Consider the following 144,179-nt stretch of genomic DNA (forward strand, 5'->3'; position numbering starts at 1 on the left):
CGAGTTGATTGGAATTAGTTGAGAAAGGGAAAATCCAGCGCAAAATACTTGGAACACTTACAAAAACACGGAAATCACAGCGCATCGGGTTTTGGTGTCAGTCCGTCAAAATCAAAGAGCGAGAGCTTCTTTAGACCCTTTGTGGATCTGTCATTGGTAGCGTGCGAGAAACGACACCCTCTTCAACATTTTTTTTTTTTTTTTGTCATTCGAATGACACCACAACACTCCATTCTCACTTTTTTCTCAAATGGAAAAACTCACACTCCACCTGCACAGATGCAGCACAGAGAATCCTTCTCTTGGGGGTTGCAGAAAGGGATTCTGGGAAATGTAGGAAATCATTAGTTGAAGTAGAAGTAGATCATGCAGGATGAGTGAAAGTGCGTTTTTAAGAGTATCCAAGTTGGGATTTTCTTTCCTAAGACATGGTTATGCAAGAAACAAAGCAAAAAATAACCCAGAACCAAACATAGCCGAATATATCCGTATACACAGTACACTTTTTTCCGCCAACCTGAAGTGCCATTCTATGCTCAGAATGTGAAATATTGATCCAGGATTAATCTCCATGCATCGAACGTACTAAGGGTGAGTAATTCAAAAGGCCTTGGGTGAAAAATCCAAACTAACCCGTTAAAGCTGGAAGTTAGACTGACAAATCAATAGCAGCCAGCATCCTTCAACCTCAAGCCCGACTGGCTATCTCTCTCTATCTATGGGGGCATAATGAAATGTTTGGTGATACCGTTTGTTTAGCTGCCTCCTGTTCTGTTTATGTGCCACACTGGCTTTTCTCGTGAATACAGTGTCATATTATAAAATAACCATTTGGATAGTGGTCTTTGCTTGTCAGATATGTACTTTACTTTACTTGTGAATATAGTGTCATATTATAAAATAAACATTTGGATAGTGGTCTTTGCTTGTCAGATATGTACTTTACTTTTCTTGTGAATACAGTGTCGTATTATAAAATAAACATTGGGATAGTGGTCTTTGCTTGTCAGATATGTACTTTACTTTTCTTGTGAATACAGTGTCATATTATAAAATAAACATTTGGATAGTGGTCTTTGCTTGTCAGATATATACTTTACTTTTCTTGTGAATACAGTGTCATATTATAAAATAAACATTTGGATAGTGGTCTTTGCTTGTCAGATATGTACTTTACTTTTCTTGTGAATACAGTGTCATATTATAAAATAAACATTTGGATAGTGGTCTTTGCTTGTCAGATATGTACTTTACTTTTCTTGTGAATACAGTGTCATATTATAAAATAAACATTTGGATAGTGGTCTTTGCTTGTCATGTACTTTACTTTTCTTGTGAATACAGTGTCATATTATAAAATAAACATTTGGATAGTGGTCTTTGCTTGTCAGATATGTACTTTACTTTTCTTGTGAATACAGTGTCATATTATAAAATAAACATTTGGATAGTGGTCTTTGCTTGTCAGATATGTACTATAGCCTAGATGCTCTTGATGCTGCTTACCATTACAGTCATTATTTATACTACTTTCCGCAACACTGATAATATCTTGAGGAATTTCAGAGGAATTCAAATATTCCAGATAACGTAAACATCCCAAATGAAAACAGGAGGCAGCTCATTAGGGCTACTGTTTTCTACAAGACAATCCAGACACTAATTTAGCATAATTTGCTTCCCCCCCCTCCATATTCTCATTTCTCCCTCACAATTGTTATATATTGATATTTTTACATCTTATTTCATACTGCACATATCTCTTATCATTGGTATATTTTCATATTAATGTTGTTTCAATCTCATAGTGTGCTTTTGTCTTCATCTCTATAAGATCTATTACTGCTATTTTCTGCTCTGTCATAGGGATGGGTCGGATCGATACCAAAGTATCAATACCTCCATACTCACACACTGAAAATTTGCTATCAATTCTCTTAGAAAAGTATCGATTTCACGTTCTTTCTTTTTTCTCACTCCTGACCTGTGTCTGCTCTGCACTGTAAGTGCATAACACAACTGGGCTGTTTTGATCATTTACTTTAAATAGTGAAAATATCTTTGGCTCAGAGACCTACTGGCACACGTGAGTGTGATCAGCGAAACTCATATCCGCACCACCCACAGGAGGGCAGGAGACGCTGCAAGTCAGTTTTCAGAGCGACAGATCATATACTGTATCCAGGTTGCCCCGTTATTCAGACTAACGATAAATGTTCAATGGGTTTTGAAGCTACAATGAAAACAAATAGCTTGTTAGTTAGCTTATCCAGCATTTTGTGCCTTTCTGAAGCAAGTAGGCTATAAAACCACTTCTGCACTGTTGTTGGGAAAATACTTTTTAAAACTTCAGTAACACATTAAAATATAGCTTTCTCCTTCATCATATCATTTCTACATTATTTTGAGAACAGAACGATACACAAATCCCATTAGTTTTATAATTTGAAAGCCCTGAATTGACAACAACACTTGAAAGGTCTTCAGTGAGGTTGATTCACAAGTGTCATATCCAGGAACAAGAGAGCAGAGTTGATCCTGCCTGCTGTTTATCATGCAGATGTACTACTACTTAATTGAAAATCCCTTGCTGAAGGTAACATGGAACAGGGTGACCTCGTCATCACGAAGACGTCCCCTAACCAAAAGGTTGTAGAACCACACACTGGCCGACTGTGTGTGTGTGTGTGTGTGTGTGTGTGTGTGTGTGTGTGTGTGTGCGTGTGTGCGTGCGTGCGTGCGTGCGTGCGTATGTGTGTGTATGTGTATGTGTGCGTGCGTGCGTGCGTGCATCAACAGATTCAAATAGGTAAATGGTATTAAAATTGTATTTATTTATTTATTTATTGTTCTGGACAGATGCTCATGTTAATTCGTCCAAACTTGTGCTTGCTGCTTTGTCCTGTTACCATTTCATTATCTGCTATCCCACATGAAATAGCTTACTACACACATGTTCCAAGTAGACTGGAGTTTGTTATGAATTATGAATGAGAGCATAATGGACCCAAAATGCAAGGTTTAACCTGAGCATCAGCCTGGATATGCAGCTGTTTGCTCATGTGTTGCTAACTGGTATGAACTCCAGAGAAGGCAGAGTTAGAGTTTAATTACAGAGGTAAGTTACAGAGATTCAAATCAAATTTGGTTCACCTCCCCCTCCTGCCAAAATTTCTAAGCTGGCAGGATGACAGCAAACTGTCCAATAAACAAGCTGCTTGTGAGTCCATGCAACTTTTGTAGTCCTAGTTCGCCCGTAATTGGGCAGTAGGAACCTAAACGAACCAAAGTTAACTTTCTCTCTGTGGTTCAGACCATAGACATATATATAAAGTGGACAGCGCTATCCCATTGAATTTCTTCTCCCTGGCGGAGTTCAAGGTGGGTGTCGCCATCTTGGTATTAATGGGACGGAGGGGGTTGAGAGGGTGGAGCTAGGGGGAGCGTGGGATGAGCACCGATTAGCATAGCCTATGGGGGTGAGCTTACGTACAAACACGCCCACCTTAGCTCGCAGTGGAAGATCCCCAAGCTAGAGGAAGGTAGGTCAGACTGCTAACAAGCTAGCTAACAGGCTACGGGCTACATCCAGGCCATCCACTTCTGTTCTCGTTGCTCCGGTTGGGTCCGTGAGGCAGTGAAGTGTCGTCCCACATTCACGTTACGTTGAGATAGGCTAAATTAACACGAAACTACAATAAAAGTTGAACCAAAGATGTATCTGTTATTCACATTATAGCTATTATAACGTAGTAAGCATATAAATATTGGGACATTGCACGGCCAGCTAGCTACCATGAAACAACATTAACATTTTATTTTACTCCGTTAGCAGTGTGGATCTTGGATGAGTGTGCCGTGCGGCTGAGAAGGCCTTGGGGATCAGCTTCAGGTGGACTAGGGCTGTGAATCTTCACTGGCCTCACGATTCGATTCGATTACGATTCAGAGGGCTACGATTCGATTCGATTACGATTATCGATGCATCTTAAATCGATGCATCACTGTTTTCCGCAATACATGATTTATTTTTTCTCACTTTCTTTTTTCTCACTGTGTGGCTACTTTTAAAATAAAAGTGCATTTGGAATTGCATTGTATTATGATCCATAATTAAAATAAACAACTGCATGTACTTGCATTATATTTTATTTGATTATAAAAAAAGAAGAAAAAAAATAATTAATAATCGATTTTTGACATTTGTGAATCGATGCAGAATCGTGCACGTCCGCATCGCGATGCATCTTATGATGGTCTCGACCTAGTTTCAAGATGAAGACCAGACACGCTGCATCACGCCACATGTAATCTAGAGACATAGCGACCTCAGCATCACATGTAATCCTAGCGCGACAACAAGTGCAGTAATCCCAGAGTGACGTCGTAATGTCGTCAGTGGAGTAGTGACGCACTTGCCTAGGTGACGGCGTTAATGTCGTCAGTGCAGAGGCTATGACGTGGCAGTATTTATAGCCACGCCGAGCGCACCACAGTCCTTGTTCCCTGCCCTCTAGCCGCTGCACTAAGCTGATCCAATTCCTTCTCTGGAAGCCGCGTTTCACCCCACCCACCTCCCCAGTCCACCACCAATGTATTGACTCCCGAAGAATCCCCTACGGGGGGGGTTCTCCGAGCAGATGCCCTCCCGCCTCAAGAAGAGAGGCATCTTGCCACGGAGTCACTATGCCAAAGAATCAGTTGCCATGCTGCCACGCCATCAGAATTAATGCCATACCGCTTCAGGCCATGAATCCTATCGCCATGCCATACTTTAATAAAGCTTGCTGATTAACCTTACCCTCTGGTCTCTCATGATTGAAATAATCGATTATTTCTGACACCCCTAAGGTGGACTGTGCGTTGAAATTGTCTTTTTCTTTTCCCACGTCCTCCAACGAAGTACAGCAAGTGCACCAGATATCATCCTCCACTGTGCCTTTTACCCACAAGTAATTGTTTTTTTCCACCTGATTTTTTATCCCATTTTTATCCCCCATTAGTGCTAATTTTAATTTATTTATCCTGGTTGCTGCTCCACCCTCTGTCGATCTGGGGAGAGCCGAAACTGGCTCCATGCTTCCTCCGAGACATGGGCAGTAGCCAGCCGCTTCTTTTCACCTGACAGGGGAAGCTTCACCAGTAGGACATAGCACGTGGGAGGTTCACGCTATTCCAACGAGTTCCCCTTCCTCCGAACAGGCGCCCCTAACGAACAGAGGAGGCACCACTTCAGCGACCAGGATATTGCATGTTTTGGTGTGGGGTTCTTATATAAAGGAAACCCCCAGGGGGCACGGGGAGAACGTGCAAACTCCACACAGAAAGGCCCTTTTTAGCGACCCCACCTGGGCGGTGGGCACTCGAGGACATGTGGACGGGCATGCATTCCTTCAGCGCTCACAGCGTCCCAGGTGGGAATCGAACCCAGGACCTTCTAGCTGTGAGGCGACAGCGCTTACCGCTTCGCCACCGTGCCCACCCACAAGTCTTTATGCACATTATTGATTTAAAGAATAAGGAAACCTCTCTTTGCATTTTATTTTGATTGGTGTTTTAATAAAAATTACTTGTGACATCTCACATGTGGCTTTGATTTACTACCATTGAAAGTTTAGCCCAATTTGTAGAAAATGCAGGGTAGGTCTAGGTAATGAGTGACATCTAGGGAATATCACCCAAGGAAATACCAACAGATAAACCACACAGATTCTTTGTCATTTTAAACATAAATGAGGGAACAGAGACATGGTATTCAAGTAGAACACACTGTACACATTTTATTAAAAGACAGTCTGGACAGGATTGACAAAAGTTCACTTGCATTCACCTCAGACAAGACAGGACACTACTTTCAAGTCTGAAATTTACCTAGATTTGGTAGAAAGATTAACATTTCAGCTTGTCGCCTGATGTCGCTATTACTGGACAGTAGCCTACAGCAGTAAGGGTTTTGAAAGTTTTGATGAATCAAACCACAATCCAAGTCAGAAACACAATCATCATAATATGCTGTGAGCCTGTTAGAATTAAAAAAACAGTACTGCCAACTACTACTACACTAATGTAGGACTGTACAGTAACCCATCTCAGCTGAATTTATGTTGGAATATGATATAAGCTGTTAACGGTATGTCAGGTCTCAGTCCATCAGTTTCTGAATTGCAATAACGTTAATGTTAATCTCAACGTTAATGCCTGTTATAGTAATACTATAATAAAAAATATAATAATAACATTAATGATAGTGATATTGATAGTGACGTAACGTTACTGTAATGTTAACAGCTAGGTTAGGCTATATCTGGAACTGGAATGTCCAGACTGGAGCTTCACTGCTGCTGCTCAGCAGGAACATAACCAACAGCTGCTGGATGTCTGGAGGCAATTAAGGCTTCTCTGGACTTTAGACATTTTCATTTTCACATATTGACAGGAATGTTTCCTCCTGAACTACGCTATTCAAAGCACCAATAGCGTCACAGCTAAGCTAACATTACCTTCACAGCTAAACCAGTCAGAAGTCAGAAACACTAACACTATAAATGTTAGGTCAAACACACCTTAACGTTACAGAGTGTGGCACTTTCTGATTAACATCAACATTAAGTCCATGATCAAGTCTAGCATTTCGGTATATTCAGTGTGTGTGAAAAGGATAATATTACAATATTATTATTATGAATATACAAACTATCGTTATCGGCGGATGTTGGCTCCGATAGCGGCCGATGCCTGCGTAGCCTCTACCGGCCACGCAAGGACACACAGGCAGGACACACGCAAGGCAGTTTACCTTAGACGGACTTAATTACGTTTTTCAATGTAGACTACATCAGATAACATTATGTTTTCAGAAAGCAGTTCGCTCAATGGAAAAGCCTTCAATGCAATGCATTCGATTCAACTAAAACTTGCAATCTGCCAAATAGTGAGACCCGTAGGAAAACCCATTAAACTTTTAACTATGCTACTTTACTCACCAACTTGCTTTCCCTTCCAAATAATCCAGCGACGTAAGATAAATCCATTCATGAAAAGAATAAGCACTCCCAGGAATATGCATGGACGATAAATGTGAAACGTTACGTGCAGTAACCATAGACTGTGGCAGTAACTCGCTCATTATATAGCATCCATGTAACGTTAATCCATCGGGTGTCCTGTTCTTTCTGTCATGAAGAAGGCTATAATCCACCAAATCACACAATGTTTTGTCATCAAGTCTTTAATCCACCGTCACACTTCAGGACATTCTCTTAATCCATTCCAAAATGGAGTGTGTGAAAAGTAGTTGTCTCTCCTTCTTTTTTGTGTTTGTGATTAAAACAAATTAGTCGCTGTAACCAAAGACCCTTTATTGCAAAGATGCAACAGCACACAGCCAATCCGCCATTTTGGAGAGACTAGGCTATTATGCTTCTGCCCGAGCAAGGAGGCGTTTTTCAGGCCAAAATGGCCACAGCGCTATTCTCAAAAAGGCATTGTCGCTCTTGCCTTCTCAATCATCTTTGCTGTACTTTGCTGCATGCTGCTGGGTTTGTTTGTTTTCTTCCCCAATGACCCCACGTGATTGATGTTGATGACTGATAAATTAAATTAGGAAGCTTCTCTGATGACAATGATCATTTGTTAACTTTAGCCTATCTGAGGGTTTTTTATTTGAACAATCAACTCCACTATCATCCCCCCCATATTAAAGGCCAAGTTAAATCGTGAATATAGAAACATACATAATGTCAGTTTAATATATTTTCATCTGTTTAATAATTTTTTGAAAAATTTCTTGTTTCAACAGATGGCAGCTGGAGGAAACAGAGTCCCTGTATGGGATTATTATGAGGAAATAGCCCCAGGAAAAGCAAGATGTGGAGTGTGCGATAAAGTTATAAGTATGGGATCATCAACAGCCAAAACAAAAAATACCTCCAACTTGTGGACTCACCTTAAGCACTGCCATCCAGAGGCCCATTCTGAGGCCTTGGGAAAAAAAAGGCTGACAATCAAAAGAAGGCTCCAACACAGGCCACAGTCCCTCAACTATTTGATCAACAGACAAAATGGTCAGATTCAGACCCAAAGACCAAGAAGATGGACAAGGCCATTATCGAGATGATAGCTACAGACAACCAGCCATTCACAGTGGTCTCAGATGGTGGTTTTCAGCAGCTTATGGGACTTGCTGAGCCCCGGTACAAAATTAAAGATGAGAAATTCTACTGTACGACCAAGCTTGATGAGACATATGCTAATGTTCCGAAAAAGTCTGATCACACCAGAAGAGGCACATGTCCTTCACAAATGACTGCTGGTCAGGCAAGACTGAATCACTGATGAGCCTCACAGGACATTTCATCCAAAAGGACTGGACCAGAAAGCAGGTGTTAAATGTCAAGCCTATGACCGGATCACATTCAGGAGAGTACATCCAAGAGACATTTTTGGGAATGCTGGAAACCTGGGAAATCGACGCAGACCATGCGGTTCTTGTTCTAAGGGATGGTGGAGCCAACATGGTGAGGGGCATGATGCTAACTGAGCTTCCAGATGTAAGCTGCTCTGCTCACACGCTACAGCTTGTAATCCACAATGGCCTTTCCAGTGAGAGAGCTGTGCTGGACATTATTGCCACATTGAAGAGCTGTACAGGTCACTTTGGTCACTCCGTACTGGCCAAACAAAGGCTGAGAGCAATTCAAACTGAGCTTGGCCTCCCACCACACGAGATCATCCAAGCTGTCCAGACTCGCTGGAACTCAACACTCCACATGATGCAGAGGATGTATGAGCAGCGGCGTGGACTGAATGGGGTATCGTGTCAAACCTGATTGACACACTGGAACCACTTGAGGAAGTGACAAAGGAAATGAACGACTTGGAGTCTTCCGCCTCATGCGTAATCCCCAGTGCATCTGTTCTGAAACTGATGCTGCAACAGGAGGGACCATCTTCAGCAGGCCTCAAAACCTTGCAGAAGACCATGCTTGATAGCCTGACAAGGCGATTCTCCAAGGCAGAGCACACAAAGTGTTTGGTGTTGGCAACTGTTCTTGATCCCGGTTACAAGGGCAAGGCCTTCGCTTCAGCTGCTACAACAGAGAAAGCAAAAGATTGGCTGAAAGAAGAAGCTGCACAAGGCATGGAAGAAACTGTGGTAGAGACTGGTGAAGCAGAGGATCCGGCCCAGTTGCCAGTATACTCAACTTCTTGGAGCAGCTCACCACACAGATGAAGAACCCCAGCCACAGTCCAGCTTTGAAAATGAGCTGGAGCATTACCTGAAAGAGCCAGTGGTTGATAGGAGTACCCAGCCTTTGGAGTGGTGGAAGAGGAATGAGGAGAGATTTCGAAAACTTGCTGCACTGGCCAGAAAATATCTCTGTCCGCCACCGTCCACGGTCCCAAGTGAGCGAGTGTTCAGCGAGGTCGGGATCCTATATGACAAGCGGAGGAGCCGCCTTACTGGAGAGCATGCAGACAAGCTCTGCTTTCTCCATTATAATATCAAGCTTCTCAACTGGAATTACTGACTTTAATAGCTCAACAAGACTAACTGTTGTTACTAAGATGTAACTTCATCACTCACTCAGTCAGTCTGTCAGTCAGTCAGTGACAGACATTTGTGTTTGCAGGTCTGGCCCAGCTGTTGCAGTCCAGCCAAAAATTTAAAATAGCTCCAGCCTCCCATACATAGGCTATATATTTTGTTTAATTTGTTATGGTTGGTTTTATATTCAGTTCCAGATTTATTGAATACTTTGATTTTGATACAGTATTGATATTCAATCAGTACACAGGAGAATTTATATATTTATTTTATTTAGGTATTTATTTCATCCAGATTCCAGATTTAAGTATTGTTTTAATTTGTTCATTTCAACATTGTTGTTTCTAATAAATAAAAAAGATTGTTCATTTACAACTGTGTCGATCCCCCCCCCCCCCCCCCCCTTTCTTCCCCGCGCGGGGGTATGATATCGGCCGTTTAGTCGGCTATCGGCTTTTCCCTGCTCCAAACTATTGTTATTCTATCGGTATCGGCCTTTTCCACTATCGGTCGACCTCTATATTATACACTCAGGTTAGCATAGTATTAGCACAGATGGTTGTCTGGCTGTTAGCAATTAACGCAAAACGTTACCTGCACCGACAACAGCATTCACTCACCAAAAAAGGTACGGTTACTACAACACATCGCAAGAAGGCATATTTACGGTCCAATATTTTGATAAAATTGACAAAAAGACAGTATGGCAGTATGGCCGCCTGTCACTCAACCGGGACACACGCCCTTAATTATGCATAACTTTAAACCTTTATTAAATGTAAATGGGTTATGTAAAAATTGACTGCCCTACAGTTGTTATGAAAAGGTGAAATTAGCTATATAGACCAAAACCGTGTTTCGCTCCTAACTGGAAAGATGTTTAATCCTGTTACAAAGTCGGGCATTTTAACATGGGGAGATCTGCCTACTGGAACTACAGCTTTTCAATTCACTTCCGCACCATCAGAGGGAAGGGGGTGGGGTTGGCCACTGGTTCAGACCAAAGAAAACAAGGTGTGATCGCACTCGAAGAAGTCCAAAGTGATTCCCTTGTGTGCAGTGCCCCCTAGGGATGCAGTGATTAACCAATTACACTGCTTTGCCCAGGGGCCACTTTTGCAAAATGACAGGAGGCCAGGGGCCAGTTAACTCATTGAATGCCATGGACGTCCTTCGACGTCCAATTAAATAGTGACGTAGAATGCCACGGACGTCCTTCGACGTCCAATGCGTTTTTTGACGGTGGGACGTCGATCAAAGCCTTCCGCAGCTCCTGTACAACTATAGTAGCTATTGGAGGCGTATAACCTATTTTACGGACTCATTAGGTGGCGACAGTGCTTGCTCGGTGCAGTCCAGATTAGAGACAGGTCCGAGAAACAGCCTAAAAGCCGTGGATCAAAGACAACCCGATGCATGCTCCCAGAGCCATTTGCTCTGTCGCGGGAGCTGACATTGGCTCCGAACAGGAGTCAATCCGCGCTCACAACTGAGCCCCTCTGTCCCTGTCTGTCTGTCTGTCTGTCTGTATAGTTTCTCCACCCGATTAGCAGACAGGAAAGCAGCCCCTGACGCCAAACCATTCAGCAATCCGGGTTGGCTCTTCCCTGCTGTGGCGCTGAGAGCCGACAGCAGCACACAAACGCAGCACTCCGAAAATATAATGGTTGCGTGAGGCTGTGTGCAGTGTGGGGAGGAGTTTACGGGGGGAGGGGGGGAGGGGGGTGGTGCACGCAGGGCATCACACAACAACTACGTCACTACATCAGAAAATATTATCTTCAGACTCAGTGAATGTGCTTGAAATGCTGCATTTCACAAAAGGCGGATTATCTCAGCTAATAATTTGAAAAGCCTGAAAACGCTGAAAACAACCTATCTTCTCCGGCTCATAACTAAAGAACGGAAAATGGTATCAATAAACTTTTTTTTGCTGATGATACAATAGAGCCAGCTCGTTCTTGTGCGTGTTCGGTGTTTACATAGTAATATCACACAATATTCTGTGGGCCTCGAGAAATCACTGAAAACGCTCTGAAAACTCTGGCACTGGGAGCATCCGTTCTCCAAAAGTGGCTGGCACTGAATGAGTTAATAAACAAATATTAATAAGCGGATTGTAGGTTTTTAGGGTGTCCGCCAGAGTTTAGTCTCACAATTCTGTGCACACAGGATAGTTAGTTAGGTTAAGTTAATGTGCCTGGGCAGCGAGCAGACAGCCATATTTGACAATTTAGCTGCAACTCAGTCAAACTTTATTTAACATTAGTTTTCAACTGTGAATTAGAAAATGGTCGGGGGGCCACTCTGCACCCTATCATGGGCCGCATCTGGCCCCTGGGCCGCAAGTTGAGTATCAGTGCTATAGACCCTTCTCAGAGGGGCCATTTTGTGTCGAAAAGGCAGAATAAACACAGGTGCAAGCAAAACACTAATGAGGGTTTAGTGGCCCCCATGAGAAGTGTCTATTAACCGTGCTTTAAAATGTTACCATTTTGTAACCATAATGGCTCAGCCACACCGAGTGTTTCTGTTCTCACTCTCAAAAAGATACATTATGGTAAAATCACCCTGCCTCTTAGTCTAATAGGTAAACATCTTGAGAGCAGGGTTGGGCTGATGGCCCACCAGGGACCACGATGGAAATAAGTCCTGGACTTTATCGTGCTATCCCTGACAATGTCATTTATATGTTTTTTTTTACTAAAATGGTACTGTGGCGGAAGGAAAACACGGAGACAACTCGATGAAGAGTAAAACATCACCCTTTGTTATTTCTCCAACACTACTTCACTATCTAGTTGCCACAGCCTATGGGAAATGTTGTTAACCAATGTACTAAAAGTAACGTGAATCTATAATGTAAACACATAAGAACATGGACGAGATTGGTGTGAATTATCCGTAGTGTTGTGAAATAAATGAATGCATAATAATCAGGGAACCGTGATTTTTCCTCAGGCTATAATCGTACCATCAAAATCTATAATGGTTGCATCCCGAGTGCCCCCCCTTCCCCCACAAAGAAAGTTTTAGAAAATGAACAGGAGCCATAACAGAATTGCCGTTTGCCCAGAGCTTGAACTGAATCTTGACCCAGTAGGCCAAGGCCAACAAGCAATTACGTGTTGATGAACCGCTGTAAGTTTGTATCTCTGGCATGGTCACAGTGGGAGAAGGTGGCACCAGCGCAACTACAATTAAGCAGTGTCTCCACAAGGATGCTCTCACTCCTGCTGCGGATAGCGTCGCATGCTGGCTGCCAGGCCCCTCTCCACTTGGCAGGCTGCTCCTCTGGGTTGCCTCTGGTAAGATCCTGCAAGCCAAGAAGAAAAATAAACAAACATGGCAGACTTGAGGCACTGCTGTATCGGGGATGAAAATCCTGGATGACTTTGACGATACAAGATTAATCTGTATAATTATCGTCAACATGGCTTATCTCCCGAGGAAAATATTTGTGACAATCGGCTAAACTTGGATATATTCCACACCAGTGTATGTCTAAATGCTAGAAACTTACCGTATAGATTAGTCTCCATAGCTAGGTGCTTCAGGCTTTACGCAAAGTACAGCAAGCAATACTATGAAATTAGCTGAAATGTCTGTTTATGCCATCTGCCCAAATGTTGAACTTGTACTGACGAGAAACAGACATCCGTTCTGCTCATCCAGGGATGGACTTTTGATTTCAAAGGTGGGGGACACAATAGACCAAATCAGCGGGGATGTTTACATTTACTTCCGGTTACCCCTGGGGTCCACACATCATAATGGCGGTGAAGACAAAAACAGACAAAGAAGACAAAATGGTTTGTTCGTGTTGTGTTGTTGTTTAATATCATTCATAACAACACTTTCACTAACGTTAGTGGAGACCAGCCTAGCTAATTTACCTGTTGGACCAGACCTAGTCTCGCTAGCCAGCCTCTCTTCCCTTCCGTCAGAGAGTCTGGCGCCGCAGGTTTCCATTGTGGGATTGCGAAAAAAATGGTCTGTTTGGGTTAACCAATCATCCTCGTCTTGGGCGGTGCTTAGCGTTAGTGCCCTTGGAAAATAGTTTCGGGGTGGAACTTGTGTCGGCGGAACATTTACACAGGAGGAGGAGAGCTCACAGGCATAAAGTCACGTTAGACAGCAAATGTTCTAAACATATTCTCTTGATATCTTTACAACCATCCACCGAAAGTGCCGAGCAAGCCTTCTTTATTGCACAATCCAAATTTTCTTCAAAACTTGCCATTTTCAGCGTGTAGCAATGAGTTAGCCTGTAGGTTTCTGCCATTAGCTTTTTACGCTAGCTAGTTAGCGTTCGGCGGGAGCATTACAGCGACACACATGGGAGCGGAAGCCGCTCTGATTGACATTATGGTCGGAGCCAATGACAGAGCGTGACAGAGCTTGCAAGCGGGGGAGCGGATATCCTGCTGCCACCGAAACAGCCGCTCGAATGGGAGAGCAGCTTTAGAGCAGGGGAGGGCTGATCTCTGTTGCCTGTTTCCACGGCGCCAGACTCTCTGACGGAAGGGAAGAGAGGCTGGCTAGCGAGACTAGACCAGACCAGACCAGAGTAGACTTGAAGCTAAATTAAATTAACGTGGCGTCAGTAGCTCTGTCTGTAACGTTAGCTCACAACGAGTCTGCAAAAAAACAGCGAGTTTGACAGTTGTAAACAAACGTTATTAGCTAGCTAACACTACATAAAACAAACAGAAGAAAGGCTAGATACGTCGGACAAGCATGTTTACCAACCATTTGAACATTTAAATTGAAAGTAGTCGGCCGAAAACAACGAGAGGGTTTGACAGCATTTATTTGACAACACGCAAATGATTGAAGTAATGTTGTTGTGTTACATGGTGACGTCACAGTGATTTGGTCTATTAGTACAGGCCCAAATCCTCAAATGGGCTTTACTTTTTTAGATACAATCAAAACCATGCTCTGATTTGATATCAACTCCGACTGTAAATTCATGCCTATTTAACGTCTATTTAACTCAGTCTGTAAATCTCATGTAAATTCAACGTAAATTCATATTTACACAGAACACTTCACCACTCATGAACATATTGTATATATTTACTCGATTTGATTGCACTTGCAACTTTGTGATTGTTTTTAGTTATCTTCCTACTTCTTATCTCTGTATATTGATGTGACCGCTATGCTGCAAGACAAATTCCTCGTATGTAACTTGCATACTGTGGCAATAAAAGTGATTCTGATTCTGATTCAGAACAACATCATCAGCCGAGTGTGAAGCAGCTGGGATGAGGATCAGCACCTCTAAATCTGAGGCCATGGTTCTCAGCAGTACCGCAACCATTTTAGGGCATCCTCCTCCATCATAGTATTGGCTATCATTCCTCAGTCTAAGCCAGGGATGTCAGAGATATACGGCCCGCGGGTCGGATCAGGTTTCATCCGGCCCGCGAGATGTTTTGGAATATAAAATATATATATATATATATTAGGGCTGTGGCGATTCACTTATCTCCCGATTCGATACTATCACGATTCTTGGGTGCCGATTCGATTTATATTGCGATTCTTAAGTATTGCGATTCTACGATTATTGCGATTCGATATTACGATTTATTGCGATTTTTGTTTATTTTTTCTTTTATTTTTTCAGTTTGTTTGCTTTTTTACACTAGATTAGAACATGGGAAAAGTTGAATCATACACTAGAGACTGTATATTATATATCATGAGTAGGGCTGGGCGATATAGTTAAAAACAGGGGCGGACTGGGATCATAATTCAGGCCGGGCATTAGATACCAAGCAGGCCAGGCCGATATGGGCCAACGCGCGTGAAATTTGGGCCGTTTGAAGCCAGATTTGGGCCGTTTGAAGTCCAATTTTACAATGAGATGCACCCACTTTAACCCTGAAGTGTAATTATTACTTCAGACTAACTAATAAAGTAATAAAACTACTAGTAAACCAGTAGGCGGCGCCTGGCCTGCTGTTCAGTGAGTGGCCTGACTGCAAGCACCCAAAAAAAAAAAAAAAAAAATTAATTAATTTGCGATTATCGATTCTGGAATAAAAGATCGATCCAAAAAATCGTGACATTAAAAATCGCGATACTTAGGTGAATCGATTTTTTCCCCCACCCCTAATATATATATATATATTATTATTAAATTCGCACCCCATTATGAATGACATCACAAAAAACAAACATGCAAAACAAAACAAACATACGATGCTGGCCGAAACTACGTGAACTACGTGTGGCTAATAAGCAAGCTAAGAGTTCATTCATAAGTTAATTAACCTGCACTACAAGGAAGTATGTCAGTAGGTCATCAGGTGTAAACAAAGCCGCCATGATGCCACGCTGGAATTGAATCGCGCATTCGGCTACCTACCAAAAAACAAAGGAATCAACAAGATGCTGTCGAAAAAGAGAAAGGTTGACACGGAATGCAGGCAGTTTCAAGAGAAATGGAAAGAGCAGTATTTCTTTTGTGAAGTAAATGGGTAAATGAGTCGAATTGATTTTAGTAAAAAAAAAAATCCGGCCCCCATGAGGTCTCAGTTGAACAAATCCGGCCCTCTACCTAATATGAGTCTGACACCCCTGGTCTAAGCGTTGTCACTCAGTTCTTGTCTCTCCTAGTAAACCATATCGAGTGTGTTCTGAAACACCTTCAGTCGTCAAACGAAAACGCTATCATTCTTCCTGCATTACTGTTTCATTCCTCACACGTCAGTCATCGCACAATACGGCATCAGTCATCAGTCCTCAGTCATCAGTCCTCACTCGTCAATCATCAGTCCTCAGTCATCAGTCCTCACTCGTCAGTCAGTCCTCACTCGTCAGTCATCAGTCCTCACTCGTCAGTCATCACTCCTCACATCTCACACGAAAATGTTGTCATTCCTCCTGCAAACTGGCTGTCAGTCATCACTCCTCACGTCTCACACGAAAACGTCATTCCTCCTGCAACATGCCTCACTTATCACTCAAACTAGCTGTCAGTCATCACTCCTCACGTCTCACACGAAAACATTGTCATTCCTCCTGCAACGTGCCTCACTTATCACTCAAACTAGCTGTCAGTCATCACTCCTCACGTCTCACACGAAAACACAAACACAAACAGCAATTTTGACGGTGGGACGTTGATCAAAGCCCCCTACATCTCCTATAAAAATATGGGAGATACCGAACGTGTACAACCCATTCCACCGACCCACTAAGTGGCGACAGTGGTCTCCAGACTAGAGAAAGCTGAGCAAAAACAGCAGGAAAAAGCGTGAGGAAACCATTCTCATGGCGAAAACGCTTTCGCGCTGGGAGCTGGCGCACAACGGTGGGGGATTCCAAAAATAGACACTGGGTGCAACACACTTTGAAACATGTAGCAGAAAGCCCAGAATCGCACGCAGCTTCATCAAAGCTCACAACCGAAACCCCAGAAACGAACGAGCCCGATCCAGACTCGCCCGACGAGCGCCCGCCAGGCAGCACAGACAGGCAGCAGAGACTCGCCTGTGACACACGCTGCAGAGCCACCAGAGACACACCCACGGAGGGAGGAGTTTGAAGGAGAGGGGGGTGGGGGTGCTGTTATATTGGAGGAAATTACTGTTCAGAACTATTGTTTAGATGTCTGATGTCTCACTGATGCCAAAAATAAATGGTTAAAGTGACTGTTCTGCCTGTTCTATCGAATTTCACAAAAAGGCATTTATCTCAGCTTTCCTTCTCAGATGCTGAAACCATGCTGTATTCAACTGCTAATGCCTACATAACAGAACATGATAAAAACTAACTCTTTTAGACAGAGAAAGCACACATTCTATTAGTTCTTTTGAGATATTTTGTGTTCACAAAGTCCTAGCAGAAAATAATCCTCGGCTCTTGAAAGATGAGCCAGAATCCTCAAAAAAAACCTTGGCAGAAGCTACCTACTGTATTGGAAAAACTGTTGGCAGTGAATGTGTTAACAGCAGAATTTATACTATTATCTCCTTGTTTCTGAGAGAAAACATAAAATCATAAATATTTGTATAAATAAAAATAAATAAATAATGTTAGGCTATATAAACAAATGTGCACAGGTAATCAAGAACATGAATGAAAAACAAATTGCCCTTAAGAGCAGCATATTTCAGTAGCAGCATCTTTTTTGAACAAAAAACTGTAAATACTTGCAAAGTCAGACATGAACTGTCCAGGTGTATGGTGCTGCTGATCGGAGCATCGGGTTCAGGTCCGGCGGCCGCGGTAACGTTATCGACATTGGCTGTCACATCATCATCATCATCAGACCTGGCAGCAGAGCTAGTACTAGCAACTTCAGTAGCACTAGCAGTGGTGCTAGCTGCCGGCGCTGCGCTAACAGGTTGGTCCGTTAGCAGTTTTTTGTCTCTTTACAAAACCGAAGTTAAGGCTTGTAAAACCCATTGGCGGCTTCAGCCTTTTTTTCGGCGGCATGGTAACGCTAAAGATTAATTGTTAGCTCAGCCAGGGCAGGGCAGGCTGTTGACATCATGTGATGTTGCACAAACCATGGCTTCTTCTCCACAGGCTGGGTTGTAGTAGTATAACATGCACTCATGGACGACGCATGGTGGCTTGGAGGTGAAATGCAGCCTATTTCACACCAACAACAATTCACACGGTAGTTTTGGAAAACTGAAAACATGTTTCTTATTTAGCCTATTTATCTAGTTAACTCAGAGAAAACGGATGCTCCCAGTGCCAGCCCTTTCAGAGCGTTTTCAGTGATTTCTCAAGACCCACAGAATATTGTGTGATATTACTATGTAAACACCGAACACGCCCAAAGAACGATGAGACTATCTTGTATCATCAGGAAAAAAAAGTTTATTGATATCATTTTCCGTTCTTTAGTTATCAGCAGTAGAAGATAGGTTGGTTTCAGCAAAAACAAACGTTTCAAACTAGAAGCTGAGATAATGAGCCTTTTGTGAAATGAAGCATTTCAAGCATATCACTGACTCTGAAGCTAATATTTTCTGATGTAGTGACACCTCAAAAATAATTTCCTTCAATAAAACAGCGAAAACAAAGGAATTTTGATGGCAAAATAATATTTTTTAGCTGCAACCAGCAGCGCTGGCCCCTGCGTGCGCAGACCCTACACCTTCTTGCTGGTCTTGATTTACTGCTGGTGGGCATCAGGTATTCCAGCTTGTGTTTGCATTACATTACATTACATTACGTCATTTGGCAGACGCTTTTATCCAAAGCGACTTACAATAACACATTTTTTGTCAGCAATAGAGCAATCAACTATGGAGCACAGTCTATGACAACTACAACTTCTGAGGGAACAGTGGTACAAGTTTAGGTTAGTGGTACAAGGTTGGTTAGTTTTTTTTTTTTTTTTTTAGAAAGAGAGAGAACGAAGTTAGATCAAGAAGGGCCCAGATGGAGCCTGAAAAGGTGTGTCTTTAGTCTTTTCCGAAAGATCGGCAGTGATTCAGCTGTCCTGACCGAAGGTGGAAGCTCGTTCCACCATTGAGGTGCCAGGGACAAGAAGAGTCGAGATCGGGATGAGCGACTTTTGAGCCCCCGTAGCGAAGGAGGGGCGAGGCGACCTGCACTGGTGGAGGAGCGAAGGGAGCGCTGAGAGGTTTGGAACCTGACCATGGATTGCAGGTACCGGGGAGCTGACTGGTGTACTGCCCTGTAGGCCAGTACCAGTGTCTTGAATTTGATGCGGGCCGGGATGGGAAGCCAGTGGAGCTCCTGGAAGAGGGGAGTGACGTGAGAGAATTTGGGTTGGTTGAATATCAGACGGGCTGAAGCATTCTGAATGAGCTGAAGCGGTCGGATGTCGGTGGCAGGTAGGCCGGCCAGGAGCACGTTGCAGTAGTCCAGGCGGGAGGAGACAAGAGACTGGACCAGGAGTTGAGTCGCTTCTCTTGTGAGAAAGGGACGGATTTTGCGGATGTTGTAGAGAGAGAACCTACAGGAGCGCGCTGTAGCAGCTATGTTGGCAGAGCAAGACAGCTGGTTGTCAAGGATCACCCCAAGGTTCTTAGCTGTTTGGGAGGGCAGTACAGTGGTGTTGTCAATGGAGATGGAGAGATCTGCGAGAGGGCAGTCTTTTCCTGGGAGGAAGAGTAGCTCGGTCTTACCAAGGTTGAGCTTGAGGTGGTGGGCAGACATCCAGTCGCCAATGTCTTTGAGGCATGCAGAGATGCGAGCCTCGATTTGAGTGTCAGAGGGGGGGAAGGAAAGGAAAAGCTGGGTGTCATCAGCATAGCAGTGATAGGAAAAGCCATGAGAAGAGATCACATAGGCAAGAGATCTTATATAGAGAAGGAAAAGTAAGGGGCCCAGGACTGAGCCCTGGGGGACACCGGTGGTAAGAGGACAGGATCTGGAGAGGGACCCTCTCCATGAGACCTGGTATGAGCGGTTCGAGAGGTAGGAAGCAAACCAGGAGAGTGCAGAGCCTGAAATGCCGAGGTCAGACAGAGTGGAAAGAAGGATTTGGTGGTTGACTGTATCGAAGGCAGCAGACAGGTCAAGGAGGACAAGAACAGAAGACAGGGATGAGGCCTTAGCAGTGTGAAGGGCCTCTGTGACAGCAAGAAGAGCTGTCTCAGTGGAGTGAGAGGCCTTGAAACCGGACTGCAGAGGGTCCAGGAGGTCATTTTGGGAGAGATAGAGAGAAAGTTGTTCGGACGCTGCTCGTTCGAGGGTTTTGGAAAGGAATGAGAGAAGAGAGACAGGTCTGTAGTTGTGAATAGCAGTAGGGTCAAGGGAGGGTTTCTTAAGCAGAGGCTTGACTCTTGCAGTCTTTAGAGCAGGCGGGGCAAGACCAGAGGACAAAGAGGTGTTAATGAAGGTAGTGAGGAAGGGAGATATGTTAGGTGAGATGGTTTGGAGGAGAGAGGAAGGGATAGGATCGAGGGGGCAGTAAGTGGCTCGGTTTGAGCTGATGAGTTTAAGCACTTCATCAGGAGAGAGAGGGGAGAAGGAAGGAAATCCAGGGACAGGGGGCCGAGGAGCAGGATTGGAGTCGGGAGTGTTAGTGAGGGTGCCTGGAGGATGGAAGGAGGAGCTGATGTCATCCACCTTTTTAGTAAAGAAGGTTACAAAATCATCAGATCATCAGGGAGGGAGGAGGGAGGGGGAGGGGAGGGAGGGTTGAGGAGCGTGGAGAAGGTGGCGAACAGTTTACTGGGATTGGATGCAGAGGACTGGATTTCAGAGATGAAGAAGGAGGTTTTTGCTTTAGAGACAGCATCAGTGAAGTTTGAGTGGATAAGGTGGTAGGAAGAGAGATCTTCAGGGAGATGTGATTTTCTCCATTTTCTCTCAGCTGCCCGAAGCTCAGTTCGATAAGTTCGCAGAGATTCAGTCAGCCAAGGAGAAGGGGGAGAAGATCGGGCAGGCTTAGTGGTGAGTGGGCAAAGAGAATCAAGAGCGGCGGAGAGAGAGGAGAGAAGAGTAGTGGAAGCCTCGTCGGTGGACAGGAGAGCAAATTGCTCGGCAGGGGGAAGTAGGGAGAGGACGGTAGAAGAGAGGGAGTCGGGTGAGAGAGTTTTTAGATTGCGTCGGGTGGTGGTAGAGTGAGGGGGAGATGGGTGGGAGGAGGGGAGGGTGATGGGAAGGGAGAAGGTGATAAAGTGGTGGTCGGATACAGGAAGAGGAGTCACAGTGAGATTAGAGGTGGAGCAGGATCTGGTGAAGACCAGGTCCAGCACATTCCCTGCTTTGTGAGTAGGAGGAGATTGAGAGAGGTAAAGGTCAAAGGATGAGAAGAAGTTAAGGAAAGACAGAGATTGTAAGGTTACTGGCTGGATGTTGAAGTCTCCCAGAAGGATGAGTGGAGTACCATCCTCAGGAAAGACGGAGAGGAGGGTGTCCAGCTCGTCCAGAAAGTGACCGAGCGGACCAGGCGGGCGGTAGATTACCACAATGTTGAGCTTGATGGGTAGGGATACGGCAACTGCATGGGACTCAAAAGATGAGATAGACAGATGAGAGAGAGAGGTGACAGTGTAGGTCCATTTGGGGGAGATGAGGATACCAGTGCCACCGCCACGGCCAGAGGCTCTAGGGGTGTGCGAGAACGAATATGCAGCAGAGAGCGCTGCAGGAGTAGCAGTGTTTTCAGGAATGATCCAGGTCTCTGTGAGAGCTAGAAAGTGGAGGGTTTGAGATAGAGCATGAGCCGAGATGGTCTCAGTTTTCTTAACAGCCGACTGACAGTTCCAGAGACCTCCGGCAATAGTAAAAGGACTGTTAGCGCACTTAGGATGGGAGAGATTACCAGAGTTACTACACCTGAAGCAGCCGTGTCTACGGCGTCTGTGGGCTGTGGTTACAACAGGGATGGGAAGAAAACACATAGTTAGGTAGATGAGTAGGTAGAATAAGAGAGGTAGGAAAAAACCCTATTCTATGGCCTCCCCTCGAAGACTCCCGCAGTTCGTGCCGCGAGGCTACGTGCCGCTTACCGCTGCCGCTGTAGACTGACAGTGTTCAGAAATACTGCTTCAACAGAGCTACAAGCCCCGCCTATCCCCCAATCAGCCCTGCTCGTTCACAGTGATGTCACCTGAGAGCACTTCACCAGCTGCCAGGAGTTTCACTCAAGAGAGAGCACTTCACCAGCTGCCTGGAGTTTCACTCAAGAGACACAGCTAGCCTAAAAGCAACTACTTTTTACAATAGAAGATAGTAGACAGAAGTAACACAACTTAAAACACTTACCCACTGAAGCCAAAGTTTAAAATCACAGACAGGTATCCAGAGAAGATCAGCTCTAATGCCAGACAACTAAAGTGTACAGTGCCAATCTGTCCATCGAGCCTGCTGTCTGGGTCGGTGTTGTATGGTGCCCTGCGTGCCCCACCCCCCTCAACTGCAAACCCCTCCTCCGTGGGAGTGTCTCTGGTGGCTCTCTGCTCTGAATTTTCCACTGCACGTTTCAAAGTGCGCTGGCTGCACCCAGCCTATTTTCACAGCGCTCCGCCGTTTTTGTCGCCGGCTCCCAGCGCTTCCAGCTGAGAATAATTTATCTTTTCAGAAAGATGCTGGTGTCAGGTGCTCTGCCAGTGCTTCTGGCAACTACCGTAATCATGTGGAGGGGCTATCGCAACAGACAGAAAGGCTCAATTGTGGGAGCAGATTGGCTGCTGTTCACAGGCACAGCTAACGTTACAGCATGCATCGGTTTCCGTGTGCCCACGGCTTCTTCTCTGTTTTTTTCCTCACCTTTCTCTAATCTGGAGAGCACTGTCGCCACCTAATGGGTCCGTAAAATAGCTTATACACCTTCAACATCCCCCATATTTTTACAGGAGATGCATCAGGCTTTGATCCACGTCCCACCGTCAAAAAACGCAATTGACGACTTTAGTCGTCATTGGCACTCTACGTTACTATTTGAATTGACGACTTTAGTCGTCATTGGCACTCTATGAGTTAACATAAATAATTAAATTCTTACATTGAAAAATAAATTATTTGGAAAAACAAAAAAAAGTATATTGTGGGGGTCCCACAGGTGTTATTGACTATGGGGTCCCAGACTCTTTGGACCCCATAGGTCCCCCCATAACTCGAACCCTGTCTCGGGGTCTTGTTCTCGAGTGAGGGCACAATGGAGCGGGAGATGGGCCGGAGAATCGGAGCAGCGGGAGCGGTTTTGCGTTCGGTTTACCGCACCGTTGTGACAAAAAGAGAGCTGAGCCAGAAGGCAAAGCTCTCGATCTACCAGTCGATCTTCATTTCTACTCTCACCTATAGTCATGAAGGATGTGTCATGAGTCATGACCAAAAGAACAAAATCGTGGATACAAGTGGCCAAAATGGGTTTTCTCAGGCGAGTGGCTGGCATCTCCCTTAGGGATAAGGTGAGAAGCTCAATCATCCGTGAGGGACTCGGAGTAGCCTTTGCGCAGAAAGGTGCCAGTTGAGGTGTTTCGGGCATGCCACATGGTCGCCTCCTTAGGGAGGTGTTCCAGCACATCCAGCTGGGAGGAGACCTCCACACTGGCCTGGGAATGCCTCAGGATCCCCCAGTCAGAGCTGGCTAATGTGGCCAGGGAAAGGAACGTTTGGGGTTCCCTGCTGGAACCTCTATCTCCGCGACCCGATCACCGGATAAGCGGTTGAAGATGATGATGATGATGATGAACTTTTAACATTTGGAGAGGTCTATAAGAATTAAATTTTTTGGCGATTGGGTGGCACTTCTGTTATGGAAATTGCTCAGAAACCCCATTATTGTCAATATACAGTACTTGTGTGTACCCATAGAACGCATTATTGTTCAGATAGCTTGATGTGGGAGGTCCAGGGACCCCTTTTGAAAATGAACATGCCAGTGTTTTCCTCACCAAAATTTAGCCCAACATTGTTTAGCCCCCTTCCCGACAAGCTAGCATGACATGGTGGGTAGCAATGCCTTAGGTCATTTCATATGACCAGTATCCTCACTCTAGCTTTAAAAATGAGCTCGCTACAGCCTCTTAAAGACTATGTTGGTGTAGAAGGAAAGTGTAGGGGTCCAATACTACCTTCTGAAAAAGTGCAGTGGACATTATCTCCTGTGTCCCCCATAAGTTATGTCGTTGCGCTCATCCCAAAAACTCATGTTGAATTTTTCATCATGACTCCAGAGTTAACACAATGTGAAAGTAGAAAGACAGCCTTGTCATGTGCGTTCAGCTTCAATTTACTCAACTGTTCTTGTGGAGTATTGAGGTTACCTCTTTTTAGACAGAAATTCTGGGAGTTTCCCTCGATTTCAAATCACGGGATAGTTGATAAGCCACCATTCACACTGCCAAGTCTATTACATTTTTCAGTTTTGCCTGTATTTTTTATACCATGCAATCACTCTATTGTTCTTACATCATATCCACACTATAGTTAGTCAAGCAGAACAGGGAGACATTTTGGCCACAAGAGTACGCCGCCATCATTACCTTCAAATTAGTTTGAGTAAGTTATTGGATTTAGGCATCCTGCCAATTCCCCTCTGCCATTCTGAAATAATTAAAAAGTTTAGTCAGTAAAACTTGTTGCATTGGTTGTGTGCTTAACATAATGATGTCAAAACAAAACGTGTCACATACAGTACGTGATTCCTGGGTTTCTTTGAGATGAAGAATTCAGATTAGCACAGTTCCAGGAAATCATTTCGCCAATGTCTAACAAGACTGCCGTGCCGTAAACTGGAGCGATATCCCATGATTTTGAGCCACGGACCTACAGGCATTCAAACCAAAGTCAATTCCTGTCAGTTTTATGCTCTGAAAGGGAAATAGATTATTGCTAAAGGGCAATAACTGCTCCATAGCACTAAATGAACATGTCTGTAGGTTGAGGCGTATGTCGGCGGTGCAGCACACCTGGCGCCAGAGCTATCATGGGCCCATGAAGGGAGACTATTAGACTCATTAACCGTATGACGCGGTCTCCAAACTAACCAATCAAGGCTACAGCTATTACTGATGTCATAGGTATATATACCACCTTCCCACCATGTGTGTGGGAAGGTGGTTTTGAGTCAGTCTATTTTTATTTGTCCTTATTGAAATGTTCCAAAACTGCATAACTAGGCTAAAGATCATTTTTTACCCACCACTTATTTAATTTGGATGCTTTCTTGTCAAAAGTGATGAAGGAACAAGGCTTCCTGGGAAAATATCCTAATTTGTTTGTCCAATGGCATTGCTCCCTGTCTTTTTGGTTCAACCTTTTAGTAGCAATAAGTAAGTTAGATAAGTTAGCAGACATCATGTTTAGCAAGCCCAAATTGTGGTGCTCAAAAGGGGGAGGAAAAAAGAGAACAGGACGAGCATACTGATAAACTGAGGAAATTGCTATTTCAGATGTTTGCTAGTTGGAGAAACTAGGTTGTGATGGAGGAGTCCAGGCTATCTTGTGTGTGTGTGTGTGTGTGTGTGTGTGTGTGTGTGTGTGTGTGTGTGTGTGTGTGTGTGTGTGAGCTAGTTGGAGAGACTAGGTTGTGATGGTGGAGTCCAGGCTATCTTGTGTGTGTGTGTGTGTGTGTGTGTGTGTGTGTGTGTTTGTGTGTGTGCGTGTGTGCGTGCGTGTGTGTGTGTGTCTCACACACAGGGCCGAAATTTGATATGTTTTTATTTGTGCTTGGATGTGTTTTTGTGTGTTTTATTATTGAGTAGATGTTATTTTGCATCCATATGCAGTTTCTTCCCGCAGGCCACGAGACTCCTTAACATACACAAATAGTGTAGTAGCCGTACCGCACCGTACTGCAGCTGCCACCACTATGTATGCCTAATGTTTAATTGTATGTTTAACAAGGTACATGCTATTTGCACCTGTATGTCAAATACGTCGAATTTAAAATGTCTGAACACGTCTTAACGTATGCACAATGCCTAATGTTTAATTGTATGTTTAATAAGGTACATGCTATTTGCACTGTATGTCAAATACGTCGAATTTAAAATGTCTGAACACGTCTAACGTATGCACATGACGTGCACCTATGTGCAATGAATAAGCCACTGACTTGTCTTATCGCTATTCTGCCTTATTGCCTATTGCTGCTTAGTATTGCTTATTGATGCCTATTTCTTATTGCCTATTGCTCATTGCTTGTTGCCTATTTGTACTATGTCGTAAACGGAGTCCACAGCACAAGAATTTCACACGTGATACTTGTACCATGGAGTGACAATAAAAATCTTGAATCTTGAATCTTGTATTTAGTTAATTATTTTTTTATTATTTGGCTTTAGCTGCATGTTGTATTTGTCTTTAATTGTCGATTACCTGTTACGTCGACAGGAAGCCTGCAGCAAAATCTGATTGGCTGGGCTGTTACAGAAGACAGTCCTACCGTCTGTCCATGGTTGGTCAATTCATATGTCTGTCAGCCCTCTTTCTGTTGTCTTGGGGGTGGGCGTTAACCACTTTTCAAGAGTTCTGTTCCAGACATAGATATATCCACAGCTGGCTATTGCGAGACTAGGCTGCCATGGGAGAGACAGCTAAACCGCATTTTAATTGAGTGCCATGCTTCCACTGCTGCTGATTCCTCACCAAAGACTGAGTGAGCCACGCTGCCGCTGCTACACGAAAGGCTGTTTGCCTGAAGACCTGATGGACACCGGCTGAGGATGAGCTGAGGCGACGCAAGTATCTATGGTACTGATTGCTGACTCTGCAGCTGCTGGGTCGAGGCTAGGCCTGGGTCGAGGCTAGGCCTGGGCCGAAGCTAGGACTGGGCCGAGGCTAGTCCTGCACCGAAGCTAGGCCTGGGCCGAGGCTGGGACTGGGCCGAGGCTAGGCCTGCGCCGAGGCTAGGCCTGGGTCAAGGCTAGGCCTGCGCCGAGGCTAGGCGTGCGTCGAGGCTAGGCCTGCGCCGAGGCTAGGCGTGCGTCGAGGCTAGGCCTGCGCCGAGGCTAGGCCTGGGTCGAGGCTAGGCCTTCGCCGAGGCTAGGCCTGTGTCGAGGCTAGGCCTGAGTCGAGGCTAGGCCTGAGTCGAGGCTAGGTCTGAGTTGAGGCTAGGCCTGGGTCGAGGCTAGGCCTGGGCCGAGGCTAGGACTGGGTCGAGGCTAGGCCTTCGCCGAGGCTAGGCCTGGGTCGAGGCTAGGCCTGGGTCAAGGCTAGGCCTGAGTCGAGGCTAGGCCTGGGCCGAGGCTAGGACTCGGTCGAGGCTAGGTCTGTGTCGAGGCTAGGCCTGTGTCGAGGCTAGGCCTGGGTCGAGGATAGGCCTTCGCCGAGGCTAGGCCTGGGTCGAGGCTAGGCCTGGGTCGAGGCTAGGCCTGGGTCGAGGCTAGGCCTGACTCGAGGCTAGGCCTGGGTGGCCCGGGATCGACTGCCGGCTGGGATGCAGAAGGCCGGGAGTTGCCTGGGTGGCAGCAGAGTTGGTGAGTGGTGGTGGAGGCTGTATTTGGTTTTAGGTATTTTATTCCCTGGACTTTAAAGCATTTTAGCTTTTTAATTGGCTTTTACTGATGTTTACTATCATGGGGAAAATAAATACGGTTCTTTTAACCTTGTCTCAGTCTGTCCTTGGGTCACACTGCTCTCCCTTATAGAAATCCTCCTATGGAAACCTAGAATTGTAATTTTGTGGGTTACGCTTTGAAAGAGTTCCTAGCCTCTCAAAAACCTAGGTGGCATTATCCGGCAACTTACTTAAAGGAGAACTTACCTCCAAAACACTTTTTTCAGCTTTTAACCAATATATATGACTTTGGGGGTGATGTGTGAAGAATTCTGGTCAGAATTTCCACATTTGACACCAAACTGTTGCCATTTTACCATTTGTATCATTTTTCAGCAGCATATCTGGCATAAGCGCCCTCTAAGGGTTTTTTTTCTTTTCTCAAATGAATGGGAGATTAGGAACACACTGACGTCACAGTGTTCCCAAAGACTATGGGATTTCAAGATAGTTACTCCCCTACCCCCCCTGTAGCCTTTCGGCTCCTCACAACTCCAAGCCTATTCCTATTGAAGTTTGCTCTTAAAATACTGAACCAAACGTCGTCAAAGTTGGCACATGTCTTAATTATAGTTTGTTTCCCGCTGAATGTGTCATTACTTTATTAATATCTTACCTGGATAAGCTCGAATGATGATGTTTATATTATCAGTCCGAGTTGAAAGCACTGTCTCCAGCCCAGGCAGGCGGGAGAGAGTCGTACTGTAAACCTCATGGACGAGCCCCAAGCTCCGGGGGCGCGCGCAGCAGCAGCTGGGCTCTCTGTGCTCTGAGAGCAGAGAGAGCACAGTCTGACATTTCCGCGGCTATCAGTCCGACTTGGAAGCACTTTCTCTCGGCCAGTCAAACGGGAGAGTCTGCTCTCTCATGCACCCGCGGGGGCGCGCGCAGCAGCAGCAGCACACAGCAGCAGTGAGAGGCGGGGGTTTTCAACAGTCTGACATTTCAGCAAACAAATCTCGTCGCAGTTTAGCGGACATGTAAAATATAACGCTATACTACGACGTGACAACGTGACAAAGCTTCTCTAAACATATCGGCTAATATAATATCATCACTGTGTACAAGCAACGCCAACTTCTCAGGAAATCAAGTCAGCAGAGCAGAGCGACTGGCTCTGTCTGTGTGTGTGTGCTCCGAGGAGGAGAAGAGCTCTGCCCTGCTCTGCCTGCGCCCTGAGAGGAAAAATCAGAGGTGTTGTAACTTTCAACAAGAGTCACGAAAAGCCCCAAAACGCAAATTAAAAACGGATTTCATTGCGCGGTTTATCTCTAGTTAGACGAGGGAATTACGTGGAGAAATCTCGCATTGTGTTACCCCAGAGCGAGAGGTTTGTCCTCACTGTGCTGTGTGCTGCGAGCAGCGAGGCTCTTTTAACGTAAGTTTAGACAAGCCACGCACACACACATGGGACAAAATGGGACAAAAATAATTAAATTTCTAGTTCGCCACTGAATGGCCAAATTGATATAACTATCAACCATTTTGAGCAACACTCTTTCCATACATGCCACCAGCGTTGGCTAGTTGTTGATATTTATAAAGATATTGCCCCTCTCAAAAAAAAATATTTTTGAGGCGGTAGGCAAACTGTAATGGCGTCAATTTCCGGAAAAAAATCTTGACTTGAACACAGCCAAAGAGTTTAGTATAGACAAGAGCATATGTCATTTTTTGGTTTTTTCCATAGGTATTTTCAAATCACTGTTCTAATACATATCTAGGGGGTAAGTCCTCCTTTAAGCATTACTGTAACTTGGGGCCATGTTACGTACGTGTGTGTGTGTGTGTGTGTGTGTGTGTGTGTGCGTGCGTGCGTGCGTGTGCATGCTTCTGTGCATGCGTTCTTAATCCCTTCCTCCAAATAGTACTTTTTCAGCTAAGCAGTCTTATTCTGAAGGCAAACATGTTATTACATCACATCACATTCCATGGCATGGTGATATAATTTCCTCTTCAGTAGGCCTACACGTTTCTGTTGGATCTCTGCTCAAATTAGCTAACATACTCATCTATTGAGAACATGTGGCTTTATTGTTTGTGTCAATATAGGTTGAAAAGGGTCATAATTCCCCCTTGAATGAAAATGTATTAATCTGGGATATGATATGATATGATACACCACGTTTTTTGTCCTTGTGGGAAAATTAGCCTTGGGACTCATGGCTCTGCTGGTTCGCAGTGCGCCACACACAAAAATAAAATAAAAATACATATAAACAACACAACATATTGCCCAATCCCAAACAGAAGGCATAGCACTAAAATATAAAAAAAAAAACATGACATCCATTCATAGCTCAAGACATATCCATTGCCACATGTTGGTAGAAGAGACGTACATACATTACATGATGTATCCCTTATGTAATCTCCTCTTCTGAACATACAGTATGACGAATACATTCTGGGTAACTTAACATTAACATTGAACAAGCAAAAACAAAATGTGACAAGAAAAGAAAACATTCATAGAAGGTTTTCATGTAGCTGATTTGTGATTAATTATATGAAGAGCGGCTCAGACTACAATATTTTCTCTTCTGCATTTGAATAAATTAGTTGAGCATCAGCGACTGTAAGCAACAGCTTATTATGATAGGCATGACGCCTGCTGAGCCATTCAGCCCCAAACAGGAGCAGCTTGGGGTGGACGCCCCGGGACCACAATGCTGCAGAGCTCCGCCCCCCACGGGACAAAGGTGTTATTAATGTAATATAACACATAGGGGTTGCCTTTGAACGTTGCCCGGTGAGCTGCATGTTGCGGATGCGTTCCTGTATCAGCTACACATAAGATGCGTGAGTTGAAATGAGCAGTGAAACTGTTGTATTGGATTTGGGAAGTTGTTTTCCGCTCACCCTGCTCCAAAGGGGGCGATGAAAGATGAATCATTGATAGGTGGGTTCGCTGTCTTTCAACATCCTCCCAGAACACTTTTCTTCCCTGTCCCTATGACGTAATGTTTGTAAAACGTCTATATTTATTAATTATTTTATTTATTTTTGCCTCCTAGAAACATGTAGGGGCTATTTCCTCACTGTCTCTGCTGTCAGTGTGGCATCTATTTCTTGCTTTTATCACTTAAGAAGTGACCACTTTTTTTGTCAGCGTGATGCAGATGGTCTGTCTCATTTTAGTTCACAGCCTGTTGTTGGACCTAAATAAGTCTTTGGTGGCACAACTACCATTTGTATTACAAGTATAAGTATCTGTTCTGCTCTTTTATCTCTCTAATGATTTCAACAAGACTGAACTGCTGTTGACTTCTCTTATGAAGATAAATTGAGTGATTGAATTAACATGTATTGTATATAATTGTATAATGTTTACTATCATCTGAAATAGCTACCTCTTGGCTGTTTAGTGTTTACTAGTGGGCTACAGTAGCTTGTAGCTCCGTTTGTGAAGCCCATGTGAAAGTAACTTAAACTCGCATTCTTTCGAATGGCCTGCAGGGGTGACTCCACTGGCTGCAAAAAGAAGTCTGGTTGCATGGAAGTGAATGCAGAAATGGTGCTATGGCCCCAGTAAACACTTTCCCAATGAGTTTAAATTATGGTCCAATTTAAAGCCCCATTCAGCAACTTTTCCAAGTTTTGCTATTGGAGAAACTGCGCCCTCTGCGTGCAGTAGTATCGATAACGATATCGCCGTTCAAAGTCAACAAAACACAGCGCCAGAAAGCTCTATGTACATGTTGTGACATCGGGTACTCACCACGTGATGAAATAATAATCCATAGTTCCGTGAAACATCATTTTCGTAGCAAATCCGAATCGAGTTACTTCCTGGTTTCCAGAAACACAATGCTGCCGCTGTAGAGCGCATGCGCGCATCTTGCCACGGGACATGGCAGACAAACTGCTTAGTCCCAGGGCTGGCCAATGGAGGGCGGTGTGGGATAAATAAAGGCGAGAGTCTCCCTATTACAAGTCTACAGTACTATGTCCTATGACTAAAAAGATCTGATATTACAGTAAAAAAAATAAAAAAAAATACTGATTGGGGCTTTAAAGTCAAATGGACAATAAAAAGACTATGTTTAGGGCCTGATTGACAGGTCGCTTGTCCAGTGATCATGGTGCTCACAGAGCACGGACCAATAGCAGGCGGGGCTGTGGCTCTTCTCGTCCAAATTCACGTCACTTCTGGGCCAAATTACCAAGATGGCAACGGCGAGAATGCCAAAATCGAGGCTTCAAAATACAAATCCAAAAACCAATGGGTGACATCACAGTAGCTACGTACATTTTTACTGTATATGGTCTGTGCTGTTTACACATAGACTGGGACTTGCTGCTGTGGTCTTTGCTCAAACTATCTGTATTCTGTTTCAACATACTGGCACTCATTTCTTGAAAAGTCCTGAAACAAGTGAAGCTGCCCAGGAAAGTGCAGTTATCTCATCTCACTGGCAGAATTTTTCCTCTTGGTTTAAGAAAAAATCAGACTTGAAGACTGAATATCAGACTATATGTCAAAATGGACTTTTCACTTTCCACTTTTCATAGTCAGGTGAATAGAGAGGTGAAAAGCTTTCTTAAGGCTGGGTATAGTCAGGTGAATAGAGAGGTGAAAAGCTTTCTTAAGGCTGGGTATAGTCAGGTGAATAGAGGAGTGAAAAGCTTTCTTAAGGCTGGGTATAGTCAGGTGAATAGAGAGGTGAAAAGCTTTCTTAAGCCTGGGTATAGTCAGATGAATAGAGAGGTGAAAAGCTTTCTTAAGGCTGGGTATAGTCAGTCAGGTGAATAGAGAGGTGAAAAGCTTTCTTAAGGCTGGGTATAGTCAGGTGAATAGAGAGGTGAAAAGCTTTCTTAAGGCTGGGTATAGTCAGGTGAATAGAGGAGTGAAAAGCTTTCTTAAGGCTGGGTATAGTCAGGTGAATAGAGAGGTGAAAAGCTTTCTTAAGGCTGGGTATAGTCAGGTGAATAGAGAGGTGAAAAGCTTTCTTAAGGCTGGGTATAGTCAGGTGAATAGAGAGGTGAAAAGCTTTCTTAAGGCTGGGTATAGTCAGGTGAATAGAGAGGTGAAAAGCTTTCTTAAGCCTGGGTATAGTCAGGTGAATAGAGAGGTGAAAAGCTTTCTTAAGGCTGGGTATAGTCAGGTGAATAGAGGTGAAAAGCTTTCTTAAGGCTGAGTATAGTCAGGTGAATAGAGTGGTGAAAAGCTTTCTTAAGGCTGGGTATAGTCAGGTGAATAGAGGGGTGAAATGCTTTCTTAAGGCTGGGTATAGTCAGGTGAATAGAGGAGTGAAAAGCTTTCTTAAGGCTGGGTATAGTCAGGTGAATAGAGGTGAAAAGCTTTCTTAAGGCTGGGTATAGTCAGGTGAATAGAGAGGTGAAAAGCTTTCTTAAGGCTGGGTATAGTCAGGTGAATAGAGAGGTGAAAAGCTTTCTTAAGGCTGAGTATAGTCAGGTGAATAGAGTGGTGAAAAGCTTTCTTAAGGCTGGGTATAGTCAGGTGAATAGAGGGGTGAAATGCTTTCTTAAGGCTGGGTATAGTCAGGTGAATAGAGGAGTGAAAAGCTTTCTTAAGGCTGGGTATAGTCAGGTGAATAGAGGTGAAAAGCTTTCTTAAGGCTGGGTATAGTCAGGTGAATAGAGAGGTGAAAAGCTTTCTTAAGGCTGGGTATAGTCAGGTGAATAGAGAGGTGAAAAGCTTTCTTAAGGCTGGGTATAGTCAGGTGAATAGAGAGGTGAAAAGCTTTCTTAAGGCTGGGTATAGTCAGGTGAATAGAGAGGTGAAAAGCTTTCTTAAGGCTGGGTATAGTCAGGTGAATAGAGAGGTGAAAAGCTTTCTTAAGGCTGGGTATAGTCAGGTGAATAGAGAGGTGAAAAGCTTTCTTAAGGCTGGGTATAGTCAGGTGAATAGAGGAGTGAAAAGCTTTCTTAAGGCTGGGTATAGTCAGATGAATAGAGAGGTGAAAAGCTTTCTTAAGGCTGGGTATAGTCAGGTGAATAGAGAGGTGAAAAGCTTTCTTAAGGCTGGGTATAGTCAGGTGAATAGAGAGGTGAAAAGCTTTCTTAAGGCTGGGTATAGTCAGGTGAATAGAGAGGTGAAAAGCTTTCTTAAGGCTGGGTATAGTCAGGTGAATAGAGAGGTGAAAAGCTTTCTTAAGGCTGGGTATAGTCAGGTGAATAGAGAGGTGAACAGCTTTCTTAAGGCTGGGTACAGTCAGGTGAATAGAGAGGTAAAAAGCTTTCTTAAGGCTGGGCAGAGTCAGGGGTCATCCCTCCATGTCGCCTCACAGTGGAGAGCTGCGAGGCTGAGGAGTCAAAGAGTTAACTGGCCCAACAGCGGATCGATCCCGGGTCAAAGCAGAAAGAGCCAGTGGGGATAGAGTTCACCTGACAGCTATCTGCTCCTCCTTAACTTACTGATTTCTGCTTTAACCTCTCGACCCAAACACTTTGACCAGTTCCATTGTACTCTGTTCTCTTCTCAAATCTATCCAGAGTGCCGTCTGGCGGCCAGTCAATATGTTGACTTGGCCTTTGCAATTTGGCTTGATGATAAATAAATAAGCTGTGTTGCACGACGTGTCCCTTGTGATCATAATAGCTTTGCATATCTACAGCGAAAACCCTGAATAACTGCCGATAATTATTTGTCATGTCAGCTGTTGGGTTTTATTCACTCTGCAAATAAATCATGCTCGCTGCTCTCCTGTATGTACAGTAATCTGCTGAAAGAGTTCATTACGTTTGAGTCAGTGGACACTTCACTTCCACCGCATCACTCCGGGGGTTTGACTTTCCATGGATTTTCTGACCGCAGCTGTATTACAACATGCATTCTCCTGTGAGCCAAAGCTACATAAAGGTGCAAAAGAAGCGAAGTGCTGAGAGACAATTAGGAGCTGGCTTAAGTCAGTGCCATGTCTTGGATAGGTTCCATCTACCCCAACCCTGGTCCCTCTGTCTGTCTGTCTGTCTCTCCCTCCCTCCCTCACTCATTCACTCTCTCCGTCTCTCTCTCCCTCTCTCCGCCTCTGTCTGTCTATCTATCTGTCCGTCTGTCTTCTCTCTGAGCTATGGTTCTTTGACCTGCGTCACCTCCCTGCTGATGGCCCTGAGAGTGGACGTCAGGGCACAGCTGGCCCAAGAGCTCCACGGCATCAGTCTCCTAGGTCAGTCTCTCAACTTTTTTTGTCTTATGTTCCCATTGAGCTGTTTTGCCATGCCAATAGTACCCCCTCACTCATGCATGTTTATGACTCTCCTACATTTTTTCTATTATGTAAATTCATACCGTATTCAACTTTTAGGGCTCTATCTTAGCCTTGCACCTGCCTCGGGAAGATAGCATCATGGTATTAGGCCCCGAAATGCGCTTTACGCTGAAGAGGCGTGGCGCAGTGCCAGAATAGGCCAGAATGGGCGTTTCGGCCTTAAATACCGGCCTAACGCTATCTTCCCCCCTGGCGTTAATTTAGCGCTTAGCGCTTTTCAAAACCAGGCCTTATTCAGTGCGCCGGGGATATTACTGTGCTCTCTCTCACTCCCTCTCTCCCGTGCATCAGACAGGCACAATGACCGATGAAAAAAAAGTTGTTATACCGTCATTCAGAGGCTGTTGCATCATCCTACCTGTGCAGTGGGGGAGAAGAAAAAGTAGCGAGAGAAAACGATATCATTCTGCCCAAACAAATATTCACTGCGTCGGCTCCCCTACCAAAGCCACACATGTGAAATCTCCCAGCATGCATTGAGGCTAATACATTTTGACAAGAAATAGCAACCAAATCAGCCTAAATAGGCTAAGTGGTAGATAGAAATAATATTTATGTTAACACAACATGCAATTCTAGAACATTTCAATATTGGACAAAATAAAACATAAAAATCAAAACACAACCCTATGTGAAACATATATGTAATCCAGGTGGAATATATATCCGTCGCAAATACAACGTGATATAGACGAGTGACAGCCGTAACACGGTTCTACTGTGATGTCCGCTCCACCAAGACTTGGCTTACTTCACACATACTTTTACAATAAAAACACATTTATGCAATGACTTTACATAATGTAGGCTATATTTATGTGCATCATTTAGCCTGTGCAGCAGGTAGTCTACAAGTTATAAAACTACCTGCCCTGAATGAGCCGAGTGGGGGTGCTTGTTCACTATTGTGAAAGTTATGTGTTATGTTATGTGAATGTCACCGATAGTTAACATTCTATATTGTAGGCTACAGGGAGACCGCATCAGCCCTGCTGAACAGATCTGTATTTGCCTGGCTGTAGGTTGAATTGTTTTATTCAGGCTATGATCTGTGATGTGCTGAGATATCCAAATTGGCATGAAGAGATGACACCATGCAACCAAAACCCGGACATGGATCGAGTGGATCGGAGCTTCGAAAAGAAGAATGTCATTGAGTAACTGCAGTTCACCAATGAGCACAGTTGTGAATAATTCTACGCTTAAAAGGCATGGGTAATAATGCTTAAGGCCGCGTATAGCGCCGGCACGAGAATAGGCAGTGCGCCGGTCCATGCCCAGTAATATGAGCTGCGCCTGGCACTAAGCGCTAATATAAGGCCAGTGGGACGATAGAGTCCTTAATATCTAATACAGCTGATTATTAAATCAAATAATTTGAATGACTCCTTTAATACAAAGACATTTTTCCTTATAGCCTATGTTTATTTGTGAGTAAAATATATTCAGACTCACCCACTATAGCATTTTCAGTCACCTGAGCTTTAATGAGGCACTTGAGCTCGCTTGTCTTTCATAAGCTTTGATAGTTCTGGCAGGGGGGCAGTGTGACAGCAAATGGACATTTGAGCCATCTATCCATGTTTGCAAAACTAGTTGGTTTGCGCACAGTTTTGACATGTGTCCACTGTCCAGAGAGTTCCCCAAACTTTTGAGTAGCCAGTCAGATTTAAAAAGTAGCCGGATCATGTTCGCGCCGTTTGTTCCAGTGGTCCTTTTCCCAATTAATAAACAAACCTCAAATATGTATCCATGAGTGTGACAATTGAAATCATACAAATAAACATTCTTATAAAGGCCCAATGCTCAATTTAATTATAAATAAAACAATATCCATATTGCAAAACACAAACAGGAAATGTATATTTTTAAGAACAAAGAAAATACTAATAACTGTATGTTTCCCCACAGGATTTGGAGAGATTGTGATGGGTGGACCTTGCTTGGACCCTCTTGGGGGGTTTGAGGGGCCATGCCCCCCTGTAAGATTTTTTTTTACTAAAATGCATGAATCTGGTTCACTTTGAGAACCAATTTAAGAGGCTAGATCAGGGGTGGGCAATTATTTTTCATGGGGGGCCACATGAGAAACCTAGATTGTTGCCGGGGGCCGAACAAATATTGTCATGCCGAAACCCAGGAACTTTGATGATAGAGGACCACAAAAAAATGTCAGGTTTAGAGGAATAACTAATTTTAAATTAACAGTTGTCATGTCATTATTCAGTCTTAAACACCAATATTTGATCCTTTTCTCACTCACTCCTATGTCACCACTTGCTCTCCCTGCAGGGCTTGAAATTAACTTTTTGACCACCTGCCAATATGGCTGCTAGAAGTTACCAGCCAATTAGAATTTCCACTAGCCAAAATGTTTTTCTTGGAATAGACCAGAATATGAGTGGGTTCATTTAAGTATAAGTATCAGTAAGTGGCCCGGGATTCTCAAAGCCTGTGTTGAGGGTCACACGAACAAAAATGCACTCTTGAAGCTAAATAAATCCAAAACCAACAAGTTAATTACTTAAATTTCTACTTCAATGTAAAACAGTAATTTCTTACACATGAGATTACTTTTAGCCTTTTAGTCATTATCGAAAGATATTCCATATTCCAGACTGAAATGTTATAACAGAAGTGGAGTATTGGCCAGAATGACATGAACATTTGTACACTTATTCAGCGGGTATCTTGTATGTTGTGTTCAGGTGCACTGTAAAAAAATAATACAAATACAATAAAATAAATATATATATATATATTTGAATCTATAAAGTAACCGGTAGGCCAGAGTCCAGTAGGCGGAGAAATCACCGTCTACCCGGGCTTGGGGAACTCCCTGTGTGTGAACATGACCTCTTCACAGAGTAGTGACTACTCTGTAGTGTAATAGTTGACACCTGTCTGGGGGAAATAGTTGAGGCACGCCGCACATACCGTGTTAGCAATGGACTTATGAAATGACTTGGAATATTTTTAAGCAGTGCAGCTGCTTCTATAACTGACTCTGTGTTTGTGCGTCCTTCCTTCTGTCCTTCCATCCATTATGGCACACACCGTCTGTCCTGTGGGCCCCAGGCCCCCAGCCCTACAATCGTCGATTGGGGTATGGGAGTGCGACTGTCGGCATCTTGAAGTGGGTCCTGGTCTCGCACGAGATGGCACGAGACCAGGGGTTTCCCAGAGCTGCAGCTCCTCCTGCTATTGGTCTGAGATCGGCAAGCTGCGCGATCGCCGATCACAGGTGATTGACAGTTTTTTTGGTATATATAGTATTTTCTATTATGACTATGTACACTAAACACTGAATATCTCAAAAGAAAGAGGAGAGCCTCTATTTCATTGGGGGGGGGGGGGTTGAGTCTACCTTAATGCGTTCTTTAGTTATGGACACTTGAATGTAGGCAGTGTTCACTGAAAACATCCGTCTATCTCCAAAAAGCTGCATTTTACGCAAGAGGGAGAGTAACAACGCGCGTGGACATGCCCCCAATTTGCGCTGCACCAATGCGCAAGCGCTAAATTACCGCTTTTGCCAAGATAGGGCCCCTGGATGTTAGCATTTCCAGTTCCCTCGCCTAAGGTCGCTTCGGGGGGGGTGAAGTTGCAACATTGTTGCGATTTTCATTTGGTCCGGTTCACTTTCACAGATGCAATTTGTCACAAGCGCCCCAAACTTTCTGAACAATGTCACGTGGTCGAAACAGTCACTCATCTATTGGACAGAATAGAGAAGGGAAATCTCTCCTCTCCAGCAGGCTTCCTGCCTGGCTGAGGGCTGCTGACTGAACAACACAAGTGAATCCGCAAAACACAAACCATGGATGGAGCAACACCACCTGCGATATTGGGATTTCTGGTTTTACTTTGGTGTTACTATCAAATAAATATTTGACAAGAATGTGCCCAATATGAGCAGCAGATGAGGCAGAAAGCTGTTGAACATTTCATTCTGCAGATGAGACGAGTAGCCTACGTACCGAAGGAGATAGCCGCAAGCCAGCTGTTGAGAAACGATGTGTTGTTGTTATGACGACGTAGCCTCTATGTCACGACGCGGCGCGCATGTACTGTACACGTGTGCACGCTGCAGTTTTTGTTTTGCTCCCTCCTACCGTCTTCTACTCATGATGCACTGCATGAGTGCATGAGATGCACTGGCGCTCTTGTGTTTAGTCCGGTTTGCTTTCACACAACAAATGAACCGCGCCAGGGCTCTCTTGGAAGCGAACCGAGACCCACGTTTTCAAGCGGACCAGAGTCCGCTTGAAAACGAACCGCACTATCCGAGGAAACGAACTCTGGCGCGGTTAAAGCGGACTAAACAGCTTATATGTGAAAGCGACCTAAAAGTCAATGGGATTTTTGTATGGAGATTTTGGGTAAATGACTGAAATAAGGTCTGTGGTTAACAAAAGTTGGTCTTCGATCATCTTCACAACAGGGTGGGAATTACACGGAGGCCATCAGGCCACGGCCTGTGTTGCCCCTCCCTCTGGCCGTGATGCCCTGAGATCCCTAATAAAGGCCACCTTGGCAGTGCCCTGCTACCAGCCTCAGTTGCTTTAAAAGTGTCAGTGGTCTCAGTTTAATGTAGCCTACCCTATGCAATGATGTGTAATTGGCTCATTAACACACATTTCAGAAATTTCACGATGTCAATGGAGCAATGGCCTTTGTGCCCTGGAATGTGGTCTTGTGCCGTAAAAAAATGTGCGATGCCGAAGTCCAGATAGCCGTGCCCCTAAAATGACAAAATTCCCACCCTGCTTCACAATGAGGACCACGTTTATGACTATATAGTAAACTCTCATTACCGGTTTTGCAGTTTTTCTTAAGCAGGAACATGTATCATATCGTATGGACGACATCGACTAGCCAATATCCAATGTTTAATAAAAGATCAATATTAGCCTGATTGCTTTGCCAATGTCAGCCTTATATATTGGTTTGCCAATATATCAGCTGAACCCTGGTTCTCATGAATTGAAATGTAGGAGCCGTTCAGAGAGGGTCAGTCAGTGCAACAATATAATATACTGTATACTGCAGTGGTTCTCAACCTTTTTACACCAAGTACCACCTGAGAAATTAGTTGGCTCTCCAAGTACCACCATATGACCGACGTTCAAATAGTCTATTCAGCTGCACAGTTTACGCAGGAGGCACATTTATTCCTAATAACATTATTATTGTTAACTTTTGTCAGCCACAGCCACAATGTACAAAGGGGTAGCACTAGAACTAGCAAACTCTTCCACACAATTCTCATACAATGCACCTCAGTAAATGAGAACATAACCGTATCATTCTCACACAGCAAGTGAGAAAATTGAGAACTTTATTTCAGCAAATGTACTTGTACAAATGTACAAGATTCAAGATTCAAGATTCAAGATTTTTATTGTCACTCCATGGTACAAGTATCACGTGTGAAATTCTTGTGCTGTGGACTCCGTTTACAACATAGTACAAATATAACAGGGCATATGGGTGCAAAAACAACAAGAGACACAACAAGCAATAAGGCAGTATAGTGATAAGACAAGTCAGAGACAGTGGCATATTCACTGCACATAGGTGCACATGTCGTGTGCATACTTTAGACGTGCTTAAACATTTTAAATTCTGCGTATTTGACATACAGGTGCAAATAGCATATTCCTTATTGTAACGACGAGCCGCCGTTACTAGTGGTCTTAAAATATAAATGTGATATTGAGTAAAATGGGGATGAATAAATCTATATTTTTGCACTGAATTAATTGGCAGATTGGCACACATAGCTTTGCACTATTGTATACAGGTTAAATGAGCACACAGTATTTTATAAACATATTTATTTATTGATTGACTGATTGCTGATTGTTGATTGCTCATGTGTTGCAGCCATCTTCACTTTCGTGTGCGCAGCTCGGACGGTGGGCTGCCGCCTCGTCATTCGCCTGTGAACAAAGAAAACAATAAGCATTGATTTATGACTCAATGTAGCGAAGGTGGTAATTAAAGAGTATAATTGTAGAACTCAAGACAATCATGTATGCTCAAACTTACCTCTGCCTCTTCTCCTCCTCTCAGGGTGTCCAGTGGGCAAACAGTTCCCCAGGTGCTCTGGGCACCTATTAATCGGTCCGGGAGGGTTACATCAAGTGGGAAGTGGGTAGGGGGAGGTTTGGTTTGTCTATTTGGGGATGTTTATTTTTGTGGTACATTTGTAGGTATGGTTTGGGTATATGTGGGTGTGTATGTATTTGTAGAGATTATCGGTGTGTTTTGGTAGTGGGTTTACATGGATGTTTAGTCTTTGGGTTCTGATTTGTGTGTGATAGTGCCCTGTGGAGTTTGGTATGTGCCAGCTAGCTGATTGTCTGCTCACCCTATATAAATGTCTCAGTTGTGTTTGGAGGTGTTGCTGTCAGGTGTTGGTGTACTCTGTCAAAATGGTGCTTAAAATAAATTTGACATGTTAAACTGTCAGCATGGGCTCTGCTCCTCCTCATTCTTCCTCCATGACTGCACAGCATCCTTACAATTGGTGTCAGAGGTAAAGGCCGACAGCACCTTGAGGAGAACGCAATGGCCACAAGGAAAGGACCAAAGACAAAGCCAGACCAGTTGGAGGAGCATGATAAAGAAGAACCAGGTTCGTCTGACCAGCAGGGGCCATTAGTAACAGGCAACCAGCCGGCTGATAAAATGGAGGCGTTGACAAGCCTGGTGCAATCTCTGGTTCACTCCCAAACGACCAGAGAGAAGCAGATGGATAAAGAGTCTACACGCCAAGAACAGAGGTGGAAAAGCATGCAGCACCAATTTCAACAGATCCAACAACAGGTAACGGATTTAAGAAAAGAATGTGAGAACAGAACTGAGCAAGGTGATGATGGTGATGATGATGATGATGATGACGATGATGATGATGGGGAAGATCTGGGGATGGTGGCCAGGCAAGGCGGCCAGCTGAAGGGGCCACAACCACCACCACAGAGGGCACCACACATCCACAGAGACCCCAGGTTGATACCACTCTCACCTGATGATGACATTGAACATTATTTAACAACATTTGAAAGAATGGCCACTGTCTGCCGGTGGCAAACAGATGAGTGGGCTATACATCTTGTCCCTCTGCTCACAGGTAAGGCACGCAGTGCTTACGTTCTCATGGACATTGTTGATTCTGAAGATTATGAGAAAGTCAAAGAAGCTATCTTGGCTAAATATGAGATTACAGCCAACACCTACAGAAAAAGATTTCGCTCACTGGACATTAACCAGGGGGAAACCCCACGGGAGCTGTATGTTCGATTGAAAGACTTGTTTAATAAGTGGGTTAAACCAGAGAGCTCCAATGTGAAAGAAATGTCTGAACTTTTGATTCTGGAGCAGTTTTTAAGGATGGTGGATCCGGAGCTCGAGGTCTGGATCCGTGAACGTGACCCAAGTTCTGCAGAGCAGGCCGCCCGGTTTGCAGAGACTTTCCTGTCGGCCAGAACTGGAAGTAAGAGAGCCACCATCGGCCGTGACAGTCAGTTCTCTTCCAATAAACACTTCACTCCCAGTAGACCTAACACTAGTAGGAAGTCTTTCTCTAACTCTAGGCAAGAGACACGCTGTTATCAGTGTAATGAACTAGGTCACACACAGTACACATGCCCTGTAACCAAACAGAGTCAGCCTTCTCTTCTGTGTTCAGTCCCCAGACCCACTCGCTTACACTCTGTTCAGGGAAACATGCACACTGTAGCAGTGTTGGTGAATGGTCAGCGGGAGGAGGCCCTTTTAGACTCAGGCAGTGTTCAGTCTGTAGTTCAGTCTAACTTAGTGCCTAGAGAACAATGGAGTGAGACTACTTCCAACATTAGCTGTGTTCATGGTGATGTGAAAGAGTATCCCACAGCTGAGGTTTATATTACTGTAGGTGGCCAGAGTTACCTCTTGTCAGTAGCTTTAGTCCCCAAACTGCCATATCCAGTCATCCTTGGCAATGATGTCCCCACACTGCTAGACTTGATACAGCAGGTGAGAGATAATGACCAGGTTACCGGTGAGGGCCATGTAGAGGGTGCTGTTGAGGCACCAATGCGGGAGGGTAAAGGTCCACAGCTAGAGGCCCAACCTACAGGGTTGACCTATAACATGGTGATGACTAGGGCTGAGAAGGCCAGAAATGTCCTTAACTCATTGAATGCCATGGACGTCCTTCGACGTCCAATTAAATAGTGACGTAGAGTGCCACGGACGTCCTTCGACGTCCAATGCGTTTTTTGACGGTGGGACGTCGATCAAAGCCTTCCGCAGCTCCTGTACAACTATAGTAGCTATTGGAGGTGTATAACCTATTTTACGGACTCATTAGGTGGCGACAGTGCTTGCTCGGTGCAGTCCAGATTAGAGACAGGTCCGAGAAACAGCCTAAAAGCCGTGGATCAAAGACAAACCGATGCATGCTCCCAGAGCCATTTGCTCTGTCGCGGGAGCTGACATGGGCTCCGAACAGGAGTCAATGCGCGCTCACAACTGAGCCCCTCTGTCCCTGTCTGTCTGTCTGTCTGTCTGTATAGTTTCTCCACCCGATTAGCAGCCAGGAAAGCAGCCCCTGACGCCAAACCATTCAGCAATCCGGGTTGGCTCTTCCCTGCTGTGGCGCTGAGAGCCGACAGCAGCACACAAACGCAGCACTCCGAAAATATAATGGTTGCGTGAGGCTGTGTGCAGTGTGGGGAGGAGTTTACGGGGGGAGGGGGGGAGGGGGGTGGTGCACGCAGGGCATCACACAACAACTACGTCACTACATCAGAAAATATTATCTTCAGACTCAGTGAATGTGCTTGAAATGCTGCATTTCACAAAAGGCGGATTATCTCAGCTAATAATTTGAAAAGCCTGAAAACGCTGAAAACAACCTATCTTCTCCGGCTCATAACTAAAGAACGGAAAATGGTATCAATAAACTTTTTTTTGCTGATGATACAATAGAGCCAGCTCGTTCTTGTGCGTGTTCGGTGTTTACATAGTAATATCACACAATATTCTGTGGGCCTCGAGAAATCACTGAAAACGCTCTGAAAACTCTGGCACTGGGAGCATCCGTTCTCCAAAAGTGGCTGGCACTCAATGAGTTAATGAGTTGCCTTTTGCAGGAGTTGATTTGGAGTCAGGCCCAGTGAAGACTCCCAAATCTAAGAGCCAGAAAAGGAGGGAAAAGTTTTTGGCTACTGCCAGGGAACAGAGTGAGGAAGCAGCCATGCCCGACCAGTCTGTAGAATTTCACATCCCCTCTGACATAGCAGCACTGCAGCAAGCTGACTCGATGCTGAAACCCTGGTTTGACAAAGTCTCAGAGGTTGAGGGTGAGAAACAGGGCAAGGCAGACTGTTTAGCTGGTGCCAGCTATATCATTCACAATGGCATTCTCTACCAGCGTCAGGGTAAAGTTGAGGCCTTAGCTTTGCCGCAGAGCCTTATAGAGAAGGTCATGGAGCTAGGTCATTCCATCCCCTGGGCAGGCCACTTAGCTTTCCAAAAATCCCTCAACAGGATTGCTAGTAGGTTTGTTTGGCCAGGTATGTACACCCAAGTTAAGGATTTTTGTGCTTCATGTGCAACATGTCAGCTAACTTCAGCTAGGGGAGTAGCTCGTGCCCAGCTTCAGCCATTGCCAGTCATTAACACACCATTTGACAGGATAGGCATGGATGTAGTGGGGCCCCTTGAAAAAAGCTCCTCAGGGAATCGGTTCATATTAGTGATCTGTGACTATGCCACACGTTACCCAGAAGCTTTTCCCCTTAGATCTGTTAAGGCCAGACAGGTTGCTAACTGCCTTCTGCAGCTGTTTTCAAGGGTAGGCATACCTAGAGAGGTCCTCACAGACTGTGGAACAAACTTTCTGTCCAAACTGCTGCAGCAGGTCTATAAGTTGTTAGGTGTGAAGGGCATTAAGACCACCCCCTACCACCCCCAGACAGACGGACTGGTGGAGAGATTCAACCAGACTCTTAAGAACATGCTGCGGAAGTTTGTTTCCCACACAGGCTCTGATTGGGACCAGTGGCTGCCATATTTGCTTTTTGCATACCGTGAGGTGCCACAGGCTTCAACAGGATTCTCACCCTTTGAACTTCTCTATGGTCGCCAGGTGAGGGGGCCACTGGACCTCCTCAGGGAACACTGGGAGAATCCAGCTACAGACCAGGAGCATGTTGTGGCCTATGTTGTTAAAATGAGAGAGAGACTTGAACAGATGACTGTTTTAGCACAGGAGCACATGAGGACTGCACAAGCGAACCAGAAGAGCTGGTATGACAGAAAGGCCAGGGAGAGGACCTTTCATCCAGGCCAGCAGGTGTTGTTGCTGCTTCCAACCAGTGACAGTAAGCTGTTGGCCAAGTGGCAGGGGCCTTACCAAATCACCAAGCGCCTGGGTAAGGTAACCTATGAACTTCACATGCCTGAGAAATTGAAAAAACATCAGTGTTTCCATGTTAACCTGTTGAAAGAGTTTCAGGTGCCTGCACAGCCAGTGCAGCAGCCTGTCCAGCAGCAGCTCCTCATCCGTGCCCAGGGGGCTGAAGAGAGAGAGCAGGCATTCCCCTCTGACACTTCTGAGCCCAGTACGGTGCAGGTATCCCACCTCCGGCCTGTCCAGCAGGGGCAGATAAGAGCATTGCACGATCCGGAGCTGTTCCAAGAAACACCTGGCTTCACAACTCTGGTACAGCACAAGGTTCGCCTGAAAGCAGATGCCACTCCCCGCCGGAGGTTCTACAGGATCCCTGAACGTTTGGTGCCAAAGCTCAAGACGGAGATTGAGCTGATGTTGCAGATGGATATAATTGAGACTTCAACCAGTGAGTGGTGCAGTCCCATCGTGTTGGTCCCTAAGAAAGATGGTTCCCTCAGGTTCTGCATCGACTTCAGGTATCTCAATTCAGTTTCCAAATCTCAATACTATTCAATGCCCCGCATCGATGAGCTGCTGGAGAGAGTGGGGAAGGCCGCATTCATCACCACGCTTGACCTGAGCAAAGGGTACTGGCAGCTGGCCCTGGCACCTGAGACCAAGGAGCTGACTGCTTTCAACACACTATATGGCCCTTTCCAGTTTAAAGTGATGCCGTTTGGTCTGCAGGGGGCGCCAGCAACGTTTCAACGACTCATGGACCAAGTGCTGAGGGATGTGCCACAGTTTGCAGCTGCCTACTTGGATGATGTCGTCATTTTCAGCCAGACCTGGGAGGAACATGTTGCTCACCTTCGGCAGGTCCTCCACCTGATCAAGATGGCTGGGCTTACCATCAATCCACACAAGTGTGCCTTTGCCCAGAAGCAGGTGGAGTATCTGGGCCACGTCGTTGGACTGGGTGTGATCAAGCCTCGAGTGGGGAAGGTGGATGCTATCCACTCATATCCTGTGCCTACCACCAAGAAGAAGGTTCGTTCCTTTTTGGGGCTGGTGGGGTGGTACAGCAGGTTCTTCCCCCACTTTTCTGAGAGGGCAGCTGTCCTCACTGACCTCACCAAGAACTCTGCACCGAACAAAGTTCGTTGGACTGATGAATGTGAGAGGGCATTCGACGACCTAAAGGGGGCCATTGCTAAAGATTCAGTTGTCCACAGCCCTGATTTCTCCCAACCATTCATACTGCAGACGGATGCCTCTGGAGTCGGCCTGGGGGCAGTACTACTTCAAGAGGTGAATGGAGAGAGGAAGCCGCTTGCTTTCTTGAGCCGCAAACTTCTGGACTGTGAAACACGATACTCAACGGTGGAGAAGGAGTGTCTCGCGATGAAGTGGGCAGTTGAGGCACTGAGGTACTACCTGCTTGGGCGACACTTCACCCTGGAGACGGATCACAGGGCACTCCAGTGGCTCCATAGAATGAAGGAGAAGAACATGCGTCTGACGGGATGGTATCTCTCTCTGCAGCCATATGACTTCACCGTGCAGTACCGAACGGGGAAGTCCAATGTGGTGGCTGACTGTCTGTCCCGGGTACATGAAGGTTGAGGTACTGTACTCTTGGGAGACGGGGGAGGAAATGTAACGACGAGCCGCCGTTACTAGTGGTCTTAAAATATAAATGTGATATTGAGTAAAATGGGGATGAATAAATCTATATTTTTGCACTGAATTAATTGGCAGATTGGCACACATAGCTTTGCACTATTGTATACAGGTTAAATGAGCACACAGTATTTTATAAACATATTTATTTATTGATTGACTGATTGCTGATTGTTGATTGCTCATGTGTTGCAGCCATCTTCACTTTCGTGTGCGCAGCTCGGACGGTGGGCTGCCGCCTCGTCATTCGCCTGTGAACAAAGAAAACAATAAGCATTGATTTATGACTCAATGTAGCGAAGGTGGTAATTAAAGAGTATAATTGTAGAACTCAAGACAATCATGTATGCTCAAACTTACCTCTGCCTCTTCTCCTCCTCCCAGGGTGTCCAGTGGGCAAACAGTTCCCCAGGTGCTCTGGGCACCTATTAATCGGTCCGGGAGGGTTACATCAAGTGGGAAGTGGGTAGGGGGAGGTTTGGTTTGTCTATTTGGGGATGTTTATTTTTGTGGTACATTTGTAGGTATGGTTTGGGTATATGTGGGTGTGTATGTATTTGTAGAGATTATCGGTGTGTTTTGGTAGTGGGTTTACATGGATGTTTAGTCTTTGGGTTCTGATTTGTGTGTGATAGTGCCCTGTGGAGTTTGGTATGTGCCAGCTAGCTGATTGTCTGCTCACCCTATATAAATGTCTCAGTTGTGTTTGGAGGTGTTGCTGTCAGGTGTTGGTGTACTCTGTCAAAATGGTGCTTAAAATAAATTTGACATGTTAAACTGTCAGCATGGGCTCTGCTCCTCCTCATTCTTCCTCCATGACCGCTCAGCATCCTTACACTTATTAAACATACAATTAAACTCGGCATTTTAAATTCGGCGTATTTGACATACAGGTGCAAATAGCATATTCCTTATTAAACATACAATTAAACGTTAGACATACGTAATGGTAGCAGCTACAGTACGGTACAGTGCGGCTACTACACTATTTCAATCATGAGAGACTCTTAATATAATTTTAACAAACTTTATTGAATCAGAATAGACGGTTTGAGTATGGCGTATGACTCCATGATGTGACGCTCCTCTTGCTTATGAGAGAGGGCGTCGGTGCTGTATGAGATAGGACATCCCCCCTAAGGGGATTTGTTTCCAACAGGAGTCATGACATTGGTGGTGATCTGGGGAGGTGGTGGGATGAAGCTTTTTGCTCTGGAGATGCTGGATGAATGCGTGATGCTGACACGAGGTGAGTGATGACTGCACAAGTGTGATTTAAGCTGTGGTGATGGGGGCTTTATATAGTACCAGGAGAAGGGCATTTATGATGTTATAACTGATGTCATTTATGATGTCATAACTGATGTCATTTGGGAGAAGGGCATTTATGATGTCATAACTGATGTAATTTGGGCAACTGACGTCACACTGCAAAGGTGACGTCATGGAGAAGGTGACGTCGGAGATGGTGACGTCATTTAGTGACGTCATTTGGGCTGAGGGGTATGACAGCATGGGGTGCTCTATTAATGCCTTATTTCTTCCATGATTGAAATTCAGTCTACGACTACACTTGTGTATGTTAAGGAGTCTCGTGGCCTGCGGGAAGAAACTGTTCCTCAAGCGATTTGTGCGTGCTTTCGGAACCCTGTATCTTCTCCCTGAGGGTAGCAGGGAGAACAGGCTGTTGTGGGGATGGTTTGTGTCTTTGATGATCTTCAGGGACCTCCTGAGGCACCGCTGTTTATACAGTTCATGCAGATCTGGCAACTCACATTCTGTTACGTGCTGTGCCGCGCGTCTCACTCTCCGTAGCGCCCTGCGGTCCATGGTGGTACAGTTCCCGTACCAGGTGGTGAAGCCGCCAGTCAGCAGGCTTTCAATGGTGCCTCTGTAGAAGTCCCTGAGGATTTCTTTCCTTAGCCCAAATTTCTTCAGGCGCTTGAGTCCGTGTATTCGCTGTTGGGCCTTTTTGACGACAGTGGCGGTGTGGCCGGCCCAAGTCAGGTCCTGGTGGATATTGACTCCCAGGTACTTGAAGCTGTCCACCCTTTCCACCACTGTGCCGTTGATGGTGATTGGGGTGTGTGCGCCCTCCCCCCTCCTGTAGTCTACAATGATCTCCTTGGTCTTGGAGACGTTCAGAGAGAGGTGGTTGTCCTGGCACCATTGTTCCAGGGCCCCCACCTCCTCTCTGTAGGCCAAACACACTCTCTCTCAGTCACACACACACACACACACACAGAGCAGACAATTGTACTTTAAACATTCAAACACACACATACAGAGCATGTTGATGTCCATTGACAACTCACATAAGCCTAATGTGACGGTTGTGCCTGTCTGTTAATTTGGATTGATTGATTGATTGATTTATTCCAGCCTGCTTCTGTATTTGGTTTTGATGGCAGCAAGTGAACAGAAGCCTTTCTCGCAGATATGTGGTCGCAAAAGGAAGGAGAAAGAGCACAGCTTTGTCAGACAGGGAAGGATATTCTCTGTGTTGCTTTATCCAAAAGACCAACAACTTTCTGAAAGCAGGCTTCAGTGTTTCGTCACAAGACAACTCTATTAAACGCTCCTGCTCAGCCCGCACAGTTGCCTGGGCAGCTGAATCCTAACAGTATGTAACTGGAGTTGTATTTGCGCACTGTTTGCATCGTTTGTTTGTAGATTCCCCACTTGCGCGGCTGACGGAGCCACTAGCAGCATAGTGGCAATCGGTTCAGCTCTGCTAACGCTATTAGCATTATCACTGGAAGGCATGTGGCTGCAAACCGCTCTTGCGCTTCTGGCTTGTGCTCGTTTCACTGACCTGTCCTCCTCGTTCGCTTGTTGAACTTCATTGCTGCGGGACTCCTCCACGTCTCTTTCCAATTCGTTTTCAGCCAATTTTGCAACATGCCTGCTTTCTTGTAATCAATAGCTTCTTGCTTGTAACGTTAGCAGCTAATTGTGTACGTGCAACAGGTAGTTGTGTCCGTCAGAAACAATTTTTTAATTTGTTCCTAAATCTAAAAAACAACAATGTGGAAGTTATTTTAAACCCCATTTAAATTCTCAAGCTTATTTTCATTAATAGTAGCCTAGTATTTTGATAGTATCACTGTAGGCGACATGTTTTAAAGGTGGGTTTATTTCACATAAAAAACATTGAGATTCCAGGGATCCCTCCCAAGTACCACCAGCAGGGGGCGCAAGTACCACCGGTGGTACATGTACCATAGGTTGGGAATGACTGGTATACTGAATATACTGTATACTGAATAATGCATAGGCCTACTGGAACCCAACATACAAAAGCTCCTCTGCAGTACCATATAGGAGTCTAGCCACTGTCGATGTGCAACCCAATCTCCAGAATAAAACTTTATGTGTCTGCATGTGGTGAGTAATGTATGACATTTGCAGACATTTGACATTTGTTGACATGTGTCTATATGTACTGTAGAATATCAACGTAAATTTGAAACAAAACGTTGGCAAATCTAAAACATGGCATTTTACATCTCTGCAACCCTACAATCTCTACATAATTTTAAAGGTCCCATTCCGTGCAAAAGCTGTTTTTACTTGTAAATGCATATATACTGCTGTCAGCCCTCCCTGTAATGAGTGGTCACACGCTCAGAACTGCCACAGTTGGATTTGTCCCTATCCAGCGTCCCTCTGCAGTCTCCTCCAAGCCACACCCCCAAACGCTTCGTTTGCCCAGAGGGGAATCTGGGGGAATCGGGACGTCACTAGCTTCCTCCTGCATACTGCGCGGGTCTCTCTCACACAAGCTACCTGCACCATTTAGTCTATAGCCACAAAATTAACACTTCTAGCTGGAGCGACGCCAACTGTACGTGATCCAGCAACTGCAGAGGTGCATTCGGTAAGTCTAGGCATTTTGAGATGTCCTCTTTAGCGTAGTACCGTTTAGTTAACGATAACTCGCAACCTAGCGTGCTGGTCCACAGACGCTAATCTGATTGGCCGCTGGGAGCCTGGGGCGGGCTCTCCCTCAGCGGCCAATGGGAACTGTTAGTTCTGAATATATTATAGAAACAGGCCGTTATTGTGAAGCGACCAGAAGAGGGAGTGAGAACTCCGTCACAACAAACGGGTTTGCTATATTTTCGACAGATTAATCCAGAATCATGTTTTATGGACCAGAGACACACGTTTTTAAGAGGTTACAGCTGCACGAATTGGGACCTTTAAACAAAACTGGTTAATTTCCAAAACTATGCATGCACACTCCTGTAGGGTCTCCCTGTACAACATCTGCACAATCCGTCCGTTTCTCACGAGGGAAGCGACACAACTCCTGGTCCAGTCACTTATCATCTCTCGCCTGGACTACTGCAACATGCGTCTAGCCGGCCTACCTGCCTCTGACATCCGACCGCTTCAGCTCATTCAGAACGCTGCAGCCTGTCTGGTGTTCAACCAACCTAAATTATCTCATGTCACTCCCCTCTTCCCGGACCTTCACTGGCTTCCCATCTCGGCAGGCATCAAATTCAAGACACTGGTACAGGCCTACAGGGCAGTACACCAGACATCTCCCCTGTATACCTACAATCTATGGTCAGGCTCCAAACCTCTCACCGCTCCCTCCGCTCCTCCACAAGTGCAGGACGCCTCACCCCTCCTCCACTACGTGGGCTCAAAAGTCGCTCATCCCGATCGCGACTCTTCTCGTCCCTGGCACCACAATGGTGGAACGAGCTCCCACCTTCGGTCAGGACGGCCTAATCACTGCCCATCTTTCGGCAAAGACTAAAATCAACCCTTTTCAGGCTCCACCTGGGCCCTTCTTGAACTAACATATATCTCTCTCTCTCTCTCTCTCTCTCTCTCTCAAAAAACAAAACAAACTTTTCCACTCTCTGAATTTGTAGCTGTCATAGATTGTGTTGCATAGTTGATTTCTCTATTGTTGACAAAAATGTGTTATTGTAAGTCGCTTTGGATAAAAGCCTCTGCCAAAGGACGTAAGGTAATGTAAAATGTCACGCAAATAAAACTTTAACAACTTTGGTCATGTTTAGGCAAGTAAAACAACTTGGTTATGGTTAGGGTTATGGTTTGGGGTAGGCTTAAGGCTTAATCAATAAAAACGTAACCGTGCGGCTCACGGTTGAAATGTAGACTTTGGAAACGCTGTGACCATGACTGGGAATTGAACACGGCTCTCCGGTGTGAAAGGCAGTGTTTACCCCTCCATCCACCCCGGCTACAACACCCTTACTGGCCACCACGCTATTTCAATAGCAGACTATTGTTGTTAATATTCACTGATATGCAAAATGTTTTAGTTCAGAAATGTTTGTATTCTACATATCTGTGGATTGCAGAAGCGTAAAATGCAAACATTTCATTGTGGCGAGCACAGCCTGGGATGTGACAGGCAGAATGAATGTATCAAACCTAACTAAGCATTTAATAAATCACTACAGTATTACAATCAGTTTATGAGGTATTGTGCAGTCGTGCAGCTTAATGGTACACAGTTGTGGCATTCCCCCTCCTTTCCTCAACCATTTTCAGATTTTTACACACTCTCGACAGCTGCTGAATGCAAAAAATAAAGGAAAAGAGAGAAATAAACAAACACGCTAATGACAGCTTGTGATCAAAGTAAATGAGTCATTAATAAGATGTAAGCCTTGTGCACTGTCTCCATTTTGTTCTCCCATGACAGTGTATGAAAGGAAGCTTGAATATTTATCAGACGATGTGTTAATTGATGTCACTATGAGAAACAACCAGGATAATGCAAGTTGAAAGTGAGAAACTTTTCAAATAACACGTCAACTCAAACAAACATTCTGTCACTACTTCTTTTTTAATGATACCTCATTCTAAACTGTCTAACATTTTAAAATGATCTGTTTTTCTCTCACTCTGTATTCTTCTCCTTTCTTTTTCATTTGTCTTTTCTTCTACTTAAGCACTTTGGGCTGCATTTTCGTTTGTTATTTCAGAATTTTTGTTGTGGTTTTTGGAGCTTAAAATGTTTCATTTTGACATGTGTCATATCAATACCCACACCCATACCTGAAAATCCTACTTAAGTACAGTAACAAAGAATTTGTACTTAGTTACTTCCCATCTCTGTGTATCACACATCATTTGAAAGCTTAAAATCTCCACTTTCATAATCTGTAAAAAGTGAAGTTGGCCCCAAAACTACAGTCCCTGTCACATATGTGAACAGTCATTGTGTAGTCTACCGTTTATTTATATTTTTGTATGGCTTTTTAAGGTGATGCAACTTGCCCAAATTCAAAGACTAAGATATTTTGCGGAGAATTATTATTATTTATTTATTTTTTAACTCTTGACGTTTCCAAATCACTAAAGAATCACAGTGACTGAGTCCTAAGCGATATACAATCACATTCAATCACATTCTCTTAAAATAAATTAGCGGAGAATGGGTGAAATAGTAATTCTGCCTGTGTGTGTCTACCGCAGGACATTGTAAGGCTTGCATTACGCTCATGACTTCACAAGTGGACTAGCATTTCCTTCCACATGCTTCACATTATTCCCAGACTGCTGTTTCCCCCATTAGGGAGATGAATCCATTCGCTCATGATTTGCATAAACACCTGTCAGTGCTTTGTCCCCCCACTGATATCTAATGAATTTCAAGCATTGCCTGTTCGCTGCTCACATCCCAGCAGTCACAACATGTCCTTCCTTGACACTGGAGCTGCAGATTTTTGGCTTGAGTTTCCTGTTAAAATTGCAGCCTGGTCACCAAAAGTGCAATACATGGATATGTAGAATAGAACATTTCTGAAGCAAAATATGTTGCATATCACGTTTCTAGATACATGAATATTAAAGGGATCATTCACATTTTTTGGAAAGTCTATCCCTATTTGCTACTTACCAATGATGATGTTGATTGGTAGAGTTCTTTCTGAGCACAATCGATGCTCCTCGTAGCTCTGGAAAGTTGAGCAAAAATGAATGCAAGGTCAATGGGGTCATGCTCCTGTATGTACAAGTTGAGTCAGGCTCACTAAAATGTCATCCACAGTGCACACAAAGTTAAATTCTGTGAGCTTCAGTCAGCTGGTACATACAGGAGCATGACCTCATTGACCTTGCATTCATTTTTGCTCAACTTTCCAGAGCTACGAGGAGCATCGATTGTGCTCAGAAAGAACTCTACCAATCAACATCATCATTGGTAAGTAGCAAATAGGGGTAGACTTAAAAAAATGTGAACTATCCCTTTAACATTATACACGTCATAGGGCCCTATATTCGTACGGCGCTATCGTTTGTGCTGTCGTTTGTGCGCCTCTTATTGCTATCTTCCCTGCGTCTTAAGCTATCGTCTGCCTCCACCCTCCAGTTTTGCGCTGGGATCTAAGCGCAGACACAGGTGTAGGCGTGGCTCAGGCATGTCCGTGGGCCTCTAGCCTATCATCTGCCTCCCGCAAGTGTCATTTTGCGCTCTGGCAAAGATACCGTCGCTATGTTCCGAGTGTAAACAGAGGTTTGGGCGTTGCCCGTGCCAAAATAGGCATTCCAGCGCAATGTGTTAGAAAAAACGGCCTTGGGTGCTCTCAATTTTAACGCCACCAAATAGCAGGTCTTAGCGCAAAAAGAACCACTACGCCAGGCGTACGCCTGAGTGCACACAGTATATCTCCTCTGCAGGAAATCCTCGCTTGGATACATTACGCATGGCATGATGTCACTCTCTCCAACACCTCGCGCGTGGACGCACACTTCCCTCCTCAGAATGCCACGTTGATTTTCAACTATAGCCTACACTGCAGAAAAAAAACACCTTGATTTAAAATTGAGAATTCGTTTGTCATGGTTTTGTGCCAAAAAGTGATTTGCGTTTTGAATTGGATTACCAGGGGAACGAGGGTCTGGCGGGGCGGGAGTCTGTGTGTAGCCCGGGGAGGGGTGCTTAAGTGTGGGGTGCGCATGGGTTCGGCTAGTGTGCCGTGTCCTGAAGGGGGGTCTCCCCGGAGAAGGTGGGAGCTCGGCCGGGTAGGCAGGCTGGGTGGGTAGAGGCACTGAGGCAGCGCTGTGCGCGGTCCCGCGGATCGAAATCAGTTTCTGGCAGCAAATCACTTTTTGACACAACACCGGCCAGTAGGCTATACAGTAACCTCTCTCCCTGCAATTGCACCATGCAGCAATAGCTTAACCCGAGTGGACAATTCTGCTATAGGCTATTGAAATAGGCTAGAATTAAAATCTCACGGGGGGTATGGTGGCTCAGTGGTAGAGCTGTTGCCTCACAGCTAGAAGGTCCTGGGTTCGATTCTCACGCGCTGAAGGAATGCGTGCCCGTCCGCATGTCCTCGAGTGCCCACTGCCCAGGTGGGGTCGTCAAAAGGGCCTTTCTGTGTGGAGTTTGCATGTTCTCCCCATGCCCACTAGGGGTTTCCTTCATATAGGAACCCCTCACCAAAACATGCAATATCCTGGTTGCTAATGTGGTGCCTCCTCTGGTCGTTAGGGGCGCCTGTTCGGAGGGAGGGGAACTGGTTGGAATAGCGTGAACCTCCCACGTGCTATGTCCTACCGGTGAAGCCTTCCCTGTCAGGTGAAAAGAAGCGGCTAGCTAACTGCCCATGTCTCGGAGGAAGCAAAATCGGGGGGGGGGGGAATACATTTTTTTTTTTTTTTATCTCACACATCCCTACCCTATTAACTCATTGAATGCCATGGACGGACATGTTCGTCATTTCAAATAGTAACGTAGAGTGCCAAGGACGGACATGTTCGTCAATTGCGTTTTTTGACGGTGGGGCGTCGATCAAAGCCTTCTGCCTCTCCTGTACAAATATTATAGCTATTGGAGGTCTATAACCTATTTTACAGAACCCTTAGGTGGCGACAGTGCTCTCCAGGTTAACAGAAAGGCAGAGAAAAACAGAGAATAAGTCCTTGGGGAAACGGAAATCGCATCGCATCCGTATGCATCGATATGCATGAAGCGTTTTAACGTTAGATGTGCCTGCAACAGGCAGCAGCCAATCTGCTCCCACAATTGAGCTCCTCCACTGCTGCGACAGCCCATTCGCATGATCATCGTTATTATTCTCAACTGGAAGCATACAGTAGTAGCCGGTGACAAACACACGCGGAAAAAGCTGGATGTCGCCGCGCACCCTTCACAGTGCAGTCAGAGCAAACTCAGCAGAGAGCCACCTCCCATACAGGGAGGAGTGTGCAGTTGAGGCGAGGCGAGGCGAGGCGGGGCGGGGGGGGGGGGGGGGGGGGGAGAGCAGCACACAGCCACACAACACCCAGACAGACCCAGGCAGCAGGACAGGGTTGGCAAACGCAAGCCAGAATATCCGATGCCCACCAGCAGCAAGAAGCTGCAACCAGCAGCGCACGCAGGGGCCAGCTAAAATAACCATATATATATGGTTGCAGCTAAAAATATTATTCTGCCAAACAAAATTCCCTGGCCTCACTGTTTTATTGAAGGAAATTATTTTTGAGGTGTGACTACATCAGAAAATTAGCTTCAGAGTCAGTGATGTGTTTGAAATGTTTAATTTCACAAAAGGGCCATTATCTCAGCTTCTAGAAAAAAACTGCTCTTTTTTGTTAAATCAAGCTATCTTCTCCGGCTGATAACTAAAGAACGGAAAATGATATCAATAAACCTGTTTTTGCTGATGATAGAAAAGAGTCTAATCGTTCTTTTTGCGTGTTCATTGTTTACATAGTAATATCACACAATATTCTGTGGGCCTCGAGAAATCACTGAAAAAAGCTCTGAAACTCTGGCACTGGGAGCGTCCGTTCTCCAAAAGTGGCTGGCACTCAATGAGTTAAAGAAACAAATATTTTTAAATGTGTATGTTATAGCCTATATGATATTTAAATTTTTTATTTGCCATTTTTAAACATAACATAACAAAGACAAAGAAGAAAAAGAAAAAGCACTACGAAAAGACTAATTAATACTAATTACTAATTACAAAAGCATACATTTTCGTTACGAATCCGAACTGGTTCATCCTCCAATTCTCTCTTCCCTATCTCATTCTCTCCCCTCTCTCTCTCTCTCTCCCTCTCTCTTTTCTCTCTCTCTCTCTCTCTCTCACGCTGCTTGCACTCAGCAAGAAAGAAGCTGCTGTCACAGACGTGATGGCGGTGACGCTGTGGCTTTTAAGGGGAGTGATCTCACACTTGTGAATACTCTTCTGGGCATAAACACGCCTATATGAGGTTTGCGCTGAGATGACGCGAAGTACAGCGGGCCAACACGGTCACAATTAGGGCTTTGCGCGGCGCTATTCCAGCACAAAATGGGCGCTAACGCAAAATTACCGCCATTGCGAAGATAGGGCCCATAGAGTGTGCTATTGAAAGAGTGTGGTGGCTGAGGTGGATGGAGGTGTAAACACTTGCCTTTCACACCGGAGGGCCATGTTTCTAATTCCCAGTCATGGTCACAGCGTTCCCAAAGTCGACATTTCAACTGTGAGTCACATTTCACCTTTATGTCATTTAAACCTATTTAGCAAATCATAATCCTAAAACCAAGTTGTTTTACATGCCTAACAGTTGTTCTACTAGCCTGGGAAGGCAGTGAGGTTCAAATTTACCTTGAGATTGTAGGTTTGCGGAGAGGTAAAATCCCACATTTTAGAAACATTATTTTGTCGATGTTTTGTTTCAAATTTACCTATATTATCTGGTGTGCAGACATGTAAAATGCAGACGTTTTATTCTGGTGATTGGGTTTAAAATTGCATTGAACAGCCTCGTGCTCATCCTTCTATTTACTTTATTCAGGCTTTTACTGATGTTTGGTGTGTCTCTGTTACTGCTGACAGAACAAGGGATTTATCTGAAGGATCGATACGTGGAGCTATTACCAAATTTAAACTCTCAACTTCAATCATTCCTTGAAAGCCAAATATTGGCTTATTACTAAACAGTCAGAGGTGGAGAGCAACTAGCACTGTGTCTCCTGCATAAATCGCTGGCTTACTGGGGAAGCTAAGCAGGTCTAACTGTGGGTAGTCCTTGGATAGGAGACCATGGTGCTGGAAGTGGTGTTGGAGAAGAAGTACTCTCTCCTCTGGTCTCATGAATAATATCCCCATTCCCAATGCCCCAGCGCAGAGACAGGAGGAGGGACTCTGTCCTGTGAGTGAGCACCGTCCTTCAGATGAGATATTAAACCAAGGTCCTGGCTCTCTGTGGTCATTAAAGATCCCATCAGCACTCTTCGCAAGAGTAGGGGTGTAACCCGGCTGGTGCCCTGGCTAACTTCCCACACAGGCCTTCCTTCCATCATGGCCACCTAATCATCCCTCCTTATCTAATTGGCTCTTTCAGTTCTCAATTATCCACCATGATAGCTGATGTGTGGTGAGAGTTCTGGCGCAAACTGGCTGCTGTGCATCACCCAGGTGGGTACTACACATCAGTGGTGGATGAGTTGAGACCCACCCCCGCGGGCGCGCGCACGCACGCACGCACGCAAAACATACGATAACATCATAAAATATGTCGCATTGTTCGATTTTTAAACTCCAACATGCAGCTTGGGTGCAGCAGTTAGATCTAGACCATTAAAATGCTAATTATAGATTAATGCTTCAAAAAGGTCACACTCTGAAAGAAGTGTTTAATTTTGATACTTCAGTACATTTTGCTACATTTAGTTAAGTAACTTTTGAATTCTGAACTTTTACTTTTAATAAAGTAAATTAATTTTCCATTATGTTATTGCTACTTTTAGTTAGTAAAGGAGGTGCCAGCAGAGGTGTCAGAAAATGGTTTATTATACTGTATCAGTGGATAAGCATCACAAAAGAAAAATAGTAGAAACAGAATAAAATATTGATTTTAAACACACACTTTCTCCAGCACTTGACCTATCATTTGAAATGTTAAAATTCTAAAGAAAGAAAAACATATAATATGCTCAGCATATCACAAAACCTGTGAGAACGCAATAAGGATTTGCAGTCTCACCGGTGATAAGTTAGCTGCTGCCTTGCACAGTTTGTTATAAATACTGCCTGAGACTGACTGGCTATAGGAGCCATGCATCACCGGGGCAGATAGGCTAGTAAAGCGATGATGCATGTGTCCTTGGCACGGGGGCTGAGAGGGGCTCATAGCTTTATCTCTGGCAAGCATCAGCGGAGAATGGCCATCACAAGGTCAGCCTTGAAGGTGAAACATCGGCAGAATGCTTCACTATCATAACTCATTCAGAGGACCGACTGTAACTGGCAGGCAGGCATTTGTACAATTAGTTAAACTGGACTTTTTCCAGTTAATGTAATAGGTCTGGAGATATGTTAAGGCGAGGTTCGTGACTTCTGCTGAATGATGCTGCAAACTGGTCAGTGGTTGCTGGATATGACTGTGTTTTTGTCAGATGTATGGAATGGAATGATATTTAAACAAATAGCGTTAATCCTTCCACTATTTGCCATGGTCATTTGACTTTATAGCATACAATCGCAATTATGCAATTTGAAAGACCCCACGAAACACCATCTTTGTCACTTGTTGTTACAGCTTGTCACAAAATATGTGATGTTTTATTAGTTTATTAGTTGGAATTGCAGCTTGAGATCACCATTTAAGATAGCCTACTCTGTTTTTAGTCAAAGTAAGTAATAGCTGTTCATGGGGACTTTAGTTGCTATGGTGACAACACAAGTCTGGGCGTTAAGGCTCTAAATTATGCCACACTTGCTTAAGAAGTGTGCAGATGAGTCATAGCGACGCGGCTAACATACTGTATAGCTTTATGACATACTGTACTTCTCTCTCTAGCTCTTCTAGTCATCATGTTAGAATACATGGCAGCAAGGAGACAGAGAAGCTGCTTCAAACCTCTCAGCTCAGTGACGGCCATCAGTCGCTTTACATGGAAGCTACAGTAGACCAACGGTTCACATAATAATGTCTGCTGCTCAGTTGATTTGAATGGGAATGGCTATTGCAGTTCTGTGGATTTAGACCTCAACTACATGAGGTTCTTCAGTTACTCACTTGATTTTGGGTTGATGCATGTAAACACCATAGCTGAGTCCGAACAACCTGGTTAAGCTCATACAATACATCTTCATACAACTTCTCTCACTTTTGGATTTTGCTATCTGTGCAAACTCAGACTTTGATGTCTGGTGATTATCCTTTCTTTCCCCTACTCTATATAAGAAGTACTGCTCACTCAAAGGGAGTAGCTGACGGCCAAACTATTTATAGTTGTTTTGCTGGCAGACATCTGTGGGCGAGACACCACAAATGGACAGGAATATTTTGTTAACTAGTTTATTCTTGGCAACAGCACGACTCAGTCGCAGGTTATCAAGGTTAACGTAGCTTAATCTGAAAAAGACTTTCACCACATATGGCCAATAGCCGGGTTATTCTGTGCATGTAAACGCAGCAACTGGAAGGCACCGAGGAAGGGGAGTTGACAGATGCAAAATAAAACCTAGATATGAACCTCTGCCGCAGGAGTTTCACAAATGAATCAGCGCCGGCCCAAGTTCTGATGAGACACAGCAGGGTTGAATTAGAGGGGCAAAAGGAAGGTGATGATATTTGGCACAACCCAAATGTTTGCTTAGTGCTGTAGTCAAACAGGCGGGGAAGGAAGCAGATGGCCAAACAATAACCAGAAGCGAAATGTGCCGTCCTGAGAGGGTTGGGATGAAACTTGTTTTGCAGTTGGCATTCAGGGGCCTTTTGGATGTGCTCTTCCCTGTGGCTGTGGTCATTCTAAACCAATAAATCATTGTGACAATAAATGTGGTGACATCTGCCACACAGCATCTGATGGCTGACAGAAGTCATCACAGCCTTGATCTGTGAAGGGAGAAGACAACAGTGATGTGCAGCAGAGAAGCTATTCAAATGAACCACCTCATGTGTGCCCCTGCCAATATTGGCAGATCAGTTGGTAAATTAGTGCAAACTGAATTGCCTTTTCTCTTCTCAATTAGTAATGTCACTAGCCCTCTGTTCTAACCTTGACAGACTGTCTGATCAACATGAAGGCACACATTAGACTGTCAATGGAATTATTACTGAACTAGCCTTTCAAGGGATGCATTCACTCGTTTTTACGATGTGCCTCTACTCCCTTCTTGTGTAAATAACCACAGTAATTGTTTTAATCACACAGAATATTCCGTTTTAATGCAAACCGATGAAGCAAAGTAACAGCCAGGGAAGACATCCCAGTGAGACTGGAATCAGCTGTTCATTTCTCAGGTCATTCTCACTTTATTGTAATAGCTGTAAAATAATTTCTCCAATCATAGACTGAACAGAAACACCTGCATGCACTTACAAATGAAGGCTCTCTTTTGAGGAGAAAAATATAGCTTTTACACCACTCAGTACATAAAAACAATATGAATGATTCATCTTTAAAATTTATAGTATTTTGTGGACAAATCTCTTAAAATTCCCAATACCATACCACAGTGAGTTTTACTTTGATGCCAATAATCATTTAGTGCGTTTATGCATTTTTTTTTTTCAAATACCAGGATATCATTTTGGAAGTTGATGTTGATCATTTCAGTATCATTGATCTTATACAGTACAACTGCCACGCCAATGCATGCAATGGTAGCAGCGGCGCCGAGCAGCCCGTCCTCCATGCTGAGGCTCCCAGGTGCACAGGGAACAGATGGGGGTTAAGGAAACACCTGGGGGTGGGGTTACATGCTGCAAAGCCACCATGTGCAAAGCCAGGCTGTCACGCATACAAGAAAAACACAACAGCAGACTGCAAGGGCGATATAAAGGGAACAATAGCGGCTGGGTTTACATGGAAAATTCTGTTCTTAACCCAGTTCCTCAAATAATATGTGACAGGGACTGGTGTTTTGCGGAACAAGTAGGCCAAGCTCTTTTTCTTTTTCTTTTGTAGATTGTAAGCTTTCAAATGATGTGTCATACATTGAAATCTAAAAGTAGTTGAAGAAGATATGCTTATTTGAATGTCCGTACTCCTAGAAGCAACATTCAGAGAAAATTGCCCTGAAAGTTGGTGCCAAGCTTAGTTTGCTAACAAAGTATGTGGTATAGTGATCCTAAAACTGCTATTAGTTATATTGAGTGCGTTCTTCAACATGTAAATTTGCATTAATAGAAAATAAACAAATAAATAAATAAATAAATAAAAACAACCTTTTATCTTGATTTGTGTGATTTCACGGTTCCCTATTTGTTACCCTTTTCACCAGACCATGTCACGGCCATATCATGGTTTTGGGTGGACATAAACATAATAACTGTAGGGAAGAGGTCTCCTTCGACCTCCTCCTACAATCCTTATTGACCGCCCACTGCTTATCACTCCAACTTGATACCCCGAACCTTGGGAGGCTTCATTCATGTTGGTCAGCAGAGAGTGGTCGTTGGATAAACCACTTGACTCGTGGATGTTGACATGCATTAGCGCAGGGCTCCCTTTCACAGCAGTGGATGTTGAGGCGCCGCCAGACCCAAACCCTTCCCAGAATGGGAAGTGCCTCTTTGCGATCCTTTATCCTGGTACCCTGACAGACGGTGTGCTCTAGGCGCTCCAGTAGTAGGAGTGATCTGTGAGGGCACTGAAGTGTCAATGAACATAGGTCAGGCGTCCCCAATTACTTTTCACCAAGGGCCACATTTTGCAGAGGGCTGGGGGCCATACGAAAGAATTGGGGCATTTGAAGCCAGATTTAGAGGAATAACTCATTTTAAATGAACAGTTGTGATATCATTATTCAGTCTTAACCACCAATATTTGATCCTTTTCTCACTCACTCCTATGTCACCACCTGCTCTCCCTGCAGGACTTGAAATGTACTTTTTTGACCACCTGCCAAGATGGCTGATAGATTTTAAAGTTACCAGCCAATTAGAATTTCCACTAGCCAAAATGTTTTTCTTTAAAGGGATTACGCCACTTTTTTGGAAGTTTAGCTCATTTGCCACATCCCCCCCACATAGCCAAGATACACCATGCCTTTACCGGCATTGTCCGAGCAGTATACAGTCAGATACAGTCGTGAAGTTAGTAATTCTCACCATAAAATGGAGGCCAATGGTATCGCTGTTAAAAATCCGCTAAAACACACATCTCACGGCGCTGAAATACATGTTGTGCTTCGGGGGCTCACCTGACAGGGAACCTTTCTTACAATAACTGTTGCAATAAGAGAATGTCCTCCCCCCAAAAAACATGTACAAGCAGCCTTTGCGACCTGTAGTAATGTTACAAAATGAAGCGAGCTAGTAAGTTGTGTAAATAATGTCTGCTCCTGAAATAGCACGGTAGAAAGTAAAGCTGATGGGCATGGCCAGAGGGCGTAAACAGTTGCCTTTCACACTGGAGGGCCGTGTTTGAATCTGATCGTTTCCAAAATCTACATTTCAACCGTTAATGTTTTTGTCAACCCAAACCCAAACCCACAACCACACCATAACCCTAACCTTAACCAAGCTGTTTGTCTAACCCACAACCCTGCACACAGCACACCATAACCCTAACCTTAACCAAGCTGTTTGTCTAACCCACAACCATGCACACAGCACACCATAACCCTAACCTTAACCAAGCTGTTTGTCTAACCCACAACCCTGCACACAGCACACCATAACCCTAACCTTAACCAAGCTGTTTGTCTAACCCACAACCCTGCACACAGCACACCATAACCCTAACCTTAACCAAGCTGTTTGTCTAACCCACAACCATGCACACAGCACACCATAACCCTAACCTTAACCAAGCTGTTTGTCTAACCCACAACCCTGCACACAGCACACCATAACCCTAACCTTAACCAAGCTGTTTGTCTAACCCACAACCATGCACACCATAACCCTAACCTTAACCAAGCTGTTTTAGTTGCCTAAACACAACCATATAGCGGCATTTTCAAATGAATCAGCATTTTCAAATTAACGTTGGAAGTGTGGCGCTCCTGTGGGTTGTTTTAGAAGGGTAGGAACAAACAAACTATGTGGTCGTATGGTTTGGACTTGTAGAATAACCCAGGCAGAGTCATACTGCGATTATGAGAAACCCGGTTAAAGTGCCTGACTTCATCTCATATTAAACAGGTTTCTGCTGCACGGAAACATCCCTTCATTTTTTGAGTTTTCAACATAATACTCAGACTTGCATTATAGGCTACATTCTCAACTACAAAGTGCAGGCACCGCTACGCCTAACCATCGCCAAACCGAAACCAAATTGCGAAGGGAACCTCTTGCTGATAACAAGGTAACATTAAACTGCCACATTATTTAATTGAATTTGGCGTACGGGCAAGGGTGAATGGCACGTATCGTGCTCATAGCCTGTCTTACAGTAGCCTATCTTATACATACACAATAAAGATTTATAAGCTTGTTCTATTCCGTTAACGTTGGAGAAAGGGTGGTAAAAAATAAATAAATAATGCAACAGACTGCAGCCCCCAAATCAATCCTCTGTTCTGAGCGCTCTGCTCAGCCTCAGACAGCTCAGATGATGCTCTGACTAGGCTATTTCAGATTGAATTTATGAACGCACCCATAGCGAAACAATTAGCAATGGTTACTTTTAATCATTATTATCATTGAGTTAACTCAGTTGCTGCATACTAACATTACCTGATGAGCCAGGCAACACACACGCGACTGAACACAACAACAACAGACAACAAAACAGATCACACTGTTTACTATTGGGATCACCATTTCTTTCCCTGTATTAGAAGTAACCCACTGCCCAGAGGGTAGTTGAATACTTGTTTTTCTGGTGGACTGAATATTCGGTTTACTGGTTTATTCATGGCAACAGAGATACTCAATCTCAGGATACCAGCAAATGTAAACAGCTGTACTAAGACTTTAACCAGAGAATGGCCAATAGCTGCATGGGACCAGCAACTGTCACATTTCCAAGCACTGCGATGACAGAGAAAAAAACAAATTTGTTTAAATTGCATCCAATACTTGTAGGGAGCTGTGGCATCATTAAGGGGTGCCAGGTGGTTCACAAAGCCCCTTCTCGTGTTAAAATTTGTCAATTCAGTTCCACAACCTTTGAAAAATGTATATGCTGTAAAACCACATAAATGATTGGCTTGCACATTGAGGTAACAAACCAGACATGGCAACCCAAGAGATAGTAATAGGATTCGAATTTTTTCCTCAACCCACATGAACACAATAGATTTTTCACAGTGACTGAGGTTCGTTCATTTTCCTGTTTACTGTCTTCACAGCTACTTGGGATATTGAATCAATTTCTAAAATGATGAGTAAATGGGAAAATTCAAATTACATCATGATAATGAAATGGCAAAATTCTGACCATCATTGCAGTTGCCACTGCTTTATACAAATCCCAAGCGATGAATTTATAAAATTATGTGTAAATTCTGAACTAGCAGTTCCATGCCATTACATTCACCTCAGTGCCATCCATCAATAATGCCAAGCGTTACTGAACCAATTTATTAGAAAGATCTGCATCCAAAATGCTGTGCAAACCAAGATGAAGAACGTCAATTTCACGAGCACAGTGATACATCATACACATGCTGTCTACATACTATTAGTTTAGAGATGAGTTACTTTACAAAGGTCCTCATGGTAAATCTGTCCACATGCTTTCATTCTGCAATGTTCAACTCCGAAACCTTCTTGATCTCTTTAAAAACGTTCTCCCAGTTTTCCAGCAAAATATAGGCTAGATCACTTACTCAAGCATTTTTTCCCCACAACAGCAATATTCTTATAATAGGAAACACAAAATAGAAGTCATTGGTGGCAGAAATCCCATGGGAGTGTTTTGACAAAAGGGGGGGGTGGGTCTGTGCTGTCAAGGCAAGGGACTGCTGCCATTTTATATTCCTGTCTATAACTTGAGAGTTGAAACTAAACAGACTGTCTCACAACTTGGAAGAGTTCTCAACTCAAATAAACAAAGCATTAATTTACATTAATGAATATTAAGTAAACAGTTGGTTTCTTGGCTACCAGCGTGTGCTAGGTGTTTGTTATCACAAAGATGATGATACAAAAGTTCATTGTTAAGAGGTTACTTCTTGATCTTGCCACACGTCTTTTAAATGTATATTTATGAGGACCCCTGGCACTTGAAAGCAAGCCAACTCGAGCCTCAAGCACGTAATTCCCCATTAATTAATGTATTTATTCAACGGCATGTTCATGTTAGTGTGCCCTCTCTTTTCAAACTGCCCTTTTGAAGATGCTGTTATGCACTTAATGGCTAAGATGCACATTGTTTTGTTTTTGTTTTGTTTTTTTCTCTTCTAGAGATAACAGCAATATCTATTTCCATTTTGCAAGGACAGGGGAGAACATGTGATTTAAGATATACATAAATGCAAACTGAAATTAAGTGCCAGAAATAAATATGTACAACAGAGGAAATGGAAACAGCTGTGTGGTGGGAATCGGAATTAGAGCATGACGTTTATGAAACAGCAATGCCACAGGCTCAAACAATTATCTTTCAAGTCCCATGGAAAAACAATGTTACAACAATATAATAACAATATTTTCTGCAGAAACATCCCTGTGAAATTGTTACCAATTTTACTAAAGGATCCATTGCATCAGATTAGAGCATGTACTGTATTGCTAATAGCAAAGTCTAGTGTGTAACCAGCATCGAAATGCCAAAAGGTCCACCTGCTGAGATTTGGTGAAGAGAACAGTTGTGGACCAGCGGTAGAAGCCGGTTCTGCTGTGCACGTCATTTCCAGAGGTCATTCCAATGACAGTCCACTGTGAAAAGGAGGGACCCCCTCGAGAATGAAAACTCTGCTACATTGTTAAAAGCAATTATCTTGCTAGAGTAATATTTCAGTATTAGGCTACATTACATTGTTTCCTGAGTAATAAACTGTATGATTAGAAGTGACTGGCAGGAATGGGCATGGTGGTGCAATGGTAGTGTAGTGCTCTCTCTTCGAACCTAGTGACATCATCAAGCAGCACCCTAGTTGGTGAAAAGGTGAAATGTTGTTGATCTTTCTAGAAAACCTACATACATTTTAGACTTGAAAGCAGTGTCATGTCTTGTTTGAGGTGAAATGCAAATGACCTAGAGTCATATGATCCAATGTTTCTTGTCCTCTTTAAACCTCAGATGTTCAAGATCGCTGGGGGGTGCTGCTCCGAGGCCACCTGCAGATGGTCCGACAGCCCTTCTTCTGCTGATTACGAGGCGAAAGGTACCCTTTCACGTCGGCAATAATGACGCCGAGGGGGCATGACAAATCAACATATTTTGACGTACTGGGAGTGAGACTGGGTTATGTGTTCTTGTGCTGGTGGAAAAGTCTAACATCTGGGACATTGCATTGCATTCATATGCTTTTTTGTCAGAAAATCAAACCCAGAAGACTTACAGTAAACAAACATGGACACCCTACAGCTTAACACGTTACAAAGAAACTTAATTCAAACAAATGTTGGGTTAGTCTGGCAAACTACCCACTTGCAATAGAGAAGCATGTATTTGCTTACTGCTGACTGAAAGAAAATTACAGTTCTTTAGTTTCAAACTTAATGACATGGCTTTGGAGGACCTTCATGTAAAATTTCCATTTAGGAAATTTTTTGTTCCGATATACCCGATAGCTCAAACACACAATAGTGGCTTTCAGGAGACGTAACACACCCTCTGGTGGCCATTTTGGAGATCTTGGGCAACAGTGGCTGTGAATTTGCTTGCATTTAAATGTATAACATGGCCATCTAAACAGGCATTGATTAATTGTTCTACTATTTTTCACATTCTGCCATTACCCCATTGATTTTGTATTTACAATACCTAATTAAACACCTCTGAATTGTGGACTAGCTAACATAAGCTAGCATTGGCTAGAGTCACAGGTTAAGGACCATCATCAGTCATGACCTAAAATGGGAGCTGAACATCAGAGCTCGCACCAAGAAGGCACAGCAGAGGATGTACTTTGTATGGCAACTAAAGAAATTCAAAGTGCCACGATGGTGCACTTCTACACCTCCATCGTTGAGTCCATCCTCACCTCTTCCATCACTGTATGGTATGTTGCTGCCACTCTCAAGGACATTAACAGACTGCAGCGCATCATCCGCTGTGCTGATAAGGTAATCGGATGCAACCTGCCATCCCTCCAGGACCTGCATGCAGCCAGGACACTGAAGAGGTCTCCCAAGATCATGGCCGACCCGTCCCACCCTGGCCACAAACTCTTCAAAACACTCCCTCGGCAAGAGACTGAGGTCTGCCAAGACCAGAACCACTCGCCACAAGAACAGCTTCTTCCCAACCGCCATCAGCCTCACCAACAAGGCCCGAAAACCCCTTCCTCCAAGGACCTCACCATCATCCCCCACAAACCCCACTACCTCCTCCTGAACTCAGCTGACCCCCCACCCCCGATATGATTAATGCCTGCTTAACTTGGACTGTAAATTCACTGCTTATTATTCTTCTTTTCCAAATATTTTTATTGAGAAGCCTTGCATCTATTTTTTATACATGTCATCCGCATAAGTATGCTTCTTCTTCTTTTCAAGACAAAGCAAAGACAAAACAAGTGAAGAGCAAGAACAACAAAAATCAAAACAAAAAGCATCACAGTAATCTATCAGTGAAATGTACTTATTTTCTTTTTATCTCTTACAGAAGCAAAAAAACAAAAACAAAAACACATGCGCGCGCACACACACACACACACACACACACACACACACACACACACACACACACACACACACACACACACACACACACACACACAGGCACACACTCCAATATTACCAGAGACCAGCCAGGCGAATCACCCGCTGCCCCTGACCTCATTGAGGTAAGCCAGAAACGGGTCCCAAACAACCAGAAAACTCTTAAGTGAGTTGGTCCTCAGGAACCTGAGTCTCTCCATCCGTATAACAGAGATCATATCTGCCAACCACTGCTGAAAAGAGGGTGGAGAGGGGGACTTCCATTCCTGCAGAATGAGTTTCCTGGCAACGATTGTCCCCTGTGTCAGAGATTGTTGCACAACTGCTGTAGGGAAGTCCAAAAAGGACTCAGAGCAGCCGAAGATGGCGAGTTCTGCCTCCGGCTGAAGCGTTATTTTGTAGGCCTTAGAGTACCAGTTAAATACTTTGGCCCAGAATCCGGTCAGTAAAGGGCAGAACCAGAAAGCGTGAGACAGAGTGCCCTCCAATATATGACACCTGTTACACAGTGGTGAGACAGACAGGTAAATCTTGTGCAACTTATGGTTAGAATAGTGGAGACGGTGAGTGACTTTGAATTGGATAAGTTGGTGTCTACTATTCACAGACCAGAGTTGTATCACAGACTCCTGTCCCATATAATGTCAGGTAAGTCAATGCCAAGTTCCCCCTGCCACGCTTCTCTAATCCTCTCAGTAGAGGCTGTAGTTGTCAAACAGACATACAAATCTAGAAATTAGATGTTTGGAGTGAGGGGGGTGTAGGACCTGACTGACGTGACTTAATAGTTCCTAGTTCCTAGTTACATAAAGAACTACAACTCCCACAACTCCCAGACTTCATCCCCGGAAGTACTGGAAGTAACGTTAATATATTCCCGGACTAACACGGAAGACTGACAGGCACGAGATAGCTGACTGTCATCATGCTGTAACCTGTACGTCAGTAAACTATACTTCATTAAAGTTGTTAAACGGCACTAAGCAGGTTGATCATTATAGAGTAGGACACTCCTACATGTGGCGACGAGGATTTTTCGACCCGGGCGTGGAAGTGCAGCCACCGCCAGTACAGCAAGTGGCTGCAGTGAATGAATGAATCGATGCCTGATACGGAGCAGCAACCCGAGCCCGCTATAGAAATGAACACGTCCACATTTTTGGCACTGATCCAGCCTTTTTTGTCTACGCCAGGCGACCCTCCTTTACAATGGAAGATATGGAAAAATCACTTCGACACGTACCTGCTGGCTACTGGAATGACCAAAACACCAAAAGAGCAGCAGTTGGCAATCCTTCTTCATTGTTTGGGGACGGAGGGGCAGCACGTCTTTGCTACACTTCCTGGTGAGGCTGAAGTGAAAGAAATGGAGCATGCTATTGCAGGCCTGGATGCGCATTTTTCAACAACAAAAAAAATCTTTAAAAAAAAACGTGACAATTGAACGTGCTATTCTACAGAAGAGCACAACTGCAAGGAGAATCTTTAGCAATGTATGTAGCAGAGTTGAGACAGCTGGCGAGTACCTGTAACTGGGGGAATCTTACAGAGCAGTTGATAAAAGATCAATTGATAAATAAGACCACCAGCAGCCAGTTGAGAGGGCGTTTACTAAACGAGGGAGACATCACCCTGATTGCTCGTACTTGTGCTGACTTACGAGAAGTCAACAAGGCGATAATAGTGGGAAAGCACCCACTTCGTTCAATCGATGAGCTGATTACTGAGTTCGCTGGAGCCTCAGTCTTCTCAAAACTGGACTTGAGGAGTGGATATCATCAGCTTCTCCTAGCCCATGAGTCTCGGCACTTAACCGCCTTTATCACACATGAAGGTGTGTTCCAGTACAAACGTGTGCCCTTTGGCCTAGCATCTGCACCAAGTGCTTTTCAGAAAGTCATGGAGCTTGTGCTGACCGGCCTGAAGGGGGCACCACACTACCTTGATGACATCACAGTCCACGGAAAGGATCAAACAGAACACGATGAGAGACTGAAAGCAGTGTTTGCACGCCTTGCAAAATACAATATGACATTGAACAGGCAGAAATGTGTCTTCAGCACAGACATGATTCGAGTTTCTTGGCTACAAGGTGAGCGCTGCTGGGGTCAAGCCATGCCAAGACAACGTGGCTGCAATAGAGAGAATGCCAGCACCGGAGGCGGTGAAAGGACTGCAAACCTTCTTAGGGATCCCAAACTACTACATGAAGTTCATTCCGGATTATGCAACAGCAACAGAGCCCCTGAGACTGTTGCTACGCCAGGATACAGAATGGATGTGGGCGTCAATCCAAGACCAAGCCTTAGCCAAACTGAAACATGCCATAGCAGAACCACCTGTTCTGACGTTCTTCCACCCAGATCGTACAACATTCCTGACCTGCGACACTTCAGCAGTTGGATTAGGCGCAGTCCTATCACAGATCGTGGATGGAGAGGAACGGCCAGTCGCTTACGCGTCAAAGACTTTGTCAGCCACTGAGCAGAGGTACTCAGTCGGAGAAAGAGAAGCACTGGCTTGTGGATGGAGCATGGAGAAATGGCACGTGTACTTGTTTGGGCGACCGTTTACACTCAGAACTGATCATCAGGCCCTGACCTGACCACTCTTCTGTTGGCCTCGGGAACGGGACGACAGCCTATGAGAATCTCCAGGTGGTCTGATCGGCTTGCCCAGTATACGTACAAAACTGAGTTTCGCCCAGGAAAGTCAAACAATGTCGCAGACACCCTCTCAAGACTTGTGCTACCTGCTGATGGTACAGAGATGTCTTACTTTGATGAGGAGGAAGATGAGCTGTTCATACAACAGACTTTCATTGAGGAGCTTCAAGCAGCTATCACTCCTGAAGAGCTTGCAAGAGAAACACTATACGATCCAGTGCTAAAGCAAGTGTTGGGCTACATGGAAACAGGATGGAGTGGCCCACCGAAAGACATACTACTCAGCCCATACTACATGGTGAGAGATTAACTTTTCAGTTGGAAAACAACATGTGTTGGAAGGGGAGACCGTACAGTTGTGCCAGCCACACTCAGACACAAAGTCCTCACCCAAGCACATGAAGGACATCCAGGGACAAGGAAAATGAAACTGTTCCTTCGCAGCAAAGTATGGTGGCCGAAAATGGATGATGATGTCACCAACTTTGTAAAGAACTGTGTGCCTTGTGCACTGACGGGGCTTTCACACCGGCAGGGCTCCGTGCCGGTTCCGGTTCTCGAACCCAAATTTGAACCGGCCGGCGCGTTCAGACCGAAAAAATTATTGGTTCGGAACCTGAAAAGTTGGTTCTCAGCGGAACCAACCGTTTTTCCTTGGGAACCGTGACATCATCAGTGGCCGTGTCTTATTCTAGGCTGTGAAAACGAGCAGGAAGTAAAGTAACAACATGGAGAAAAATCATTTGCAGTGGTCTGCTGAGGAAACCAAATGTTTAGTGGCGATTTGGGCATCTACTGAATTTCAAGAAAAGCTAGAAAGCAGTACAAGAAAGAGCAAATTGTATGCCGCACTTGCGGAAGAGATGGCCAAGGCATGGGTTCACTTGAATGCCAGACCAAATAATTAATAAACTTAAAAAACTGAAGAAGGACTACGGAATAATGTCCTCCCACTTTGGTTCCGCTTAAACTGGTGTGAACGTGGGCTGGTTCGCCAGAAAGCACCAAGGTTCTGAAACTCCAGAACGGAACCAGAACCAGAACCGTGTCTGTCTGAAAGTGGTGAAAAGTCACTCGTGCCTGAGACACCAGCGCTACAACCAACACCATGGCCTAATGGACCGTGGGAGAAAATTCGAGTTGACTTATTCTGAGAACTACATCAGAAGTATATGGTCGATGTGTTCACACGCTGGGGGCAGCTTAATGTTATAGTGACTGATAACGGCCCGCAGTTCCAAACTGAATTCACACGCTTCTTGGAGAAGAAAGGGTTCAAACACCAGAAAACACTGCTGTAACATCCACTAAAAACTCTCTCGTAACGGACAAGCCCGTCTTTTATTGTCACACGAACACCACAATACATGCATGCGGCCACAACACACTCATGCTGACGGTGGCCGGTGAAAAGTGTCCTCTGTATTTAACCCATCCAGGCATGTCCTTTCCTCCGAGGGGCAGGCCAGGAGCAGTGGTCGCTTTCTCGTACAGCGCCCGGGGACCAACTTCGGATGTTGTCATCACTGGTCGGATGACGATGACGATCTGATCTTCTGCATGTTTTTAGTGGGGGGGGGGGGGGGGGTTATATACGGAGGAACCCCCTGGGGGGAACACGGGGAGAACATGCAAACTCCACACAGAGAGAAAGGCCCTTTCGACGAGATAACCCACCTGGGCAGTAGGCACTGAAGATATGGGGGGAACACAACCACAGCGCCCAGTGTCCCAGGCGAGAATCGAACTCAGGACCTCCTAACTGTGAGGCGACAGCGCTACCGACTGCGCCACCATACCCCCACTAGCCAATTCAGGTGTGGAGAGGTTTAATAAAGTTCTTAAAAATTGGTTTCCGTGCCCTGATCCAAGAAGGAAAACAGTTATCTGATGCACTGAAAACACTACTGCTGAGCTACAGATCAACACTTCACAAGGTGACTGGGAAAACACCTGCCAAGCTCATGATTGGAAGAACCTTGAGAGTCCCGCTGGACACAGTCCGTCCGCCCGTCATGGCTGACAAACCACCTGATGACGAAAAGTTTTGAAAAGAAGTAAAGAAACGTCAGGATGCTCAAAAGAAATACTATGACAAAAGACACAGCGTCAAGGAGAAGCCATCGTTACAAGTTGGAGACTGCGTCTGGGTCAAACGACCTTTGAGAGGGCACAAGCTGAAGACCAGTTTGTCTGGCCCTTATCGTATCACCGCTCAACATGGCAGATACACCTTCCAGCTTCAAGATGGAACCTTCTGGAAAGCAAGAAGACTGTTTCGCACCAACCAGCACGCTGAAGAAAAAATTGACTTTGAGGACCACCTGACCCTGATCCAGGTCAAGAGCAAAACCTTCAAGAATGGAGACAGGAAGTGGCTCATGGAGGCATGCCAGAACCAAGGGCCCAAGAAGAACCATAAGCGGAGCCACGGCCAGCTCGTGAAAGAAGACGACCTGCTAGACTCGATGACTTTGTATTGACTTAGGGCTTTAGTTCACTCATCATGCTGTAACCTGTACGTCAATAAACTATACTTCATTAAAGTTGTTAAACGGCACTACCCGGTCTGATCATTATAGCATATAGGCTTAGCAATAAATAAATAATCGAAAAAAGCATGTTAATTTGGGAGCACTTCAAATGTGCGAATCCTGGATCAAACATAATTTCTGAGTTGCAGGAATCTGAGCCAGTTCGTGCCGGGCAACTCAAACGTCCTCTTCAGTAGCTCAAAGGATGCAAAATGACCCTCTATGTATAGATCTTTGATGGAGACTAGACCCTTCTCACTCCAGGCATGGTAGTTTCTGTCTGACCATGGGGGCAGATAAGAGTGATTGAAACAAATTGGGGTATGGACAGAAACATCTGGTAGACTCAGAACACTTCTAATTTGCTTTAGAATTCTGACAGAGTTTTTCACAACAAAACTTAAATTAAAAAATGTTAAGTCCCAGGGTTCTCTAACTTAGAAAATAGCATGGCTGGCAGTGAAGAGTTGCCAATAGAGCTGGCCTCTATTTTCAGCCACAGGGGGCCCCCGGGAGTTAGATTGCCAGGGGTTCCTTGAAGCCAAAACATTAGGGCCCTAGCATTAGCAGCCCAGTAATAGTGCCTAAACACTGGTAAGGCCAGCCGTCCTTCGGACTTGGGCTTTTGCAAATACATTTTCAAAATTCTATGGTTCTTATAGTTCCAGATAAGACATAATTATGGAGTCCAGTTTTTTTTTAAAAGCAGCTGTAAAAAAGATGGGGAGGTTTTGACACAGATCGAGGAAGTGAAACCATCTTAATTGAGTTTATGCATCCAATCATGGACAGAGGCAGGATTTTCCAGTTTTCTATACATTGTTTAAGTCTCGAAATAAAATCATCAATGTTCAACTTAAGTATTAGTTTCGGATCTCTGGGTATGGTCAAGCCAAGAGTCCTTTGCTAATTTGAATGGGAGATTTTCCAGAAAGCCGGGAGTGAAGACATCAGAGAGAGGCATAAAGTCACTCTTTGTCCAGTTAATTGTGTATCCGGATAGCTTACCAAAGGAGGTGACTAGTTCTAGGATAGGGGGGATCGATTTTATGTTATGTAGGTATAATATTACGTTGTCGGCATACAAACTGATACACATTTCAATACACCAACCTCCAAACCTGCAAGGCTTGTGTGACTACGTATTTTTAGGGTGAGGGGCTCGAGCGTGATGGCGAATTCACTGCTTATTTAATGTCTATTTAACTCAGACTGTAAATTTCATGTAAATTCAATGTAAACTCATACTGTATTTAATTCGGACTGTTATTCATGTAAATTCACTGCCTATTTAGCGCCTATTTAACTCAGTCTGTAAATTTCATGTTAATTCATATTTAATATCCACGGAACACTCCTCCACTCATGTACGTATTGTATATTTGATTTGATTGCACTTGCAATGTTGTGATTGTATTTTTGTTATTTCCTACTTCTTTATCTCTATATTGACCTGTCTGCTAAGACAAATTCCTCGTATGTAACTTGCATACTGTGGCAATAAAAGTGATTCTGATTCTGATAACCTCACCATTAGTTGCTTTGATAAATTAGTGTGCTGACTCTAGTACAGTAAGTTATACAGTATGCCCAAAACAGCTATTAGTTTAGGCCAAGTGACCCGATTCATCTCAATCTCAAACTTGTGGTGTTTCGGAGTAGAGACAAGGAGACAGTTTACTGTGTCACAGTAACCTACATTTCGAAACAAATCTACTTTCATAAGCAACGGACTTGTCCTACCTTTTCAGACTGTTCACTTTTACTTTTAACATTTTTCTAGCTCAGCTGTTTATAAGCTTGGTTTACACTGGATGTACAAAAAAGATAAAATCCATTATACCTTATTGATTTCCCTGATTAAATTTGAAATAAGATGTGGCTTGTGCAAAAGGGCTGAAACTCAATGTAAGGAAAACAGAGGAAAACAGATGTAACATTTTGGAGTAAAATTAATTTGGGTGAAGAGACAAATGAAAATCAATTAGTATTTTACTGTTAGTTACAGATGATTTTTCCCTAATGTCATAACAGCCACATTACTCAGTCTGACCGGTTGTGTTCATGAAATGCTCTACAGCAGATTTCCTGTTTGGTTCGAAATTCAGCCTGATCATGTTATCACTGTACCTCCCCCAAGGAGGTTATGTTTTTGGTGCCATTTGTTTGTCTGTTAGCAAGATTACAGCAAAGCTTCATGAAAATTGGTGGAAGGATGTAGGGTGGGCCAAAGAAGAACCCATCACATTTTGGAGTGGATCGGAGATCTGAATCACAAACACGCATAATAGCATGAAACGCAGCTGAGGTCTGTGCTCTCTGATGCCCTTAGTTAGTTGTCGTGTTCACAATCCTCTTTCTGTGATGCACTCAAGCAGTTTCACAGCAGCCTTACACCTGTGTAGGCTACAGCTGTGGCTCAGATGCCAATTTTCACATACTTCAGCATCTCTGATTTCCAGGTTGTATTGGCCTTCCTCTCACAATGCTCCGGGGAAGGCTTCTCCATGGGGGTGTTGTCTGTTGTAGATGGAGATTGGCCCTGGTCACTGAGTGGGAAGCAAGTCCATTATATTCTGACCATAAAGGGTCACTTAGAGGGGACACTCAATCTCCAGATGAATATGTCTGCTTTCAGGAAGGGGGGCATAGGATAGTCAAAGTGGTAAGACAGTATCAAGGCTACACTGAAAAAAGTGTCCATCATTTTAGTAATTAAAAGTAATTTAATCTGGTATTCAGACTTTAAATCGTACTCGGAGGCGGTACGAAGCAATCATACCAACAATTCTGAAAACACCATTACATTTTGATTTGTCACTTGGTGGAGAAGTGGCCATAGAGAGCAGAATGACAGGTCTCAATTAGGTGATCTACTCTGCTGAAGCCCTACTTTAAAACAAGTTTGTTTTTACATAAAAAAAAACATCTTCTTAAAAACCCTGGAGTCAAAAATCACAGCCAGGTGTTGAAGTAAGTGGTGCAGGTTCATAGGCAGGGTCAAAAATTTACTTTTTTGTCCATTTAGTTTGGAAGCCAATTCTGGTCCAATATTCAACTTAAACAAGTGTGATGTGGAAATGTGGTGCACATACAATGAGAATGGACTGTATAGTGAAGTACTGTAGGTAGGAGACATCTTGTGCCCAGCAGGAAAACCTTTGAAACAAAATATTTACATATTCATAGATTCTGGGTTTCTTAATGAGGGAGAAGGAGCAGATGTCATTTTAAGGATTTTAACAAACTAATATAACTTTTTGTGGAATCAAACCCACATCAGACACAAATTATTATTTAAAGTAGAGTATTTTATATACATCAAAAGTAAAACTTTCTGTCATTCTTATTTTAAGTCATATTTTTTGAAAAGGCCTGTAATATTACCCTACCTGGTCAGTTGACATCGTTCTTGGCTTCTGAGTTCGTCTAGTTGCCGGTGCCTAATCCGTCAGCTTGTCTAATGTCTACAAATGCAGGTAGCCAACTTTACAAGTGCCTATGAGGGGGACGGGCGCGGGACAATGCGCGACTTGTTTTACGACAATGTAATTGCACCCAGAGTGCGCTGTTTCCCCCAATGGCAAAACATAGAAGAAACTACAGAATGGGGCTTTAAAACATGATGACTTTAGGGGGTCTTTAAAGAGATATGTAGTGTTGATCTTGGGTCAGAGAAGAACATAATGAGTGGGACTCAAACTCCACACAACCCTCCGCAGGTCAAAAACAAAGCTCATTATAACATGGAGGTCATTAGCTGTAGTGTGTGCCTGGTGCAAGAAAACTTTCCCATGATCCCAGAGATTGAGACAAAGTGCCCTGTGCTGCTACCAGACACAGTTGTATCTGTGGATGTCAAGTGTGCGTGTGTGCGCACACACACACGTGTGTGTGTGCATGTGTGTGTGCACGTATGTGCGTGGGCCAAACTGTAAGCAGAGGTCCCCCTCGGCGAGAGGTAGATTGATTAGCGATGAGGTCATAATTGCTGACTGAATCACGTCCATAGTTAATCAATCTTTGGCTGAAGGATAAATAGGCTGGGTGAAAAAGGACAATGCTTCATGAGGTGATGCACGGTTGATAAAGGACATATTCATTCATCACGGGTGGCTTTGCTTGATGGATATGCAGGCATCAATGGTGGACCTACCCATCCATCAATCAGGAGAGAGGGGAGGTCAGCTTTGAAGATCAAAGTCAAGCACCCGCTCGACCATACAGGAGATCTACAGAGGTACAGTATAGACCTAATGGCTTTTCAAAGGGATATAAGGATCTAATTACCTGCTTTACTTCACCTTGAAGTATCCATTTTGTCTTATGATCTAGAGGTTAACTAGACGTGGGAATACAGCAAGCACTCCCAAACAGTTTTGTATCAGACAAGTTTTAACTCCACTGGTTTCCCCCTACATCACTGTAAAACTGCGGTTTTGTTTTGACTGGTATTTCCAACATTTTCAAGCACTTTTAATGAGATAATTATAATAATATGGAAAATGGTAAACTGCTTAATGGTGTTAGAGAATGTGCTAACAATATGCATTCAGCCACTGCAGCTGTCCTATTTTCTTTGAAAAAAAGAATTCTTTAAAAAATGGCCATAACCCAAAGAGTGGCGGAGATCTACAGCAGAAGACACCTGCTTTTCACAGGAGAAAATTCCTTTCTTCTTAATGTTGTTTCTGACATTCCTTTTCTGGGTTCACAAAGGAATACACTGACTGAACCTCTTGAATTGTGAATCTCTGAGCAAGCCTTTGATGTCAGCCCCTTTTGAACCAAATTCAATAACCATAATAAAGATGAAGGGAACAGAAGCAGTTTTTCACTGTGCTTCTTGCTATCCATAGAACCACACACACCGTGCCGAGTCTCCCCACAGAGGCTTATGGAAATGCCCAAGCAAATATTATTTCGTAGCGATGGCAAGCTATTTCCACACCAGCCATGATTGCACTAAGCCCAGTATACACTAGCTTGATGTCACTTTCTGAAGTGGCCTATTTGTCTCCTCTAATGCTTTAACAAGCCTGTCCCCCATTTCTTTTCAGCGTTGCCACCTCCATCTCCATCCACCTCCATCCACCACCTTACTGTTTTTGAGAAGGATTTTAACACCACACCGGCATTTGCCAAGTCACAATACAGTTTCTGGTTACATTAAATAATCTCTCATGAGCAAAATGTGCAAGCATCCGGGTGCATGGATCTGTGTGTGGGACTGAACTGCAGAGAAGATTTTCCTATTTACAGTTTAGCCTAAAGCAGATCTCAGCCTGTCAGGGGTTCTACTTTGATCTTGCTGCAATTTTTTCAATTATATCCCAGTCACATGAGATGATTTAATTGCACAATTATTAACAAAATTATCTTTAATGTACCCGCGCTTTTGCTATAATGAATGAATTCAATGGAACCAAAGTGCTTAACCTAAGATGGAGAACAGATATGGATCCCTGCTCTCCCTCTTGTCCATATAATCAAATTACTTTAGAACCTGAGAATAAAATTAATTAAAGTCGCACACGGTTGAATATCTGGGTTTAATAAAAGTTAATGGAAACTTTCTTTTAATCACCAAGGTATCTCTGCTCCAGGTAAAGTGGGTGAAAAAAAAAAAAGCTACGGTAAGGTCAATTCTACCAATTTACCAATATGCCCGCCTCTGCTGTGTGCTGATTAACAGGAATCTCAAGGTTTTCTGGGGGGAAGGAGAGTCACAAAGATCACTGGAGCAAAATAATATTCGGCACATCTACTCTGCAACCTGTAGAATAGCCTATCAATGTACTGATGTTCATTAACATGCTCTGTCCCTATCAAATAAACACATTCATATAAATAAATAAATAAAGTCAAATCCTCAGTTCCCACAGCAGTCAATGCTCATATACACACTGTCAGGAAAAAGGCACATTTTTGCACCTGAGAGTGCACAGTGTGTGAAGTAGGCTATTGACTAAAGTATTAGATAAAACAATATGAATAATGTAAGACATGGCACTGGAATGATACATTAATAGAATGCATGGGAAAAGACGTCATGCACCCCCCTTCCCCATCCTATTTGCTCTCTCCAATCCTATTGGCCCAGTAATCTCCGGCAAACATGTTTGTATTCATAAGTAGAGACAAACAAATTATTGGCTGATTGCTCATATTAATGCACATGAATCAATGTCTCTGGATTCCTGCATGTCTAATCCTGATCCATATTGAAAACAATTACACATCATAGCTGCATTGTAATCAGCCCCTTTATAATTTTCCATTCAGAGTTTAATCCATGCACTCACACTCATGCATTGTCACTTATTGCCCGAAGGGAAAAAAGCTGTAAATTTGTGGTAAAAATATAGCCCACTGAGACGACCTGTTGCTGAAATGTGACGCAGGACTCAAAGGTGCTCCCTTGATTCTAGCAGCAGCAGAGCAACAGTCGCAGTGTCAGCAAAAATGACCTTTTTTTCCAGCTAGCAGCGCAAAACAGATGCTTGGTGTGAGAGCTGGTCATGCTATTTGCTTCTGTTGAAATCTTGTTCGAATCACAGTGCTATTTTGCTAAAAGTCTTTAGTGTCTTTAGGCCTAGGGCTTTATTTTCCCCCTGGCCTTAGGCGCTAAACTGGCATTAAACGCAAAAAAACACGCTTTGCGCCTGCCTACTCGTGACTTGGGAAGATAGCGTCATGTTTTTACGCCCCGAAATGCGCTTTACGCTGAAGAGGCGTGGTGCAGTGCCAGAATAGGCCAGAATGGGCATTTCGGCCTTAAATATAAGCCTAAAGCAATCTTCCCAAAGGGCGTTAATTTTGCAGTTAACGCTTTTCAAAACCAGGCCTTATTCAGTGTGCCGGGGATATAGCCAGTAACTTAGGCCTAGCTACTGCAAAAGTTAACTGTTGAAAATTTGCGTAGCCTACAGCTGAAGTCCCTCTCGCCATCAAGCAGACAGTGACGGAAGCATGTTTCTTTATGTGCGCCAAGGGGAAAATGACAGACTAAATTGGTGGGAAATGCGGGGCTACTGCGTGCATAATTACGCAGCGGAGACGCAGGAGAGAGAGAGCCCGAAAAGGGATAAACATACGTCCATATAACAGCATGAAAGCTGAAAAACATTTATGGCAGTAACACATACATACCGTTCCCATTATTTGAGCCGCGGCAGCATTAATTGCACACTTTTTATAATGTCTTAGGTCTAAATAGAGGTCTAATAACTGTTTGTTTGTTTTGGTCTCGGGCTGAGTGTATGTGACAATGGCGGGTGAGTTGATCTCGGTCCGCGCCTCAAGCGGGTTGGGTTCGGTCGAATTAGATTTTTTAGGACCGTTGAGAAAGGAGGACAGCACTCAAAGTTGAATACTTTTATTGCCACACAGACGTTTGTGCAGCAGGAGAGAGGGAGAGGTGTTTAGGCTATGATCTGTGACATGCTGAGATCTCCAAATTGGCATGGATAGATGACAGGATGCAGCTGCAACCGGACTGGATCTCCGTGGATCGGAGCTTGGAAGGGAAGAATGCGATTGGTTTACTGCAGATCGCCAATGGCCACAGTTGTGAATAATATGCTTAAAAAGGCGTGGTTAAATGGTTAGCGCCGCGCAATCTGCAGGAAGAATTTGGGAATGCGCGTGACCACGGCCACTAATAGTGCCGCACCATGTGATATTGCTTTTATACAACAGTTGTACAGCATAAACAGAGCTATTCTTCAAGTAATAATAATAGCATTGTTTTAAGTAATTTACAACAACAGGTAAACTTCCTGCCTGCAGTTTCCTGACTGCAAGCTAGCTAAGCTAACGTTAGCTACTTTGAGGTTAGCACAGATGATTTCAGCTTACCATATCCATATCATTGTCCCTGTGTGCGAGTGCTGTTTGAACGCAGCCTAATCAAGGAAATGTTTAGAACAGCTGTGAAGCGGCGCGATATACACACAGTGAAGCCCCAGTGCTGTTATCGTGAAATATCAGCACTGCTAAGATCCATCTGGAAAATAGGGGTGCCCAAGGAAAATCCGTACGGATGAGCGCAAAGAATTGCATTTAGACAAACTTTGACCCACGTCTTACTGCAATTTACTTCCACACAGGGGTAGTTTGCCATCTCGCTCCCTCTCTCTCTCCCTATCTCTCTTGGCATTCCACTCGTCATCAAAGACAACATTATAATAATTAATTAACTAAAAAATGCTTCAAAGATTGTGTTAAATTTATAACTTCATAAATTCAGCTTCAATAGTTTACCTGCCATGGATGGGGACGGCTCCATGTAAACGGGAATATTAGTGGAATATCCACTTGATGCAAACAGCTGAGTAGGAGATTGTGTGTTATGTAGAATGTAATTCGTATAGCCTACTGACACTTTCTAAATGTTTTTTTGTTTTTTTACATTTTATTTTCAATTGTTTAATAGAACAATAAACGAACAAGACAAACAGGCTCAGACACAGGAAAATAAAAATAAAATAAAATACATACATCATTGACATTTGGCATTGTTAACGTGGTTCTACCAGCCACAAAAGGTGCTTATGTGCTTGTGAGGGATATTACGCATAGGACCCCACGCAAGGGGTCCAGAGGAAACCGACCGGGCAAGGTGTCCATCACCCCCACCCCAGTCACTGCTCACTAATCATTTTTAACCTTGTCAAAGTAGCCCAGAAACAGGTCCCAAATAGTTAAGAACTTTCTAAGCGAGTTGGTTCTCAGGAACCTGAGTCTCTCCATCTGTAGAAACCATGTCCATCAGCCATACTTGAAAATAAGGTGAAGAGGAGGACTTCCATTCCTTCAGGATGAGTCTTTTGGTGACAGTTGTCCCCAGTGTCAGAGATTGTTGCACAGCTGTAGGGAAGGTCAGAGAGGACTCCGAGCAGCCAAAGATGGCGAGTTCCACCTCCGGCTGCAGGGTTATTTTGTTGGCCTTAGAGTATAGTCAAATATTTTGGCCCAGAATCCCGTTAGTGAAGGGCAAAACCAGAAGGCATGAGATAGTCAAGTCAAGTCAAGTCAAGTTTATTTGTATAGCCCTAATTCACAAGCATGTCCCAGAGGGCCTCACAGAAAATATGTCTAGCTAATTCTAGCTGACACAACAGTAGCAAATTACAGTAGTAATGATAACACATTGAACAATTGATAGAGAAATATAGAAATATAGGATAGAGCAGAGGAGAGAGCAGGAGAAGGGAAGAGAGCAGGGGGAATGTGAGAGAGTGATGGGGTGGGGAGGGAATGGGAAAAGTTGGAGAGTATAGGAGCAGGGGAGGGGGGAAAGGGGAGAGAACAGGTGAGGGGAGGGGGGAGGGAGAGCGGGGGGATGTGGGGGAGAAGAAAGCAGGGAGAGGGAGGAGATAGGGAGAGAATGGGAAATGTGGGGGAGGAGAGAATGGAGAAGGAGAGGTGGGGAAAGTAGCAGGGAAGGGGGAAAGAAAGAGAATGGGTGCCATGCTTTAAAATGGAATGGATGCCATGCTTTAGAAAAGTGGAGGGGGGGGGGTTCGGGAACGGGAGGAGGTGGGGAGGGAGAGCAGGGGGAGTATGAGAGACTATATGGAGAGAGTAGAGGAATATACATATATACAGCAATACATCGAAAAAAGCATGCTCATCTGGGAGCGCTTCAAAGGTATGAACCTTGGATCGAACGTAATCTCTAGTTTACAGGTATCTGAACCAGTTTGTGCCGAGCAACTCAAACTTCCACTTCAAGTAGATAAAAAGATGCAAAATGACCATCTATTTATAGATCTCTGATGGAAAGCAACACCTTCTCACTCCAGGCATGGTAGTTTTTGTCCGACCATGGAGCCAAAAAAGAGTGATTGAAACAAAGCGGTGTATGGACAGAAACATCTGGTAAATTCAAAACACTCTTAACTTGGTTTAGAATTCTGAGTTTTTTGTAACAAAACCTAAATTTTGTACAGTCCCAGGCCTCTCTAACTTAGAAAATAACATGGCTGGCAGAGACGAGCCGGTAATAGAGCTGGCCTCCATTTTCAGCCACAGGGGCGCCCAAGGAGTTAACTTGCCAGGAGTCCCTTGCCGCCAAAACATTAGAGCCCTAACATTGGCCGCCCAGTAGTAGTGCCTAAACACTGGCAAAGCCAGCCCTCATTCAGACTTGGGTTTTTGCAAGTTAATTTTCGAAATTCTATGATTCTTATAGTTCCAGATGTAAGACATAATTATTGAGTCCAGTTCTTTGAAAAAAGCCAATGTAAGGAAGATGGGATTTTTTTTTTTTTTTTTTTTTAAGTGAAACCATCTTAACTGAACTTTCTAAATGTTTTTAAACGTATTATAGGCCTATCTATAATGAGTGCTGCGTGTTGAAGATTGCGCACAGAGAATACCAGCACGCTTGCATATTATGGAATTGTGCAACATGTATTAAAGGGGATGAGAGAGGGGCATCTGATTGGTTGTGGGATCTAACGCCCTGATCACACCCGTGAATAAACTTAATCCAGCCCATTTCACCCTTGCTCCCACGCAAATGGGCAGATGCGCGCTGTGGAAAATAGCACGACTTTTACACGCCTCTAAGTGCACTAACCTCTGCCGCTAATTGCCCAGAGCGACTGCTGCACCAAAATTTGCAAAATATGGGCCAATGAATTCCACTGACACACTTGTAGGCATTTCCTTCTTGTCTGCATGCTCTCATAATTGTTTTTATTGACTTGATGTTACAGACATTGTGGATGATGACAGCATGAGCAGATGAATTATGAGAGTTCGATTGCAATCAACATGTGACCGAAAAATCTCTTCCAGTTTCCTGTTTTTTGCCTAAAGACACCCAATAACCTGGACCTTCTGATGCTTTGTCCGCTTCTCTATGGAGATGTCATTGCCAGCAGTATTACCCATTTACCCTTGCAGAGTTGGATGCTGCACATGGTAATGAATATATTGATTTACATTTTAGGGCCCTGCCAGAAGTCATGGATGGTGATGACAATATTTCTGCAGGCAATAAGGTGAGGAGATTAAAAATGGATCCCAGAGAAGCCTGCGTATGGGGGGGGGGGGGGGGGGGGGGGGTTGCAATGAAGCACAGTCCAGTGTATTTAGGTTATGGTCTGATGAAAATTATGTTACATGAGAATAAATCATTTTAATGCGATACTCATCTTCTTTCACCAGTTATACTGTTGAAATAATATGTTGAAATATATTGCTTTTTCAACATGGCATCTCCCTCTATTTGAATTTGTGAAAGTCGACACTAGGGAAGAACTCCAACTCCCACTCTAGCAGAGTTTAATCTGATTTCTATTAGGGCTGAAAGATACTAACAAATGGACATTATTTGATTTGATTGCAAGTGCGATTGATATAACATCACAATTTTTGTATTTTTTTATTTGACTTTAAAGAATAACTAAACCCTACAGTTTTGGCTGAAGTGCCTCTCCACCCTACCCGACTCGAGTAGCAGCACAAACACTACCCACCCTACCCGACTCGAGTAGCAGCACAAACACTACCCACCCTACCCAACTCAAGTAGCAGCACAAACACCTTTGTGACAGAAATGTCATATGAAGTAGACTTCTTGCCTCTGGAGTCTCCTGTCAGCCAAGACCACGGTGGTCCAGAGCCGTACCAATTTGAACCATATGAGACAGCTGGGGCTGAGGACATGGAGGGACAGGAGAGGATGGGGACGTCTCTGAACAATGCCAGACGATGCTCCCTGCAGGATTTGAATGTTGTGGTTACTGGTCTAACAGAACAAATTAAAAAAAGTTAAATAGCCACATTTTTGCTCTTTACCATTTTTCATGGCACGCCACGTCAGTTTGATTTCGTTTCTATTGTGCTCTTGTGGACACTGCACTAAGCTCTCTCCTATAGAGAAATGTCTACTACTACAAGGAGGTGTCAAAGGTACCAGCACACCAAGAGCCCTAATAAAGCGATATCAATATTTGATATTGCGACTTGAGTCACAATATTGCCAAGTCTATGAACACATAGACTATATTATGGGGGTAGAACAGTCTCAGATGGATTGTAAATGGACAGATTATGAGTCATAAATAGATAGTACAATTTGTAAACCCAAAACACGATCCACAAATGAAGCCAAAATCCACAAACAACTTGTGATCCGCAAATATAAAACACAACTCACAAATAGATTTAAAATCCACAAGCAAACACATCATGATCCGCAAATTTAAAACATGGTCCACAAATAGATTATAAATCCACAAACAGACACATCATGATCCACAAATATAGAATTCAGTGACTTGTATTTCAAAACCAGAATTTATGTTTGTAGATTGTTTCACATTTGTTTTCAGAGTTTTGACACTATTGTACCGCTGTTTTATGGTACAATACCACATGCATAAAGTATGTTACATGTTAGCTAGCTAGTTGTGTTCGGAGATGATCTTTTGCTGCATGTAAATGGAATGACTGGTTACAGCCTGCTGATGCTAGAGGGCGCTGCTGGTAAAGGAGTAGAGTGTAGAGTATGAAACTTCCACTTCATATCTCCTCCATGAGGGAGCGGCCGGCCAGACAGACGGGCACAAGCCCGGTGCTCTTAATTTGGAGGGATTATTAAGGAGGCGGGACATCCCATAGCAAGCGATCCTCCTCATTGGCTGATTACATTTGTGGATTTTATCTGCGCGACAAGAGTCTCAAAACGATTTGAAAACAAACGTAAAGCATTCCACACACCCACACACTGATGTGCAAACAGACAACACTTGTACACTGTGCATAGCGATCCACACACACACGCACACGCACACACACACACACACACGAACACTGAGCATTGCACATCATTTGTATGTGTGTCTGGAAACAGTGGTTTGGAAAATACAAGTTACACTGTTTGTTTGCAAATTGTGAAGAGTGCATTTGTAGAAAATGACAAGCCTGTCTTTTATTGTCACACGAACACCACAATACATAGGCATGCGGCCACAACACACTCATGCTGACGATGGCCGGTGAAAAGTGTCCTCTGCATTTAACCCATCCAGGCATGTCCTTTCCTCCGGGGGGCAGGCCAGGAGCAGTGGTCGCTTTCTCGTACAGCGCCCGGGGACCAACTTCGGATGTTGTCGTCACTGGTCGGATGACGATGACGATCTGATCTTCTGCATGTTTTTAGTGGGGGGGGTTATATACGGAGGAACCCCCTGGGGGAGCACAGGGAGAACATGCAAACTCCACACAGAGAGAAAGGCCCTTACGACGAGATACCCCACCTGGGCAGTGGGCACTGAAGATATGGGGGGGAACACAACCACAGCGCCCACAGTGTCCCAGGCGAGAATCGAACTCAGGACCTTCTGACTGTGAGGCGACAGCGCTACCGACTGTGCCACCATACCCCCAACAGTGGTACAATAGTGTCAAAACTCTGAAAACAAATGCGAAACAATCTACAAACAGAAATTCTGGTTTTGAAATAAAAGTCACTGAATTCTATTTCCAGTCACAAGTTGTTTGTGGATTTTGGCTTCATTTGTGGATTGTGTTTTGGGTTTACAAATTGTACCATCTATTTGTGACTCATAATCTGTCCATTTACAATCCATCTGCCACTGTTCTACGCCCAAAGTTACATTGTATTATTATCATGTGTATTGAATAGTAGGTCAATGTAAAACAAAAAAGAGAAAAAGAAAAAGAAAAGGGCAATCAAGTATTATCACAGTTCTTAATATATTTGCTCAAACATTCTAGTAGTATGCACCTACAGGAAGTAAACCCCCAACCCGTATTTGTGGTTATTATAATACATTCATCCATGCATCCATGCAAATATACTGCTTTTCATTACATGCAGGTGATGCATAGGTGTGAGAAGATTGGGAGTGCAGGCTGTTTTGAACTTGTTGACTTCAGCCCATACAGTATGTATGACTGACCCAAACAGCACACTGTATGTGCTGCAGGCTGTTTATTGGCCTGTACCTGCTGTATACTGCAGCTACAGTATTTGGGGGAATCGAGGAACCAATGCTCAATAGGTCAATTTTAGGAAATCAAAGTCAGTTTCTTATGGAATAATATTTAGAGCATTTTAATACAGTAGTACAGTAGTAGCAGTTGTAATACCAGCTGCTGCAGTAGTTGTTGCTACAGTATACAGGTACTAGTAATGATTTGATGATGATAAGAATGTCTCTGTAGTAGGACTTTTGAAGTCAATTGCCAAATTGTGTTTACATACATTTAAAACCAGATTGATTGATGTATATGTTGTATATGATGTATATATATATAGAATTAAAACACTGCTGGAGATAGCTTACTGGATAGCTTTTTATCTGGGAGGGGCCTCAATTATGAAACTTTTGTTAATTGTTAAACATGCTCTGGCTCACCGACCGTCTACATTATAAACTACGGTACACAGAGTTGAATGCTGTTTGTGAGTGAGCAGGAGAAATTCACAAGTACCTTGCAAGGACAAGAACAGCAGGGTGATTCAACACACTATAGGGGAAGAGACACCAAAGGCCTTATCACCCATAGACCTTAGCCTGGTGGTGTTCGTGGAGTGCAGGCTTGTCGAGGAGGTTTGAAAGGTAATTGCTTGGCAGAGACTTGAGGGTTGAAGACGACGAGGATCTTTACAGTGATGTGGAACTTGATTGGTAGCCTGTGCAGGCGGACAACAGCCTGAGAGATGTTACACGGGCCTGAGTGGAAAGATGGCAACCTCTAGTAGGCTAGCTAGACAACTCAGTTGATCAGCTCTCAGTAGAACCTCTGGTGGGAAACAGATACACAGAAGTTTCAGGAAGATACAAAGACTGATTTCGTCTTTACAGATAGATAACTAGTTAAAAACTGTTTTAAAATCCTTATTAAAAAATAGAGGGGCACTTGGACTCCAGAGACCTCCGCCAAGGCCAATAGTCCAGTCTGCTACAGTATGATATGCAAATTTCGCGATGGGATCCGCTCCAAAATGTAATGGGTTCTTCTGCTTCCTGGCCCATGCTACACCCTTCCACAAAGTTTAATCGGCCCAGTAGTTTTTCTAGAATCCTGTTGACCAGCAGACAGAAAGACAGACAGACAAACTGTACTGAAAACATAACCTCCTTGGCGGAGGTAACAAACACATGGAAATATTTCAACTCATGAGTATGTTGAAGCGGTATTGAAGTGATATCAGGTATATGGGGACCCCCCCCCCCCCCCCTTCTTTTCCATTATCCCACTCATTGTCATCAGAGCATCTCTTGAGCTTTAGGTCAAAGTTGCTCATGTCCTCCACTGTGATCTAAATTTCCCAAGGTCACAGCAATAATGCTATATGTAAATTCCGTTTTAGGTGGCTTTACCCTTTAATATTGTGGTTTGAGTGCAGGTTGGATTTATTCTAGTCACTGTATACTCTCAGTAAAGCAATAGCTCTATTTGAATATATTGAATGCCATGTTTAATGTATGATATGAATACATTTGACAATAGCCTCTTATGAGCTTATCTCATGCTGACTGAATGTTGCAGCCATGGAATATTTTAGATTTGCTTTGTTCTTTTATTGAGGAGACTGCCCCTCCTTATTTCCACTATCTCTGTCACTGCATAAACTTTCTAAAATTAACACCCAAGCCTCTCTCACACTTAGTTGCCCTATTACTTCAAATTCCACACGGATACTTGGATTCACTGCAGTAGCCCTTTTATGGTTGCATACAGATGATTTAGCAGAAGGCCACAGAGAAAAGTACAGTAATGTTTTGAGTTGACACATCTCAGTGTTTCTGGACGTTTATTCCAGTAATTAGCATAATAATTAGAAAAAGCAGCTTCATCCTGGGAAACAACAGACCGGTCCTAGATGACCTCAGACATGGATCATAAATGTATTTTGGAGCTAAGCCATTTAGCGCTTCCAAATTTAAAAAAAATTACTCTATGGCACAGTGGAAGCCAATGCTGTGATGTAAGAACTGGTGTTATATGTTCTTAGAATCATTTTAAATCCTCTTCTGTGTTTTTCCGACTCTCCCTTTCTTTAAATGTCGCCACACGTCTCCAGTGTGAGAACTTTGCAGGACTAGGTGTTAGTTGGCCACTTGTTCAACTGCTGTCCATCTAATTTTTTTTATTCCTCTATTTTTCTGTTACTTTAGAGCAAGAGTACATCTTCAAAGCGGTTCTGAGTGCATGTTAGAAGGTCTATATTTAATGTGCGAGGGAAAGCTTCATAAATCTCAAAGGCACTCATCAGTTTTCTCCGATGGCAGTCTAAATCACTCAGTGGATGAAAAAGCTGACACTTCTCTCTTTGACTGGGTGCAGAATGGAAACTATCTAAGCATTGGATTCTTCTGACTTCTGGCCCATTTATCAAACCACAAGTTCTGCTTTGAGATTGCAGGCGGAGAAGATATTCAGCTGTGATGTGGCTCTTTTCTCAGAGACCCTATGTGTGGTCACATATACTGTTGATGTTGACATTTATTGATATCGTGTGATCGATGCCATAAACTACTGTAGCAGCCACAGTGATTCACTGTAAGAAAGCTGGTTAACGTAAAAAAGAAGAAAGCTGTGGAAAGACCGAAATGGTCATTAACTCATTGAGTGCCAATGACGACAATCGTCGTCAATTCGAATACTAACGTAGAGTGCCAATGACGACGATTGTCGTCAATTGCGTTTTTTGACGGTGGGACGTGGATCAATGCCTAATACATCTCCTGTAAAATTTTGGGGCATGTTGAATGTGTATGACCTATTTTACCGACCCATTAGGTGGCGACAGTGCTCTCCAGATTAGAGAAAGTTGAGTAAAAACAGCAGAAAAAGCTGTGATGAAACCATTCTCATGAGAATGGTTTGGCTTTTCGCTGTCGCGCTGGGAGCCGGCGCACAACGGTGGGGGGCTCCTAAAATAGACTCTGGGTGCAGCACACTTTGAAACGCGCAGCAGAAAGCCCAGAAAGCCCAGAATCGGACGCAGCTTCATCCCAGCTCACAACCGAAACCCCAGAAACAAGCGAGCCCGATCCAGACTCCCCCGACGAGCGGCCGCCATCCGAACGTGGATCCGCAAGCAGCAGAGACTCGCCTGACAAGCAGCAGAGCGAGCAGAGCCACCAGAGACACACCCACGGAGGAGGAGTTTGCAGTAGAGGGGGGTGGGGGTGCTGTTATATTGAAGGAAATTACTGTTCAGATGTTTCAGGTCAGAAAATATTAGCTTCAGAGTCAGTGATTTGCTTGAAATGCTTCATTTCACAAAAGGCTCATTATCTGAGCTTCTAGATGGAAACGCCTGTTTTTGCTGTTTTTGACCTATCTTCTCCGGCTGATAACTAAAGAACGGAAAATGATATCAATAAACTTTTTTTTGATGCTGATACAATAAGAGTCTCATCGTTCTTTGTGCGTGTTCGGTGTTTACATAGTAATATCACACAATATTCTGTGGGCCTCGAGAAATCACTGAAAACGCTCTGAAACTCTGGCACTGGGAGCGTCCGTTCTCCAAAAGTGGCTGGCACTCAATGAGTTAAGGTTGTCTTTGTTATTTTTTTAACCTTTTGTGTGTGTGTTAATAGGGATTTTTGGAAGGCTGCCAATGTGCTGATAAAGGCAGCGCGATGCAAAATTATACAGAGGGTGTGGGATGCCTAATGAAGGCAAATAATAAATTTAGTTGATTCCTTAATGCATAATGTTTCCAAGTTAATGCAAGTCTTGCTCCTCAGATATACATCCTTAATCCATATTCAGAGCTGCTCTGTATTGATTTAGTGTGTTCCAGATAAGAAGGGATGCTGAATCGCACAGAGATAATACATTCTATGGATCACAAGAATGCAAATCAAATCAGATACTCATGCAAATGTGCGCCAAAGTCATCTTAAGGCATGAGTATTTTACTTATTCAAATTCAAAATTTCTTTGATTTATTTCAAGAGTCAGAATCAGTGTGATTAGCATTTTGAGTTTACGCCCCCCCCCCCCCCCCCCCCAAATGATATATCCCAGCTTATGAGGCCTTTTACAAACTAATTAATGGCCTAATGTTTTCCAGGCTATACAATTACTGACTTGCCTTCTCATCAAAATTAATCATCAGAAAGCGTGACGCAGAGTCACAAACTTCTTTATCACTACCACAGTCCTCTGCTGAATCATTAGACTCCTTGTTTGTATGACATGCTGTGTCTCTCTCTCTCTCTCTCTCTCTCTTTCGCTCTCTTCATTCTGTATTCTCCTTTCTCTCTCCAGTCTGCTGTCTGTCTCTTTTCCAGTAAAAACATCTCCAGGGGCCACTTAGCTATAACATTTCTTGGAATGAAATAAGAATGTTGATCTAACACCAGTTTCCATTGTACTGTAAAGTTTATATAATCGGGTGACCATTTGAGTAATCCAACCAGGGCCGTAGCCAGGGTTCCGAAATAGGGGAGGTCCAGCAAGGGGAGGCGGATTCGGCGGCGCCCTAACGCGCGCCGCCGAAAAAAAATTGAGGTTTTTTTCCCCCCTTTTTAAGCCATATTTAGAGTAATATATCATTTTAAATCAACATTAGGATTATACTGTTGTGATGTCATTATTCAGCGTTTGAAGCTCAATTTGGGCCGTTTGAAGCCCAATTTGGGCCGTTTGAAGCCAGATTTGGGCCGTTTGAAGCCCTATTTGGGTCGTTTAAAGCCATATTTGGGCCGTTTGAAGCCTGATTTGGGCCGTTTGAAGCCCAATTTGGGCCAAGTCCAATTTTACAATGAGATGCACCCACTTTAAACCTGAATAAAGTAATAAAACCACTAGTAAACCAGTAGGCGGCGCCTGGCCTGCTGTTCAGTGAGTGGCCTGGCCTGGCCTGCAAAAAAAAAAAAAAAAAAAAAAAAAATTTTTTTTTTTTTTTTTGGCAGGCTGAAATATTAGGGGAGGTCCGGACCTCCCCGTCCTCATAGCTAGCTACGGCCCTGAATCCAACTAGGCCCGTATCAGCGCAGCCACCCTCGCTCTGCCTCCGGACCAATTCAAGCAAACAGCATTACAGATTAACACAATAACAGCCTTGCTTATCGTGTGAAAGGTAACGGTTAATGGCTTGACACCAAAGTAAAGGTCTTTGCACACCAGGTCTGTATTTTCCGTATGCATTATTTTAAATCCGTCATCTGATAAAAATTGTTACTCACGGAAACCTTGTACACTGAGTCCAATGTGTTATTATTTTATTGTGACAGGCAGGCAGGCAGCAGTGGCTGATCTGCAGCATTGGTGATGTGGTGTTAGTGGAACTGGAAAAGGCAGATGGCAGCAGGTCACGGATTGGTAACCACATTATTGCACTGGCCAAGGGCAAGGAACCATACTCACCTCCACCTTGCCAAGACGGCTGTGGTGCGCCGTATAGCCGGGTGCCGCAACACGGGGCCAGTGAGGTGGAGCTCCCCAGGGAGAGGGGGCGGAGAGGGGCCAGTGAGGTGGAACAACAGAAAATCAAACCTGTTCCGAAACTTACTGACAGATGGAAGTTTCGGAGTCAAAGTGTGTAAACGTGATTGACACAACGTGAGGTCGTATTTATTTTTAAACGTGCGACAATTTTGGATGATTTTTTTTAATATTGTAAATGGACATCATCATTTTTTGATAGATTTTTTTGTGTCTAGCCAGTTTCCACCATTATTTGCATCTGTTTAACCAACAAAATTTTCTGTATCTGTAATCGGGGGGCGTAGCTTAAATCGAAAGTGGGTGGGTATAGACTGAAAGTGGGTGTGGCTAAAGTTTGTTGTTGGCAGTTTGGCTAGTCTGGGGCCAAAAAACATAATTTCTAGCTTCCCAAAAAGATAAAAAAAACAAAAACAAACAACTAAAACCAAATAATGGCATCACTGCCTGACACACCGGTCAAAATGATAAAATGGGGGAACGAAAAGACTGTGGCACACAAAGTGGAAAGACCACCGGAACACGGGCGGGTCTTCCTGCCTGTAGTAATGGGTAATGACACGATGCCACCAAAACGTTCAAAGTATGGATAAAAAAGGTATTGAATGACGTACTCTATTTGCATCGGTATCACTTTAAGGGTACTGGTATTGGTACTGCTATCATAATTTTTTAAATGATACCTAGTCCTAATCACGAGTACGGATAGTACATTATCTGTACTGGATACTCGTTTCATCCAAGTATTCGGCTCAACCCTATTTGTTTCACTTACAGTGATCTGTAAGCCTATGGGAGCAAATCAAGTCAACAATACATGTTCCTACCTGGGTAATATGAATGAGAGGACAAATAGTGCATTATACACTCACCACTCAAATCACCTGCTGGGCTTTTGAGCTGTCAATTACCTCACTATGGCAAGCATGCTGCTTTGCATACTCAAGCCAACAGTGGGCCAAGCCAGTTCATTAATTGATCTTCAGTATTCCCTTATGAGCGCCGTGGTTCAATAGGACGCCTTCTGTGTGCCCTCTGTCCAGCACAAGCATACAAAACCCCATACTCTGTGTGCGAAATTCAACACACCAGTTCATCACTGTTACTTGGCATACTCTGTGTGTGAAATGCAACACGCCAGTTCATCACTGTTACTTAGTAAGTACAAAAACAGTCCTCAACATGCCAGTTCATCACTGTTACTTAGCAAGTACAAAAACAGTCCTCAACATGCCAGTTCATCACTGTTACTTAGCAAGTACAAAAACAGTCCTCAACATGCCAGTTCATCACTGTTACTTAGCAAGTACAAAAACAGTCTTCAACAGTCCAGTTCATCACTGTTACTTAGCAAGTACAAAGACAGTCCTCAACATGCCAGTTCATCACTGTTAAAGCTTTTGCACACCAAGTCCGTATTTTCGTCCGAAACTGACGCACAAAAAAATAAAATACGACCTAATTTGTGTCAATCATCGTTGACACACGAGTCCGACAATTACGCCCGTCATTTAAGTTTTTGGACGAGGTTCGATTGTCTGCGTTTTTCGCATCAGTCAATAGATTTTTGCGAGCTGGGACCCGAAAACCCATGTTTTCAGATGACGGATTAAAAAACACGCATACAAAAACAATCGGACTGTGTGTGCAAAGACCTTTACTTAGCAAGTACAAAAACAGTCCAGTGCATCACTGTTACTTAGCAAGTACAAAAACAGTCCTCAACACGCCAGTTCATCACTGTTACTTAGCCTACTCTGTGTGTGAAATGCAAGACACCAGTTCATCACTGTTACTAGGAAGTACAAAAACAACACGCCAGTTCATCACTGATACTTAGGAAGTACAAAAACAACACGCCAGACAGTGTTACTGTTACTTAGCAAGTACAAAAACAGTCCTCAACACGCCAGTTCATCACTGTTACTTAGCAAGTACAAAAACAACACGCCAGTTCATCACTGTTACTTAGCAAGTACAAAAATAACACGCCAGTTCATCACTGTTACTTAGCAAGTACAAAAACAGTCCTCAACACGCCAGTTCATCACTGTTACTTAGCAAGTACAAAAACAACAGGCCAGTTCATCACTGTTACTTAGCAAGTACAAAAACAACACGCCAGTTCATTACTGTTACTTAGCAAGTACAAAAACAGTCCTCAACACACCAGTTCATCACTGTTACTTAGCATAATCTGTGTGCAATGCAACATACCAGCACTGTTACTTAGCAAGTACAAAAACAGTCCTCAACACGCCAGTTCATCACTGTTACTTAGCAAGTACAAAAACAACACGCTAGTTCATTACTGTTACTTAGCAACTACAAAAACAGTCCTCAACACACCAGTTAATTACTGTTACTTAGCATACTCTGTGTGCAATGCAACATACCAGTTCATCACTGTTACTTAGCAAGTACAAAAATATGGGGCAGCGTAAGGGACAAATTTAAGACTACTGAGAAGCCGTCGGAGGCTATATCTTTGCTGAAGCCAGCTATGGATCTGGCCAATGATCTGTCAGCACCGGCAACTGAGAGACCGTCAGTGAGAAATGAGAAGCCGACTATTGATTTGTCTTACCTAGCAGTCCACTGGATCATCTATTGACTAGGCTGGTCATTAGCTTGTCTAAGCTGGCTACTAGCTTGGAGAGGCTAGCAACCCACTGGATCATCTATTGGCTAGGCTGGTCATTAGCTTGTCTAAGCTGGCTACTAGCTTGGAGAGGCTAGCAACCCACTGGATCATCTATTGGCTAGGCTAGTAATTAGCTTGTCTAAGCTGGCTACTAGCTTGGAGAGGCTAGCAACCTACTGGATCATCTATTGGCTAGGCTGGTCATTAGCTTGTCTAAGCTGGCTACTAGCTTGGAGAGGCTAGCAACCCACTGGATCATCTATTGGAAATACAGAAATACAAGGAAAATACAGAGCCAACTTACAATAGTTCATATGTATTTATTGACCATGTAATACATGTATGGGTGGAATATGACTAATTGTAAATCAGAATAAAACACGATAGTTTAAATCAGCCCAGTGAAATGAGGAAATTCGAATAAAAACTAAATTCTCAGCTCAGCAGCTGTGCTGCTAGTTGTTGTTGACATCTACTGTTACACAGTAGGTAGGCTAATCGATTACATAAGAAATTGACTTTGTCTGAGTATGCAGCGTAGTGGTCACATCTATAGAAGACGAAATCTAGGAAAGGAAAAGGAAAATCCAACTGTCCACCTCAGCTTGTTTGCTAATAAACATGAGAGAAGAAGAAGAAGCTAATATGGTAAATGGTAAATGGCCTGCATTTATATAGCGCCTTTATCCAAAGCGCTTTACAATCAGTAGGTTAATTCACCCATTCATACACCGATGGCGGCAGGCTACCACGCAGGGTGCTGGCACACCATCGGGAGCAATTTGGGGTTCAGTATCTTGCCCAAGGACACTTCGACATGCAGACTGGAGGAGCCGGGAATCGAACCACCGACCTCTTTTATCCAAAGCGATTAGTGGACGACCCGCTCTACCTCCTGAGCTACAGCCGCCCCGTATATATATAATAATAATATATAATATAATGTTAGCTAGCCTAGGAAAGCCAATGAATGACCAACTCATCCTATAACTACGGTAATCCAGTGGGTTGCTAGCCTCTCCAAGCTAGTAGCCAGCTTAGACAAGCTAATGACCAGCCTAGCCAATAGATGATCCAGTGGGTTGCTAGCCTCTCCAAGCTAGTAGCCAGCTTAGACAAGCTAATGACCAGCCTCGCCAATAGATGATCCAGTAGGTTGCTAGCCTCTCCAAGCTAGTAGCCAGCTTAGACAAGCTAATGACCAGCCTAGTCAATAGATGATCCAGTGGACTGCTAGGTAAGACAAATCAATAGTCGGCTTCTCATTTCTCACTGACGGTCTCTCAGTTGCCGGTGCTGACAGATCATTGGCCAGATCCATAGCTGGCTTTGGCAAAGATATAGCCTCCGACGGCTTCTCAGTAGTCTTAAATTTGTCCCTTACGCTGCCCCATACAAAAACAGTCCTCATCGTGCCGTCCTAATGGGAGGGAAGTTGCTCTGCCTCTCAGAAAAGAAATTGCTTTCTGCTGTTTCAATTGACCTAGTCCAGTGGTTCTCAATGTGGGGTTCCAGTGACCACCAGTGTTTCTTGAGAGGGTTCCATGGGGTCCCCAGCAAAGTGATGAATTATTAAACTTCACCATTATTTTATTTACAATATGTTGACACGCTTAGAGAATGTAGAGCTAGGCGAAGGGGCCAAAACCCTATAGGCTTGCCTGCAGCTCGGTTGCTGTGTGGCCTCACCTGCTCTATTGGCATGTGCAGCTCACAATCGCAACGCGGACTTATGCCTCCGCCATTAGTTCATCCTGGAGTCCAAATCGCCATTTGAGGCAAATTGGAAGAGATTCCGTCAAGGCGCTCCTGTGATGTTGCGTTACAGAGCTTGGAAATTGGGTGTGTGAGAGGTCACAGTGACCTTGAACTTTGACCACCAAAATGTAATCAGTTCATCCTTGAGTCCGAGTCGATGTTTGAGACAAGTTTGATTAAATTCCGTCAAGGCATTCCTGAGATATCGCGTTAACAAGCTTGAAAATGGCGTTGGAGAGCTCACCTTGACCTTTGACCTTTGACCACCAAAATCTAATCAGTTCATCCTTGACTCCAAGTCGATGTTTGAGACAAGTTTGATTAAATTCCGTCAAGGCATTCCTGAGATATCGCGTTAACAAGCTTGAAAATGGCGTTCGAGAGGTCAAAGTGACCTTGACCTTTGACCTTTGACCACCAAAATCTAATCAGATCATCCTTGAGTCTAAGTCGATGTTTGAGGCAAATTTGATGAAATTCCGTCCAGGCGTTCCTCAGATATCGCGTTAACAAGCTTGAAAATGGCGTTCGAGAGGTCAAAGTGACCTTGACCTTTGACCTTTGACCACCAAAATCTAATCAGATCATCCTTGAGTCTAAGTCGATGTTTGAGGCAAATTTGATGAAATTCCGTCCAGGCGTTCCTCAGATATCGCGTTAACAAGCTTGAAAATGGCGTTCGAGAGGTCACAGTGACCTTGACCTTTGACCTTTGACCACCAAAATCTAATCAGATCATCCTTGAGTCTAAGTCGATGTTTGAGGCAAATTTGATGAAATTCCGTCCAGGCGTTCCTCAGATATCGCGTTAACAAACATCGTACGGACGGACGTACGGACGGACAGCCGTACGGACGGACGTACGGACGGACAACCCGGATCCATAATGCCTCCGGCCTGGCTATCGCCGGCGGAGGCATAAAAAATCTCAGATTTGGGTCCCATAAACAAAATCTCATCAAATGGGGATCTGTGACTCTAATTTGGACTAAATTAGGGGTCCTTGATATGAAAAAAGTTGAGAATCACTGATCTAGACCATTAACTCATTCAGGGCCAATGACGTCTTTGACGTGTTATCAGGAATAGCCCAGAGGGCCAATGACGTGTTTGACGTGTTTTTGTTTTTATTACTGCAGGGCGTAGTTCAAACACTTCCTCAGTCTGTGACATAGTATCAGGTCCTAGCATCTAAGACAACACGTGAACAAACACATACCGCAGCTGTTGTTTTGAAATTGAGCAAGAGGGAAAGCAGAAAACGGATAAACGCTTCCTTGTGCACTATGTGCAGACAGGAGAAACGCCATTGAAACGCCCCTCGCGCGCTGCAGGAGCTGGTCGCTTTCCTGTGTGCCAGCCGGAGAAAACGAGAGAAAGTACTGTAATCCAGAGATGCGTTTGATCATCGGAGGAATGAGGAAATGATCGATCAGAGGGGCGGTGAGGACGTGTTGAATAGCCGAGGGGAAAACGGGAACGATCAGGCAGGGAGGATACTAGGACAGGGAGACATGGACGACGACGGGTGGACCAGAACAAAACAAAATAAACACACAAGGCAGAAGCGGCAGTCACAGCAGCCCGCTGTCTGTTCTCAAGAGCTATTCAGTTGGTTCATGAAATCGCTGGGCTGCGTGCCCTCCAGTGTTGCTCCTGGCCAATCCCGGCGCCACAGGGCGTGGTTATTGCTTATCCTATGTGGGGTTAGAAATCACGCAACGAAGGGGGATCGTGTGTGTGTGTGTGTGTGTGTGTGTCTGTCTGTCTGTCGGTGTGTCTGTCTGTCTGTCTGTCTGTCTGTCTGTGTGTCTGTCTGTCTGCACACTCACTCACACTGCTGTATTGTTGAATGTAAAAAAAAGCACTTCATGTGTATATATATATATATATATATATTTTTTTTTTTTCATTTGTGTCATAACGAATAGTATTTACATGTCTGATGTCAATACAGTTCAAAATAAAAGAATTGAGAGCGAGTTCTGCTTGAGAATGTGTATTTTACAGAAATTGCATTTGCTCCTGTTTGTCATCTCAGAGAGACATTTTGGGTGAAAACAGGGTGTATATAAATGGATATAAGTAGAGTACAGAACATGCTAAAAGCTCACTTTTTTTTCCTGGTGAACCCAGAGACGTACATCTTCATTTTGAGGTATTGCAAATCACTCTGGTGCTAATAGATAATTTACTGTGGGTCTTGAAAGATGACCAACAATTATGAAAATCTTTGGCCTGTGCTAAATATTGGCAGTCCTAAACTGGCCATGAATGAGTTAATATAGCTCAGTCCACATTTCTCCTTTCCTATTCACTCCCAAATGGAACTTTCCATACAGTAATTACAGTCTACCCATGAGTGATAATTGCCTAAGACTAGAATCTTGTTTCCAGGCAGGACCCCCTGATCCCATCTTTTATGACTTTGTTGAGAACAGTCTGACACACTGCATGCCTCTGCTCCAGTTTGAGTCCTCCCTGGAGAGACGGTGCACGATGGATGTGCAATACACTGATGAGCACTTGTCCAACATGTCAGAAACCTAGAACTTGAAAAATCCTCTCCACAAGTAGCTCTCATGTGTTCCTTGGAGAAGTTGCTTCTAAAAGCTACGTATTGATAAAGCGGAAACATATATATTTCAGTAAGGTCCGTAATACATGATTCTGTTTTAAATGTGGCGATAGGTCGATGTACATGTCCCATGCTGCAAAGCTGTGTATTGATGGAATAAGAAGTCAGTGATGATGAGCCAATGCATTATTCTGTTTTGAATTCGGTGATGAGATGCATACGTCCCATCTGGGTTCTTGCAGAGTGCAGCTATCGGGGTAGCGCCAAAGAACTTCCATTGCCAAGAAGTGAAAACGAATAGGTTGTTCCATTGCAACATCAGTGCACAGCAGTAGAGCTACGCCTCCACCATTTTGGCCTGAAGGAGACTGCCGTAATGATGCCAGTAAAACGTCCCACCGACAAAGTGCCGTACAAAGTACCTCTACCGAAATGGCCTGTGCTCTTCTCGGTCATGGTGTGTCTCTGCTGGCAAAAGGTGTTTTCAGGTCAAAATGGGGCAGCGCTGTTGTCAAAAAAGCACCATCATCTCTTGCCTTCTATACTCTTTGGTAGCGCTGCCATCAGTGTGCCTTTATGCTATTAGCTTTGCAAATATGTTAATTCAAATGATTTTAATCCTTTAAACAGGAGTGACAGCCAAAAGTGTTGGAATTGACAAAGCAGACGTTGTGAAAGTGCTGCAAAAATGCAAAAACAGATTTTGTTTGACTTTAACTCATTCACTGCCAATATCTGACTGGCATTTTTGGCACAGGCCAAGTATTTCCATAATGTTTGGTCATCTTTCAAGACCCACAGTAGTACTAGGACTACAGTGATGTCCAATACCTCGAAATGAAGATCTAAGTCTCTACTTTCACCCCCAAAAAGGAAGTTAGCTTTTAGCATGTTCTGTACTCTACTTATAACCCTTTTTATACACCCCATGTTCACCAAAAAAGCCTGTCTGGGAAGAGAAAAGGGAGAAAAAAGCATTTTTGTAAAAGGGCACAATCTCAGGCATAACTCACTCTCAATTCTTTTATTTTGAACTGTATTGACATCAGACATGTAAATATTATTCGTTAGGACACAAATGACAAAAAAAAATATATATATATATATATATATACACACATGAAGTGCTTTTTTTTTACATTCAACAATACAGTTTACTCGGTGTGAGTGTGCAGACAGACAGACAGACAGACAGACACACCGACAGACAGACAGACAGACAGACAGACAGACAGACAGACACACACACACACACACACACACACACACACACACACACACACACACACACGATCCCCCTTTTAGATTTCTAACCCAACATAGGATAAGCAATAACCACGCCCTGTGGCGCTGGGATTGGCCAGGAGCAACACTGGAGGGCGAGCAGCCCAGCGATTTCATGAACCAACTGAAGAGCTCTTGAGAAGGACAGCGGGCTGCTGTGAGTGCCTTCTGCCCGCTGCTGCCTAGCTGTTCCTGTGTTTATTTTGATTTGTTCTGGTACACCGTCCTCGTCCATGTCTCCCTGTCATATCTATGATCGTTCCCGTTTTCCCCTCGGCTATTCAACACGTCCTCACCGCCCTCGCAAACTGATCGATCATTTCCTCATTCCTCCGATGATCAAACACATCTCTTGATTACTTTCTCCCGTTTTCTCCTGGCTGGCACAGAGGAAGGCGACTCCAGCTCGGCGTTTCAATGGCGTTTCTCCTGTCTGCACAAGGAAGCGTTACCCGTTCTCTGCTTTCCCTCTTGCTCAATTTCAAAACAACAGCTGCGGTATGTGTTTGATCGCGTGCTGTCGGCTACCCTTTGAAGGCAGGGACCTGTGTCTGTGTGACAGGCTGGGCAAGTGTTTGCTGCAGGCGCTGCACCAATAAAAACAAAAACACGTCAAACACGTCCTTGGCGGGGAAGGCCATTGCTGATAACACGTCAAAGACGTCATTGGCGGTGAATGAGTTAAAAGCTCTGATAATGTAAAAATGTGTGTGTGGGTTTTGATAGGAATCTACAAGCAAGGGATGAGAGTTTGGCCTGCCGTTTTCTCAACCTACCTGTGCGTATCTATCTTCAAATATGAACACGTCCTCATACCGAAATGACAGAATAAGTCGATTTCCACCGACTCCCAATATGACATGGGAGCACCGACTACCACCGGCTCTCGCCACCGGACTGACTGAGCGGATCCACCCGCGGCTCGAGCTCGACTCTGCAACTGCTGCGCCTGTTGCTTAAAGGAGAATTTCGTTGTTTTTTTTACCTGGACCCCTCTCCTCACATTAATTATGATCTGACGACTCACCCAGCGATCTCCGCGGCGTTTCTGGCCGTCCTAGCATTGTTTTGAGATCAATAGCGTCCAAGCCAGTCGTAAAATGGAGCTCCGAGGGGGCCAAGTGCAGCCTGTCTTTCCTGCATCTAAATAGCCAGTTTTATTCCCCGTTTTTGCCACATATCGCCAGTTGGCCAGTTGGCCAGCCGGCAGGAAAGTATCGCGGGACTTGACGAGACTTGGTGACCGAGATCACGAATGAGGTCATTTGATCCCTGAGAGACACCAGGAAACAGCCCCGGGGGGAATATCAGTCTGGTGCTTGTTGAGGGATGAGATTATGACGATATGTGGCGAAAACGGGAATAAAACTGGCTATTTAGATGTAGGAAAGACAGGCTGCACTTGGCCCCCTCGGAGCTCCATTTTACGACTGGCTTGGACGCTATTGATCTCAAAACAATGCTAGGACGGCCAGAAACGCCGCGGAGATCGCTGGGTGAGTCGTCAGATCATAATTAATGTGAGGAGAGGGGTCCAGGTTAAAAAAAAACGAAATTCTCCTTTAATGCACTTTTTATACTCTTTTTTAAAGTTTTGTTGTGATGCTTTTAAATGTCCATTTTATTCTCCTCTTTTCTTTTATTTTCCTGTCAACCATTTTATGTGAAGCACCTCGAATTGCCACTGTGTGTTGGGCTATCGGGTACGGTCCTCCAGTGGTTCAAGTCCTATCTTCAAGACAGGAAGTACTTCGTCTCCATTGGCAATTACACATCTGACCTAACTAGGATGACTTGTGGGGTGCCTCAAGGATCCATTATGGGGCCCGTTCTCTTCAACCTTTATATGCTCCCTCTAGGCCTAATTATGCAAAAAAACAAAGTAGCCTATCATAACTATGCAGACGACACTCAGTTGTATATAACTCTTTCCTCAGCTGACTATGCCCCCATAGAATCATTGTGCCAGTGCATTGATCAAATAAATAACTGGATGTGCCAGAATTGCCTCTGTGTATGAAATGTGCTATACAAATAAACTTGACTTGACTTGACTTGACTCACCACCGGCCCGTCCAAGTGGTTAGAAAAACTGAACGCTTAACTCTCGCAGTTGAAAGTCGAGAACACTACCGTCAGCCAACCCACCCCTACCCGTTTACTTGTCAGCAGGCTATTTAAATATCAGGCTATCGTTATGTTAAAGACCGCTAGAGGTCGGCACTAGTTCCTGGCTACCGCTCCTGGGGCCGGTTGCACCAACTGGTCTTAACTATGCTGGTCGTAACTCCTACGTCGGTCTTAGTTAAGACCATGGACTTACGCCTGTTGCACCAACACGGCTTATGTCTGGTCTTAACTATGCTGGTCGTAGCAATGCGCGTCCATGTGAATTGCCAGGGAATGCACCCCGATTGGATGATGTTGCAAAAAATGTGCCTCGCGACCTGCTTGGAGCACTGTGCCACTACGCTCTCTCTCAGCCACTACTGTAAAACACCCTCCCTCCTCCCATCCTCCCTCGCTCCGGGGGAAAAATGGCGGCTATTGAGCAGACAGAGTCAGTCTGGATGAAATTGAATGTAACGTTCCCAATTCTATGTATTAACTTCTAAAAAACTAACGCCAACATTTTGGAAGGCGGGTTAGGTTAACTAGTTAGTTATAATCTAACGTCGTGCTTTCAAAGACGGCGAACTGGCGGTGTTACGACGATGGCGGTCAAAAAGGTCTCCGCGGAGATCTCTGTTACAGGCAGGCTCTACGCCTCCTCCTGACGAGGCGTAGGAGTTACGCCTGGTCTTAGTGAAAATAAGGCTTAAGTCGTCTTGGTGCAACCGGCGTAGCTGTTAAGGTCGTAAAGTTACGACCAACTTAACTTAAGACCAGTGTAAGACCAGTTGGTGCAACCGGCCCCAGATGTTTCCACTGCAGGTCACGAACGACGACATTGGTCATTTTAACACCCTGGAAAAGTTTTTTTTTCCTTCTGTGGATGGTCTGAAGTTGCAAGCTTTTTGAATTATGGACATGTAATGTAGATAGCTGTGGAAATATAAGTAAGGAATGAGCGTTTGCCCTGTCTTTTCCCCAAACTATATTTGTGTATCTATCTTCAAATATTAAATTTGCAAGCTGTTTCATTTTAAATTATGTAGTTGTATTTATTAGAGTAGATAGCTGACGAAATACACAGACAGCCACTGTATGAGCTTTACTTTATCTTTTTCCTCATAGTAACCAAAACAAAAAAGTGGATTTTGTTTACCAATATCAAGATTGACAAAAACAAAATTACTAACAAACCCCTCATGGTTTGAAATTATGGAACTATTTAATTCATCTGCTACTTACTAGCAGTCCTTGACAAGATGCTTTTATAATAGGTCTTCCATTTCATGCTGGAAGAAAAGACTAAGGCAGTCTTAAATCATTGATACAATCATAAAACAAAAATATGATTTTCTCTTTAGAAATTATTTTCATCTCAGCTGTAATTCCCTTCCTCCTACAGTAGCTGGACTCAAACACAGTTCTACCATACAACTCTGATCAAAACAAGAACCAGTGTCCAAAGCTGGTGTACTGTAGATGGAATGAGATCGTGTTCAATAGAATTACGTTTTTCAGAAGTAGTTAAAAAATGGGGCGGGGGGGGTGTCCAGCTCAAAAACTGGAGTGAGGTGTCCGCGTGGCAAAAACAAATCGATAGACAGAGCAGATGAAACCAATCCCAGCTCATCAGATGAATCCTCTGGGATAGCTGTGCGCTCCCCAACACTGCCCACCCATTACTACTCAATCCCTACCAAATCCCAACACAAAGCTGCCATATCCCACAAAGCAGCCACGCTACACACTTGGCTCAGACACGGCCAACACAACCTCCTGCACATACGATGGACATGTCGTATTGGGATTGTGTGATATTCAATCAGCGGTATCGTCTTTTGTTGATCTGGCCAAGATTGGCTTTGCTGATGATAAAACGGATAGCAGAGTCATTTTGCTTTAACTTTAAATTAGTTTGTCGATCAGTGCTGTAGTACCTCTGTGCTAACAGCTAGCAATAATAATAATAATAATAATAATAATAAAATAAATTTAGAAATTAAATTAATTGTAAAGGGAAATGAAGAAAATCCTTTACTATTTCTGTTTACTTTTTGTTAGTTAGTTAAAAGATAGGCCTACACAGAAAAATATTAAATAAAGGTGAAAACTGGAATTGAACATGCTTATTTGGAGTGATGCCATAGAACCATTTCTGGTTCCACAAAGATTCCGCTCAGACGGAGGTTTGAAGAACCATACATTTCTGCACTACATGGTTTAGACTCCTGCATGTTTTTCTTTATCTGCCCTTCTATAGACTCACTTGCAATTGTACATGTACTACAATACATGCTATGGAGGGGTTTGGTTTGAGGGGTTGGTTTGAATGGATGTGCTTGTTATTTACTCAGGGGGGCTTGACTGTTGGTGGCACATCCTACCCGGGCCAGTTTTGGTGTAGGTGCTGACTTCACTTACCCGGGCCAGTTTTGGTGTAGGTGCTGACTTCACTTACCCGGGCCAGTTTTGGTGTAGGTGCTGACTTCACTTACCCGGGCCAGTTTTGGTGTAGGTGCTGACTTCACTTACCCGGGCCAGTTTTGGTGTAGGTGCTAACTTCACTTACCCGGGCCAGTTTTGGTGTAGGTGCTGACTTGACTTACCCGGGTCAGTTTTGCTGTAGGTGCTGACTTGACTTACCCGGGTCAGTTTTGCTGTAGGTGCTGACTTCACTTACCCGGGCCAGTTTTGGTGTAGGTGCTGACTTCACTTACCCGGGCCAGTTATACTGTAGGTGCTGACTTGACTTACCCGGGCCAGTTTTGCTGTAGGTGCTGACTTGACTTACCCGGGCCAGTTTTGCTGTAGGTGCTGACTTGACTTACCCGGGTCAGTTTTGGTGTAGGTGCTGACTTGACTTACCCGGGCCAGTTTTGCTGTAGGTGCTGACTTGACTTACCCGGGTCAGTTTTGGTGTAGGTGCTGACTTGACTTACCCGGGCCAGTTTTGCTGTAGGTGCTGACTTGACTTACCCGGGTCAGTTTTGCTGTAGGTGCTGACTTGACTTACCCGGGCCAGTTTTGCTGTAGGTGCTGACTTCACTTACCCAGGCCAGTTTTGGTGTAGGCCGGTGAAATGGACCCAGGAAAATCAAAGGTTGGCTCCTTTTGAGTCAAACCTTTTCAGCCACTTGTTTGGCGAACCACTGCCACTTCCATTTTGATCTGGTAGTACAGAATAGCCTACCCTGATGAGAAGAAGGAATGCATTTCTGACCATATCTACAAAAACGGTATAGGCTATATAGGCTGAAGTTGAAAGTAGCCGCGGGGGAATTTACTAGTCAAAACTCATTCCAGTGCTGCTGAGGCCATTGGCCCCTTGCCCCCCCTACTTCCACCAGGGGGCACAGTGGCTCAGTGGTAGCGCTGTCGCCTCGCAGTCAGAAGGTCCTGAGTTCGATTCTCGCCTGGGACACTGTGGGCGCTGTGGTTGTGTTCCCCCCCATATCCTCAGTGCCTACTGCCCAGGTGGGGTATCTCGTCGTAAGGGCCTTTCTGTCTGTGTGGAGTTTGCATGTTCTCCCCGTGCTCTCCTAGGGGGGCTCCTCCGTATATAACCCCCCCCCCCCCCCCCATTAAAAAAACATGCAGAAGATCAGATCGTCATCATCATCCGACCAGTGACGACAACATCCGAAGTCGGTCCCCGGGCGCTGTACGAGAAAGCGACCACTGCTCCTGGCCTGCCCCCCGGAGGAAAGGACAAAGCCAGGATGGGTTAAATGCAGAGGACACCGTCAGCATGTGTGTGTTGTGGCCCTCCGTGCATGTGTTGATTGTAATCATGTGACAATAAAGACGGGCTTGTCCGTCTGAAATCGTGATAGGAGGTTATATCTTACTGTAGCTTATCCACCTTCTTTTTTAATGCCCCCCTGTAAAATGATTATGGTGCAGAGCAGAGTCCTGCGCGGGTCTGATTTTCAAGACCCGGCCCCGTGACGTGCAATACCGCCCCCGCAACCCGCACATATGACCAATCAGTACCGTACAGCAAGCAAAGTGACTTACCAGCTATTTCCAATATGTCCGGTATAATCCATACTGCCTTTATGATCGCTGTTGCAGTAAAGTAAATCCACTTTTACAACATCCAACATCTCCACTTTCACAGTATCCATGTTGTTGCCTGTTGCTATGAAAACAGCCAGTGTGTATGGTTGTAGTGGAGGCTAACATTAGCCTACTACAGTATCTGTCCGACTCCTATTGTCTCCAATCAATCACCTTGATCCCGCAGCTGAGTTTTAAATGTTTTGTGCAGATCAAAGCATCACACAATGCACGGTATGCATAGTTGAAATGATGCCGGTTATGTAAACAAAGTGGAAAACATGCGTCAGAAACTTTTCCTCTCTTCCCTCCGCGTGCCTCAGACAGACCTCAGACCAGCTGCCAGACACACCCCCTGCCTCATGCTCCAGATTACCGTAAAATACTGAGAATTCAGTCTGAGTGCAACAGAAAAACATACATGGCTCCTACGTTGTTCTACCCACGCCCCGACCCGGTAATTTACAGAAGTGTTTTTTGTTTTTTACCCAGCACGGCCCCGGTGCAGGACTCTCGTACTCAGCGCATTTCCTCGTCAAAATCCAACGCTGGAAAAAAAGTTGCTTGTCACAAAGAAATAACACTCGTTTGATGAATTATTTGAGGGAATGTAATAATGTTATCTATCACATCCGCTAACCTGTTGCTCTTTGAACAACTCTGGATATTTATCGGCAAGATGTTTCGCCAAGCTGGATGTGATTGGCTCCCTTCGCCTGCAGGTTTGAAACATCGTTTACAGACGGGCTATGTTGTGTCTGTGTCAGCAACGTAACGGGGGGAGAAGGCTGGGAGGATTACACTGGACTCCCATATGTCACGTAAGGCATCATGGCAGCTAGAAATAAGGTGGATAGGGCCTAAAATATTTTTTTGTTCGGTTCCGGATTCCGACCGACCCTGTCAATTTACGTGCGACCCAAATTTATTTTATGAGCTTGTTGATTTGACGGTGGCGCTAAGGGGCGGGGTTTGCCACTGTGCGAAGGTGCTTTTTGCTACAGATACTTTAAAACGAAAATGGGAGGGAGCATTACGGACATGTGCTTTGTGTCGCTTCTCTGCCCATGCAGCACTAGCGTGCCAACCAAAATTGTGAGATTGGGGTTAAAATCATTTGAAAACGTGCTTCAGGAAGTTAAACAGTGCCCTTGTATATTCGTATCAGCAGCCGGCAAAGTGGACAGTTGACAAATGGACGGATATCGCCAGCGATGTGGTGTCGACTCCCACTCAGCAGCTTGGTTCGCTCGTCAGTGGCGTCATGGCTTTATTTCAATTCAGGTATTTAGCACTGAAGTGCACGGCAGAGCTAGAACCTGTGCCCTCGACGGCTCAAAGTACCGCGACTCCGTCCGCCTTCGAGATACTGTTTCGTGCACAGCAACTTACTAATTTGTGGTAGAGTACATGTAGGCTATGTTATGAAAAAAGTATCCATCGCTGCTGTAATTTTAAGGAAAATAAAAAATATATACATTTCCTATCTATCCCTTGCTGCCACTGGGAAAGAAAAAAAAAAAAAAAAAAAAAAAAATTAGGCATAGGGAAGTGAAATGTTAATGCAGTGGGAGTCCATGCTGTCAGGATAGTGTTAAACAAATTTAGCTAAATATAGCCTAAATGTGTGTGAACATGGTGAAATGGCTTAAGTGGTTTAGGACGGAAACGTGACAAACTGCATTATATTATTTCAGAGTGATATATCATGGCACAATGAACAGCACTTGCCTACACATCTTTAATTTACCCGTAATGGTATACTAAATGCATTTAAAGAAATACCACAGAAATACACACACACACACACACACACACGTGTGCACGTGCGCGGACACACACAAAACAGAATAAGCTATGGAATACTTTTAGCTGCCATCAGTGCCATGGCACTAATAGCAGCCATTATGTAGTTCTAGGAGATACAGAGGCATTGATTCAAATTGTTTTGCTCAGTGCTAACAAATGGGCTGTCACAGGTAATGATGCAGAATAAAACATGATCCCATTGACACCACAGCCAGGGACACGCACAGATCTATGGAGTGGAAAGTGCTCATCTCAAAGAAAGGGCAAGACCTCCATCCCACCCCGCGCCACCTGCTGTAATGCTAAACTAACATCTGAGGCATTTTGCTGCCTCTCTTAGCCAGAGCAACTTATAAAGAACGGGCAGGTAGGGGCTCATGTGATTTCCTCAAGGACACTTTGACGGGAAACCAGCAACAACTCCAATCACGCTGGAATGGACCGTTGAAGTCAAGATGAACCGACATTTTGAGAACATCTTAGTTCCATAAATTTATGTTTTTCGTGTTGAAAGACGGTTTTGGGGCGGGACATACAGTAAAGGATGGGACGATGGAGGGATCATTCAAAAGTGTAAACCAACCAGAAGGGAGAGGCTTTTATTTGATGGGTGGTGTGCAACTGTTGCCTCCTGGTACATGATGATGTCACCACTATTTTTTTCCAGTAGTGAAAGTAATATAAAGAGACTTTGATGTTTGCAAAAAAAATAAAAAAAAATCATACATTGTCCAATAGGCTTATGGTACAAAAAAGAGGCAGAACAGACAGATAAGTCATTTTTCATTTCAGTGTGACATTAAAGAGCTGCTAACCCACAGAAAATACTTTCATTAGTCTGGGATTGAGACATAGTTTCCCAAGTCCCATGGTCGATGTTGTTTCAGAGGCATCATGTCCTGTGGAGGATAACGGACTACTTTAAACTTAAAGGATGAGGCTGGTGTTTTTTAATGCATTGCATACCGTCAACAAATCCTATGAAGATAACAAAATCAGAAATGCGTTTGATCTACTCCCGTTACTTTCTGACTTCCCACGTATCATTTTTAGCCATCAACCCGTAATGCCTGGGACACACCAGAAACGTCTCGGTCACAGCGCCTCATGGAAGCGTCGAGCAGGAGCCTGGCCATTCACACCAGAAGCGCTCTGTTTTGCTCTGCGCCGGTCACAACTTGTACTGACTTCATGCCTGGCTGCATCTTGCATCAAAAATAGACCAGACGCAGAAACTCGCTGCAGGACGCAAGATGGGCACGAGTCACACGATGTCTGTTAAGATAGAGACAGTCTGTGTCTTGTCATAGACGCTGGGGTAGCTGGCTGCAGGCGTGGTCAGGGTGGGGTAAATCCCCTGTTCTATCCATTCAGCATAGTTAGCATTTAGCTGCTAACCCAGCCCAGGCAGACAGGATCGGGGATTTAACCCCCGCAGTAAACGCACATCTGAACAAGGAACAGCAAGTCTTGTGAGGGAGTGAAGCAAAGCAAACTGATTTCCACCATTTAGTCCCAAGATACCAAGGTTACATCTAATAAATAAATAAACAAATCCATTGCTGGAGGCCACATACGCAAATCAATATGAAATACAGCTCCACTCTTCTCTGTTTTCATTGGGCAGAGATTTAAGTTGGTTAAAATTAAACAAAACTATGCTTGCTAATGGATTCATATTCAAATTTGAAATGACAAGAAAATTACTTTTACTGATGCAGAAGAGAACAAAAACCATCTTTGCAACTCCTAAAAAAAACTTTGTAAACAATGTGTGTGTGTGTGTGTGTGTGTGTGTGTGTGTGTGTGTGTGTGTGTGTGTGTGTGTGTGTGTGCGCGTGCGTGCGTGTGTGTGTGTTTGTGAAGAAATTGAAGAATATAAGAAATAAGCCAAAAGGAAAGCTAAAAATATATAGATATAGGTTCTTAACAGCAGGAGCTTGCTGGTCAGCTCGATATAGAGCGGTGTGTGTCGTGTGCCAACACGGCAGGGCTTATATGCAGGGAGAGGTTTCAGGTGAGAACAATGAGGAATGCAGTGACTGAGCAAGAAAATCCACGTGACTTAACTCATTGAATGCCATGGACGTCCTTCGACGTCCAATTAAATAGTGACGTAGAATGCCACGGACGTCCTTCGACGTCCAATGCGTTTTTTGACGGTGGGACGTCGATCAAAGCCTTCCGCAGCTCCTGTACAACTATAGTAGCTATTGGAGGTGTATAACCTATTTTACGGACTCATTAGGTGGCGACAGTGCTTGCTCGGTGCAGTCCAGATTAGAGACAGGTCCGAGAAACAGCCTAAAAGCCGTGGATCAAAGACAACCCGATGCATGCTCCCAGAGCCATTTGCTCTGTCGCGGGAGCTGACATTGGCTCCGAACAGGAGTCAATCCGCGCTCACAACTGAGCCCCTCTGTCCCTGTCTGTCTGTCTGTCTGTCTGTCTGTATAGTTTCTCCACCCGATTAGCAGACAGGAAAGCAGCCCCTGACGCCAAACCATTCAGCAATCCGGGTTGGCTCTTCCCTGCTGTGGCGCTGAGAGCCGACAGCAGCACACAAACGCAGGACTCCGAAAATATAATGGTTGCGTGAGGCTGTGTGCAGTGTGGGGAGGAGTTTACGGGGGGAGGGGGGGAGGGGGGTGGTGCACGCAGGGCATCACACAACAACTACGTCACTACATCAGAAAATATTATCTTCAGACTCAGTGAATGTGCTTGAAATGCTGCATTTCACAAAAGGCGGATTATCTCAGCTAATAATTTGAAAAGCCTGAAAACGCTGAAAACAACCTATCTTCTCCGGCTCATAACTAAAGAACGGAAAATGGTATCAATAAACTTTTTTTTGCTGATGATACAATAGAGCCAGCTCGTTCTTGTGCGTGTTCGGTGTTTACATAGTAATATCACACAATATTCTGTGGGCCTCGAGAAATCACTGAAAACGCTCTGAAAACTCTGGCACTGGGAGCATCCGTTCTCCAAAAGTGGCTGGCACTGAATGAGTTAATGTATAGCTTTTCTCACACGGCTTTGCTTACCTGCACACATTTTTCGGATAAGATCAGCACTCCTTCTCCGCACCGCTCCCTCGGCCAAAAGTGTGTGAGGTTATGGGGGGAAGTGCTGTTTCCTGTTTGCCTGTTCAGAGATGGCAAACGTGAGTATTTATCTCTGCAGCCACCTCTTCTTACATTGCAGGGATTTGTGCCTTGATATTTGGATCACGTATACACACGCTCATTGATTCATTGATTGATTGACATGTGTAGTGCAGTATTCACCAATGCGATTGATCTTTGAAGACTGGCAGCGTTGGCGGCAGGTTGCTCATCTCCTTTTAGCCTGAAAGGAGGAGGAGGATTTTTCTGTTAGATGTATGTCATGTTGATAAGAGCCTGGCAGGTATGGAGCTGCTGAATAATGCATGAGCCTGAAAGATGTATACTCTTCTGCTTGAGGTTGAGAAGCCATTATTCAAGTTCAGTTTGTTGTCGCAGGCTTCCAGATTCTTCCAGATTATTTTAGTGTTGATTTTTTCTTTTTAAGGAATACTATACAGGCTGTCTATAAATTTATCTTATTGAGTCATAATTCAGGATGTATCTTATCTCGATGTCACGCGAGTCACCATAAATCAAACGCCATAGTTTTTTTTTCAAAGCTTATTGAATTGACAGTTGCAGAATCACATCAGTATGATCAGTGTTGCGGGTAACTCATTACAAAAGTAACATATTACATGTAATATATTACTTTTAGCAGTAACTCAGTAATATAACTTATTACTTATAGGATTTCAGTAATATTATACCAGTTACTTTGTCAAGTAACTCAAGTTACAAATTGAGTAACTTTTTTTTAATCAAAGCACATATTTAAATCATTTCCTAATCAAACTGTGTGTTTTTATGCAAATAACCACTATAGATGACAATAACAAAGGAAAAGGATAACATTTAGAATTTTGGATGGTTTACACTGACTTCAAGACGGTTTAAATTATTTTTCGGGATGGTTCCGGGGCGCCGATGTCATTCTGCTACTGCAGTTATTTTGGTGAAAGTAATGCAAAAGTAGTGTAATAAGTAATGAGTTACTCTACACAGACAGTAATATTGTAAAGTAACTTATTACTTTAAAATTAAAGTAACTAGTAATATGTAGTATATTACATTTATAGTGGGGGTAGTGCAACAGTAGATTCCCTGTCTACCAACAGGAGGGTCGCAGGTTTGTGCCCTGTGTTGCCTCTGGCTTGGTTGGGCGTCCATACAGGCACAATTGCCTGTGCCAAAAGTAATGATGGTGCTGTACTACACCTCCACCGTCAAGTCCATCCTCACACCCTCCATCACCGTCTGGTATGCTGCTGCTGCCCTCAAGGACATATCTCCAGACTGCAGCGCATTAACCGCTGTGCTGAAAAGGTGATCGGATGCAGTCTGCCATCCCTTCGGTTCAGGATCTGCACACTGCCTGGATGCTGAAGCGGTCTTGGAAAATCATGGCCAACCCCTCCCAACCAGGCCACAAACAATTTGAGTCCTTCCCCCCTGGCAGGAGACTGAGGTCTGGCAGAACCAGAAACTCTCGTCACAAGAGCAGTTCCTTCCCTGCCATCTGCCTCTTCAACGAGGCCCGAAAGCTCGCAAAAATAAGGACTTCATCCCCCCCCAGTGCCCCCTGAGCATAGCTGGCTTGGCAATGAGGTGAGGTCCCCCACTAACCACCCCCCCTTCCCCCATCATATGTCACTTTAAAGGACTGCACTTTACATTTTTGGGATTGTTTTCTATATAGCTTTGTCCTCTACGATTGATGTGCCCGCTACGCTGCATACTTGCATGAAGACAAATTCCTTGTTTGTAATCTGATTACTTATTATGGCTATTAAAGTGAATCTTGAATTGGCCGTGTCCGCGGGTGGGAAGCCGGATTAAGGGTATGTGTCCTGGTTGCTGCACTTATGGTGGAGGATGCTCCTTGTTTTCTTACCTGGTGAATTTAAGTTAAACTGGAGCTTCATGACTCAAAAGACAATACCACTGCATCTTGCCTTGCCCAGGAGAAATGTGTGCAAGGCTGAAAACAACATGGAGCTAACATTAGGATGCTTAGGATTCTTTTCCTCTCAGTTTAACTCCAGCCAAGCAGTTCTTTGAGGATGGAAACATTCTGACAAAACTGTATCCAGAAAGGAAGGATGACTGCTTGTGCCACTGTTACAGTAGGCCTAGGGCCCTATCTTCATACGGCGCTATCGTTTGCGCTGCGTTTGCGCACCTCTTATTGCTATCTTCCCAGCGTCTTAAGCTATCGTCTGCCTCCACCGTCCAGTTTTGTGCTGGGATGACACAGGTGTAGGCGTGGCCCAGGCGTGTCCGTGGGCCTCTAGCCTATCTAGCCTGTCATTTAGCGCTCTGGGGAAGATACCGTCGGTATGTGCCGAGCGCAAAGAGAGGTTTGGGAGTTGCCCGTTCCAAAATAGCCATTCCAGCGCAATGTGTTAGAAAAAGAGGCCTTGGGTGCTCTCAATTTTAACGCCAGCAAATAGCTGGTCTTAGCGCAAACAACCCCACTACGCCAGGCGTATGTATGCCTGAGCGCAGACAGAATTCTCCAGCGCAGTGCAGGAAATCCTCACTTGGATAGGCCCATTACGCACGGCTCGCGCGCGGACACACTTCCTCAGAATGCCACGTTGATTTTCAACTAACCTACACTGCAGAAAAAAACACACCTTGATTTAACAATGAGAATTCGTTTGTCATGGTTTTGTGCGAAAAAGTGATTTGCGTTTTGAATTGGATTACCAGGGGAACGAGAGTCTGGCGGGGCGGGAGTCTGTGTGTAGTAGGCATGGGTCGATTTCCGGTTTTACCGGTTCGGTATACGAGCCCAAACCGGTTTGATCACGTGCAAACCGAAAAAACCTAAAAAAAAAAAAAAAAAAAAATTTTTTTTTTTTTTTTAGTTTTTTTTTTTTTTTTTTGCCAGTCCATTCTGATTGCACTATTGTTCGTATTAGCCTCTTCTCAAGTTGCACTAGTAGGCAAAAGTCTTATTTTGTTTATTATGTTGATGTTTGAAGAAAAGTTAAGCTGAATAGTTATGAGAAATAAAAACAGTGTGTTGTTACAGTTAAAAGGTTCTGCTTATTTGTATTCAGTGTTCGTGCTGGTTGGCAGCATACCAGCTTAGAGGTGCATTATCGCCACCAACTGCAGCCGCTTTGATACGTTTTTTGGGGGAATATCGAACCGGTTTCAAAATGTTCAAACCGACCCATGCCTAGGCCCTATATTGTGTGAATTTGTGAGTTTTGAAGTTTATAAGGCAGCTCAGCTGTAAGCCAATCCATTCTGATTGCACTGCTTGTGTTTTTATTAGCCTTTTCTCAAGTTGCACTATAGGCAGAAGTCTTATTTAATTTATTATTTTGATGTTTAGAAGAAAAGTTGAGCTGAATAGTTATGAGAAATAAATACAGGGTGTGTTTGTTACACAGGTGTCCTGCTTCTTTTTATTCAGTATCATTGCTGGTTGACAATACCAGCTTAGAGGTGTATTATCGCTATCAGGTGGACTGAAGTTGCACTACAGACAGTTATGGGCCACACTCGGGAGCCCTGCTTTAAAAAAAAAAAAAAAAAAAAAAAAATTAATTACAAAAAAAATCGGTATACCGGTTCGATCCGGTTTAGACGGCAATATCGAACCGGTTTTAAAATTTTCAAACCGACCCAGCCCTAGTGTGTAGTGCGGAGAGGGGTGCTTTGTGTTCGGCTAGTGTGCCGTGTCCTGAAGGGGGGTCTCCCCGGAGAAGGTGTGAGCTGGGCCGGGTAGGCAGGCCGGGGGGGTCGGTGCACAGGATGGGTAGAGGCACTGCCGAGGCACCGAGGCAACGCTGTGCGTGGTCCCGCGGATCAAAATCACTTTCTGACACAACACCGGCCAGTAGGCTATATAGTAACCAGGGGCGGTTTTAGCATCACAGCTTTGGGTGGGCTCAGCCCCAAGAAAATTTTGTGCAGTTTCAAGCAAAAATGGATCAAACTGGCGCACTTTGAGATCAAAATGAAGAGACTAGATCTATGAAGAACTACACACATCAATATCTTCTTTACCATTCTGTGGTTTTACAGCGATGAAAAAATAATTGTTTCCCTATATATACTATATATATTCTGCATACAGGTTACTATATGGTAGAATTATGCTTGCATAAATAATACCAAAATCACTTCAGGGGAGTTTCAAGTAAAGTAACATTTTGCTTTGTAGGCAAAACAAAAGTAAAATTAAATCAAAAGGGAACTTCCTAACTTATTGGCTGGAATAATATTCCGACAAGATAATAATATACTGTAAGCACTAAAGCAGGAGTTTGCAGTCAACTAGTTGAAATTAATATGTGGCAGTATTTGTGGGGGTCAAAATCTATGTAGGGTGTACCACCACAAATAGATCAGTGTATGGGAAACACTGACTATTAAATTGTGTGACTAGAAAGACACCAATAAATCTGAGAAAATGTACTTTAATTTTGAACAACAGCACTACAACGGTGGCATTACAAATGGTATTATGAAATTATTGTGTGAAAAAACAAGAATGCCACTTTTTTCATGAACTTTAAGCAGAAAATTAAAAAATAGTTTTAAAGCAAAAATAAATAATAAATAAAGATCATTTTAACATTGGCTCAACCAGCCCATCTTACTGACCACCAGGGGTCCTGGTCCTTAATCCCTTTTTATTACTCCCATGCCACTGGTACTGTACACAAACAAGGCTGTTTAAATATCTGCCTTGCACTCCCTTAGAGCAGGGGTGTCAGACTCATATTAGGTAGAGGGCCGGATTTGTTCAACTGAGACCTCATGGGGGCCGGATTTTTTTTTTACTAAAATCAATTCGACTCATTTACCCATTTACTTCACAAAAGAAATACTGCTCTTTCCATTTCTCTTGAAACTGCCTGCATTCCGTGTCAACCTTTCTCTTTTTCGACAGCATCTTGTTCAGGGGCGGACTGGGATCATAATTCAGGCCGGGCATTAGATACCAAGCAGGCCAGGCCGATACGGGCCGACGCGCGTGCCGGCGTCAGAAAAATTTGGGCCGTTTAAAGCTCAATTTGGGCCGTTTGAAGCCAGATGTGGGCCGTTTGAAGCCCAATTTGGGTTGTTTAAAGCCCCATTTGGGCCGTTTGAAGCCCAATTTGGGCCATTTGAAGCCAAATTTGGGCCAAGTCCAATTTTACAATGAGATGCACCCACTTTAATCCTGAATAAAGTAATAAAACCACTAGTAAACCAGTAGGCGGCGCCTGGCCTGCTGTTCAGTGAGTGGCCTGACTGCGGGCACAATTTTTTTTTTTTTTTTTTTTTTGCAGGCCAGGCCAGGCCACCGGGCATTTGCCCGACGTGCCCGATTATGCAGTCCGTGCCTGATCTTGTTGATTCTTTTGTTTTTTGGTAGGTAGCTGAATGCGCGATTCAATTCCAGCGTGGCATCATGGCGGCTTTGTTTACACCTGATGACCTACTGACATACTTCCTTGTAGTGCAGGTTAATTAACTTATGAATGAACTCTTAGCTTGCTTATTAGCCACACGTAGTTCATGATAATGGGGTGCGAATTTAATAATAATAATAATATATATATATATTTTTTTTAATATTCCAAAACATCTCGCGGGCCGGATGAAACCTGCCCGTGGGCCGGATCTGGCCCGCGGGCCGGATCTCTGACATCCCTGCCTTAGAGGGAAATAACAAGCCTGTAAGAACTTTTATTGAGATACTGAACTAACATCACAGCAAGACATAAGTGATGCCATGCACGCATGTTAAGCTATCGTCATCATCACATCAGACAGGCTGTGTAAAGCAGCCACTTGCGATTCTGAAGGGCTTAATTTCATTCAGATAACAAGGGACCCGTTTGAAAATGTTTGTCACTTATGCCCATATGTTTCTCAAAAAACATCACATCCATTTACACCCGCTTACTGCGAGCTAGCATGACATGGCTGGCTGGTGCCATGGTAGCCTACCTACCTTCCTCCAGTCCACCTGTTTGTCTGGCAGGCACAGCGACAAGTTCTTTTGTTTAGCCTACGACAACGTTACGTGCTAATTTGCATATCAATATGCGCTAATTAAGTAACTACTAACGACTCTGACTGCTCAATGCTCACCTCAGTTTCATTGATCATGAGTGGGGAGAATGATTGTGTGGACTGTGGAGGACCACTTCGCTGCTGTACTGTGTGTGTGACCTGTGTGAAGTGATGTGGGATTAGGCAGATAGATGGAGGAGGGAGCGCCTGCGCAGCCGCGGTTCTAGAAACTTTTCGGGTGGGCTGAACCCACCTAAATTTTTGTCTCAGCCCACCCTAAGAACATAGAGGGGGGGGGGGGAAACATGCACACAGCGCATTGAGTGTAGTCAGAAACTGCTACTAATGACCACCATGGATTTGGAGAGGGATAAAAAAAAAAAAAAAAAAAAAAAATTGCCTCAATTTTTTTGGGTGGGCTGAGACTATTTTTGGGTGGGCTAAAGCCCACCCAAAAACGGTCTAGAACCGCCCCTGATAGTAACCATTGATAGTATACACATACAGTAACCTCTCTCCCTGCACCATTGCACCATGCAACAATAGCTTAACCCGAGTGGACAATTCTGGTATAGGCTATTGAAATAGGCCAGAATTAAAATCTCACACATCCCTACCCTATTAAAGAAATTAATATTTTTAAATGTGTATGTTATAGCCTATATGAGCGAAACGACTAATTAAAAGGCTACTAATTACAAAAGCATAAATTTTCGTTACGAATCCGAACTGGTTCATCCTCCAATTCTCTCTTCCCCCTCTCGTTCTCTCCCCCCTCTCTCTCTCTCTGACTCTCTCCCTCTCTCTTTTCTCTCTCTCTCTCTCACTCTGTCACTCTGCTTGCACTGAGCAAGAAAGAAGCTGCTGCCTGTCACAGACGTGCAGGTACGAGAGATAGACTGAGGGAGAGGGAGAGATAGGGCGAGAGAGACTGAGGGAGAGAGAGGAGAGGGAGAGAAGGAGGGGGGAGAGATTGAGAGAGAGAGGGGGGGAGAGAGACTGAGGGAGAGAGAGAGGGAAACATTGCACGCACACAAATAGGGCAGGCGAGGCCACACAGCAGCTGAGCTGCGGGCGAGGCCGCGTGGCGGCCAAGCTGCGTATGCCAGGGCCAGCTCGGCGAGCTGCAGGGCGGGCGAGCACTTTGAATTGCCTCTGTGAATGAAATGTGCTGTACAAATAAACTCCCACTGGATATTGGCACTCAGTCTTTGCTGTTGGACTGATCTGTGATCCTCGCACACTTTGGGACCCGTCCAGAAGTCCGGGTCGTAAATGTCAAACATGTTTGATATGATCGGGGCGGATTTCCCCTCCGATTGTCAGGATGAGCCAATCTGATCCCAATCATCCTGCAGTGTGTCCCCCAGCCCGAGTAAACCTTGATTTACACATCCAGTTGAATCCCACCTGAAATCCTTCGTATTTCGGGAACCTTCCACATCTGTTTTGCATTTCCTTCAGTCAGGCGGCCGGACTTACAAACCTGTGTCTTATTTAATCTCCCGGGGGGTTGGTTTCATCCAAGTTATTTAATTTTTAATTTTTTAAACCCCCCCCCCCCCCCCCCCCCCGCCCCAAACCAACGCCAGCCCCCCCATTATTTTTTTGAATCATTTCTGGCATAATTCTGTTGAGAATAACAATCATTGAACAGTAATTTCCATGCTGGCTGCCCGGCGCAGGAGTGATGCAGTATTTCTGGTGCCAAAGCTGTCAGAAGTATCTGTCACTGGCAAGACTATTTAAGGAAGAATATTTGTCAAACACACACTGGGAGTGGGACTGAATACTGAAGCTTTTGGGTCAAAGCAAAGGGATTTAGATTTTTGGTTGTTGAGCATGTGGATTAGTAGTTACGTTAGGTCTTCATTAGTGGTTTAGAGTTTCTACTTTATTTTTTAAGTGTTTTTTGTAATCATGTTTTTTTCCAGTCACATATTAAAAAAGATTTGCTGATAGCTGCAATTCTGATTTGGCTACCGCATCAATAGTCGTTCTAAACTAAACTAAACTAAAAAAAAAGAAGAAATATGCTAAGATGATTTTATGTATGAATTTCTTGTGATCATGGGGCATATATGCTGTCCATCATGCAAATGAGAGGCACAGCATCATGCTGTGTACTGAAGATTAAAAACTCCACTTTGATCACAAAAAGCTATTCAGTGTGCATATTTGTTAGGGCTGGGTATCATTTAAAACATTACGGTACCAGCACCGATACCAATTGAGTACTTAATTTGATTTCTATTTTTAAAAATCATCTCTGTCACATACATACTTGACTTGACCAGAGGCATAGAGATATAAGAGTTGTGTCATCTCCATTCACTCCAATACCTCAATACTTCCTGGAAGCACTGGTGAAAGTGCACACCATGTGACAAACCATACAGATTAATTAAGTAGTAACTTGCACCATTTAAATAAATAATTTGCTATAGACTACATGATGTCAACGTGTTTCTAACTTTTTACAAAAATATGCGTGTGTTCAGGGACGCTGAAGATGGGGCCGGACAAGAACAATGATACGATGAATGTTGGGGGGTAGTACCGGCAAGAATTTCAATCCACTTTCACCCCTGCCTGGAAGTAAGGTTCTGGATTAAGCAGCACTGTTGAGTTGCAGCAGAATGGGACATTTGTGATGCTTTGAAAGGGTAAGACTTTAAAGAAATCAAATTGTATATCATCAGCTTTACTTTATGCATTGAAACATACTTCCTGGAAATATTGCCCCGCACACACTATAGCTACGTGAGTCACGTGACGATCAAGCATTTTGGACTTCCGTTGGAGCAACTCTCTTAATCACTCTGACACCACATCAGTTGTAGCTGCTGTGGTAGTTGGCCAATCACACGTCACATTACTGTAAATCGAACGCTTGCAGTGATTGGCTGCAAACAAAACCATACAAATAGAATTTCCTTTCTAGATCTGTGTACAAAAAGGCTCAAATGCAGGTATTGACTGGCGTGTTGGGCTCGTTACTCAAAAAAGTAATATAATACACATAAACACTAAAAAAAGTAATGCCTTACTTTACTTAATTACTCCCTGGACTAAGTAATTAATTACACTACTCATTACATTAATTTTGCGTTACTCCTAAACTCCACACGAGACGTCAGGATTTATTATTCTCCCCGGGTCCAACATAGTGTCAGGTGCTCCGCCATCAACACAACACAACACTTCCATTGCCTCCCTTCAAAATACTGTAAAATGTCTGTACTGCATAGCTATATCCAGAAAAATAATGTGAATCACTTACAGCTTTCACCATAGAAATGTCTGACACTGGTAACATTTCCTCTGACAATGCAACAAGCCTGTTTATCTCTGCCTTTCACCTTACCTGCTGCGACACAGGTCGAGCGGTCAGCGTGGACGCAGTGACTCTGCCAGCTTTGTCTTTTGTTAGCATGTTGCCTTCCGGTGCTTGGGGAGATTTGTCATGTTCACAGCAGTGGATAAATTCTGGCCTGAGCAAAGTTTGCACCTTACACACTCCTGTCCTTGGCTGCAACAATTCGAAGTATGTCCATAATCCACCCATCAAAAGTTGTAGACTGCATGCTGCTATTTCCCCTCTGCTCGTATTTGATCAGTCACTGTTTACAATGGTCTGTGTTTGAGCCATTAGGGACACCGTAGTAGTTTCGGGAAGTTATACTACAAGAATGGATCGGCTGAAGGGACACGGAACCAACGAATCGTCACTCATCATGACTAAAACCTAACCAATTGTTACTCCTCCCCTCCCCCAGCCCATCCATTCTAGCCACAAAGACATGTGTTTACAGTCAGCTGTTGTGTTGGCAATCGAGTGAATGAAACCATGTCTGATGTTTTCTCTATAATCCTGCAGATTCAAACCCGATCCTGCTGAAAATTGAAGAACTTATGTAACACAAGTAATGACTTGAATGTTAATAGTAATAAATGTGATTACTCGATTTAGGGACTGTAATGCCTTACACTACTCGGTACCGACAAATGTAATGTGATTACAGTAACGCGTTACCCCCAACACTGAGAGTACTATTGTTATTGATGAGAATAAAGTCCTGAAATCTCTCATGCGCACTAAGGTGAGAACAAGTCCAGGTCCTGATGGCATTGGGAGCAGGATACTCAAAAACTGCGCCAGCCAATTGTGTGGCATTCTCTCTTTTATTTTCCAGTGTTCACTTCTTCACTTTCTGCCCTGTTGTTCATCTTGTACACCAATGGTTGTGTGAGCCATCATGGGTTAAGACAGATCTTCAAATTTGCAGATGACTCTGTGAGTCTTCTCAAAAATGATGAGACTGGTCATGGCACAATTGTGGATGATTTTTTACAGTGGTGTGAAAAGTCCTTTCTTAAACTTAATGTGTCAAAAACAAAAGAAATGTCAATCGACTTTCGCAGACGGGCTCTCGTCCCCCCATCACCTACCCTTATAAACGGGAAACAGGTAGAAGTGGTCAGCCAGTACAAATATCTGGGGACAATTCTGGACGACAAACTGAGTTTTGAGCCTAATGTGAAGGCAATTCTAAAGAAAAGCCATCAGCGCCTGTTCTTTTTAAGGAAGCTAAGAAGTTTTAACGTAGACAAGTCACTTTTGAAAATGTTCTATTCATCTTGTATTGAGTCAGTCCTCACCTTTGCATTTATTTCTTGGTTTGGGAACCTAAACTTGACAAACAAGAACATGCTAAAGAAAATTGTCAGGACGAGCTCCAAAATCACCGGCTGTAACTTGCATGACCTCTGTCTTCTATATAAGAAGAGGGTTCTTAAGAAGGCTCAGGGTGTCCTGCGTGACCCACAGCACCCTCTTTCTGAGTTTTCCCTCCTTCCTTCTGGGCGCAGGTATAGGATGCCATTCTTTTGTTCCTGAGGCTATTCGCTGTCTGAACTGTTGAATCGAATAGTAGCCTACTTCATGCCCCCTTTTCTGTTTTAACTTACACGGTTTTGTGTCCTTTTAAATGTAGGCTACTATATATGTTTTAAGACATCCCTACTTTTTACTGTTTCATGTCTGTATGTTTTTAAATTACATTTTTTGTTATGCTGCACATGAATTGCCCCAGATGGGATAAATAAAGATTTACTCTACTCTACTCTACTCTACTCTACTCTACACTGTTGACTGGAGAAGTTTCAATAATACTACTTGGTTATTTCAGAGGTATTGCGATGCAGTCATAAGACTTGTCTGCAACATTGTAAATCATTTAAAAGTTTTCGAGTCACAAGCTCCTCGGCACAGTAGGAGAGGCTCTTGATGGTTACACTGGAGCTGAAGTGCATCTTTCTGCTTTCTGGTGTGGTGAGCACGCTATTCGGTAGAATAGGCACACCTGACGCCTCCAACATGGAAGTAAACATACGGATATACGGATGAGGGGCCAAGAAATCAACACACAATTCCCTTTAGAGGAGAAATGTGTTTGATCTCTGATCATGAAGAGCTCCAGTTTTATATTGCTTTTCCTGTGATGAGTGTTTGCTGGAATACATCACTTAAAAAGATTGTGCAGAAGAAATTATATCTGAGAAAAGGGACTGTGTGTATGACTGTGCTCTCTCGATAGTGCACCTCTTAATTTCTTAGAATTGGACGTTGTATTTCAGGGCAACATTACAGCACACTTGTGGAAAAATTTGATTTTTCACCGTTGCCCTTTAACATTTTTGTGACGAAGAGTGTGTTTTTTTCCTCCAAAGACAATTGACGGATGTGTTTCACACTTCCACACAACGGACAGCCTGTCCTTGGAGAATTGTCACAGACTCACTCAAGAAATTATCCAGCCAGAGCTGCTATAAGCCTATCTTTTTGTGTATTTTCATGCCTCCGCTCGGCGATAGCCGTGGCCGGCGGCATTATGCTTTCGGGTTGTACGTCCGTACGTACGGCCGTCCGATTCTCCTTAATGCAATATCTCAGGAACGCCTTGATGGAATTGCTTCAAATTTGGACCAAATGTCCACTTGGACTCAAGGATGAACTGATTAGATTTTGGTGGTCAAAGTTCAAAGTTCAAGGTCACTGTGACCTCACAACCACCATTTTCATGCTCATTAACACGATATCTCAGGGATTTCTATTTCTTCTAATTTTGCTCAAACATCCATTTGGACCCAAGGATGAACTTGTTAGATTTTGGTGGACAAAGGTCAAAGTTTAAGGTCATCGTGGCTGCATGTCCGTCCGTTCCATCAAGAAAGGAAGGCATAGGTAAAAGGGGCCATAGCTGGGGATAGGAAGGTCATAGAGTCAGTTGGGAGGGGGAATGGTGAGGGAAAGGGGTGGAGCTAGGGAAATGAGCCGTAGCAAGGAAGGTCATAGAGAGACGGAATTCGAGGGGTGTGTTGGGGGAGTGGCTAGGGGGTGTGGGTGGTGGGAAGGGGCGTGGTGAGGTTAAGGGGCGGGGATAGGGAAAAGGGGCAATACCTAGGGATAGGAAGGTTGTAGAGGGTTGGGGTTCGAGGGGTAGCTAGGGGGATGTGGGTGGTGGGAGGGACTGTGGGGTCAAGGGGGCGGGCCTGGGGAAAAGGGGTTGAAGCTAAAGATAGGAAGGTCATAGAGTCGGGATTCGAGGGGTAGGTTGGGGCAATGTCTATGGGGATGTACATCACTGTCATCTATTGATGAAGGATACACAACTCTTATTTTTTGGGGGGCATAAAACAAGAGTTGCAACCCCTTCATCACTGGACTTCTGTAACACTTTGGCTGTGCACCAACGATAGAGTGGATGTGGGTAAGTCCTATTGGATCGTCAATCATCTATATGTGCGCCGCCAAAAATTCCAGAGTTCGCCCCCTCAGATTGTTGGCTTGCATGACGCCCCTGGGTGCAGAGGATGTTCTTGTGTGCGATGAATTTGATGCCATCCACTCTGATCACCGCATGACACAGTGGTGACCCGTCCAGACACTGCTTATCAAGGACTGACCAGATTGACCTTTCTCCTTGTATGTTCATTTTGTTGGACAAACCAGGATGAAGAAGACCTATGATTTAGGCAATTGTTTAGTCGGGATGATTTTTTCCTTCTAGAGGTGTCACTAGCTACCGTCCTACGTATAGCCTCTGCAGGGAAGGATTTATGACATGACTGATGATTTCGCAATGTGTATGATGACATCATCAGTGTCTGTCATTAAATCACTGATGATGTGTGTGTGTGTGTGTGTGTGTGTGTGTGTGCATGTGCGTGCGTCCAGCCGTGTGACACACATGTCACTTACAACATCCCGTGCTCATCTCATGCCAGAAGGATGCATCTGCTTCAATTGAGGACCAACCAACCAACCAACCAACCGAGTGAGTGTCTTATAGATCTGCTGCACAGCTGGCTGCAGCTAAAAATCACTTTGAGCTCTGGGAACTTGGAGCGGGCATTTGTCATTAATCTTTTACATTTTATAGTCTAAATGATTAATATACTATAAAATGTTCGCCCTTCGTACACTAATTTCTTGCTAAACTCTGGAGACGATCCACCATGGGCATGACCAAATGCCACCTCATGTGCTTATAGTTTCTCTCTGGTTCGAGTCAATTTCTTGTCATCAGTGATGTCACTTGAGCCATTCACTGATGATGCCACAATGTCTATGTGAGTGCGAAGGCCAAAATCGCTGTTGTTGTTGTTGTTGTTGTAGTAGTAGTAGTAGTAGTACTAGTAGTGTATATGTAGCACCATTAGTGATGTCACAATGGCTGCAAATCGTGATGTCACAATGTCTACATGAGTGTGAAGGCCATCGCTGTATTTTTCACAACACAATTCAGTATGACATCACTGATAATGACACAATGTCTATGACATCATCAGTGTTTTATGACATCACAATGACTACTGATGGCATTTGTACGCTTAGTTGAAGCTGACTGACATCATCAGTGGCTATGAAATCATCACTTACCACTGGCTGGTCACCACTTGACGATGATGACCATGACGTCATCTCTGTGGTCACCACTTGATGATTGTGGGGCATGACATCTTCAGTGCTATATGACATCATCAGTCGGTGGTGTTTGCATGCTCAGTTGATGGATTGTGTTCATGTGGGTCGCTCCCCTGTGTTCATGTGGGTCGCTACTGCTTTCCTCAGTGGAGGGCACTGCAGGCTGGCTGTCATACACCAACCACAGTGACAGAACTCTCTCTCTCTAGCCAATCACAGTGCACGACAAAATATGACACATTTTCTCTGTTGCTAAAGACGTCATATCTGTCGAGAGATGTTTTTAAGTGTCGAGCGATGAAGCATAAATTATGCTTCAGGCTTTTTAGCATATAGGATATTTTGCAATCTTCATATTTAGACTAATGTGTGAGCCTGAGACTCAGTATGCCTGTCATTTTCATACAAAATACAGCCTTTCATTTTACACACAGGGAATGCCACGCAAGTTCATATTCTCCCTGTTTACTATTCCTCCCTGGACATCGTCCATCATTCGACATTGTAATGCACAGCTTTACAGCCTCCGCCATCCCCCCGGAGACCTTCAACACGAGTCCAGTGCATCTGATTCCCTTTGACCCTTTTTGCCATTCAGGCTGTAATTGTCACTTGCTCAAGGCTTTTAATGCCATCAAAAGCTTCTCTGGACTACTGGGTGCTTGACAGTCTATCTGGGCTCACATCAGAACACTGGACTGCCAGAGAAACTGCCCTCCAAGAGCTAATCCAGCCCCCCGAGGTGCTGTTCCAACCAAACTAATTATTCTGTGTTACCACACCAGCTGGAAAACAACCACTGCAGCTGGAAAACACAGGGTTGGAGTGAATCATTACAATGTGATCCCTATCTCTGACCTCCTTCCTCCTATTCCCCCTGACATAGATGACTTCCAATATTTCTCCCTCCCTTTGTCATAATAACCTTCCTCTGGAGCTCTGCTTGTCGTTCTTACATCTGATTGACTTTGTGTGTTTGGTGACTTTGGTGTGCGAGAAGCCTGGCCGACATGTCACGGGGCATCTTTCACCACTGAAGTCTTGACTGTCCAGAGGCCAGCAAATATATTGAAGAGTTTTCCAGTGTAGGTTCTGCTCTCAGAGGAAATAGGCTCCCTGGGGCTTGGAGGCCTTCTCTTGATCCTGTGGTGATACCAAGGATTTACGGGGACTCTAGTGATTAGCCAGAGGGGGAATGGGAAAACAGGGCAATCGCTGCCAGCAGTCCTGCATCAGAGAAATATGGGCAAACACACACACACACACACACACACACACACACACACACTCACATTCGCAGACACGCGCATACACACACACAAGCTTGCACGCATGGAAACACAATGCAATCATACACACGTGCTTATTGTAATGCAAACATTGTTTTTACCTCTGTTGATGAGAATCTCTAAAGGTTATGCAAACTGCTGTTTTGTGACTTTGTTTTTGTGAACTCAGCATATGAATGAATATGCATCTCTTCTAACCTTGGAAATCAGCATATCCCCACAAATCATACTTCCTTGATATTGAAAACGGCTGTAGCAATCCCACAAGTCCTGTGCAGCCTTGAAGATTAAAAACCTAAGATAGCCTACATAATTCCAAAATATATGAACTCACTTCATACCCTTGCACCAACGTAAGCATATTCTGTACAGCTTTTAACTGAAGCAGGAGCAGCTGCAGCAGAGAGCAGGCATTTGGTTGATCATATCCCCCGGTATAAGAGTGAGGGCTAGGCTGTGATCAGTATAAGAGTGAGGGCTATAGGCTGTGATCAGTATAAGAGTGAGGGCTATAGGCTGTGATCAGTATAAGAGTGAGGGCTAGGCTGTGATCAGTATCAGAGTGAGGGCTATAGGCTGTGATCAGTATAAGAGTGAGGGCTATAGGCTGTGATCAGTATAAGAGTGAGGGCTATAGGCTGTGATCAGTATAAGAGTGAGGGCTATAGGCTGTGATCAGTATAAGAGTGAGGGCTATAGGCTGTGATCAGTATCAGAGTGAGGGCTATAGGCTGTGATCAGTATAAGAGAGGGCTATAGGCTGTGATCAGTATAAGAGTGAGGGCTATAGGCTGTGATCAGTATAAGAGTGAGGGCTATAGGCTGTGATCAGTATAAGAGAGGGCTATAGGCTGTGATCAGTATAAGTGTGAGGGCTATAGGCTGTGATCAGTATAAGAGAGGGCTATAGGCTGTGATCAGTATAAGAGTGAGGGCTATAGGCTGTGATCAGTATAAGAGAGGGCTATAGGCTGTGATCAGTATAAGAGTGAGGGCTATAGGCTGTGATCAGTATAAGAGTGAGGGCTATAGGCTGTGATCAGTATAAGAGAGGGCTATAGGCTGTGATCAGTATAAGAGTGAGGGCTATAGGCTGTGATCAGTATAAGAGTGAGGGCTATAGGCTGTGATCAGTATAAGAGAGGGCTATAGGCTGTGATCAGTATAAGTGTGAGGGCTATAGGCTGTGATCAGTATAAGAGAGGGCTATAGGCTGTGATCAGTATAAGAGTGAGGGCTATAGGCTGTGATCAGTATCAGAGTGAGGGCTATAGGCTGTGATCAGTATAAGAGAGGGCTATAGGCTGTGATCAGTATAAGAGTGAGGGCTATAGGCTGTGATCAGTATAAGAGTGAGGGCTATAGGCTGTGATCAGTATAAGAGAGGGCTATAGGCTGTGATCAGTATAAGTGTGAGGGCTATAGGCTGTGATCAGTATAAGAGAGGGCTATAGGCTGTGATCAGTATAAGAGTGAGGGCTATAGGCTGTGATCAGTATAAGAGTGAGGGCTATAGGCTGTGATCAGTATAATGTAAGAGTGAGGGCTATAGGCTGTGATCAGTATAAGTGAGGGCTATAGGCTGTGATCAGTATAAGAGTGAGGGCTATAGGCTGTGATCAGTATAAGAGTGAGGGCTAGGCTGTCATCAAATAGGGTGCTTTTTTCTCCTGCACAGATGCAAAGTGCAGCTGTAACAGTCACAGAGAGCAGGAACTCACAGAGCACATGTAAGTTGCATCATTCTCAGCAGTAAGTTTAACAACAACTTACGATATCTAGGTTATCAAGCTCATGCAGACCTAAAGTTACAAAGGGGATAACAGTGTTGAAAATACAATATGTGAGCATATGACATGCTCCAATAGGGGGGGAAGAGAGGACAGAGACTTTCATCATCCTGTTCAAGAGCCAGATAGTGCCTGTGTTTCAGCCTATACACCAGGGGAATAAATTGGGGGAATAGCGTGATCCTTCCTGCCGGTGAAACTCCTCGCTGTCAGGTGAAAGGAAGCGGCTGGTGACTGCACATGTATTGGAGGCAGCATGTGCTAGTCTATGGCTCTCCTCAGATCGACAGAGGGGGTGGAGCAACGACCGGGACAGCAGGGGAAATTGACCAAGTTACAATTAGGCAGAAAAATCATAAAAAAAATAAAAATAACAAAGCCTCGGGAAACACTACGACGTTTTACTGAAACCCATAAAAATGGTTGGGAGCTCTTCAAGACAGGGTGACCCTCCCCACCTTTTCAGTGGTAGGTACTGAGATTTATTATTGCCTTGGAATGAATAACAGATTTACAAAAGATGGTATTGAACATTAAACAATATACGAAAATAAATGTTTGCATGTCTTGAGATTATACAAAGTGTTGTATCATTTAAATACTGAATATAAAATGTTAAAAGAACCTTTCTGGTGGTATTATGGAGAACATGTCATGGTAATACGTGATTGAATGTTTGATTTGTTGAACTGTCTTGTATTTTACTTGGTGCATAGTGTTTGATTAATAGTGTTAGCAAGTCAAGACAAACAGGAGTGGAATTGAATGGAATTAAATTATCTTTCCAGTCATTCCAGTTCAATTAACATTCTGGTTCCATTCTGGTAACATTCCAACTCCAATTGGAATTGAACTGGAATTTACAATACAGTCTCTCTTATTAATCTTCAACTCCATTAATATTAGGTTCTATTGAAACCAATTACAAAGGCGGATTGGTGGATGTCTCGTCTCCCAGTGGGCCTCCCACAGCTCGCCTCCTGCTGGACCCTCCTCATACTGTACTTCTGGGGTTGCAAAAAGCAATTAAAGGCGCCACCTGTTTCTCCATCCCTTCTGCCTCCACTGTCGGGTAATTGGAAACCTCTGTCTATTGGCACTGGTGTTTCACTACATCTGCAGCTCATAGCTGACACAGCTGCCTCTTAAAGCTCTTAGAATAACACTAAACTCTACACACTGAACTATGCAACTGTTTACAGCCTGCTAACATTATATGATGGGATTATGTGAAGAGTTGTTGTTGTTTTAAACAAAATGTTTAACATTTGGGGAAATAAAAGACTCAATATTAATGCGGAAATGAATGGAAAATGGATGTAAACCCAGAAATGTATTATACGTATGTAAAAACTATTGTTAGAATGAAACCTGTCAAGTCATGCCTTGGTGTAAATGTTGTTGATACAATTTGACATTTGAATATAAAGTGGAATATCGAATGCAGAGTGGAGTAAGGGTAAAGGAGGAGTTGTTTGATGTGTTTCTGTGTCTGTGTAGGTAGCTATTGTAAGTTAGAATGTAATTAGAGTAAACAAGAAGTGAACGTTCCCATTAAGCCGGTAGTCAAGAATAGTCAAAATGTGTACATGTTTCTCTAGCTGAAAATATTGTAAAAATATTTAGACATATATTTAGAAAGTACGGTAATAATCTCTGTGACATTTTCATAAATGTTTGTTTTGCTACTCTCAATCACTATTGATGTAACATAATATTGTTTCAACCTGTACCTGGATCATGAAAGTGAGTTTCCCATTCATCTTCTCCATAGACATTTCGAAAAATCCTTATATAACTAGTTTTAAGACTTGAACAAAGCCAACCCATGACCTACTGAATCGTGAGTGACCATAAAGCAATTCAGTTGGAGCAAAAATTTAAAAAATAACATCAACCTACAATGAGAATGTGTGTGTGTGTGTGTGTGTGTGTGTGTGTGTGTGTGTGTGTGTGTGTGTGTGTGTGTGTGTGTGTGTGTGTGTGTGTGTGTGTGTGTGTGTGTGTGAGCGAGCGAGCGAGCGAGTGAGAGAGAGAGAGAGACTGAATGTGTGAGCAGAAAACTAGTGTTCGGCCACAGCTATGCCATTTTGTGTGCGATCTTTCAGGAAGTGTAATGAGCACCCCTGCGGGTGACCTAACAGAGCCGGATTTTTGAATTTGGTAATTAAGGCAGAGGCAAAAATCGCTAATTAGTCGCCAAAATGAATCAAGTCAGGTTCAGCACCATGGAGAGCTCCCAAGTGGAGGAGCCCACAGGTGAGCGGAGTTGTAATCAGCCAGTGAAGTCGACTATGGAAAACCCTCTCGGGAGAGAGGAGAGGCTGCATGCTAACTCTGTGAGCGAGGCCTGACTACATGGCCATTCACACAGGGACAGGTATTCCACGGCGCTAGTAAATAGAGGAAGAACTGGGTAGTTAGTTAGCATGAGCAGCAATAGCGCCACCTACTGTACAGAAACTCAAACTGCATCAACAGAAAATCCAAGCTCTGCCCACACTCTTTGATTGACAGGTAATGTTTGGGACGTGCTGAGCAGAAACAGCAATGATGCAGATAATGTATATAAAAAATGGGGGGATGAAAGTGACCCCTAGTTCACTTGCTTCAAGTGTGACATTAGCGATTACATTGCCAAGTTTGTATTGAATTTGATGTGTTGCATTTGGCGGGCCAATTATCACAACCTCATGTTTATAATCATTACAGTGAAAGGTATGAGGCATCCAATATTTAACACCCGCTAGCATTATGCCTTATGGATTTTTGCATGCAAATGTACGTGCCTAATCATCAGAAATGTAATAAATAATTACATTTGCCATTCATAAGCATCAGTGTTACCAGTCACTAAAGCTGAATGGAGCTGTACAAGTCATTTTTGTGGTTGTTTTATGGACTGTACAGAGTGGAAAGGTGAACTTGGTGGTGACGCACAGCACAAGTCTGGAGCCAGATTCAAAGCCGTTGCATTGCCAGTGCCTGCTCATCCCCAGGGACACGTTGGGCTTGGTAACGGTAATCACGTCGCTGTATACTCAGCAGTTATAAAGCTCCAGGAAGATGTATCATGTGTAGTCGTATTCATTTGTATAATATTGGTTTAATGTGTTTTTCAAATTAACATTCAACAGGCCGCCGCCTCTCCCTGTATCATGTTAACAAGTGTTGCATAATGTCGAGCGCGTACATTTGGAAGGAAGATTCATGCCTCCATTGAACTGTGGCCATTAACTCGAAGGCTGTTAAGGGAGAGTAATCTGTCCTTAACTTCAAGTTAAGAGGAAGCGGAGAATGTATGTGCGAGATAAAAACCATTAAAGACAAACCCCCCTGACCTCCTTGTATTCTTAATTTCAATTTCTGGTGTCAAGCAGTAGAAATGTCCCCAAATATATGATCTTGTTAGCCAGTATCATTTGCCCTTTCCTGTCTGGGAGGATACACAACATTTTAAATAACCTCATAATCTATACAAAATAACATCTTATCTTACTGATGTACAGGTCAGCAGATTTTTTTTACACTGATTCAAGTATCCATATAACCAAAATGCCACCCCTGAAGAGATCACACTGCCATTAACCTTTTCAACGGACACACTTGAGGCCTCATTAACATTTCCAGTCTCTTTCACACTCACCAACACCGGATTTAAGCAAGTACAAAGACTGACCAACCATGAAATTGAGCACTTACTAGGTCTCACTGGTGACAGAGCAAAATCAAGGTAGAATTTATGTGGCTGTTAGTGCATCCAGACAATCTTATTGTCTGGACTTTGGAGATAGGAATGAAATATTCATTGGCTAAACATATTGGTTTCCCGAAGGCTTCTTGGCAAAGACATGGTCCAAGATGGGTCTCTTGTGTTAGCCCCGCTGTGATGGACCTGTGAATATATCATCACATTCATTTCCTCAGCAGTGACAATACTCTTCAATACTTTACGTTCCTCAGCAGTGACAATACTCTTCAATACTTTGCGTTCCTCAGCAGTGACAATACTCTTCTATACTTTACGTTCCTCAGCAGTGACAATACTCTTCTATACTTTACGTTCCTCAGCAGTGACAATACTCTTCAATACTTTGTGTTCCTCAGCAGTGACAATACTCTTCAATACTTTACGTTCCTCAGCAGTGACAATACTCTTCAATACTTTGCGTTCCTCAGCAGTGACAATACTCTTCTATACTTTACGTTCCTCAGCAGTGACAATACTCGTCAATACTTTGCGTTCCTCAGCAGTGACAATACTCTTCAATACTTTGCGTTCCTCAGCAGTGACAATACTCTTCAATACTTTGCGTTCCTCAGCAGTGACAATACTCTTCAATACTTTGCATTCCTCAGCAGTGACAATACTCTTCCATACTTTACGTTCCTCAGCAGTGATTATACTCTTCAATACTTTACGTTCCTCAGCAGTAAAATTATCTCTTACAGGGCCCTTATTAGCTTCAACACTGTCCACAATTTATGCGTTCTACTCTAATCAATGTTGACCCATCTAAAATTGACTTCTCATGCACTTTCAACTGGGAATGGCTCTCAATGGGGACCATTTCATTTCTCATTCAATTCTTCTCAGCAGGCTTCCAATATAATCTAATAAAGTGCTGGAACCGTAGTCTTCTAAGAGTGTCATTTGTGCGGTCTTCACTCATGATAATGCAACACTGCCCCCCCCCCCCCCCGCAGTAGCTACTCTTAGCTGCTCTCCAGGTTCTTGGACCCCCATCCCCAGCTCGGCAAAACCACACTGCAATTAGCCAGCTGCGGCCCCTGGGCATCCCCCTCTGTAACACCAGCAGTGTCTGGTGTATTTGACTGACTGCACAGGAAAGCACAACTGAGCCGGGTGGGACAGAGGGACAAAAGCAAAGAGACTAACTGTATTAGTATTACCAGGTAAAACGTTGGACACACCTGATTGAATGTTCTATGCTCTTCATTCTCCTAAAGCCCTTTTGATCTAAAGTCTTCTGCTTAAATGCTTGCAATGTGTTTGTTATAGTGAAGTCGATGCCTATGTATGAAGACAAAGCCTTTGCCTTTCCATCAAGGCAACCTATGACGTCTTGTTGTTCAGTTGCACATCTGCATTGTTTCACACTAGAGCTCTATTCATACTGATGTCAGATATGTAGGTTGTTTCACACTAGAGCTCTATTCATACTGATGTCAGATATGTAGGTTGTTTCACACTAGAGCTCTATTCATACTGATGTCAGATATGTTGGTCACACTAGAGCTCTATTCATACTGATGTCAGATATGTAGGTTGTTTCACACTAGAGCTCTATTCATACTGATGTCAGATATGTTGGTCACACTAGAGCTCTATTCATACTGATGTCAGATATGTAGGTTGTTTCACACTAGAGCTCTATTCATACTGATGTCAGATATGTGGGTTGTTTCACACTAGAGCTCTATTCATACTGATGTCAGATATGTTGGTCACACTAGAGCTCTATTCATACTGATGTCAGATATGTGGGTTGTTTCACACTAGAGCTCTATTCATACTGATGTCAGATATGTAGGTTGTTTCACACTAGAGCTCTATTCATACTGATGTCAGATATGTAGGTTGTTTCACACTAGAGCTCTATTCATACTGATGTCAGATATGTAGGTTGTTTCACACTAGAGCTCTATTCATACTGATGTCAGATATGTGGGTTGTTTCACACTAGAGCTCTATTCATACTGATGTCAGATATGTAGGTTGTTTCACACTAGAGCTCTATTCATACTGATGTCAGATATGTTGGTTGTTTCACACTAGAGCTCTATTCATACTGATGTCAGATATGTAGGTTGTTTCACACTAGAGCTCTATTCATACTGATGTCAGATATGTGGGTTGTTTCACACTAGAGCTCTATTCATACTGATGTCAGATATGTGGGTTGTTTCACACTAGAGCTCTATTCATACTGATGTCAGATATGTAGGTTGTTTCACACTAGAGCTCTATTCATACTGATGTCAGATATGTGGGTTGTTTCACACTAGAGCTCTATTCATACTGATGTCAGATATGTGGGTTGTTTCACACTAGAGCTCTATTCATGCTGATGTCAGATATGTAGGTTGTTTCACACTAGAGCTCTATTCATACTGATGTCAGATATGTTGGTCACACTAGAGCTCTATTCATACTGATGTCAGATATGTAGGTTGTTTCACACTAGAGCTCTATTCATACTGATGTCAGATATGTTGGTTGTTTCACACTAGAGCTCTATTCATACTGATGTCAGATATGTAGGTTGTTTCACACTAGAGCTCTATTCATACTGATGCCAGATATGAGTGACTTTTCAAACATGAATGAGAACAATTAGGATTAAGGTAAACTATGTGGCGTTCAAACAGCCAGACTCAAGGAGATGCCTAAAAAATGTCAATGAAGTACACCAAAAAAGGTAGGCATGACACTTGGTCAGTAGAAAAATTAATTTTACCATATTTACCAACATGTTGTTTTGGCGATGATGGCCTCAGAGATTTGATTTGGTAAATCATCAAGATAGACAGATCATCAATGTGTTGCATTTAAAACTTGTAGAAGAGTAGAGTGCACGCACATCCAAGACTATTTCAACAGGTGCTGGAAAAAATATGTGTATAGAAAAAGAAAAGGAAATCCGCACACTGTTTTTTAAGCTCCCACGGTGAGTTTTTTAATTACAAAAAAGCTGATTGGGGCACCACCACCCCATGTGAGGTTATATGCCCATGCACAGAGAGCTTGTTCTCTGTACTGCCTGATGAAGACCCGTGAGGGTCGAAACGTTGCTTTTTTGCATTTCAAACTTGCATCAAGATGAATTCATCAACAACAACAGTGAAGACACTGGCCAATTGATCACTTATATTTGTGTTTCTGTGGTGATGGACATAATGACCATCTATAATGTGTTTCAATGGTGTTTTCCGGTGAAATGTGCACTGCGGTGCGCAGAGAAAATAGACCAGATGCTGAAACTCCATTAAAAGCCATTAAAGCCCCTGGAAACCCAAATCCACAATAACCTTCTAGCTATGTCATGTAGTTCCGTGGTGTTACGTGAATACATTTGGAAGTTAGGGGGCCTCAGCTCTCTAAGTGTCCATGACTGCCTGCCTGCCTGCCTGCCTGACCTGATTTTGGCTTGTGAAAACCACGATTGGCTCCGCCCACAGCGTGGTAAAATATCTGATCTGAGCAAAAAGTCACACGTTCACTGCCATTGGCGAGTCAACTCGTCAAGCAGAAACCAACGGTTGACTGCCAATGGCGAGTCAACTCGTCAAAAAAAAAAAAAAATTGACGGTGGGACGTTGATCTAACCCTTTTACATCTCCTATATAAATATGGGAGCCACCGAACGTGTACAACCCATTCCACCGACCCACTAAGTGGCGTCAGTGCTCTCCAGACTAGAAAAAGCCGAGCCAAAACTGCAGGGGAACGCGCGAGGAAACCATTCTCATACGGTAAAATGGATTGGCGAAAACGCTTTCGCTTTCGCGCATTATTGCGCTGGGAGCTGGCGGTGGGGGATTGCAAATTTGCATAATAGATTATGGGTGCAACACACTTTGAAACACCGGCAGAAAGCCCACAATCGCACGCAGCTTCATTCCAGCCTAGCTCACAACCGAAACGAACGAGCCCCATGCAGACTCGCCCAAAGAGCAGCCGCCAGCAGCCAGGCAGCACAGACAGGCAGAGCCTCGCTTGTACCGCTGCAGCCACAGAGGGAGGAAATTACTGTTCAAAACTATTGTTTAGATGTCTGACGTCTTACGCCAAAAATAAATGGTTAAAGTGACTGTTCTATCGAATTTCACAAAAAGCCATTTATCTCAGCTTAAATTTTCAGACGCTGAAACCATGCTGTATTCTACTGCTAATGCCTACATAACTACTAACTCTACAAACTAACTCTTTTAGACAGAGAAAGCACACATTCTATTAGTTCTTTTGAGATAATTTGTGTTCACAAAATCTTAGCAGAAAAGAATCCTCGGCTCTTGAAAGATGAGCCAGAATCCTCAAAAAAAACCGTTGGCAGAAGCTACCTACAGTATTGAAAAAACGGCTGGCAGTGAATGTGTTAAGCATTATAGCCTGGAACATGAACGTTACACGTACCAAGATTAATACTTTGTGATACAAACCGATAGCTGATATTTGCGGCATTGAGTCAATTTTAGAAGTGGTTTTGAAATGAAGTAAGGCTGAATGTTGTTCTTTTGAGTGCAGAACTTTTTTTTCTGACTGATGTCTCACTGGTTCCAAATTACTGTAGTTTTCCTACTATGGAAAAGTGCAGTGTAGTTCCTTTAAGTATTAATAAGAAGCTTTGATGGAGCCTCCGTAATATAAGAAGATATCCGATATGCCTCCTCTATCAGTATGGTTTACTTCTTATCTTTCTGATCGCTCATACCAGGTGTTATGGCGAGGTGCCCTTTCTAGACCCTCCACTCTTACCACTGGTGTACCCCAGGGCTCAGTCCTGGGCCCTTTCCTTTTTCTTCTGTACATCAGATCGCTCGGCCATGTGATAGCCTCTCACGGTTTCTCTTACCATTGTTACGCCGATGACACGCAACTTTTAATTTCTTTCCCCCCCTCTGACACCCAAATTGAAGCCCGCCTCGCCTCCTGCCTCAAAGACATCGCAGCCTGGATGTCCGCACACCATCTCAAATTGAACATCGACAAAACTGAGCTCCTCTTCCTCCTGGCTAAAGACTGTCCTCTCAGTGACCTCTCCATCTCCATTGAAAACACTACCGTACTGCCCTCTCAAACAGTTAAAAACCTCGGCGTAATCCTGGATAACCAGCTATCAAACTCAGCCTTCATCGCAGCCACTGCCCGCGCCTGTAGATTTTTACTCTATAACATTCGTAGGATTCGGTCCTGTCTCTCAGTAGAGGCGACTCAACTCCTGGTCCAGGCATTGGTTTTCTCCCGCATGGATTATTGCAATGTTCTGTTGGCCGGGTTACCTGCATCTGCTATCCGACCTCTTCAACTAATTCAAAACTCTGCAGCCCGTCTGGTGTATAACCTGCCCAAATTCTCTCACGTCGCTCACCTCCTCCATAAACTCCATTGGCTTCCCATCCTTTCACGCATCAGATTCAAGTCTCTGGTACTGGCTTACAGGGCACTCCACCGGTCAGCCCCTATGTATCTACAGTCCATGGTTAAGCTCCAACCATTGCATAGCTCTCTCCGTACCTCCACCCGTCCTGTCCGTCTAGCCCCTCCATCAATCTGCGGACCTGGGGGTCGCTCACCTAGATCCCGACTCTTTTCCTCTTTGGCGCCACAATGGTGGAATGAGCTCCCCCTTTCGGTCAGTGCAGCTGAAACACTGCCTATTTTCCGTCGTAGACTAAAGACTCACCTATTTGGATTATATTTTCGCCCTTCCGGATCAGACCTTTCTTAAGTGCTATTTTTCAATTGTTGATTGTTCACCGTGCTTATTGTTTGCTATGTCTTTATAAGTGATACTTTTTATAAGTGTTTGTTGTTTTTTACCTTGTTCATTGCTTGATATATTTTTCTGTATTGTTGCTGATAATGTGTATTCTTTGATTTTATATTGTACTGCACTGTATTGTATTGCATTGTAAGTCGCTTTGGACAAAAGCGTCTGCTAAATGACATAAAGTAAAGTAAAGTAAAGTAGGCTATATAAATTGGAGCTAGGGCTCTGTCTCTCTGTTTGTTTGTCTGTTTGTTTCTCTGTCCCACTGATGACATCATCAGTGATGTCATAAATCCCACTGATGACATCATCAGTGATGTCATAAATCCCACTGATGACAGCATAAGTGATGTCATAAAAGAAAAGTTATGTCATAAATTCCACTGATGACATCATCTGTGATGTCATAAATCCCACTGATGACATCATCAATGATGTCATAAACTCACTCACACACAAAGTCCCAGTGATGATGTCAGAGAGCAAGCTCTCGGCAGGGAAACAGTGGATGGATGGATCCAGGAGAGGGCGGTAATGCAACATTGAGGATGCCAACTGCCATAAAACACCAAAAAGAAGAAGAAGAAGAGACTGAGCGAGAGGGGGAGAGAGACTGATGGAGAGGGAGAGGAGGAGAGGGAGGGAGGGAGAGAGAGGAGAGAGAGGGAGAGAAACTGAGAGAGACTGAGGGAGACGCGCGCCAATAGGGCAGGCAAGGCCACACAGCCGAGCTGCAGGCAAGGCCGCACAGCGGCCGAGCTGCAAATGCGAGCTGCAGGGCCAGCTCGGCGAGCTGCAGGATGGGCGAGGCCGCACAGCGGGCGAGATGCCTAGTATATATACATTTGGCAATGTGGACTCTGTCTGTCTCTGTTTGTTTGTTTCAAGAATTTTGTCCGGCTACAGCTATGTCATTTTATGTGTGATCGGGCTGAAACTTTCAGGAAGTGTAAAGAGCACCCATGCGGGTGACCTGACGGAGCTGTTTTTTTTTTTTATTAGGGCACATTAATTGCCCTAATTCCCCTAATGCCTCCCACACACTAGAGGATAAAATGCCCGATTTAATGGCCGATTCCCCTCGGGGGGGCGTGGCCCGATTCGAGGCTAGTCTCAACCGATTTTTTGTCAAAATAATTGTCAAGTGTCTGGTGTCAATAAATTATTGATTGAATCGGAGCCTGCCCGATCTCGAATCGGGCATATCAAACATGTTTGATATTTACGATGGCTGTCTCCCGACGGAACCCGCAATAGCCAATGAGAGCAAGCAGACCGGGACTCGTCGACGCGTCATACCCGGATGTTAATGCAGCGCTCACAACAAACGAGCAACAGCCATGGCAACAGCAGAGCCATGTAGCTCCTCTCCCCAGCATCCTCACAGCAGCTTAAAACAGGGTGGACAGCGGCGGAGGGCTCTCCAAACATGCGCCGAGCGGAGCGGCCCGCCCCAAGGGAGCGGACATGCTGCAATATGAGCTCTCAGACAGGACGTTGTTTTAGCTTATTTTGCGAGGGTGTCCGCCCGCTTGTAGCGGACCCGCCGCTCGGCGCATGTTTGGAGAGCCATCCGCCGTTGTCTGTGGGAAAAAATTGCGGTTCTGTGGGATATAAACAGCCTACAGTCTAGTTGCTGGAATCGCTGTGAGTCGGTACTTCAAACGGCTGGTGTGTGGTCTCGCAGTCTGGCCGAATCGTCTAGTGTGTGTGTTCAGGCGATTTTAATGTTAAAATCTGATGAAATTGTCCTCATGTCTGTGGTCTCTCATGTTTTTAAAATCGGTTAAGATTTTAAAATCCTCTAGTGTGTAGGCAGCATAAGGCTGATTGCCCTAAGGTTGATGATATAGTTCAGTGATGATGTCATCAGTGATGTCATCAGTGAGGTAATCAGTGATGATGTCATCAACACAACACATCAATACAACACACACAACAACACAACACAACACAACACACACAACACCACAACAACACACACACACAATACAGCAACACCCAAACACAACACAACAACACACACAACACGTTTGTGACATCGGGGCGGTCCAAAGCCAACCGATACCACACGGCCCGGGCCGACCGACACCACACAACACAATACACCCACACACAACACATACACACAACACACACAGTACAACACACAACACACTTTTGTGACATCGAGCCGAAGCCAGCCGATACCATGCAGCCCGGGCTGACCGACATCAAACACAATAAAATCTTCAAAATAAAAGTACAGCACCTTCAAAATAAAAGCCCAGGAGCTTCAAAATAAAAGACCAGATTTGAAGGTCACAGCCGCCTGATAATCTAGGTCAATAAAAGGCCAATATCGGTACAATATATCAGACCAATTTATCAGGCTAACCCTATTTATAAGCTGACAGAAATGTTCCTGACAGCTCCCTTGCTTTTACCCTTTTCACTATGCTGCACATTACATCAGTATATGCATGCATAGCTTCCCAGCTGCTTGTACAGTAGCGCTGTGATCTGCCTGATGACTGAGGCGAGGTTACGGACTGTGACCGCAAATGTTAACTACATGCTGGAGTGTGTGGACCGGGCCGTGACACACCGCCTCTCGGCCCAGGTCTGGGCTTTAGGTCCGGGCTTGTGTGGTCATGACTCCGACCCTAGAAACCAACATCGTCGCCATGGCAACCCTTTGAAAGACCTTCTGCATCACTTTCCAGTCACTAGCACATTTTAAAAGGAGAATCTTCTCATAGTCATTCTGACTGCCTTTCAATATCCATCACAAGCACTGGCAATATGAACTGTATAAGAGGTAGACATGAGACTATCTGTCACCTATATACTGTACAATAGGCATGAGCTGCTGTGCACTGTAGGCTGCTGCACTTCGTCCCACATTGGAGTCAACGCTGCTGTGAATTCATTATAAATATCAGAACAGCATAAAACACATCTTGCCAGCTAAAACAAAAGGTCACAGAGAGCATCTCCGCTTTCATCATTTAATCATAGGTGTCTGACTTGGTAATAGTTGGAGGAAAATTAATGATTCAACGGCCATAGCTGTTCAATTTATAGACGTGCATACCTAAATTATCTCTTTGCTACTGCTTTAATCATGAGTGTTTGTGGAGTTGAGTGAAACTGGAGAAGCTGTACTGTAAACAAGTGCAAATTCGCAATAGCTGCAGCCACATGTGAATGTCCGAAAATGCAGGATGGCACGGGCAACCCACCCTACTCTGCCTCTGCCACCCTGCATTTCGAAATCCACCCCATCCTCACGCCTTTTAGCCAATTGGCAGGAACACAACACACCTACACACACTTGACCTCCATGCCAAATTCCAACCCCTATAGGGCGAAAGCTGTGCCCGCTAAAGGGTGGTGAACTTTTTGTGGACCAACTGACAGAGCGACCTATAGAACTGCTGGTCACAGCTAAAAATAGCTCAAACATTTCAAACTTCCTATAGAGCTGCTGGTCACAGCTAAAAATAGCTCAAACATTTCAAACTTCCTATAGAGCTGCTGGTCACAGCTAAAAATAGCTCTAACATTTCAAACTTCCTATATAGCTGCTGGTCACAGCTAAAAATAGCTCTAACATTTCAAACTTCCAGCTGTAAGAAGACAGAAAGACAGATATCTGGCTTTCTGTCCAAAACCTCTTGGAATACAGGAAGCAGCAGCCATTATTACTCCGCACTATATATATTTATATATACGGTGTATATATATATATATATATATATATATATATTTATATATATATATATATATATATATATATATATATATATATATATATATATATATATATATATATATATATATATATATATATATATACACGGTGTATATATATATATATATATACCGTATATATATATATATATATATATATATATATATATATATATATATATATATATATATATATATGAAACAGTGTGTTCTGAGAGTAGACAAAACCCTGATGCATTTACTCCAAATGGATGGACAATAGTGAAATGTGAAAGAAAGAGTCATATTGTACAAACAGCTTCTCTGTTGTTGAACCTTGTTCCAGAGCGTGTGCTCCTCCACAATGTAATCACTACATGAAAGGGGAGAGTAGGCCTATATTATGTTTTTGCACTCTGTGTCATAGTGTAAGGCAAATTCCACTCCAGACAAAAATAAAGATCTATTTGATTCCATGCAGCAGGGTAAAATCATAAATAATTTGTACTGAAGCTTTCTGATGTAAGCCGACCAGTCTGATCCTACTTTATCTTGTCAGTTTTTTGTATAATACTTTATTTGGATAATCCACCTACAGAGAGTCTACAGAATATTTGCAACATTTCAATAGCTTATTAGTTGACATTCAAGAATTCAACTGTTTCACTTTTGTCACTAGATTTATCTAGATGTTTAACAGATTCAGTTTGCTTCTCGTTCCACACACCTAATTATCATCACCTGGAGCTACTAAATTATTCTGAGCATGTTCATGATAAACTGTATAGGTAATCTGTTAAACATCTACAGAGAAAAAGTTAAACAGTTGAATTGTTGAATGTCAACTACTGTAATAAGCTGTTGAAATCAAATAAAGTGTTAACAAGTATCAACAAAACATCAATCCACTAAGCTAAAAATTAAATCTCTGCTTGAAAATATCAGTTTCAAAAACACGTTAAATGTACAAATACATGCATGTGTATGAGCCGTGCCTCTGTGTATGATAGTCTGTCTGCCTGTCTTCCTGTCTGTTTGCTTGTTTGTGTGTGTGAGAGAGGGAGAGGGAGAGAGAGAGTGTGTGTGTGTGTGTGTGTGTGTGTGTGTGTGTGTGTGTGTGTGTGTGTGTGTGTGTATGTATGTATGTGTGTTTGTACTGTGCAGTGTTCCTCTCACCGCATCTATCTAATTATGCGCAGTGCAAAGAGACTATGAGACAATTCAATCTTTTGTAGTAATTGATGCTTCCACCTGAGGGCAGTACTTTCTAATCTAATATCAGATAAATCTGTCTCA

The sequence above is a fragment of the Poromitra crassiceps genome (assembly GCF_964638095.1).
Source record: "Poromitra crassiceps genome assembly, chromosome: 2".
NCBI classification, from domain to species: Eukaryota; Metazoa; Chordata; class Actinopteri; order Beryciformes; family Melamphaidae; genus Poromitra; species Poromitra crassiceps.